The sequence below is a fragment of the Megascapheus bottae genome, chromosome 34, assembly GCF_031878675.1.
Source record: "Megascapheus bottae isolate mThoBot1 chromosome 34, mThoBot2.hap1, whole genome shotgun sequence".
NCBI classification, from domain to species: Eukaryota; Metazoa; Chordata; class Mammalia; order Rodentia; family Geomyidae; genus Megascapheus; species Megascapheus bottae.
This window is the reverse complement of record NC_143542.1, coordinates 5,602,650-5,725,692: the sequence shown is the minus strand read 5'-3', so window position 1 is coordinate 5,725,692 and position 123,043 is coordinate 5,602,650. Positions and strand designations below refer to the sequence as shown.

At 53.1% G+C, this 123,043-nt stretch overlaps 6 protein-coding genes across 6 annotated transcripts; 4 read left to right on the top strand and 2 right to left on the bottom strand.

Annotated features, from left to right (window-relative positions):
• Positions 1–3,680: 3,680 nt before the first annotated feature.
• On the bottom strand, positions 3,681–7,302 carry Vps37d (VPS37D subunit of ESCRT-I). The gene is made up of 4 exons (XM_090324415.1): positions 7,108–7,302; positions 6,124–6,295; positions 5,320–5,402; positions 3,681–4,716 (listed from the first exon to the last, which is right to left on the bottom strand). Exons 1-4 carry the CDS (start codon positions 7,243–7,245, stop codon positions 4,354–4,356), a joined length of 756 nt encoding a protein of 251 aa, XP_090180541.1. The 5' UTR covers positions 7,246–7,302; the 3' UTR covers positions 3,681–4,353.
• A 14,896-nt stretch (positions 7,303–22,198) lies between these two features.
• Positions 22,199–37,596, top strand: Mlxipl (MLX interacting protein like). Its single transcript, XM_090324185.1, has 17 exons — positions 22,199–22,506; positions 25,394–25,500; positions 27,763–27,845; positions 28,417–28,506; positions 28,784–28,828; positions 28,970–29,171; positions 29,260–29,340; positions 32,758–32,930; positions 33,828–34,341; positions 34,453–34,517; positions 34,596–34,740; positions 34,827–34,939; positions 35,021–35,140; positions 35,221–35,348; positions 35,452–35,575; positions 36,668–36,797; positions 37,001–37,596. Exons 1-17 carry the CDS (start codon positions 22,214–22,216, stop codon positions 37,117–37,119), a joined length of 2,532 nt encoding a protein of 843 aa, XP_090180311.1. The 5' UTR covers positions 22,199–22,213; the 3' UTR covers positions 37,120–37,596.
• A 1,231-nt stretch (positions 37,597–38,827) lies between these two features.
• Positions 38,828–44,878, top strand: Tbl2 (transducin beta like 2). Its single transcript, XM_090324186.1, has 7 exons — positions 38,828–39,051; positions 40,561–40,682; positions 40,907–41,091; positions 41,925–42,076; positions 42,221–42,347; positions 43,491–43,643; positions 43,829–44,878. Exons 1-7 carry the CDS (start codon positions 38,922–38,924, stop codon positions 44,289–44,291), a joined length of 1,332 nt encoding a protein of 443 aa, XP_090180312.1. The 5' UTR covers positions 38,828–38,921; the 3' UTR covers positions 44,292–44,878.
• A 3,403-nt stretch (positions 44,879–48,281) lies between these two features.
• Bcl7b (BAF chromatin remodeling complex subunit BCL7B) lies at positions 48,282–58,473 on the top strand. Its single transcript, XM_090324056.1, has 6 exons — positions 48,282–48,457; positions 51,957–52,032; positions 53,362–53,458; positions 55,932–56,102; positions 57,320–57,399; positions 57,520–58,473. Exons 1-6 carry the CDS (start codon positions 48,366–48,368, stop codon positions 57,607–57,609), a joined length of 606 nt encoding a protein of 201 aa, XP_090180182.1. The 5' UTR covers positions 48,282–48,365; the 3' UTR covers positions 57,610–58,473.
• Positions 58,474–62,249: 3,776 nt separating this feature from the next.
• On the top strand, positions 62,250–114,960 carry Baz1b (bromodomain adjacent to zinc finger domain 1B). The gene is made up of 19 exons (XM_090324187.1): positions 62,250–62,387; positions 71,905–72,021; positions 74,438–74,582; positions 77,085–77,286; positions 77,568–77,689; positions 80,906–81,103; positions 87,342–89,034; positions 94,555–94,693; positions 95,958–96,091; positions 98,416–98,521; positions 99,679–99,777; positions 101,825–102,002; positions 102,479–102,661; positions 108,006–108,153; positions 109,088–109,235; positions 110,305–110,444; positions 112,425–112,576; positions 113,286–113,389; positions 113,474–114,960. The coding sequence occupies exons 1-19, from the start codon at positions 62,281–62,283 to the stop codon at positions 113,826–113,828; spliced, it is 4,470 nt and encodes a 1,489-aa protein (XP_090180313.1). The 5' UTR covers positions 62,250–62,280; the 3' UTR covers positions 113,829–114,960.
• A 2,407-nt stretch (positions 114,961–117,367) lies between these two features.
• Positions 117,368–119,468, bottom strand: Fzd9 (frizzled class receptor 9). Its single transcript, XM_090324045.1, has one exon. The coding sequence runs from the start codon at positions 119,466–119,468 to the stop codon at positions 117,678–117,680; it is 1,791 nt and encodes a 596-aa protein (XP_090180171.1). The 3' UTR covers positions 117,368–117,677.
• Between the last annotated feature and the right edge of the window lie 3,575 nt (positions 119,469–123,043).

Here is a 123,043-nt window from a genome sequence, read left to right as displayed (position 1 = left end):
TACTTGGAAAAAGAGTAAGCTAAACTTAGGGAAATGTACAGAAATCAGTGACTTCTCAAGAAACTAAGATGTGAACCAAGCCAGGCAGCACACACCTGTAATATAAGCAACCTGAGAGGCCAAGACAGAAAGATCTCAAGTTTCAGGCCAGCTTGGACTACAAAAACAAAAGGGAGGGCTGATGTCTGCAACACCACAGGCCCCTAGCTCTTCAAGCCTGCTTTCTCTCAATGAGAACCACAGTAAAGACATGTAGAAAGTTCGAGAAGCCTTCAGACTGGAGCACCTGACTGGATTAAGTGAAATTTCTGGAACATGCCAGAAATCCCATGCAGATGGAAGCAGCGTAGTCCATCCTGCTTCAAGTCTGTCCCACCACCCAGAACAAGGCCCATTCTACTCTAGTGTTGGGCCACAGCTGACCCCCTAGCGACCGACTTCCTTCCCTGAACTTTTGAAGCACCCAGTTTCCATAGAAACATTTTCCCACCTCTCTAGGCATCCCAGGTCTTTCTCTTCTACCCATGCTGGTAAAAAGGGAATGCGTTGGGGGCTGGAAGTTTGGCCTAGTGGTAAAAGTGCTCGCTTAGCATGCACGAAGGCTCAGATTCGATTCCTCGATACCACATACGTAGAAAAAGCTGGAAATGGTGCTGTGGCTCAAGTGGTAGGGCTCTCTCCTTGAGAAAGCCCAAGGACAGTGCTCAGGCCCGGAGTTCAAGGCCCAGGACTGGCCAAAAAGAAGGGGGGGAGTGAATTGGGCATGGACTCCAGCTCCTGCCTTGGAGGGGCTATCACTCAATTCCTGGTAATGGAAGAAGTGAGGAGGTGGCCGAGTGAATGTGTTCCCAGTGAAATGGAAGGTCAGTTTACTTAGGCCAACAAACGTCCCTGGTCCCAACTGACCGAGAAGACCCCACAGGTACCTGTGAATGGCCCTTTATGGGAACAGTAACCCAAGGTCCTCAGACCCCATAAGGGACAGTTGGTAGGTCCTGAGATTCCTCCAGTGTGTGTGAGTGCACGAGTGGTGGGTCTGGAACTCAAGTCCTCATGCTCTGGCTTGGCTTTTTTTTTTTTTCACTCAAGGCTAGCATGCCACCCTCACTGAAGCCACACCTTCACTTCTGACTTTTTGCTGGTTCATTGGAGATGAATCTCAGAAAAAGATTTGTTGGCTGGCTTTGAACCAGGATCTTCAGGAGCTAGGATTCCAGGCCTGAGCTACTGGCTTTCATAAGTATAAACCTTCTTGGATGAAGGCAAAGGGCCCGTGGCTCAGGGACGCCAAGGCCCTCCACTCAGCCGTGAGTGTTCGTCCAGTGAAGCCAGCTAATGCTCTTGGACACCGTTGACCCCTCCCACCAGGGATCAGGGTGGTCTCATCAGGGTCTTCGAACCCAAGGGAGCCCTGAAAGGACAAAAAAAAAAAACCCTCCTGTCAGGCCGGGAGCGTGGCCTAGTGGTAAGAGTGCTTGCCTAGCATGCAGGAAGACCTGGGTTCGATTCCTTGGTACCACATACATAGAAAAGGCCAGAAGTGGTGCTGTGGATCGAGTGGTAGAGCTCTAGCCTTGAGAAAAAAATCCAAGAACAGTGCTCAGGCCCTGAGTTCAAGCCCAGGACTGGCCAAAAAAATAAAAAAACATCTCCTGACATCATGTGTTCTAACCAGAAGACAGCAACACAGACAGAAGTTAGTAATTCCCCAAATGAAGAGATAAATGTTTTGTTTTGTTGTTGGGGTCTGTTTTGGTGGGCCATGGGGCTTGAATTTGGCCTAGGCGCTGTCCCTTAGGTCTTCAGCTCAAGGCTACCGCCCTACCCTTTAGCCAAGCCCCACTTTGCGTTTTTCTAGAGGTTAATTGGAGAGAAGAGTCTGGGGTTCTTTTGTGCCTGGACTGGTTTTGAACCTTGATCCTCAGATCTCAGCCTCCTGATTAGCTAGGATTACAGGCATGAGCCAACAACCCCTGGCTAAATGTTTCTTTTCTTTTTTCTTTTTTCTTTTTTTTTGGTTGGTCATGGAACTTGAACTCTGGGTCCGGGCACTGTCCCTGAGCTCTTCAACTCAAGGTTTCTGCCCTACCCCTTGAGCCACAGCACTACTTTTTTTTTTTTTTTTTTGGCCAGTTCTGGGGTTTGAACTCAGGGCCTGGACACTGTCCTTGAACTTCTTTTTGCTCAAGGCTAGCACCCTACCACTTGAGCCACAGTGCCATCTCTGACCTTTTCCGTGTATGTGGCACTGAGGACTTGAACCCAGGGCTTCCTGCATGCTAGGTGAGCACTCTACCACTAGGTCACACTCCTAGCTAAGACACATTTAGGACTTCCTTTGGGAACAGAAACTCCTAATTTTTTTCCTAAAGCAGTGAGAGCTTTGTTTTGTGGTAGTTTTTTTCACTAATGATAACAAGTAGGACCATTCTTAGGGGGGCCTTCACGTAGACCCTCAAGGATGCTGAACTCCTGGAATGTTTGAGGCAAGAGGAAGGAACCTTCCAGAATATTCTATGTACCTTCAAGCAAAGAGCCTTTATAAATTTTCTTTGGTTGTTGTGTAAGACCGGGGAGAGTTTTCCTATGTAGCCCAGCCCTTGCCTTTGGTACCTGCATTCCTCCTCTCTCAGCCTACCATGAGAAGCCTCGATCAGACCAGGCCCTTTCTTGCCTGGGTCTTTTCCCCTGTTTCTTAGCTGCCTGGGGACTGGGGCCCCCCGCTCAGTGTGAGACACTGGCTGCTGCGGCTGCTCCAGGGGTGAGGGTAGGGAAAGCTCAAACATGCCCCAGCTGTACCCAGCCCTGTGCCCCTTCCTAAGGGCAGTGGACTTCCTTGGAAGCAGGAGTAGGCATGGGTTCTGCGACAGTGCCTAGGCCAGAGAGAGGGTGTGTACCTCTGCCAGGGTCATCGCCAGACTCCATGAGCCTCACCTGAGCCCAGGGCTGGCGCCATCCTTCCCACACCCCACGTGCATTTCCAGCAGACCTGCTCCAAGCTTCCTCCTGTTCCTCCTTACCCCAGTCATGTCATTTGGGGTAATTTCTAGTACAGAACTCGGGCACACAGTAGAGCTGACCCAGTACCTCTGGCTCTCTAGGTGGTTCTAGCCCTTGGCAATGTGAACCAAGACCACATGAACTTTCTGATTTCTTCTGTTTTTAGTGCTAGGGCTGGAACTTAGGACCTTGAATTTGCTAAGCAGGTGTTCTAGCACTTGAGCCATGCCTCCAGTCCTTCTTGCTTTCATTATTTTTCTAATAGGGTCTCACATATTTTTACCTTTTGCCAGTCTTGGGGCTTGAACTCAGGGCCTGGGCACCGACCTTGGACAGTTTTTGCTCAAGGCTAGCACTCTGCTTCTTGAGCCACAGCACAGGTGCCATCGCAGCTGGGCTGACAAGTGACCTGGGAGTGGGGGAAAGGTGCCACAGATAAGGAAACCAGAGTGGGGGGCAAAACAAAGGCTACCTGTGGTAGGATGTGCTGGGGGGGGTGAGACTCAGGGAGGGCATCATGGCTTGGTAACCAGAGGAGACTTCTTGGAGGAGGCAGCAGCATCATCAGGCCTTCAGAAGGACAGCTGCATGAGCAGAGGACGAGGGACCATCTCAAAGGATGGGCCAGAGCTGGTGTGGGTGCTAAGCCCTTACGTGCAGGCAGGACTCAAGCAGTAGCATCATCTTCATCAACACATTTATTGACGGCCCCTGGGAGGTGGGGCTGGGGACAGAACATACAAACACAAGGACCTGCCCTCAAAAAGCTTCCATTCTAAGGAGACAGGGACAGAAAAATACAGATCGGTCTTTCCTGGGGACGGCCCGCGCTGCCCTGTGCAGGACAGAGGTCCTGGCCTACCTAGCCCAAGGGTGCAGAGGCCTGGGGGCCGTGGTGTCACCCTGGGGCTGAATACCAGCTCCTAGGTGGAGGGCCCCAGAACGGGGAAAGGTGGGCTTGTGCCCAGAAGGAACAGTCCTGTCTGCCTTGGCCTTGGCACTGCTGGAGCCCAGTGGAGACCAGGGTGCCACGTGTGTCCTAGCAGGGCCTGGGGCGGCAGGCCGCTTCCCTGGCCTCCACAGGGAGTGGATCTGTCACGGAGCTGGTCCCTCACCCTGGAGGCCCCAGCCAAGGAGACCAAAAAGGCAGTTTCCTCAGCGCCCACCCACCCCCAGCCATCAGCAGGCCTCCTCGTGGGGAGACCCTCCTCCCCAGCATGGCCTCCAGGGCCAGGGCCTGCCAGAGGCCAGGGGGAGGGGCCTGCCCCTCCCCCCACCCAGGCAGTGGGGGGGGAGGAGGAGCCACTAATCAAGTGTGTCTGGGCCCCCACAGGGGGAGCCACACCCCGGACCCTACCGATGGGGGGGCTCTGGCTGCGAGGGCCGAGGGCTCAGCAGAGGGGCTGGGCCCAGGGGGGCCCCAGGGGAGCCCTTCAGGGGGGGCACTGGGCGGGAGTCCAAAGGGGGCAGGCTCCGGGGTGCGGCCGGGGGTCCCCGGGCAGCCCCGGTGGGCAGCACGGCTGCGGGCGGGAAGGGCTTGGGGGGATCCGGAGCTGCCGTGGGGGCCGGCTGGGGGGGACGCTCGCGTCGCCGCAGCAGCTCCTGCAGTTTCTCGGCCTGCGTTCGTCTCAGGTGAGCCAGGGCCCGGCCACGTTGGAAGGCAGGCAGGAAGGCCTCCAGGCTCTGTTCCCCCAGCAGCAGCTGCTCCATCTGCACCTGGGAGGGGAAAAGCGGCTTGGGAGCCGGGGGGCCGCTCCCACCCCCCGCTTCCAGGCCCCGGGGTCTTGACAGGACACCCAGGCCTGCTGGTGCACCGCTGTGACCCCAGCTACTTGAGAGGTGGAGATCAGGAAGGAGGCTCACACACGGACCTCGACCAGACACCCTAACGCCCAAAGGGTCGGGGGGCCTGACTCAAGTGGCCGAGCACCTGCCTAAGCCCATAGTTCAAATCCAAGTAGTGCAACATTGTCACGACCATCGAAGATCCCCAAGGAGCTGGAGGTATGGCTCAGGTGGTAGAGCAGCGGCCATGAGTGGAAAAGCTAGGGGAGCTGGAAGTCCTGAGTTCAGAAAACAGCAGAACAAACCCAGGCTGGGCCTAGGCCTTCTCCACACCCTCCCACTCTCCCGACCCTGTCCTGGGTGCTGGACCCTCTGCTGTGTGGGGAGAAGGGGTCCCACAGTCACCTGGGGCTCTCCTGTGGGCCAGGCACTCAAGGCAGGCTTCCTAGAGGAGGTGCTCCCAGCTTGTGATGGATCTGAGTAGGACTGGTTGGGTCCCCTCCAGTCCCTAGGCCCAGCCACCTGGCCCCTCACCTCAGCTTCCTGCTCGGCCTCTTCTAGCTCAGCCTGCAACCAGCCCAGCGCACAGTGGGGGCTCCAGCGATGTGTGCTCTCCTCTGAGGACCACAGAAGGACAGGGTGACCGACCAGACCAAAGCCCAAGAGCTCTGCCCCTGCCATCGGCCCTGTGTGTGACCCTAAGTGTCTCCACTCCTCTCTGGAGCCGTGTTTCCTTGTCTGTCCAGTACTGATCTAATCACAGAGCACTGAGTGACGTGGACAGATGGTGCTGTGTGACCTCCAGAGCCAGGTCAGAGGTGAGACGGCTCCCACTAACATTCTACCTCCCGTGTGAAAGCAAAGGAAGAAGCAGGGCTGCCTGGCACCGGGGCTCACAGCTGTAATCCCAGCCCCTGGTAGACCCGGACCTGGAGCCCCATCTCAATGAAGAGGCTAGGTGTGGCAGTGCCCACTTGTGACCCCCCGCTGCATGCAAAGCCACGGGCAGGGAGATCCCAGCCTGAGGTCTGCCCAAGGCAGACATGCCAATCCTATCTGGAAAAGAAGCGGGGGGTCATGGCTCAAGCGGTAGGGTGCCTGGTAAGTTCTGAGTTCAATCCTCAGTACTGTCAAAAGGCAGGAGGGGGAGGAAGGAGGCGGAGTGACCTTTACAACACTGGGGCGCTGGGTCCCTCGCCCCCAACTCCTTCCCAGGGGTCAGCACCCCCTCAGATCCGCCCAGGCGCAGGACTTCCCCAACCCTTCGGGGTTGGCCTGCTGTATGTCCACGCCAACCAGCTGGGGGGTGAGGAGCGGGGTCCCCGGGCGGCCCCTCACCCAGCCGCTGCAGCTTGTCGGCGCAGGTCTCTGCCACCTCTCGCAGCTCCTGGTACTTGATGGCCAGGGCGGTCCGGCCCATCTCCAGGCGAGGCCGCAGGGCCAGGTTCTCCTTGGCCAGCGCGTAGTTGGAGGCCAGGCACGCCTCTCGCTCCAGCTGCAGCCCTTGGAACTGCTCCAGGGGAGAGATGGCGGTCAGGGGGTCCGCGGGGCGCCCCCGGCCCCCGGCCCCAGCGGGGAGGAGCCCAACAGGTTGACTCCAGCCCTGGGCCTGGAGTTGACAGGCGCCTCCCTGCCCGGGTGGCGGGGAACCCCGAGTGATCCCAACTCCCCGGGCCTCTACGAACGTTAGTTAATTGTTCATTTCTCAATTAATAGGTCTGCTCCGTCCCGGGGGGCCCCCGCCCGCACCCCGCCCGGGCCGTCCCGCGTGCCGGCTTTGTCTGCTCCGTCCTCCGCAGGTGGCCGTGGTGACCGCGCGGGTCCCCGGCCCCGCCGCGCCCCCGCCCCGGGACACACCCCCCCCACCGCGGCCGGGGCGGACGGGCGGGCGGAGCCCGGCCTGGCGGAGCCCGGCGGCGGGGCCGAGCGCGGGCCCCGGGGGCGGCCGCGCCGCCCGCCGCCCCTCCCGCCGCCCCGCGCGCACCCTGCCACGGGCCCGCGGGCGCCAGGCCTGGGCCGCGGAAGACAACTTTCTCCCCGGCGGCCTCGGGCCCGCGACCCCGCCGCGCGCCCCCCTCCCCGGGCGCGCACGGCCCCTCCCCGCCGCCCGGCCGGGGCCCGCGGCGCGCCCCTGCCCGCCCCGGCCCCGGCGATCCCGGGCCCCGCTCCCGGCCCGGAACACGCCCCCCCCCCCCGCCCGCCGCGGGCCCCGCGCCGCGCCCGGCTCCGGCCTCCGGGGGGCCCCGCGCCCGGCCCCGCAGCCCCCGGTGGGTCCCGCAGGCCGCGCGGCCCGGCCCGGCCCCCCGCCCGGCTCCGCGCTACCTTCCGGCTGAGCCGCACGATCCGGTCCAGCTTGGGCTCGTCCTGGAGCAGGTCCCGCAGCTGCCCGGTGCTGAGGATCCCAAAGCGCCCCGGGCTGCCGGGCTCCGGCCCCGCCCGCGCCGCCCGGGCCCGGTACATCCCGCCCGCCCGCGCCCCCAGCTCGGCTGCTGGCTCGGCCCGCTCGGCCCGCTCCGCCCGGCTCCGCTCCGCCCGGCTCCGCTCCGCCCGGCTCCGCTCCGCGCCGCGCCGCTCCGGCTCCGGGATCCGCGCCGCCCCGGCCGCCGCGCCGCGCCGCCCCGCGCCGCCGCCAGGGGGCGCCCCGCGCGCTCTTAAAGGGGCCGCGCCGCTGGAGCGCGGGCGGGGGCGCCGCGCGGGGCGGGGCGGGAGCTGGCGCGCACGCCCGGCCCAGGCCACGCCCCCGACCACGCCTCCGGCCACGCCCCCGGCCCCGGGCTGCCCTCACCGTCCCAGCCCGGGCCGGTGCTTCTCGCCGGCGGGGGAGCGGGGCGGGCTGGGGGCGGCTCCGTGGACGGAGCCCGCGTGGGGCCCGGGACCACCCAAACCCCAAACCAACACCGGAACGCTCAGTGATGACCGCGCAGGTCTGCGTACACCGAGGAGAGGTCGCCGTCCCCACCCCCGGCACGCTGTCCAGCCCCGCTGTCCCGCCCCAGGGTCCCCGGGGTCAAGGTCTCCGCCTCGGGAGGGCCGGGCGCGGGGTCCGAGCCGGTGGAAATAAATCCCAGCGATCAGGGAGGTGCAGAGGGGCGGTGACCGCCGGGCTGGGCTTCCAGGGAGGTTTGAGATGGACGCGGCGTGGGGCCTGGAGCGTGGCCTAGTGGTTAAAGTGCTCGCCTCGCGTGCACGAGGACCCGGGTTCGATTCCTCAGTACCACATGCATAGAAAAAAGCCGGAAGTGGTGCTGAGGCTCCAGTGGTAGAGCTCCAGCCTTGAGAAAAACCCAAGGACAGTGCTCAGGCCCTGAGCCCAAGCCCAGGAGTGGCAACACATAATAATAATAAATTAATAGAAAAGAAGGGGATGAAGGAAAAGTCAACAAGGATCCGTCCAACACAGGCTGACTTGCTATATAACACCGCCCTGGTGCCTCCACCCTCCTGGGGTCACCCTGGGAGGCACCGTCTAGCCCCAGCTCCTGCCCCGCCTTCTTGAGTTGTGACACTTTTTCATTTTTTAATCAGTCCCAGCAATTGAACGCAGGGTCTGGGTGCTGTCCTTGAGCTCTTCTGCATAAGCCTGTAGCGCTCTACCACTTGAGCCACAGCACCACTTCGGGCTTTCTGATCAAGTAGGGCCCAATCTGGCTTCAAGCTGTTAATACTTAGGATTACAGCCTGTAAGAGCGGGGTATTGAAGTCTTTCACTATCGTTTTCTGGCTGTTATCGGTTATATGTTAACAAATATTTGTTTCATAAGCCTGGTGTCGCCAGTGTTTGGTTCATATACGTTACTGATCATTACGTCCTCTTGAAAGATTTTTTTTTTTCTCTTACAGATGTGAAGTGACTTGTCATTTTGGACTGATTTTAGTTGCAATATGGTTTTGTCGGATACAAGTAGGGTTATTCTGCCAGGTCCTTTTGCTTGAAAAATACTTTTCCATCCTTAAACTCTAAGCCTATCTTTGCTTTTTGTTGTTTTGTTTTGTTTTTGCCAATCCTGGAGCTTGAACTTAGGGCCTGGGCATTATCCTTGAGCTCTTCAGCCCAAGGCTAGCTCTCTACCACTGGAGCCACATTGCCACTTCTGGCTTTTTCTGTGTATGTGGTACCGAGGAATTGAACCCAGGGCTCATGCATGCCAGGCAAGCACTCCACTGTTAGACCACGCTCCTCACCCTCTCCCTGTCTTCTTTGGAAGAAGTGGCTATGTCTCTGCTTACTTTTCAATTAGATACATTGGATAGACACATGATTCTTGTCCTTTTTCCCCCCCATCCTTCACTTTATCTTTTCCTTTTACTGGTGGTATCCAGGCTTTCAGCATAGACATTTTTTTTTGCATTGTTCCTAGCGTATATATATATATATATATATTTTTTTTTTTTGCCAGTCCTGGGCTTGAGCTCAGGGCCTGAGCACTGTCCTTGGACTTTCTCAAGGCTAGAGCTCTACCACTTGAGCCTCAGCACCACTTCTGGCTTTTTTCTATGTATGTGGTACCAAGGAATCGAACCCGGGTCTTCATGCATGCTAGACAAGCACTTTAACCACTAGGCCACACTCCCGGCCCCAACGTATATATTTCTTGAACAAGGAGGGTTCATTATGAGATCCATATATGCTTAATATGTACCTCCTCAACCTTCCCCATCCTCTCCCTCCCTTTCACCTCCTCCTTTCTTAAAATAATTTAAACACGCAGGGTGATGGTGGCTCAGTCTGTAATCCTAGCAACTCAGGAGGCTGTGATCTGAGGATCTCAGTTCAAAACCAGCCCAGGCAGGAAAAGTCTAAGAGACCTATTTGTATCCCAATCCTGGGGCTTGAACTCTGGGCTTGGGCGTTGTCCCTGAGCTCTCCTGCTCAAGGCTACCCCTTGAGCCACAGCCCCACCTCCAGTTTTCTAGTGGTTAATTAGAGATGAATCTCTCGGACTTTAGTGCCGGGCTGGCTTTGAACTGATCCTCAGATCTCAGCCTTCTGGGTAGCTATGATTACAGGCATGAGTCACCATGCCAGGCCAGTCTAAGAGACTTTTTTTTTTCTTTTTTTTTGGCCAGTCTTGGGCCTTGAACTCGGCCTGAGCACTGTCCTTGGACTTTCTCAAGGCTAAAGCTCTACCACTTGAGCCATAGCACTATTCCTGGCTTTTTCTATGTATGTGGTATGGAGAAATTGAACCCGGGTCTTCATGCATGCTAGGCAAGCACTCTACCACTAGGCCAAACTCCCAGCCCAGGTCTAAGAGACTTTTATCTCCAACTAACCACCAGAAACCCGGAAGTGAAGTCTTTGGAATGTGGCCTAGTGGCAGTGCTTGCCTAGCGCCACAAAACCCTAGGTTCAATTCCTTAGTACTACATACACGGAAAAAGCCGAAAGTGGCACTGTCGCTCAAGTGGCAAAGCGCTAGCCTTGAGCAAAAGAAGCCCAGGCCCTGAGTTTGAGCCCCATAACTGACAAATAAAACACTGGAAGTGCAGCTGTTGCTCAAAGTGGTAGAGAACTAGCCTTGAACAACAACAAAAATCTCAGGACAGTGCCCTGAGTTCAAGTCTCATGTCCCCAACAAAGCAAAACAAAACCCCTCAGTAGGGGGGAGCTGGGAGGGAAAGGGGGACAAAAACATGAAAAGAGGTGTAAGTTTTGAGAAGTAATGTACCCATTACTGTAACTCCTCTATACATATTCCAACAATAAAATACAAACAAAAAAAATGGGCCAAACAGAGTTTGGCCTAGTGGTAGAGTGCTTGCCTAGCATGCACGAAGACCCGGGTTTGATTATCAGTATCATATACATAGAAAAAGCCAGAAATGGTGCTGTGGCTCAAGTGGCAGAGCTCTGGCCTTGAGAAATCCCAAGGGCAATACTCAGGCTCTGAGTTCGAGCCCCAGGACTGGCAAAATAAATAAATAAAATATCCTCATTTAGCTGGGGACAAATTTCAGTGGTACAACACTTATTTAGCATGAGCTTTACACCCAGCACCAAAAACAATGACAACACCAAGGTGGCTTGCCAGGTATGGTGACATGCACCTGTAATCCCAGTACTTGGAAGACAAAGGTAGGGGATCTCAAGTTCAAGGCCAGCCTAGTTTACATAGTGAGATCTTGTGTCACAAACAAAACAAAAAGCTGGGCCCAGTGGCCCATGCCTGTGGTCCCGCTACCCAAGCGGAGGAGAACCGTCCGGAGACTCCATCTCCACCACCGAATGGGCCCAGCAGCCCTGGCCCGGGCCGAGTGGGTGGCCTGGGCTCTGAGCCTTGCCTGAACGCTGAGTGAAGAATAAAAAGGCTGAGGTGTGCCTGGAGGAGGGAACACCTGCCTGGCAAGCGCTCCAAGAGGGGCTCAATTCCAAGGGCCATAAAATCAACCAACCAAGTGGCCCTGCGCAGTGGCGACTGTCGAGGAAGGGGGCGTCCCCTGCCCCTTCGGCCGCCCTGGCCCAGCCTGGAGCTTGGGCAGCATTCTGAACCGCTCAGGCCTTCTCCGCCGGGACCGGGACCTGGGGACAGGGACCTGGGGACAGGGACCTGGGGACAGGGACCTGGAGGCTGCTGGCTGGACAGCCGGAGCCTGCCTTCTCCTCGGGTTGGGGTGTGTGAGGACAGCACCAAGGGGCCCCAGATAGGGAAGTGGCCTGGACTGGAGCTGGGCCGAGCCTTCCAGGGACGCAGGATGGTGACCCCCTGGGGGGCAGTGGAGGCCCCTGGGGCAGAGTGGGGGGTTGGGGTGCCTGCTCTACCCCTTTCCTCCCTGCAGGGTTTGGAGGCCTCAGGGATGGGGTGGGGGCACAGGGGTGAGGTGGTGGCGCAGGGGTGGGGTAGGGGCGTCCCGGGTGAGGTGGGGGCCGCAGGGGTGGGGGACACAGGGGTGGGGTGGGGGCGCAGGGGTGGGGTAGGGGCGTCCCGGGTGGGGTGGGGGCACAGGGGTGGGGTGGAGACGTCCCAGGTGGGATGGAGGTGCAGGGGTGGGGTGGGGGGCAGGGGTGGGGTGGGGGCGCAGGGGTGGGATGGGGGCGTCCCGGGTGCGGTGGGGGCGCGGGGGTGGGGTGGGGGCGTCCCCGGTGGGGTGGGGGCACAGGGGTGCAGTGGGGTTGCGGGGGTGCCGTGGGGGCGCAGGGATGGGGTGGGGACACAGGGGTGGGTGGGGGCGTCCAGGGTGGGATGGGGCGTCCCGGGTGTGGGGTGGGGGCGCAGGGGTGGGGTGAGGGCTTCCTGGTTGGGGTCGGGGCGCGGGGGTGGGGTGGGGGAGTGGGGGTGCGGTGGGGGTGTCCCGAGTGGGATGGGGAGCGGGGGTGCGGTGGGGGCGCGGGGGTGTGGGGGGGCGCGGGGGTGGGGTGTGGAGCGGGGGTGCGGGGGGGCACGGGGGTGGGGTGGGGAGCGGGGGTGCGGTGGGGGCGCAGGGGTGGGATGGGGGCGTCCCGGGTGTGGTGGGGGCACTGGGGTGGGTGGGGGCGTCCCGGGTGGGGTGGGGGCGCAGGGGTGGGTGGGGGCGTCCAGGGTGGGGTGGGGCCTCCCGGGTGTGGGGTGGGGGCGTCCCGGGTGAGTTGGGGGCGCGGGGGTGGGTGGGGGCGTCCCCGGTGGGGTGGGGCCTCCCGGGTGTGGGGTGGGGGCGTCCCGGGTGGGGTGGGGGCGCGGGGGTGGATGGGGGCGTCCCCGGTGGGGTGGGGGCGCGGGGGTGGGTGGGGGCGTCCCCGGTGGGGTGGGGCCTCCCGGGTGTGGGGTGGGGGCGTCCCGGGTGGGGTGGGGGCGCGGGGGTGGGTGGGGGCGTCCCCGGTGGGGTGGGGGCGCGGGGGTGGGGTGGGGGCGTCCCGGGTGGGGTGGGGCCTCCCGGGTGTGGGGTGGGGGCGCGGGGGTGCGGTGGGGCCGCGGGGGTGCGGTGGGGGCGCAGGGGTGGGGTGGGGGCGCAGGGGTGGGGTGGGGGCGTCCCGGGTGGGGTCGGGGCGCGGGGGTGGGGTGGGGACGCAGGGGTGGGTGGGGGCGTCCAGGGTGGGGTGGGGCCTCCCGGGTGTGGGGTGGGGGCGCGGGGGTGCGGTGGGGGCGCAGGGATGGGGTGGGGGCGTCCCCGGTGGGGTGGGGGCGCGGGGGTGCGGTGGGGCCGCGGGGGTGCGGTGGGGGCGCAGGGGTGGGGTGGGGGCGCAGGGGCGGGGTGGGGGCGTCCCAGGTGGGGTATGGCCGCCCCGCTCCCTCCCTCCCCCTCCCCCCTCCCCCTCCCCCCCTCCCGGGTTTTGGGGAAGGCCGCCGGGGTGACGGGCGCCCCGCCCCCCGCGGGGTTTGGGGGCGCAGGGCGGGGTTGAAGGTGAGCACGAGCGGGCGGCGGGCCGGGATTGGCGGCCGGGGCGATGCCACAGCCCCGGGGCGCGCGGGGCGGCCGCGGCCCACGTGCACGGGGCAAAGGACGGCGCGGGCGGGGAGCGGGCACGGGGCGGGGAGCGGGCGCCGGGGAGCGGGGAGCGCGAGCGGGGAGCGCACGCCGCCCGCCGCCGGGCCGGGCCGAGCCGAGCGCGGAGCATCGCAGCCCCGCCGCGCCGCGCTGGAGCGCAGGTGAGCCAGCCGGGTGGGCGCCGCCTGCGCCCCTCCGCCCCCGCCCCGCTCCGGGGCCGTCCGCGCTGCCGTCCCGCTGTCACTCTGGGGTGTCCCCACTGTCACTCTGGGGTCCCCACTGTCACTCTGGGGTGTCCCGTCTCATTCTGGGGTGTCCCCACTGTCACTCTGAAGTGTCCCCTCTCACTCTGAGATGTCCCCTCTCACTCTGGGGTCCCCACTGTCATTCTGGGGTGTCCCTTCTCACTCTGGGTCCTCACTGCCATTCTGGGGAGTTCCCCTCTCATTCTGGGGTCCCCACTGTCATTCTGGGGAGTTCCCCTCTCATTCTGGGGTGTCCCCACTGTCATTCTGGGGTGTCCCCTCTCACTCTGGGGTCCTCACTGTCATTCTGGGGCGTCCCCTCTCACTCTGGGGTCCTCACTGCCATTCTGGGGAGTTCCCCCTTGCTCTGGGGTGTCCTCTCTCACTGTGGGGTACCCCTTGCTCTGTGCCCCGCCTGTCACGGGGAGGAGGCAAGCTTCCCCACTGGTCTCTGGCTCCGGGACCCCAGGCCGCCCGCTGTCTTCTGGGAGCCCCTGGCTCCCGCTGTTTGGCTGGCAGGGGTGTGCTGCACGTGTGGGGTCCACCCAGGTCCTGCTTCTCCCCTTCCCAACCCCTGTGCCTGTCCCGGAGCTCCTAGCTCTGTCCAGCAAGGGTCAGAGATATCTGCAGGAACCCAGGGGCGAGGACCACAGCCCCCTCTGCCTGTCCACCAAAAGAGGGGGTCAGGCCCAGCAAGGGGTACCTGGATGCCAGCCAGGAGGGGAGGGGGCATGGCCTGCAAGCCACCTGCAAGCCAGGTACTGTGCCTGAATGTGAGCATCTCTGTGAAATGCGTAGAGGGGTGTGTGTGTGTGTGTGTGTGTGTGTGTGTGTGTGCGCGCGCAAGCGTGCAGGAGTGCACTGTTGCCTTCTTCCTGATAACAGCCGTAAGGACCTCTCCTCCCTGCAAACGAGGAAGCAGAGGCCATGGAGGTCAGGGCACCTGCTCAAGGTCATGGGAGCTCGGGCAGAGCTGGCATGCAAACCCAGGCTTGCTCCTTCCTTCCTTCCTTCCTTCCTTCCTTCCTTCCTTCCTTCCTTCCTTCCTTCCCCCCCCCCTCCTTCTATTGTGGGGCCTGAAGTCAGGACCCAGGCACCGTCTCTGAGCTGCTTCAACTCTGGCTCTCCACTTGAGCCATAGTTCCACTTCCGGCCTTTTGCTGGGAGATAAGAGTCTCACAGATTTTCCCCTGCCCAAGATGGCTTGCAACCCTCATCTTCAGATCTCAGCCTCTTGAGTAGCTGGGGTTACAGGCATAAGCCACCAGTGCCTGACTCCTTCCTTCCTCCCTTCCTCCCTCTCTCCCTTCTCTCTCCCCCCCTGCCCCCCGTGGATTGTGGGACTCTGGGCCTGGATACTATCCCTGAGCCTCTCTGCGCTCAAGGCTGGCCCTTTACCATTTGAGCCACAGTGCCAGCTTCTAGTTTTTGAGTGGTTTATTGGCGATAAGAGTCTCACAGGGACTTTTATGTCCAGGCTGGCTTCAAACCGAGATGTCGGTAGCTAGGATAACAACTGTCAGCCCCCAGCCCCCAGCTTCCCTTTCTTTTTGACACCAGGTCTCACTGGCAGCCCAGGTTAGGGGCAGAGTGGGAAGTCCTCGTCTGCTTTCCAGCTCATTGAAATCCTAGGGCTGGACATGGCGGTCCACACCCAGAATCCCAGCCACGGAGGAGGCCGAAGTAGGAGGCTCCTCATGTGAGGCCAGCCGGAGCCAAAATGTAGTGAGATCCTATTTTAAAGAACAAGCCAGGGCCTGCCATGTGTAGAGGGCTTGCCTAGCAGGCACAAAGACCTGGGCTCAATTCCTCCGTACCACATACACAGAAAAGCCAGTAGTGGTGCTGCGGCTTAGAGTCTACCTAATGATAATTATCACTAATAAAGAAAAAGGGGCTTGAGATAAAATTCAGCTGGTAGACCACTTGAGGCTGTGGGGTCAAATCCTTACTATCATCTTCAAACACCCCCCCCCCGGGCCTCTCTCTCCATGGCTGGGAGGCCTTCGATAGCTTCGCAATGAGTGCTTGTTACTGCAAACACGGAGACTCCCTAAATGCAGCTGGAACTTGTAGCTCCAAGCTCCTAATCCAACCTCTGAGGAGTGGAGGGAGCTGGGAGGCAGGCTGTGCTCCATCCCAGCAGTAAGCTACCAATTACTCTGACACAATGCCCTGATCAGGAGGATCTTGAGCCAGTCCAGGCCCTGAAGGGAAAGTTCACCTGAAGAAAACAAAATCGGTGAGGGGCTGGTGGCTCAGGCCTGGAATCCTGGCACCTCAGGAGGCTGCAGTCTGAGGATCACAGCTTGAGGCCAGCCAGATGAGGCAGACAAGTCTGAGAGACTCTTATCTCCATTAACCAGCTCCCCACCCCCCAAAAAAAAGCCAAGAACTGGAGATGCAGTTCACAGGTGGTAGAGCACCAGCCTTGAGCGAGGTCCAACCCCGAGCAGAAAGAAAGGAAGAGGGGCAGGGCAGCAGGAGGAGGGGGACCGGAGCATGGGGTTGGAAATTGTGGCCTGTAAGTCCTTGCTGTGTGACTTCTAAGCAAGTGTGTTAGCTTCTTCAGTGGTGCAGGGTAATGGCAAGCCCTCGGAGCACAGGAGAGGGAGAGTGTGAGAATATTCCCGGCAAAGTCTCCACAGCAAGGCTGATAGCTTCCTTTTTTCCCCCTCAGGCACGTTGGTTGGGCTCTCTTTGGTCTGGCTGAGGGGTGGGAGAGGGAGAAGGAGATGGTGAGGATTTGAGGGGGGCCAGGTCTGGAATTAGCGCCAAGGCTTGTTTCCAGAGTTCTAGAACCGTCTTTGGAAATGGGAGAGGGCTAGGTGATAGAGGTAGGCCCTGCACCCCACCTCCCGCCTTGGAAGTGTGTAGCCGAGGGCTGGCCTTGCGTGTTTTCCTCCTGCCTGGCCTCCCCTGTGCTGTCATGTACCATGATGCACTGCCTGCTTTTTGCCCCTTTATGTAGGGCCCGTGACGTGGAAGTAGTGTCTGTGAACATTTATGGATAGGTGCACGTTTGACATCCGTTGAGAGTTTTAAATCGAGTGTGATGGCTCATGCCTGTAATCCCGGCACCCCAGAAAGCAGAGGCGGGAGGATCTAGAGTTTGAGGCCAACCTAGACAAAGCTGTCAAAACCCTCTTTGAAAACCAATATATAAGCAGAAGGATTGGGGGCGGGGTGTAGCTCACGTGGTAGAGCACTTGCCTAGAATACACGAGGTCCTGGGTTCAATCCCCTATACACAGAATGAAAGTTTTTTTTTTAAACAAACAAACAAAAAGGACACCACAGCAATGAGAGTCCTGCACATTGGCACACCCGTCAGTGGGCTTTGCAGGTCAAGGGTGTGTGCATATCTGGCTGTGGCAGTGGTGTCCAGCTTTGCCCGAAATGCTGGGCAAAGTAACTCAGAGGGCAAGAAAATCTGGGTGCGACCCTCTTCTCTCCAACTAGCCAGCAAAAAGGTGAAAGTGCCTGGGCCCCGAGTTCAGATCCAAGTACCTGCTCACATAAAAATACAACAAGCACTTCCCCCAAATGGTTGAGCCAAGGTACACAGGCTACGGCAGCGGGGACAGCTGGCCCATCCACAATTATCACCAGCCCTTTTCATCTGCCATGAGCACTGTGAGACAGGCTGGCGTCAGGTTGTGGGTTCTGAACCTAGCTCTCTCAGTCTGTGACCTGCTGGGCGGGAGGTGTAGCTTCGCTGTGGAGAGATTGCAAGATCCAGACTCTTGGGACAGATCCCTAGCAGTGGAAAAAAAAATAGTGACCTTGTCTCCAAAATGGGTTAAAAGTCACAAGGTGCCTAGCTAGTGTTTGTCATCCCAGCTGCTCAGGAGGCAGAGCTGAGGGTGGAGGTTCAAACTCAACCCAGGCAAGAGAGTCCTGAAGACTTCTCTCCAGTTGGCCAGCAGAAAGCTGGTTGTGTAGCTGTGGCTCCAGTGAGAGCGTATCAGCCAGGTAAGCAAGTTGAAGAAGCTCAAGACACTGGAGATCCTGGGTTCAAACCCCACTACTACCAGAGAGAGAAACAGAGACAGACAGAGACAGAGCGACAGAGCATCCTATAACCAGTCATTTTGTCATTTCTTATTTTCTCACTCTCATCTTCTGGCAATTGTTAATTGCAATGGCTACTTTCTTTTTGTGTTGCTATTAGGTCTTTTTTTATTTTATTAGCAGGGATTAGTTACCGTCATAGGGTAGTGAGGTGGTGAGTCCATTATTTCTTGCACGGTGTTACCTCTTCCCAGGTTGGTGTTAGGTCTGAAATTCAGGGTCTCACACCCTTGCTCCACTTTTCCAGCTCAGGGATGGTGCCTTATTACTTCAGCCATGCTTCCACTTTTGACTCTTTGTAAGCTAAATGGACACAAGAGTCTGGAAGATTTGTCTTCCTAGGTTGGCTTTGAACTGTGATCCTCAGATCTCAGCCCCCTGAGTAGCTAGGAAGACAGGTGGTAGCCACCGGCATCCAACTTACTGATTTGCTTTCCATCTCTGTGAATATCAAAAGTAAGTGCTCTTCTAAGTTTTTTGACTTTTGCAAAAGTTATATATTCCCACCAGTCACTTAGGATCTGTGTACCTAAAAAAGCATTAAATACTGGGCTGGGAAGGTGGCTTAGTGGTAAAGTACTTGCCTAGCATCCATGAAGCCCTGGGTTCCATTTCTCAGTATTTCAGACACAGAAAGAGCCAGAAGTGGCACTGTGGCTCAAGTGGTAGAATGCTAGCCTTGAGCAAAAGAAGCTCAGGGACAGTGCCCAGGCCCTGAGTTCAAGGCCCAGGACTGGCAAAAGAAAAAAAAAAGTTAAATACTTATCCCTGAGATCGATACATGCGATGTACTTTTTTAAAGTTGTATTCTTTAATACGCATTAGAAAAACACATACTTTGCACATTGAATCCTTGATTTCATGAGATATATAATGTTATACCTTGGATCACCTTGGGGAAAATAATATTGACTAAATAGGACAGAGAGCAGCAATGTCGTTTTGTTTTTGTTTTTGCTTTTTGTTTTTTTTTTTTTTTTTCCAGTCCTGGGCTTGAGCTCAGGGCCTGAGCACTGTCCTTGGACTTTCTCAAGGCCTCAGCACCACTTCTGGCTTTTTTCTATGTATGTGGTACCGAGGAATCGAACCCGGGTCTTCGTGCATGCTAGGCAAGCACTTTAACCACTAGGCCAAACTCCCGGCCCTGTTTTTGTTTTTTAAAAAGACAGCATCTCCCTGTGTAGTCCATACTCTCCTCAAAGTCAGACTCCTCAAGCTCCTCAAGTACTGGAATTACCACGATGCCAGGACAGAGCAAATTCTTCTCTAAGCATAAATGTGTGTGTACAATGTGTGCCTGCACGGGTGAAGGAAGGATGGGTGGATGGATAGAGGATGGAAGGAAGGAAGGAAGGCAAGAAGGAAGACAGGATGGCTAGATGATGGCTATATGGAAAAACAGTGGATGGATGCGTCCACAGATGGGTGCATTATGTATATCGTATTATTTCATGTTGTAGTTAGATGTGATATAAACCCTCAAACACCCACTCACTCGCCTGCCATTGAGGGGGTGTGGGCTTTGAGACACACTGCGTTTTTCCTTCTGAGATGTTTGCCCTCTAGTGAGAGAGAGAGGCCATGCACCACGGGCTGCTTTGGAGAAGAAGGCAATGGCGATGCCTGTACAGGGCTGCCAAGAGGCCCATTCTAACCTGGAGAAGGCGAGGAAGCTACCTGGGGTGGGATGGGGTGAGGCTCCGCGGTAGAGTGCTTGCACCCCAACAATAAAGCCAAAAATGCTGTCAGAGCCAGGCTCGGGGGGGTTATGCCTGCTAGCCCAGCTGCTCAGGAGGCTGAGATGGGAAGATTTCAGTTCGAAGGCAGCCAGGGCAGACAATTCTGATAGATCCTGATCTCTACTTAGGAAGGAAAAAAAAAATCACCTGGAAGGGGCAGGACAGCTCAAGAGGTAGAACACCAGCCTTGAATAAACAAATCAAGTGAGAGCTTGAGACCATGAGTTCAAGTTCAAGCACTGACACAAAAGAAAAGCTGTCCACGGAGGTACTTCAACGATGGATGAGCTTTCTTAGTGAGAAGGAACCATTTGGGGAGAGGATCCTGGTGGCAGGGACAGCAGGGTGCAGGGTGGCCCGGGGCAGGCCAGGTCTTTGCACCCGAGTCACGACCTGGCTGGGAAGCGTGCTTGTTTGTCTGTGGGGTTGTGAACGCTGGGCCGAGGGTAACTACAGGACAAAGGGGAAAGAGGAGAAGAAGGTGAGAGGTGAGGCTCACTGCTGGGCTGGCCTGGGCCTGTGCTGCCATCCTGGCAAGACTGTGCCCTGTCACCAAGAGACGCTGTGGGGATTTAGAGTTGCCAGGTCTCAGGGGGCCATACAGGAGAGGTGGCAGTGGAAGGGACGAAGGACAAAACTCCCTCCTGGTACCAACAGCAAAGTCTAGAGCTGAATCCTTGCGTGAGGCAGTTCAGACATCACGGAAAGGGTGGGCAAGGTCCATGTCAATCTCTGTGCTGAAGACCCCAAAGTCCATTGTTTCCGTCTTTCTGAAATGAGGCTAAGCCCCTCCTAAGTAGCAACAAGGAGACCAGGATAGGCCTGCCCTGCTCCCATATAGGGGTTTGAATTCAAGGCCTTCTGCTCGCTGGGCAGATGCTCTACCACTAGAACCATGCCCTCAGCCTTTTTTTTGTTGTTGTTGTGAGGCTTGAACTCAGGGCCTGGGTGCTAACTCTGAGCCGCCTTTGTGCTCAGGGCTAGTGCTCTACCACTTGAGCTGCAGCACCACTCTTGATTTTCTTTTCCTTTTTTGGGGGGAAGGGGCAGTCCTGGGCTTGAGCTCAGGGCCTGAGCACTGTCCTTGGGTTTTCTCAAGGCTAGAGCTCTACCACTTGAGCCATAGCACCACTTCTGGCTTTTTCTATGTATGTGGTATTGAGGAATCAAACCTGGTCTGTGCACATGCTAGGCAAGCACTCTACCACTAGGCCAAACTCCTGGCTCCCACTTCTGGTTTTCTGGTGGTTAATTGGAGAGAAGCGTCTCACAGACTTTCCTGCCTCGGCTGGCTTTGAATACCGATCCACAGATCTCAGCCTCCTGAGTAGCTAGGATTACAGGCGTGAGCCACCAGCGCCTGGCTGCTTTTTAGTTATTTTTAGGTAGTATATTGTGCTTTTCCCATGACCAGTCTCAGACTCTTCATCTTTCTTCCTGCAGCCCCTCAAGTCATGGGAAAGACAAGTAAACACAACCCCTCCAACTTACTGGATCTCACTTTTTTTTTTTTTGCCTTGGGCTCTCCTTGCTATCTCAGTCTCTGTAGTAGCTGGGGTTATAGGCATGAGCCACCGAACCCAGTCTTTTTGTTTGTATTTCTATTTTGAATCTTGCTAGGCCGATACTATACTATGAGGCACAGCTCCAGTCTCTCTTCTTCCTTTTTTGGGGGGAGGAACCCTCTGGACTCTGCCAGTGTCATCTTGCCCATTTTCCTCAGGTGACCACAGTAGGCCAAGCCAAAGAAAGTTCACTTTTACGTCTATCTGTCCCCTCCCCTACCAGACACAGTGGAAGTTTGAAAATTAGTCCCAAACGTGAGATGTTTGGGGTGTTCTGATTGTGTATGACTCCGAGGACTGCTAAAAGCTTCAGTGAAGGGCCAGGAGTGTGGCCTAGTGATAGAGTCCTTGCCTGGCATGCATGAAGTCCTGGGTTCGATTGCTCGGGATCACATATGCAGCAAATGCCAAAAATGGTGCTGTGGCTCAAGCGGCAGAGCCCTAACCTTGGGCAAAAGTGTTGAAAGGAAGTACCCAGGTCCTGAGTTCCTGGCCCAGGGATGGGGTGGGGGGAGGGGGGGAAGCCCCAGTGAAGCCAGGTAGTGGTGGCACCGAGCTGTCACCCTCCACCCACACTCAGGGCAGTGAGGTCTGAGGATCCAGGTGTGAAGTCAGCCCAAGCAGGAAAGAAAGTCCTTGAGATACTGATCTCCAATTAACTAACAGAGAGGCGGAAGTGGAGCTGCAGCTCCAGGGGCAGCGCACCAGCCTTGAGCAGAAAAAAGAGCAAAGCCGAGGGAGCGGTCACCCACGCGCGCACGCGCACACGCGCACACACGCGCAGAGTCCCTGGACGCCCCACGTCCCCACCCGGAGCCACCCTGAGGCTATGGACCGCACCATAACCTCACTCGCCCAGCTTGGGCCAGCATGGCCTGTCCACTGCCCAGGCCTCCGCCCTGCGATCGAGGAAGGCAGACAGGGCAGGTCAGGAGGTGCGCTCCTTACTCACCACCCCCGGGCACCGCCCAGGCACAGCGCCCGCCCGCCCGTCGAGGAACGCGGTGGGAGCCCGGGGGGAGCCCGGGGGGGAGCTGGCGGCCCTTTGCTCCCACCAGGCTCACCAATTACGCTAGCGTGGCCCCGGCGCCGCCCACTTCCATAGCATGCAATCCCGGGGGCGTGGCTATGTAAATAAGGCCGAGCTGCCCACGGGGAACTCAAGCCGCTGCCCTGTTGGGAGGACTGAGGGCGCAGACCCTCGGGCTCATTGAATATGCTAATGCGGGCCCGTGCGCGACGTCGTCTCCTAGGGGCTGCAGGCCACGCCCACGCAGACACCAGCCAATCCGGGGAGGGGGCGTGGCTATGCTAATTAGGGCGAGCGGGCAGTGTTGGCCGTCCAGCAGCTGGGGCGGCTGCGGTGCGGCGTGCGGGCGCGGCGGCGGCGGCGGCGGCGGCGGCCATGGCCCGGGCGCTCTCAGGTCTGGCCTCGGGCTCACAGGTCCCCCGGGTCGTCCCCAGCCCGGACTCGGACTCGGACACAGACTCGGAGGACCCGAATCCCCGGCGCAGCGCGGGCGGTCTGCTCCGATCGCAGGTCATCCACAGCGGACACTTCATGGTGTCGTCGCCGCACAGCGACTCGCTGACCCGGCGGCGAGACCAGGAGGGGCCCGCGGGGGTCGCCGACTTCGGGCCGCGCAGCATCGACCCCACCCTTACGCGCCTCTTCGAGTGCATGAGCCTGGCCTACAGGTGAGGGCGGCTTGGAGCTCGACGCCCCTCCAGAGCCCGGGCCCCGGCTGCGGCGCCCTCCTCCAGCCCGGAGCCCCCGAACCCCTTCCCGCCGCCGCCCCGACCCTCGAAGGCCCCTAGGGTCCCTTCCTGGCTTGGTTCCTCGGTCCCCGAAGAAGTGCCAGGGGTCCCCGCACCCCAAGAGCCTAAGTCACGGCTGCTGATCCCCACCCTCCGCTCCGGACTCCGATTCCCTCTCCTGCAGCCCCTGCCCAGGGCCCTGCCTCCTGCAGAACCCGCACGCCCTTGGGCGCCCCAGTTCAGAGCCCACGTGGCGGGGACTCGGCTTCTCGGCCCGCTGACTCGAGGGGAGCGGCGGGGGCGCCCCCAGACAGGCGCTGCCCGCGGAGCTCGGCGGGCGAGGCCGGGGGGGGGGGGGTGGAGGCCGGGGACCCCGCCGGGCGCCGGGCGCCGGGCGCCGGGCGCAGAGCGCGGGCCGCGCCCGTGTCCCCGAGGAGGGCGCGAACCCGGGTCCTGGCCCCGTGCCCCGGAGCAAAGTTCCTGGGAGCAGAGGGGCCGGGATAAATTATCAACCGAAGGCCGCAGCGAGGCGGGGGATCGGCCGGCTTTGATCTTCGCGAAGCGCCGGTAAATCCGTTTCTGGCCTGGCCACGCCTCCTCCCCTTCCGAGAAGCGGTGGCACCTGCGGCCCGGCCGGCGGGGCTCGGGGCGCGCAGCGGGGCGCGGGCGGCGTGGCGAGCCCCGGACCCCGCGGGCTGTAGGCGAAGTAACCTTGGCTCACACGTTCTGGCCTCGGGCCCAGGTCGTGTTGCAACCCGGTCGTCCGTCCCGGGCGCCTGACTGGTGTGAGGTTCAAATTCCCATCCCTTCCTCCCCCATCACGGGACGGCCTGGGAACACGGGGTGCGCCCCTCCTCCGGGTCCCCCCGTGTCCCTCCCACTCCGCCTCCCGCCCTGGCCCGCGCGCCCCGTGGGAGGAGACGTCCGGGAGGCAGGCGTGGGAGAGGGCCAGGACGGCCCCAAGACGGCTGGCTGGAGGCCGTCGTAGCCCCATGGCGGGGGCCGGGGCACCGAACGTGAGACCCCGCCGGTGCGGCTCTGCGCGAGGACCGGGGCGGGGTCTCGAGCAAACCGACCCCCGCCCCGACTTCAGACGGGGAGCGGTTGTGCTGGCCGACTTCCGTCGTGTGGATCGGGGAGGACTTTCTAGCAGCCCGTGTTCCTTGGCTCCGGGGGGAGGGTTTGCTGGCTCCCCGGTGGCGTAGGAGGACGGGTGAGCCAGGACCCATTAGATGCCCACGTCTGTCCCCACCTGGAATCCCAGCACCTGGGAGGATCTCGAGTCTGGGGCTATTCAGCAAGACCCTGTCCAGGAGGAGGAAAAGAAAAAGTTTGGCCTAAAATTCTGTGATTTTATTCCCCCCCTCTGTGGTCACAATCGGTGCTTGAACTTTGGCTTAGGCTCTTTGAGGCCGGTGGGGCCCCTCCCCAGCCTCCAACCAATCACATCCTTTCCCTGTTGCCAGTGTATGGTCCTAAAGCCGGGTCAGGGCAGTGCACCTCCCCAGGGAGACGGGGAGGGAGGCCGGCTGGCTGGGGCTGAGGCTGAGACGCCGGGAGGTTGCTGGGATACAGGCAAGGGCGGCAAATCCAGAGTCCCTCTTAGGTGCCACAAGGAAAGCTGGCTCCAGAGGGGTCAGAGGTCCCCCTCCCCTCCTTACTGGACAGATGGTGTTTGTCTAAGCTTGGGGGCGGGGCCACCAGCATAGGACACCTGTGTATGGACCCTATTGGTCACCAGGCCTGTGTTCCTCTGCAGTGGTGGTGCCCCCACCCACCGCAGGCAATCCCCCCCAAAAAAACAGAGGAACCTGGAGACCAGTGAGGACAAGAGACCTAGTGCCCCCCCAAGGGGCCTCTGGGAGGGGAGCTGAAGCGTCAGTCCTACCTCACCCCCTCCTCACTCCTGGACGCACAGAGAGCAGGTCTAGCTTTCTAGAAAGCTCTGGTGTGGGCAGAAGTGTTGTAAACCGTGAGGAGGAAAGGGGAGAGAGGATGGGCAGAGGTCTGACCCCCCATGCATCTGGTCAGCCTTGCCAGGCCTGTTCTGCCCAGTGAGGGCCCGGAGTCTCCTGTGTGCAGCCTCGCCTCTAGACACAGACTCAGCCACCACTCTGCTGACGTCTTTGGTCACCCTCCCATGACCCTGGGAGAATGGCCCACTCTCCAGTGGGGTCCACAGCCCTCTCAGATTAAAGGGACCAGAGAGCCTAACAGAGAACAAAAGTCACAAGTCCTGCCTGCGCCCTTGCTGTGTGACCTTGAACATGCCCTTTTCTCTTTTTATGTATTGATTTGAGCTCACGATCTCTTACTTGCTAGGCAAGTGGTCTACCATTAGCTAGAGCCACTGTTTCCACACTTTTGCTTTGAGTTTGCCTTCCGATGGGGTTGCACTTTTTTTTAATCTTTTTAAACCTGTGCTCCTGTCTCTACCTCCTGAGTAGCAGGGATTACAGGCATGCACCATCTTGCCTGACCACGAAAGTCAGGCAAAGTAAGAAATGGGCCTGAAGACCCCCGCTGGCCTATTACAGGTGCAACAGCCGTGAGGCCACTGCCCAAGGCTGCTCTGAAGCCACAGCGGAGGATCAAGTGCTATCTGGCTGGGGTTCTCCCAGGCAAAGGCTAATGCACAGGGCTCAGAGAACGCAGCAGGGAGGTCTGAGGGGCAAGTCTGCCTTCTGAAGGGGAGGTCTGCCTCCAGGTGGGGGAGGGGAGGGACAGAACTCGGGGTGGGGGCTCCTCTGATGCAGGCCACGAGTGAACATTTCTTGCGTGAGGAGCCCTCCAGGACCATTACCTGATTTTTCCTCTCCCCCAACAGCGGCAAGCTGGTCTCCCCCAAGTGGAAGAACTTCAAAGGCCTCAAGTTGCTGTGCAGGGAGAAGATACGGCTGAACAACGCCATCTGGAGAGCCTGGTACATCCAGTGTGAGTGGGGACCGTGGGGACCACGGGGACCCGGCCAGCGATCCCCAGGAGATTCACGACCATGCCAATAAGATTCTGGAAGGTCTGGGGAAAGTGTGCGACGGGTGTGTCTGCAATTCTGTGGGTCGCCAGCAGAGGACACCCCTCTGTTGGAAGCAGCTGGGACTTGAGAACCAGTTCATAGCCCATTCTGCACCCCATGTGTAGACAGGTGCCCCAAGTGACAGGGTGAATGGGGCATTAGACACCCTCTGGTTGATTACACCACTTTTTTTGGGGGGGGGAGACAATACTGAGGCTCAAACTCAGGCCCTGGGCGCTGTCCTCCGCTTTGTCACGCAAGGCTGGTGCTTTACGAATTGGAGCCATGGCTCCGCTTCTGGGTTTTTGCTGGTTAACTGGAGAGAAGTCTCATGAACTTTCCTACCTAGTCTAGCTTCCGACGGCAACCTCAGACCTCAGCCTCCTGAGTGGCTGGGATAACAGGCGTGAGTCAGTGGCGACCCATTTGCTTGCATCACTTTGTACATGGGGAAACTGAGGAAAGTGGTGTGTGGGTCTCCACCAGCCTTCCATGAAGAAGATCTGGAGGCCCAGTGTCAGGAGGGGGGTGGAATGGAGCCCAACAGTAGATTTCTTGTCTACCACCTGTGTTTATTCCCAGTCGGAGGGGGGGGGGGCGTGTGTGGGAGAAGCCCAGGTCCCCTTTATCTCTGTGTGCCAGATGTATCATGTTGGCTGGTGAGTTCAGGCGAGCTGCCCAACCTCTCGGAACCATTTGGTTTCGGATCAGATGAGGCCTTTCATGGCGAGCGAAGGAGGCACTCCATCAGTGATAAAGAGGCCACACTCCTTCCTTTGGGGACACCTCAGGGGACTCGGCCCAGCCTAGGGTTAGCGAGGCCCCTGTTGGGCTCAGCTCTTCCCGCTATGCACTCCATCCCAGGCTGGTTTCCAGCAGCCATTTTCCTCCACCATCTCTTTTAAGGCCTCCTCATCCCCACCCCCCCAAAAGTGACTTTCCAGGTTAATGGATTCTTATGAACGGAGATCTGAGGTTCATGGTTTGATGCCAATCAAGGCAGAAAAGTCAGCAAAAAATGAGAAGTGGAGCTGTGGCTCAAGTGGCTGAGCTCCAACCTTGAGTTAAAAAAAAAAGAAATCCAAGTCAGATCCAGAAGCTCTGGGTTCAAGCCTGAGTTGCAGCACACAAAGAAGTTAGGAATGCCCCCTCCCCATCACCAAGGGTTTGAAGGTGGTCTGGAGAAAGCAGGAGCTCACCACTCTGCTAGGTCCTTCCCCAGGGAAAAGGACCTTCAAAGTCCCCCATTATCTCCTGCTTTGTTTGCTCTTATCTCAGTGGGAAATAAATCACCCCAGTTTAGCCCTCTGCCCCATCCCAGCATCTGTCCCTGCTAAGGCACAGCCATGGCCTGCAAGGACCTTTTGCTGTTAAAGCCAGCTCCAGTAGAAGGCCCTGAGTTTAAGCCCAGTACAAGCATCAGATAAAAAGGGGTAGGGGGCTGGGAGTGTAGCCTAGTGGTAGACTGCTTGCCTAGCATGCACAAAGCACTGGGTTCAATTCTTCGATACCACATACACACAAAATGCTGGAAGTGGTGCTGTGGCTCAAATGGTAGCGCTCTAGCCTTGAGAAAGCCCAAGGAGTGTGCTCAAGGCCCAGGACTGGAAAAAAAAAAAAAAAAAAAGTGAGTGAGTGGGCTGGGTCCTGGGATTCAGTAACAAACTTGGGGTGTAGACACCAAAAGATGAGAGGCTGCAGGTGGGGTGGATCCAGCCATCTCTCTGAGATGGGCCCTCCCTGGATACACAGGAGGGCATGGTGGGAAGGTGAGGGCCGGAGCAGCCCGGAGCAGGCCGGAGGTGGCCGGAGCTGGCCGGAGCAGGCCGGAGGTGGCCCGAGCAGGCCGGAGGTGGCCAGAGCTGGCCGGAGGTGGCCGGAGGTGGCCGGAGCAGGCCGGGGGTGGCCGGAGCTGGCCGGAAGTGGCCGGAGCAGGCCGGAGGTGGCCGGAGCAGGCCGGAGGTGGCCCAAGCAGGCCCGAGCAGGCCCAGTGTGGTAGTGCTGTAATCGCTGCACTGGGGAGACTGGGGCACGAGGATCACCGGCCCATTTAGGCTGGATAGTGAGACTCTGATTCAAGAAAACAAGAGAGCCAGGCAGGCTAGATTCACAGGCTTGAGTCCCCACCTCCACAAGGCGCTGCTGAGGTCGGGGGCGCTGACCTGGCTCCCTTCCCTCAGATGTTGAGCGAAGGAAGAGCCCAGTGTGTGGCTTCGTGACTCCCCTGCAGGGGCCCGAGGCCGACGAGCACCGGAAGCCAGAGGTAGGGAGACAGGGCCGAGTCGCCCACCCAGTGCCTGTCTCAGTGCCACAGGTGGGAGGGGGAGGGCTCAGCAGGATGCATGGTCCCAGACCGTGGGGGAGGAGGGGGAAGGGAGGGGGGAAGGGGAGGGCGGAGGAGAGGCGGGTGAGATAGAGGAGGGGAGGGGCGGAGCCCGGCCCCGCCCCACCCCCGCTGAGCCCCGCCCCGCTGAACCAGGCCACGCCCCCTCCCAACTTGGCCCCGCCCCGCCGAGCCCCGCCCTGCCGAGCCCAGCCCGGCCCCGCCCCGCTGAGCCACGCCCTTCCCAGCCCCGCCCCGCCGAGCCCCACCCCGCTGAGCTTGGTCACGCCCCTCCGAACCCGGCCCCGCCCCGCTGAGCCCCGCCCCGCTGAGCCCGGCCACGCCCCTCCCAGCCCGGCCCCGCCGAACTCAGCCACGCCCCTCCGAGGTCAGCCCCGCCCCGCTGAGCCGCCGCCCCGCCCCACCCCGCTGAGCCCCGCCCCGCCGAGTCCGGTCACGCCCCTCCGAGCTCGGCCACGCCCCGCTGAGCCCCGCCCCCTCCGCACCCTAGGCCGTCGTCCTGGAAGGGAATTACTGGAAGCGCCGCATCGAGGTGGTGATGCGCGAGTATCACAAGTGGCGCATCTACTACAAGAAGCGGGTCAGTGGGCGCCCAGGGGAGCCCCCAGCTGCCCCCCAGCTGCTCCCCGCGGCCGGGCCGCCAGGGCTCGGAAGGGCCTTGCCGAGCCCGGCCCAGCCCGCCCCCTCGGGCCTTCCATTGAGTCCCGCCCGGCAGCGCCACGGCGTGGCCACCGGCTGCCCCTGCAGTCTGCCTAGCTCTTCTGGAGCTGGGGGTGGGGGGTTGGGTGAAATGGGGTGCCGTGGGGGGCGGGCAGGACTGGCGGAAGGGCATCCAGCCTCTAACTCTGTCCCGGCAGCTCCGTAAGTCCAGCAGGGAAGGGGATCTCCTGGCCCCCAAGCAGGTGGGTGTCTGTGCAATCAGGGCGAAGGTGGGGCGCAGGGGAGCCGTGGAAAGACCCCGAGGCACAGCCCCCCCCAGCCAGGGCGGGGCGGGGTGTCCCGGGGTGCGGAGGGCCGGGCAGCGACCCCGTCGGTCTCCCCAGGCGGAAGCGGGGTGGCCGCCGCCAGAGCGATGGTGCGAGCAGATCTTCTCCAGCGTGGTGCCCGTGCTGCTGGGGGGCCCCGAGGAGGAGCCCGCGGGGCGGCAGCTGCTGGACCTCGACTGCTTCTTGTCTGACATCTCGGACACGCTCTTCACCATGACGCAGCCCAGCCCCTCGCCCCTGCAGCTGCCTCCCGAAGACGGTGGGGCGCCCGCCGCCGTCCACCCCGGGCAGGGGGGGTGGGCGCCCCGCGGCCGGCGGCTCCTGACAGCCAGCCCGCTCTTCCCCAGCCTACACTGGCAATGCTGACATGATCCAGCCGGACCTGACGCCGCTGCAGCCCAGCCTGGATGACTTCGTGGACAGCTCGGGTGAGGCCGCCCTTCCTAGAGCGGACAGGCCGGGCCACGCCACCCTGGCCTGGCCAGGCTCTCCCCCGACTTTCCTGAGGGGTCTTTCTGTCCCCAGTTTGGCCAGATGGATACGGATGGTTTGGCCTTCAGTCAGGAGAGAGCCAGGTAGAACAGAGGACCAGGGGACCCGGGGCTCGCAGGACAGCAGCAAATGTGGGAATCTCTCAAGGGAGAGAGGGACTTGATTGGTTTGGGTCCGTTATTTACCAAAAAAAGGAAAAAAAATCCCTTTTTGGGTGGTACTGGAGCTTGAATTCAGAGACTGGGTGCTGCCCCTCACCTTTTTCACTCTAGCACTTGAGCCATGCCTCCACTTCCAGCTTTTTCTTCTTTTGGGGGAGGGGTCATGGGACTTGAACTCTGAGCCTGGGCGCCAAGCCCCACTTCCCATTTTCTAGCGATTAACTGGAGATAAGAGTCTCAGGTCCTTTTGTTTTTGTTTTTGGGGTTTTTTTGCCAGTCCTGGGCTTGAGCTCAGGGCCTCAGCACTGTCCTTGGACTTTCTCAAGGCTAGAGCTCTACCAATTGAGCCTCAGCACCACTTCTGGCTTTTTTCTATGTATGTGGTACTGAGGAATCGAACCCGGGTCTTCATGCATGCTAGGCAAGCACTTTAACCATTAGGCCAAACTCCCGGCCCCTCTCAGGTCTTTTTGTGCCCAGGCTGGCTTTGAACCTTGATCCTCAGATCTCAGCCTCCTGAGTAGCTAGGATGACAGGCGAGAGCCACCGCTCTTGGCTTGCTACTATTTTAAAGAGAATCCTGGCCGGGGGTTTGGCCTAGTGGTTAAAGTGCTTGCCTAGCATGCATGAAGACCCGGGTTCGATTCCTCGGTACCACATACATAGAAAAAAGCTGGAAGTGGTTCTGAGGCTCAAGTGGTAGAGCTCTAGCCTTGAGTCCAAGGACAGTGCTCAGGCCCTGAGCTCAAGCCCAGGACTGGCAAAAAAAAAAAAAAAAAAATCCTAGGCATCTGGTTACATAAAATACTTTTGTGCCAGTCCTGGGCCTTGAACTCAGGGCTTGAGAACTGGCCTTGAACTTTTTCAAGGCTAGAGCTCAGTTGAGCCACAGTACCACTTCTGGCTTTTTCTGTATATGTGGTACCAAGGAATTGAATCCAGACTTCATGCATGCTAGGCAAGCACTCCGCCACCCTAGGCCACACTCTCAGCCCCATAAAACATTTTTTTTTTTGCCAGTCCTGAGGCTTGAACTCAGGGCCTGAACCCTGTCCTTGGACACTTTTTGCTCAAGGCTAGCACTCTGGCACTTGAGCCACAGCACCACTTCCAGCTTTTTCTGTGTATTTTTTCTGGGAATTAAACCCAGGGCTTCATGCATGCTGGCCACTAGGCCACGCTCCTGGCCTGTCCCAAAAAACATGTTTGAAGATCATAAATGTTTAGCCTCCTCCTCTCCTAACACCCCTCCAAGCATGCTCCTGGAGATGCTGGCACCCCGAGTTCGTAGGGACAAACGTTTGTTTTCGCATGGCTTCTTCCTCCATGTTGCTTTCTTCATTGAGCCATAGATCTTGAAGACTGTGTTAGGAGGCTCCAGAGCCGTGTGGTGCATGTGTGTGTGTGTGTATGCATGCAGGTGTATGTGTGTCCCAGTGAAGGCCCAGGGGACAGAAAGAAGTTAACTGGAGGAGAGGCTCCATTTCAGCCACTCCCTCAGTCTCTTCCCCATAGGGTCCTAAGCCTGTCAATCTAGATACAAGAGGCCTATGGAGTGAGGACTAGGGAATGAGGAACCACCCTCACCCCTGCCCCAGCTCTGAGTGGGTGGGGGCTGCCAGGGGCAGAAGTGTTGATGGCAGTGCCCTGGGAGCAGATCAGCCAAGGAGGGCGGCTGCCCCACCCCGGCACACAGACCCCCACGACAGGTAAGAGCCACTGTGCCCATCAGAGCTCTGGACAAAACTGAGACCGCTGGGAAGGTTTTTTGGTGCTGGTACTGGTGCCTGCTCACACTCTTGTTTAGCTTTTTTGGGTCAAGGCTGGTTCTGTACCCTTTGAGCCACACCTCCATTTCTGTCTTTGCTGAGTCGTTGAAGATAGACATTTCTTTCAGCCCAGGCTGGCTTGGAACCACAGTCACCAGACCTCATCGTCCTATGGTCTGAGTGGCTTGGATTACAGCATGAGCCTCCAGCGTGGTACCTGACAAGACCTTTCCATTCAGAGTGACTGCGGGGTGGGGGGGATCAGCTTGGGTTCACAGAGCAGGCGGGTCCTGGGTGGGCACAGAGGACCAGGGCGCCTGGACTTCCACTGGAGGCCTTCCTCATAGAGACAGGGCTGGAGCTGAGGGGAGGCTGGGAAGAAGCTTCTCTGGGGATGAGCAGATGGCTGGGGGCTCAGAGCTGTGATGGACCTGCCACCTCAGACCCCTGCCCACACCCGGGGGTGACAGCAGGAAGGAGCAGGGTAGGGGAGTCAAGCCCCAGGTCTCAAGCCATGGGGAGCAGGGCACACACACACACACACACACACACACACACACACACAGTAAATCCAGGGCAGTTAGAGCCTTCTGATGCTGGGAGACACAGACTGGGCAGGGCTTGCACACATAGAGGTCGCCACAGATAGAGGGACAGACGCGGGGATGGGGGGGTGTTTTGTGGAGATCACACATGCATGTGCACACATATACATTTGCTGTGCAGGGAAGGGCCTTCCTGGCTCTCCTGGCTGAGGGTCAGGAGGGAACTGGGTGCCAATGTGGCGAAGTCAGGCCTGGCCAGGAGTAGAGGCCTCGGGGCAGACCACAGGCTGCTCAGGGTCAGAGAAAGGTGCCCGGAAGGGAGCGGGTGGGCAAGCGGCGCCCCAGCCCGGGATGTGGTTTATGCCACAGGCAGCTGCTTCCCAAAACCAGAATAGCCCAAGACTTACACAACATTGCGTTCCAATCTGGCCACCCTGTGCCTCGCCGCCAGCGCTTCAGACTCCCCCTCCCCTATCCCCAGATGAGCCCCTTTGTCTGTGGCTGTTGCCCCACTCGCCTTCCCTCTGCCAGGCTCTGCTCCCACAGCACGGCCTGGCTTCTTCCCGTGAGCCCCAGACCCACTGACCTCCTGACCAGCTCCCCATGACTCACCCTTGACCTCCTGCCACATTGGGGTGCCTCCCTACACCCCACCCTCTTCCCTCCCAAGCCCCCTTCATGCTGCCCCACCTTTGTAGAGGATCCAATGAAGGAGCCAGAAAAGGGACCCTGGAGCCCAGGGTGGATTGGAGGCTGTTTTCTGAGGTCCTTGTTAGCCTTGGCTGCTGCTTCCCCTGAGCAAGACAAGACCATTTCACAATCTCCTGTGGAGCCCCCAGCCCCAGCCGTAACTGCTGCACCCTTCGTCCCAATTACAGATTTCTTCAGCAACTACCGTCCCCCGCAGACGCCCATGTCTTCCAACTTCCCAGAGGCCCCCAGCTTCGGCCCCATGGCTGACTCTCTCTTCAGCAGTGGGATTCTGGGCCCAGACGTGGCCCCCCCACCCCCCTCCGCCATGGCTCAGCTCGCAGGACAAAATCGCCTGCAGGTGAGCACACCTTGTTCGGGTCACCCCAGCTGCCTGGCCCCCTCCCAGCCCCTTCCGGCCACTCTGTGTCATGTTTGGCCAACCAAGAGATCCAAGAGGCCACTAAGGGCAGGGAAAGGGAGGCCCAAGAACCGAACTGGGGCCAGACGATGGAGCAGGGCACCATGGGATGCTGGGTGGCAGCAGGACGGCCTCCTGGAGGAGGGCAGATTCTGGGCCTTGGGGCAAGGAACGGGTGTGGTCAGAAGAGAGGAATGGAGGGTGAGCCGGGTGGGAGTGGGGAGGAAAACACAGCTAGGAAGCTGAGCATCTATTTAGGAAAATTGGAGTGGAGCGGTTGACCCAAGAACTCCATGTCCAGCTCAGGTCCCTTTTCCGGTCATTCACCATGGGACTTCCAGGCATTACCATTACTGCCTGTTAGGAGGGAAAATGGCACAGCACTCTAGGTCCCTTGCTATGAGGCTGCTTGCTCACTCTTGTCTCTGAGTGTGCCCCGGTAAATGATTGTCCAATGAACACATGAGCGCACACATGGATGACGTGTTAGTGATTGGGATGCAGATTCAGCACATGCACAGATGAGCTGTATAGTTATATGTGGACCTATAGGCAGGTGAGTAGCTGGTTGGTGGATTTGTAGATAGTTCCATGGACTGGTCAGCTGGTGTGTAGGTAAGCAGTTTGTCATGTACTGGGTAGACAGTGGATGGATGGCTGAATGGATAGATGGATGGTGGATGGATGAATAAAAACATGGAAGAATGGTGGGTGTATATACAAAGGGCTGGGTTGGTGAGCAGTGACTGGGTAATGGATGGAGGAATGGCGGATTCATGGATGGATGGAGACACGGCTGCAAGCTCCCTGCTGAGTGTCTCTCTGTCCCCTAACTAGGCTCGAAGCAGCTGCCCTGTCCCTGTGAACCCCAGTGGTTTTCTCAACTCCGACTTCCTCCTTCCTGAAGAGCGCAAGCCCCCACCACCTCCCCCACCCTCTCCCATCCTTCCATACCCCAGCCCTGCCAAGCGGCCCCTGGACACCTGCATCCCAGCCCCCTTCCCTGCCATGGCTCCACCGCCAGCCATGGTGCCAGACGAGACTGTCTTCTCTGCCAGGTTCCCCTACCCCACGGCCCCTCCTGCCCTGGAAGTGTCCCCAGCGCCTGTTCCCCCAGCCTTCCTCCCCACCGCACAGCCCAGCCCGGGCCCCACCCCCTTTCCCATAGACCATCTCTCCTCGGCCTACCCGGAGTCTGCCTTTGGGTCTCCCCTCACAGTGTCCCAGAGCATGCACCCCAGAGGCAAGCCCCCCACCCCCTCCCCCAGGGGACACAGAGTCAGTCCCCCCACCATGGCCTCTGCCACCACCAGCCCCAGCAACCTCTGCCTCACGCAGCTGCTCAGGGCAGGTGAGACAACTGGCCCTGGAACTAGGAGGCCTGTGCTGGGGCGCCCAGGGTGGAGGGTGGGCTTGGGCGCCAGGGCTGGCAAGCCATGATGGGTGTTCTGTGTGTGCACAGCCAAGCCAGAGCAGACCCTGGAGCCGCCAGTGCCCACTCGGCTGGGCCCATCCCCAGGTTCCCCGGTAAGATGGCGGAGGTTGGGAGGTGGGGCTCAGCCCAGGGCCTGTTCCCCAACTCTCTGCCCTTCTCCACACCAACAGGAGCCAGGCCCTGAATTCCCTCATGCCTTCTTTTCCCCACCGCTGGCCTCAGCACCGCCCGGGCCGCCCTGCCTGGCCACACTGGCTCCTCCTGGGTCCCTGATTGTTCCCAAAACAGAGCGGCTGTCACCCCCAGCTCCCAGTGGTAAAGAGAGAGGGCCTTGGGGATGGTAGGATGGGGTGTGCAAGGGGGAGCTTGCCTGGAACTGGACAAGTCTGTCTCTGCCCCAGGCCGTGAGCAGCAGCTGTCAGAGGACAACCCCGTCCCTGCACCCCGGCCACCGAGGGCCCGCGTGTCTCCCCCGGGACCCATCCTAAGCAGGGGCCGGCAAGACAACAATAAGGTGAGCCCTCCACCCTGCCTGTCCCCCCCCCCCCCCCCCGCCCTCCAGGATCCTCCTAACCCCGCACCTTCTGTCCACCAGACCGAGAGCCGGAGGATCACGCACATCTCGGCAGAACAGAAACGGCGCTTCAACATCAAGCTGGGCTTTGACACTCTGCACGGGCTCGTGAGCACCCTGAGCGCCCAACCCAGCCTCAAGGTGAGCCCCCAGCCCCGCGGCGCCCCTCCCCCGCCACCCCCCTCATGCCAGACTCCAGGCCCACCCCGAGGCTCCCGCAGGTGAGCAAGGCCACCACGCTGCAGAAGACGGCCGAATATATCTCCATCCTGCAGCAGGAGCGGGCAGCCATGCAGGAGGAAGCCCAGCAGCTCCGCGACGAGATCGAGGAGCTCAATGCAGCCATCAGGTAGGCAGGGTGGGGGCGGGAGCAGGGGGGAGGGGAGCATGGGGGTGGGGGCCTGGAGCAGGCTGCCCTCTGCTCCCGGCCCCCACTGACGCTCCCATCCCAGCTTGTGCCAGCAGCAGCTGCCGGCCACCGGGGTGCCCATCACACGCCAGCGCTTTGACCACATGCGACTCCTGTTTGATGACTACGTCCGCACCCGCACGCTGCACAACTGGAAGTTCTGGGTGGTATCCTCACTCGGGCCGGCGGCCTAGGGGCCACCGAGGGATGGGTACTGCAGCCAGGTCAAGCTGTGCCTGAAGCCACAGATGCCACCGACCCACCTCTGTGGGCCAGGAGGGGCGCTAATCTGCCCCCCGCCACCAAGCTGTGGCCTGCAGGATCAGTCAGTGAGGAGCTGGGAGCTGAGAGGGACAAGGGCTCCAGACCTGGGGAGCCCTCAGGAGACCCCACGAGATTCAGGCACTGGTGGCTGACTCGGTACTCAAGAAGCTGGCATCTGGGGACCACAGTTCAGAGTCAATTTGGGCAGACACATTCAGAGACTTACCTCCAGCTAGCCAGAAAAAAAAAAAAAGCCGGGAGTGAAGTGTGTGGCACAGGTGGTAGAGCACCAACCAAGAGGATGAGAGGATGAGCCAAGCACCCCGCCACACATTCTCTCTCCCTCCCTCCCTCTCCCTCTTTCTCTCCCTCACCCAAGAATGGTGAGATATAGAAACGGGAAGGACTTTTTCCCCCCCTGGGTTGCTGGGTATTGAACTTGGGGTCACTTGTGTATACCCCCAGTCCTTTTTTCTTTTTTTTCTTTGCCAGTCCTGGGTCTTGAACTCAGGTTCTGGGCTCTGCTACTTGAGCCAGAGTAGTACTACTTTTGTTTATGTGGTACTGAGGAATTGAACCCGGGGCTTCATGCATGCTAGGTGACACACCACCACTAGGCCACACTCCCAGCCCTGCTTTTGTTTTTAGAGAGCGTCCCAAGCATTTGCCTGGGCTGCTTTGAGGCTGTGGCCTTCCTGTCTCTGCCTCCTGAGTAGCTGGCATTCGAGGCATGCAACACCAGACCCGACGACCACCATGGCAAGCAGTCCAGGGAGGAGGGACCATCCTGAGTAGAACGAGCACTGCCAAGACCAAGAGGAGGGGCTGAGGGCCAGAGGTAGATAGTCCTTGGCATGATGAGGGGGACACAGTAGGGTTTTTAGGGTTCAAAGTTAGACAATGGCAGGCCCTTCCTTTCCTCGTTTGGATCAGGCATGCATGCAGCTGGCAGGGTATTGTCTTAGCCTCGGGCCTGCTCCTTGACTGTGGCTCAGTTCAGCATTCTCATCCGACCGCTGTTCGAATCCTTCAACGGGATGGTGTCCACTTCCAGCCTTCACAGCCTCCGCCAGACCTCGCTGGCCTGGCTGGACCAGTGCTGCTCCTTGCCAGCTCTCCGGCCAAGTATGCCCACCACCTGTCTGCCCTGCAGTGTGGAGGCGCAGGGCAGGGGGTTCTGCTTGGGGCCATGCCACCGTGCTCCCTAGACAGTCCTCAGCTTCCAGGATGCCTGCAGATGGGGTCCTGGAAGGGCTGACCGTGTGGCCAGCTAGAATGGCTCCCTGATGCCAGCCTCCACCTTAGCCCTGTCTCTTGTCTCTTTGCAGCTGTGCTGAACTCCCTCCGCCAGCTAAGCATGTGCACTAGTATCCTGACCGACCCCAGCCGCATGCCTGAGCAAGCCACACAGGCGGTCACTGAGGGCACCCTGGGCAGGCCACTATAGTCCTGGCTGGCCTGCCCAGCTCCAAGGACAACTCCCAGGCCCTCTGCGCCTGCCCAGTCCCTTTTGCTGGAGATCCAAGAGCTGCGTTCCTGTCCCTGGGACACCACTGAACTTGGGGTGACTGACATCCCATCTTTGGAAATCAATTTTCCACTCAGCAAAAGGGGGCTAAGGCACACCCGACAGCGAGCTCCAAGGCCTTAGCTACTGTGACTCTAGGAATGTAACCAGGCCATCCAAGGAATGCCCTTCCTGCCCAGGGCCCTGCGCTGGGGAGGGAGGAGGCTCCCTCTCTGCTCCTGTGCTGGTGACATGGGGGCAGACGGGTGGTTTCCTCTGAGTGGGGGAAAGAGAGGTCTCATGTTTTCAGAGACAAGGGCAGGGGTGGCTAGAGCAGCCAAGCATCGTGTGTGTGTGTGTGTGTGTGTGTGTGTGTATTTTGTACAGATTTCTTGAACAATAAAAGCAGAAACAGTATGTTGCTCTGTCAGTGTGTCTCACGTCTGAGATGAAGACAGAATGGGTGACCGCTGAAGCCTAGCCTATGCTGCCTAGAATGGTGTTCTACCACTTGAACCACACCTCCCATACCTCAGCCTTGTTTGCTCCAGTATTTTTCAGACCGTGAACTTCTGGCCCAGACAATGTCCTCTGGGGATCCTACCTCGTGAAAGGCTGGGGTTACAGGCTGTCACTACAGCGCTTGGCTTATTGGGATAGGCTCTCGCTAACTTTATTTTCCCTGGGTTGGTCTCAAAATTTTCCTCCTCAGTCTACCTTCCGAGTAGCTGGGATTATAGATACAAGCCACGGGGCCTGGTCCCTTGTGGATCTGTAATCGTTGTGCACGTGTTTGTGAATATTCTTGTTAGGGGAGGGAGATGTGACCCTGCGGTAGAGCACTCGCTTGCCTAGTATGAGTTCTGGGTCTGATCCACCGATACTACCCCAACATAAACTAAAATCTCCTCTCCGACTTTCTGCTCCTCCCTTTCCCTTTCTGCTCCCACCGACTTCCCTGGTGCATCTTTACTCCTTGCACGCAGTGGGCCATCGCAGCACCCGGAGGTAGGTTTACTGCATTCCCCGGTGGACCTCGACCCGCGTCGGGCACGGCGGCCAGGGCGGGGAAGGCCCTCTTGCTTCCCGAGAACTTTCCAGTCCCGTCCGTCGAGCCGGCGTGCACGGAGGCAATGCCGCGACGCAGGAAGAAAGCCTTGAATTCACCACCAGCCCCGCCTACGCTGCCCCGCGTCCAACTGGGACCAAGCCCCGCCCCCAGGATGCCGCTACCGGCTGGGCCACGCCCCTCCGCGTTCAAACGAACAGGCCCCGCCCCTCAGGGCTGGTCCATGGCCTGGCCCCGCCCCCTAGGTCCGCTCCAGGGTTAGGTCCCGCCCCTATCACGAGTGCTCACGCAGTAAAGCCCCGCCCATCAACGGCCAGGCCCCGCCCCTCCGGAAATTCAAATAGCCTTTTTCTGCCTTAGGAGATGCTCAACAGTCAGGTCACGCCCTTAAAAGATGCCCAACTGCCAGGCCCCGCCCCTCCAGACACTCCGAGAGCCAGGCCCCGCCTCTTAAGAGATTCGAATGAAGGCTCCGCCCCTGGAGGCGTTCCAACAGTCAGGCCCCGCCCCTCCTAGCGCGCCCCGCCCCGGCGAGGCCCCGCCCCCGCGTCCTACACAGAGACACCGCCCCCTGAGGCGCTCCAACGGCTCGGCCCCGCCCCCTGCGTGCGTCGCGACGTGCGGACGCCGGCGGACCCGGGAGGCTGAGCTGGCAGCTGCGTCCCTGGCCGACATGGAGCTGCCGCAGATGCCGGAGCTGATGGGGCTGTCCTTGCTGGTGGGGCTGCTGGCCCTGATGGCGACGGCGGCGGTGGCGCGGGGGTGGCTGCGCGCCGAGGAGGAGAGAAGCAGCCGGCCCGTCCGTAAGTGGGGCGGGGCGGGGGGCCGCGGGGGCCTGGGCCGCGGCCGCTGAGGCGGGGTCGCCCGCCGGGCCCCGCCGCCCCCGGATGGCCGGGGGACCGCGGTGAGGTGAAGCCGAGCGTGATGAGGGGCCCATCACCGCCGGTAGGCCGCGGCTCTTCCTCGAATGAGTTCATTGAAAAGCGCCCGAGGAAAATGGCGCGATCGCCCGGGGCTCGAGGCTCCGCTCCTGTGATCCGGACACCCAGGAGGCTGGGATCCGAGGGTCGCGGTTCGAAACCGGCCCCCGGGGGACGTCCGGGGGACGCCTGCCTCCAGTTAACCACGCCGGCGCCGGTGGCGCATGCCTGTAATCCCACCTACTCGGGACCAGGTACCACCCAGAGAAAGCAAGTGGCGCCCAGGCCCTGAGCTCAAACCCCAGGACCAGCACAGGAGGAAAAAAAAAAAAGAATAACAACATGATTGATTTCACAGCAGGAACCACTACTAGAAAAGGGAAGCGGAGTAGGGAATCCCTAAGATGGGGTTTTGATGGGGAGAGGATGGACGCCAGTATATCACCTCACCCATGTGCTCTGCCCCCTGGTCTACCGTCTAGCCTGCAAGGGGGTAGTGCTAAAGGATGGCAGGGTAGCAGTAAGTTTACCTAAAGAAGGAAAGATATTCTTGCAAGATGGCTAAATTCACAGAGGCAAGGAATTGCAAAACAGAATTTGGTGTGAGTCAAAGGTCAAGAGAGGGGAGTGTGTATTAATCCAGGCTGGGAAGTCAAGCAGAGGATCCTCCTAGATAGCCTGGGCTGTCCTGGGCCTCGAGATCCTCCCCGCTTCTCCCCTCCAGTGCTGGGGTCAGCGGCACCACCATACTACCCGGAAGCTGCGCGCCTCAGATCTGTTTGGTGTATTACTCTGTCTATAGTACGCAGTTCTCTCCACCTCTCTCGAAGGAAACCAAAACCCAGTACAATTGTCCGAGGTACCTCTGGTCCTGTTTCAAAACAAAACCAACCAAAAAAACACAAAAATAGCAGTTTCTGAAAAATCTTCATTCCCTGTGTGGGGATGTCTGAGCTAGGAGCCTCATCAGGCCGGAGGCAGCCTGTCACTCAATGAGAGAGACAGGATCCCAGCTGAGGTGTCTACTTTTTTTTTTGGCCAGTCCTGGGCTTGAGCTCAGGGCCTGAGCACTATCCTTGGACTTTCTCAAGGCTAGAGCTCTGCCACTTGAGCCTCAGCACCATTTCTGGCTGTTTTTTTTTTTTTTTTCTATGTAGTACCGAGGAATCGAACCCAGGTCTTCGTGCATGCTAGGCAAGCACTCTACCACTAGGCCAAACTCCCGGCCCCTGAGGTGTCTACTTTTGTCCACATCACACATTTTATGTCTCTTCCAGGACAGGGGCCATGCCTGTGAGCTCTCAGTGACTCCTCAAGGCCTGGCCAATTCTTGGTCGTTAGTAAATGGCTTTGCAGAAGTGCATGGTTGACTTACACGGCTCTTCCTTCTAGGCCAAAAAACAAATGCATCCAAAAAGTCAGGATCAAAGAAGCAGAAACAGCATCAGCGGATTCGCAAGGAGAAGCCTCAGCCGCACAACTTCACCCACCGCCTTCTGGCTGCGGCACTCAAGGTACACGGTAGCCCCGGGCAACACGCCCCCCCCCCCCCCCCCGCCCCCACCAGGTGCCAGCACAGCCTCCGGCCGCACACACCTTATGCTTTATTTGTCTGCATGTTTAGACCCCTCTACCTCTGGCCTGTCCCTTCTCGTCCCAGCTGTCCTCAGCTCTCTTCACCCAAGCAAGAGTCCCCACCCGGGGCTCTGATGGCTGCTCTTCTCCATCCCTTCCCCAGAGCCACAGTGGGAACATCTCGTGCATGGACTTCAGCAGCAACGGCAAGTACCTGGCCACCTGTGCGGATGACTGCACGGTACGCATCTGGAGCACCAAGGACTTCCTGCAGCGGGAGCACCGCAGCATGAGGGCCAATATGGAGCTGGACCACGCCACCCTGGTGCGCTTCAGCCCTGACTGCAGGTGGGGCAGGATGGAGCCCCGGGTGGCCCACTGAAGCCCAGCCCCTGCCTGTGGTCTTCCCATGTCTGGGTGGGGTAGTCTCCCTTGGGTGGTGGGAAGAGAGCGATGTAGCTGGATGTGGCAGCACATGCCAGTGGTCCCAGCTACTTGGGAGGCCGGGGGGGGGGGGGGGGGCATCAAAGTCTAGGGCTGATCTGGGCAAAGTGCAGGGTGGTTTTCAGATATAGAAAACAAAAGGGCTGGGGCTGCAGCCCCAGTGGTAGAGCCAGTTCAGTCCTTATTACTGCAAAAACATAGACAGATAGACAGACACCAGATAGCCTGGGGATTCCTGGAGTGCTGTGCTCTCCCCATAGTAAGGAAGCAGAGTAAAGATCATCTCTATTTGCCAAGTGGTGGCTCACGCCTGTCATCCTAGGACTCAGGAGGCTGAGATCTGAGGATCAAGGTTCAAAGCCAGCCCGGGCACAAAGGGACCCAAGGTTCTTATCTCCAATTAATCACTAGAAAAAGGGAAGTGGGTTTTGGCTCTGGAGTAGGGTGGTAGCCTTCAGCTGAAGAGCTCAGGGCCAACACCCAGGCCAAATCCAAGCCCCATGACCCCTCCCCACACAAAAAGATGGCTTCTACCATAAAGGGCCAGAGCTTGGCTTCCAAAGGCATCTGGGCAGCCCCCGTGGTTTCTTGACTTTGGGTATCTATAGGAGTCACAGTTGTGAGTCCTCGCTCTTGAACCGAGGGGTTCTGTTCAAGGCTAGACTGTGGGTGGGCCTCAAGGAAAGCTCTTGATAGGACCCAAATGGAGGAGTGATCTATCCGCTGCCTCTCTCTAGAGCCTTTGTGGTTTGGCTGGCCAATGGGGACACTCTCCGTGTCTTCAAGATGACCAAACGTGAAGATGGAGGTTTCACCTTCACCGCCACGCCTGAGGACTTCCCAAAGAAGCACAAGGCGCCTGTCATCAACATCGGCATCGCTGACACAGGTGGGTTGGGGAGGAAGAGCTTGCCCCCCCTTGGAGACAGCGCTCCCTGTGTGATCCATGGCCTGGAGACCTCACAAGTGCCCTGGCCGAGAATGACGGTGGGCAAGGCATGGCGGTGAGCTTCTGTCCTTCCTTTCCACCCAGGGAAGTTCATCATGACTGTTTCCAGCGACACGACAATCCTCATCTGGAACCTGAAGGGTCAGGTGCTGTCCACCATCAACACCAACCAGATGAACAACACGTATGCTGCCATCTCCACGTGCAGCAGGTGAGGGGGGAGGGGGGGCAGGGGCCGCTGCCAGCCTGCTGTCTACTGCCACACCCTCAGTCTCCCTTCTCTGTGATGTGTAAAGGGTGGGGTGGGCCTTGGTTCTCTTAGCGGGAGATTGAACCAAGGTCACACACAAGAGCATTTTTTCTTTTGCCAGTCCTGGTCATTGTCCTTGGACACTTTTTCCTCAAGGCTAGCACTCTGCCACTTGAGCCACAGGGGTTTGTGGGATTTGAACTCAGGCTCTGTGGGTTGTTTCTGAACTTTTTCACTCAGGCGAGATCTCTTAACAGTTTGATCCACAGCTCCATTACAAGAGCACTTTTTTTTTTCTTTTGGCCAGTCCTGGGCTTGAGCCCAGGGCGTGGGCACTGCCCTTGGACTTTCTCAAGGCTAGAGCTCTACCCCTTGAGCCTCAGCACCACTTCCGGCTTTTTTCTATATAGTGGTATGGAGGAATTGCACCCGGCTCTTCATGCATGCTAGGCAAGTACTCGACCGCTAGGCCAAACTCCTGGCCCCTACAAGAGCACTTTTTGTTTTTGTTTTTGTCAGTGTCAGTCCTGGGGCTTGAACTCAGGGCGAGGGTACTGTCCTTGAGCTTTCTCAAGACTAGTGCTCTACCACTGGAGCCACAGCACCTCTCAGTCCCCCAAGAGCACTTTTTAAAGGTACCTTGGAGTTGGTCACTGGTGGCTCACACCTATAACCCTAGCAACTCAGGAGACCAAGGTCTGAAGATCATAATTTGAAGACAACCCAGGTAGGAAAAAAGTCCGTGAGATTTATCTTCAGTAGACCACTAAAAAGCCAGACCTGGAACTGTGTCCCAATGCCCCAGAAAAGAAGACACTCTTGGGAAATAAATGCAATGCCTTTAAAATTGAGTTTTCAAGGGGCCGGGAGTTTGGCCTAGTGGTTAAAGTGCTTGCCTAGCATGCATGAAGACCCGGGTTCGATTCCTCGGTACCACATACATAGAAAAAAGGCGGAAGTGGTGCTGAGGCTCAAGTGGTAGAGCTCTAGCCTTGAGAAAGTCCAAGGACGGTGCTCGGGCCCTGAGCTCAAGCCCAGGACTGGCAAAAAAAAAAAAAAAAAAGTTAAAAATTCAGTTTTCAGGGAATGTGGGTTGTGTGGTAGGTTCGTGGCCTCGTGTGGCTTTACCCCGGATGTGAAGGTCTGGGAAGTCTGCTTTGGGAAGAAGGGGGATTTCCAGGAGGTGGTGCGAGCCTTTGAACTGAAGGGTCACGCCGCAGCTGTCCACTTCTTCGCCTTCTCCAATGACTCCCGGAGGTAAGGAAGGGAAGGAGGAGGGACTGGGAGGGAGTGTGCCCTGCGTTTCTGGGGGCTCCAGGCTCCTGGTGCCTCCCTGTCTATGGGAGGAAGCAGGGCAGATGTCCTGGCTGGGGCTCAGCCTGCCCCAGTGCCCATCCGCGGGGGGAGGCGTGAGGGCTCAGTGTGCCCCTCCTGTGTTGCAGGATGGCCTCTGTGTCCAAGGATGGCACATGGAAACTGTGGGACACGGACGTGGAGTACAAGAAACAACAGGACCCCTACCTGCTGAGGACAGGCCGCTTGGAAGAGGCGAGCAGCATGCCGTGCCGCCTGGCCCTGTCCCCCGACACCCACGTGCTGGCCGTGGCCAGTGGCACCAGCATCCGTCTCTTCAATACCCGTCGTGGTGAGGAGGAGGAGTGCTTTGAGCAGGTGCACGGGGAGTGCATCACTGATTTGTCCTTTGACATCACTGGCCGCTTCCTGGCCTCGTGTGGGGACCGCGCCGTGCGGCTCTTCCACAACGCCCCTGGCCACCGGGCGGTGGTGGAGGAGATGCGGGAACTCCTGAAGCGGGCCTCCAGCGAGAGCACCCGGCAGCGGCTGCAGCAGCAGCTGGCCCAGGCCCAGGAGGCCCTGAAGAGCCTGGGGGCCGGGAAAAAGTGACTGGCTGGGGAGCGTGTGCTGCCTGAGGGCGGAAGCCTTCCAGGCCTTCCCTGCCCCACTGCACTTCTCACCTTTTCAGATGCGCTCTCCTTACTAGCTGTGACTCTTCCCAGACTGGAAGCAAAGGTGCTTCCTTCTCCTGGGTCAGAGGGGGGGTCTCTGTTTTCACCCAGCACTGAAGAGGGAGGGGTAGAGAGATGAGACATGCTCCCTCTTGCATCACCTGAAATCGCCTGCAAATATCAAGGGCAAAGCTGAGCCATCCTCTCTCAGTCTTCAGGTGGAGATGAGGGATGGCAGCTGAAAACCAGACTGCACTGTGAGGAGGTGAGATGGGGGAATCTCCCTCACACGCCTGTGCAGCAGCGGGCAGGGCAGGGCAGTCTCATCTGTTGTCTCCTAACCACCACAAGAACTAAAGAAGACCATGCATTCTGGGCCTCAGTTTTCTTATTTGTAAAATAGGAACTAATGCTTTCTGTGATCTTCGGGAGATGTAAGGCGAAGGGACGGCATAGTATCCAGCGGCAGGAGTCAAACTGTGCTTTGCAACCTTATTAGAAAGAAACAGTCCTTGGAAAGACAAAGTCCATGCGGACTGCATACTGTGTTCTGTATTGTGTGTGTCATGTTTGATCCCAGGAAGGGACTCCTGCTCTTTTGGGAGGAGGGGCCTCTACGCCCTCATCATACCCTGATAAATAGGAAAGGCTGACAAAGATGGTTGGTGGGAGAGGAACAGACGAGTTTAAGAAATGCCTTAATTCATGGCTGCCATAAACTGTTGTAAAGGTCAAGGCCAGGGGAGACTGGGTGAGAGCAGACCTGATAAGGGCATGGTCTAGAACCAACCAATGCGTCAGGACTGCTTGCTTGTGGAAGGTAAGGGAGAGGAAGAATCCAGGAAAAAGGGGTTCCCTCCACAGTCTGTCTTGATCACATGCTGGTCCACCCCAGTGCTGTAGAATGGAGAGAGGAGCCCCAGCCTTGAGGTCACCTGATCAGTTCCTTCCCTTACTGTCCCCCATCCACCACCAGTCCTCCACTGGTCCACAGGAAACCCCATGCCTTCTCTCCAGAGAAAGGAGGGATCTGCCTGATTTCCTGATGCCATCCTGGCTCTAGCTACTGCCACAAAGTGTGCTTTCAAAGTAGAGCCAGCCAGTGGGCTTCCCCTCTCCCCATGCTGTCTCATGAAGTTGCTTCTGCCTAGCAGATCTCATTCCTGACAGAGCCCCCCAAAGGCTTCCTGTGACTCCAGCTTGCTACACAGGACTCTCCCCATGGCTTGCATGCTGCTGTGGGAATGCTGCACCTTCTTTCTGTGGTCTAACCATCATAGTTCTGTTTGCAGGACCCCGCTAGGTTGCCAGCCTGTGCTGGCCCCTGTTTGTGGAAGGTCTTGTCCACCCAGCTCCCTCTGTTAGCCCTCTCACACTGCACTTCACACTGGCTTATTTTCTTGCTTCTGGGGGTCTCATCGACAGCACGTAGGATGCTGAATGTGTGAACTGTCCTGCAGAGGCACAGCAGGGGTGGGTGGTGTGTGCAGTTTGCTGGTGTGCGTGCATCCTGGGCGAGGCAAGTGGTTACTACCAACTGCTCATAATGCTGGCACAAGTTGCCCACTTCATCGAAACTAGGTTTTGTTCATAAAAAAAAAAAAATGAGCAGCTGGGCATGGTGGCTCACACCTGTCATCCTAGCTACTCAGGAGGCTGAGATCTGAGGATTGAGTTTCAAAGCCAGCCTAGGCACTAAGGTCTGTGAGACTCTTATCACCAATTAACCACTAGAGAAAAAGGAGGTGGTGCTGTGGCTCCAGGGGTAGGGTGATAGCCTTTATTGAAGAGTTCATGGGCAGTGCCCAGGCCCAGAGTTCAAGCCCCCCGAATGACAGACCAAAAAACAAAAACAGTCTGGGCCACACCAGGCACTGGCGTGACTGGATACAATCCACTATTCTCTCATTGCCAAACCTGTGCATTGTTGAATCTTCTGGGATGTGAGACTCAGACTGAATCTTCCTTTACTTTGTTCTGGGCTACAGTAAGCACTCAGGCCTCCATAAATGCTGGACTTGAACCAGGAGACCGAAAGCCTGCCATCTTTTTCTGCTCACCCGTTTGCACTGTTCTCTTCCTGGTCAGACTTGCCCGGCTGCCCTGTGTGCAGGCCTGGTGAGGGCACAGATGAGCCTGAAGCACTGCAGCAGTGGTCCTGCTTCTGTGGCACACCAGGACAGGAGGCGGCAAGTCAGAAATCTGCTCTAGTTGCCCCCGAGCCATCTTTTGACTTGAGGTCTGGGGCAGGTAGATAGACCCTTGCCTTCTTTTGACTTTGTTTCTTCATCTGTAAAATGTGAATAAATCCTGTCCTGTCCACCTTGTTGCACTGAGTTTCTAATGAAGTAAATACAAAGCTTGTGACATGATTACCAGTAATAGGGCTTTTTTTGGTAGTACTGGGGGTTGAACTCACTCCGGACCTTGTGCTTGCTAGATGAGTGTTGTACCACTTGAACCATACCTTTATCACCTTTTGTGTTGGTTATTTTTGAGGTAGAGTCTTGTTTTGTGCCGAGGCCAGCCTGGACTGTGATCCTGCTTGTGCTTTTCCCACATAACTGAGGTTGACAGGTGAAACCACATCTACCTGCTGGGGCCTCTGCTCCCCGCCTGATTGAGATGGTGTCTTCAGAACTTTGCCCAAGCAGGCCTCTAACCATGATCCTCTGATCACCAAATTAGCTAGGATGTATGCTGGACTCTTCCTGGAGGTTAACATCAGGGCATAGGCACTGTCCCTGACAGTGTCCTCAAGGCTTATGTTCTGCCACTTGAATCACAACTCTACTCCTAGCATTGTGGCACGAAGAGTCTCATAGACTTTCCTGCCTGGCTGGCTTTGATCTGTGATCCTCAGATCTCTACTTCCTCGGTAGCCGGAATGAACCACTGGCCTGGCTTCTGTGTAATACAGACCCTCCCTGATCTATAGGTGTCCGTAGGTCCCTTGGATTTTTCTGGAACTTTAGAAAAGCTAAAAGGATTTGGAGTCCTCTGCCAGGATCGCTTACCAAGTAGGATGACAGCTTGTTACCATGTATAGTGCTGCTTGAGAATGAAGCTGACTTGAGAAATGAGACTGAAAAGATGCAAGAGATCTTGTTGACCTTTTGGCCACTGGAGCCAGACAACAGCACGCATGTGGGCTGTACTTTAAGCCCAATTGGTTCTGGTTATGATTATGTCCATTGTGTCAGGGCTTGACCTCTCATTCCTACAGTCCCAAAGCTGGGGCTAAGGAGTAGCATACCCAGGCTGGTTTGGATGGTGATGCTGGGGATCAAATCCAGGGTCTTGTGGCAGGCTAGATAAGTACTCCCCGACTTAGCTACACCACCAGCTCAGATGCTTCACCTTTGCACCTGTGCAGTGCTGAAGTACGTATCTTTTTTTCTTTAGGCCAGTCCTGGGACTTGAACTCAGGGCCTGAGCAGTCCTTGGGCTTTCTCAAGGCGCTCTACCACTTGGACCACAGCACCACTCTGGCTTTGTGCAGGTGGTACCAAGGGGTGGAACACAGGGCCTCCTGCAGGCTAGGCAAGCACGTTCCCCGGATGGCATCTGCAGCAAGGTGTGAAATTCGCCCGCGGCTGTCTGTCGGGCCGATGGCGCCTGCCGGGGATGAGCAGAAGACGGTGCGGACCCCCGAGGGCTCCACGGGCAGGGGAAGCAGCAGGGGCAGGGAGCCAGCCCGAAGGGGAGGATCCCGAACCTCGCGCCTCGCCTAGCGCGCGGCACGTGCGGCGGCCGACAGCCCCGCCGACAGCGCCCCCGGGCCGCCGGGGAGCGCGGGGGCCTCGGCCGGGCCGCCCGGGGCGGGGTGCGCAGGCGCGCCGGGCCTCCAGCCCCACGGGGCGGGCGGGCGCGCGCGCTCCCTCGCGCACGCGCGCACGGAGGGGGCGACGGCTGCGGTGACGCTGCGGCGGCGGCGGCGGCGGCGCGTGAGGCGCGAGACTCCCCGCGTCTTGGGAGCAGTGTCCGGGCCCCCGCCGCTCCCGCCGCCGCCATGTCGGGCCGGTCGGTTCGGGCCGAGACCCGCAGCCGGGCCAAGGACGACATCAAGAAGGTGATGGCGGCCATCGAGAAAGTGCGGAAATGGTGAGGGGCGGGAGTCGGGGCTCCGGCAGGGGTCGGAGGTCCCGGCTGGGAGCCGCGCCGGCCACTCGGGCCGGGTGGGACGCGCGCGGCCGGCGCTGGGGGAGGGGGTGCGGGAAAAGGCGGGAGGAGAGTGCGCGAACGTCAGCGTGAGGTCAGAGGGCGCGCCGGCTCTGGCCAATCAGCGGGCCTCCCGACCTCAGGGCCCGCCCCCGGCCTCGGCCGTGCCCGCGGCCTGGCCTGCGGGGCGGGGCCTGAGCGGGGCGGAGCCTGGATCGGGGGCGGGGCCTGGCCCGAGGGGCGGGGCCTGCCTCCCGGCTCCCCACCCCGGGTGTCCTAGCCCTGGCCGCCGTCGTGGACGCGCCGGTTAAGTCGCTGAGCTTTGGCGAGGGTCCGTGAGTGCGCCTGTCTTGGAGCAGGCGCGATCGTGGGAATGGAGCCGGGCCCAGCCCGAAGGCCCCGTTCTGCACCTCTTTTTCTCTCGTTGATTAGTCATGCTATCAGAGTCCAGGCCGTCCTGCAGTCCTCTCCCTCAGACCCGTCTATCCAATACTGTTGACACCCCAGGGCCTTTGCATCGCCAGCTCATAACTACCGGCTAAGTAGCTCATGCTTTCCCTGCTGCGTGGAAGTCCAGGCTGTGCGTGTGTCACCCCTCCCCCCGTGTCCGCGCGTGCACGCCTGGCCTGGGCTTGAGCTCATGGCTTGGGTGGGCTCCCTGAGCTAAAGGCTCCCTCTCTACCAATTGTGCCACAGCTTCACTAGTGGCATTTGGGTGGCATTGGAGATAGAGCCCCACAGACGTAGCTGGCTTGGAACTGTGATGCTCAGAGCTCAGCCTCCTGAGTAGCTGAGATTACCAGGGTGAGCCACCAAGCATGTTTTTAGCAGCCTCTTGTCATTTCCTGTGATGTCATTTGCTAGATAGCAGCAGCTTTTTTTTTTTTTTCTCCTCTAATTTGTAACTTCAGATTCATACTTGAAACTTTCAGGAGTTGGTTCAGGCCTGTGACCAAGCTGACCCCTGACCTTGGTTCTAGTTCCTAGTGATGAGACAGTACTTTAGGACACCAGCCCTGAGAGCAAGAGGATTCTCTGCCTGGTATATTTCAGTGAAGGATCGCCTTTATTACATTTCCACAGCCTTAACTTGTATTGAAGAGCCTGGTGCAGTCCTACATACCTGTAATTCCAGCAGTGGGGAAGTTAAGGTGATTGCATCTTGAATTAATAAGAGATCCTATCAGCTGGACCCTGGTGGCTCGTGCCTATAATCCTAGCTCCTCTGGAAGCTGAGATCTCAGGATCACAGCTTGAAGCCAACCCCGGGCAGGAAAGTCCATGAGACTCCTATCCTTGATTAACCACTAGGAAACCGGAAGTGGTGTTGTCTCAACATGGTAAAATGCTGGGCCGGGAGTTTGGCCTAGTGGTACAGTGCTTGCCAGCATGCACAAAGACCCGGCTTTGATTCCTTGGTACCACATACATAAGAAAAAAAAAAAAAAGCCAGAAGCGGTGCTGTACCTCAAGTGGTAGAGTGCTACCTTGAGGAAAGCCCAAGGACAGTGTACAAGCCCTGAGTTCAAGCCCTAGGATTGGCAAAAAAAAAAAAAAAATGGTAGAATGCTAGCCTGTAGTGAAAGAGCTCTGGGACAGCGCCCAGGCCCTGAGTTCAAGCTCCATGACTGACAAAAACAAAACAAAGAAAGAAACCCTATGGTTTAAAAGCACAAAAACAATATGGAAGAGCATACCTGTAGTCCTGTAGTCCCAGCTCTCGAGAGGTGGAGATAGGCAGACTGTGGTTGTAGGTCAGACAAGGCAAAAGAGGGAGACCTTGTCTGAAAAATAAGCTAAAGCAAAAAGGGCTGGAGATGTCACTCAAGTGATGGCTGCCTGCTTTTGCAAGTACGAAGCCTGGGGCTCAAACCCCAGTTCCACTGTCAAAGAAAGATGTCGAAGGTATAAGTCCAGAGGAGTGAACTGTTCAATTGTCTGTAGATAGGCGTGTGGAGCATTAACAGTTACCCCAACACTGAACTTGGACAAGATAGTTATCCCCTCTTGGGTCTTTGTTTTCTGGATGTGGTGGGGATCTCTGCCATATCCATTTCTCAAGATCCTCAGAGAAAAGGATTTCTACAGAGCTCAACTTTAGAGTTGAAATTTGAAAGTCCTCTGGAGTAGTTACTTTCTCTCCCCCCTCCCCTTTTTTTGGTAGTCTTGATCTCCCAGAAGAGTAAGACACTACTATCCCACTATCTCCACACCCACCTGTCTTTCACAACAGGTACCTTTTTGTGTGTGTATGTGGGGAGTGGGGAGCTTGAATGCAGGGTCTGGGCGTTGTCCATTCCTGAGCTTTGGTGCTCAAGGCTAGTACTCTATGACTTTGAGCACAGCTCCACTTCCAGTTTTCTGGCAGTTAATTGGAGACTTTGCTACCCTGTCTGGCTTTGAACTTGGATCCTCAGATCTCAGCCTCCTGAGTTGCCAGGATTATAGATATGAACCAGCAGCACCTGGCTTTCTCGTGATTAATCCCTGCGGAGGAAACCCTTGCATGGAAGATGGAGACTTAGAAAGAGTTAGAGCTGGCGGTGACTCACACATGTAATCCTAGCTACTCAGGAGGCTGAGATCTGAGGATCAAGGTTCAAAGCCAGCCCAGGCACAAAAGGTCCTGAGACTCTTATCTCCAGTTAATCGCTAGAAAATGGGAAGTGGGGCTTGGCTCAAGGGTAGGTGGGTAGCCTTGACCTGAAGAGCTCTGGGACAGTGCCCAGGCTGAGTTCAAGCCACAGGACTCACAAAAAAAAGAAAGAAAGACTCAGAAATTATTTCTAAATTTATCATGGTCTCTGCGTGTGTGTGTACAAGGATTTGAACTGTGAGCATTGGTCATGCTAAGCAAGCCCTCTTCCCTGCACTGAGCCATATCCCTATCTGTCATAGCTTGCTTCCCTCCTCTCCTTCCCCTCCCCAGTCCTGGGGCATGAACTCAGGGCCTGAGCGCTATCCTCAGGCTTTCTCAAAGCTAGCATTCTACCACTGGAGCTACAGCACCACTTTCAGCTTTTTTCTCTGTGTATGGAATCAAACCCAGGTACTCCAGGTCCAATTTGGTGCAGGGGGGACTAGGCTGGTGATGTGAGGGGCCTCTCTGCTCAATGAGTGACAGCCCTCATTCTCCCTGGGCTACATGTGGAGGCATGGCTCAAGGGGGAGAGTGCCAGGCAGTGAGCAGAAGCAAGCATCAGTTAGCAAATCTGAGTTCTAGTCTCTGACAAAAAAAAAAAGGAACTTGTGCTGCTTACTATCTGCCCAGCCTCCCCAGCCATCTTCCAGCCCAAAGCTGCACAGCAAGTTCCTAACACAGCTCCAAGTGCCCCTTGACGGTGTTCAGAAGGCGTCTCAGGCCGAGAGCGGAAAAGCACAAGTGAACGAGCAGAAAATTGGTTTTATTGTGCTGTTAATATTAAGGAATATTTTTCTTTAGGGAGAAAAAGTGGGTGACTGTGGGTGACACATCCCTTCGGATATTTAAATGGGTTCCTGTGACAGACAGCAAGGAGGTAAGTGTGGAGGAATCAGAATAACGATCAGGTAGTGCTTTCTTCTTTTAGTTACAAAGGAACTGGTTTCTCCAAATGAATTGAAAATACTTCTTGCTGCTCTGTTACTGGCTCAGGCCAGTCCTGGGCTTGAACTCAGGGTAGAGGCACTGTCCTTGAGTTTCTTTTGATCAAGGCTGGCGCTCTGCCACTTGAGCCACAGCACCATTTCTGGCTTTTTTCTATGTATGTAGTACCGAGGAATCGAACCCAGGTCTTCGTGCATGCTAGGCAAGCACTCTACCACTAGGCCAAACTCCCGGCCCCTCCGTCCTTGTTTTTTGCTGGCTATTTTGGAGAGGGAGTCCCGTGGACTTAACAGCTTTGGCTAGCTTCAAGCCTCAATCCTCCAGAACTTAGACTCCTGAGTACCTAGGATTCTAGGTGCTAATCACTGGTGTCCAGCTAATAAGCATGGCCTTAACCACGTGATATGGAATATTACACAAGTATTGAAAATTATATTATATATCCTTTGTAGTAAAATGGTGAAACTTTATAATTCTGTTAAAATCATATCTGCATGTAAACAGTGAAGGAGAAGACTGCTAGATTGCTGGCTTATTCCAGGGATAGGGTTGGGAACTGCTCATATATGGTATATATATTCTCAATAAGTACACATGTACAAAAGCTGGCAAACTTAGGGCTGGGAGTGTGGCCTAGTGGTAGAGTGCTTGCCTAGCATGCAGGAAGACCCGGATTTGATTCCTTGGTACCACATACATAGAAAAAAAAAAAAAACCCAGAAGCAGTGCTGTGGCTCAAATGGTAGAGTGCTAGCCTTGAGGAAAGCCCAAGGACAGTGCTCAGGCCCTGACTGGCAAAGAAAAAAAAAAAAAAGCTGGCAGAATTGAGAGTCGGATGGAATGAGTCACATGTGCAAATCCTCACCCGGGCTGTGGCCAGCTCATGCCTGCCCTCCCTTCCTGCTGTGGTCACACACAAATCCTCCCTGCACTCCGCTTTGGAGATGGGATGGGAAATGAGAGTCCCATCCGCCAGCATGTTGTCTGAAGTGGTGCCTCCTCTGGTCCAGCTGCAGCTGTGCTGGCTCCAGTGGGGTGCCATGCTGCCAGTCCTCCCACAAGGAAGACTGAGGGAGGAAGTGCTGGCGGGACCCAGCAGCATGGGAGCTTGGAGCAAAAGCACCTCCCCTGCTTTTCTGCTGTCCTTGCTGGCGTGTCCTCTCCACCCTCTCCGTGACACCCAGCACCATCCTCCCTCTCGCGAAGTTCTTCTCTTGCTTGGCTTTCATATTCCTTTCCTGCCCCCCCCCCCCTTTTCTAGAAAGAAAAGTCAAAGTCCAGCAACTCAGCGACCCGGGAACCTAATGGTTTTTCCTCTGAAGCCTCCGCCAATCGCTCTCTGCTCCTTGAATTCCAGGGTGAGTTGTATCTGTGTCTTCCTTGAGGGAAAAGAAACACATGGAGGAGCAGCTGAAGCAAGGAGTGGAAAGGCACGTGGCTTGCATAGTAGTGACGTGTGGTGTGGAAGGCCTGGTGTTTTTTCTGTCGATGATGATTTTATGATCCTGTCTTAGATCGTATGATTATATGATCTTGCCTTAGATCAGAAAGTTACTCAAAGCCAAGGCTTCTGCCTCCTAAGCCAGCCCTGCCTGATCCTGCCACCATGGCATTACCTCTCAGTGTTTTCCACACCTACACACTGAAAGGGACTTCCCCAATTCCTCCCCACCTTACCCCCCTTGGCCTGCCAGGAAACTCCCTCCCTTTCCTTTGTCATCAGAGCCGTGTGCCAGAAGCCCACTGAGATGATAGGCCCCTTCAAACAGCAAAGGTGTCAGTGGTTGCCCTAGCCATCAATCAACTATGTTGAATTCTATTGGCCACCTGTCTATGGCCAGCCCAGCCACATGGCTGGGGTCTATAAAAGTAGCCTGTGAGATTAGGTGGGGTCGCGCTCTCACTCACATCTTAGAGACGCCCCTGACCGGTCAGTATGATTCTCGATGCTAGGCGCGGAATAAAACTCTGTTTAACTTCCGCTTTTGTGTCAGACTTGTTCCTTTGATCACGACCCTAACATTGGGGAACTAGACCCCAACACACACCTACACAGCAATTAGTGTATGACACGCCCTCAGTTCTACCGTTACCTACCCTTCACGCAAACCAGGCTGAGGCTGTCACCCTGCTGCAGGGAGCTGGGACGGTTTGCCGGAACCCACAGGGACATCATCTCTTCATGATGAACGTGGGGGATGGTGGCACTTGTGGCTCACACCTGTAATCCTAGCTACTCAGAAGGCTGAGAACTGAGGATTAAGGTGCAAAGCCAGATTGGACAGAAAAGTCTGTGAGTCTCATTCCAATTAATCAGCAAAAAGCTGGAAGTAAACCAGGTGCAGATTCACGATTGTAATCCTAGCTACTCAGGAGGCTGAGATTTAAAAATGATGGTTCAAGGCCAGCCTGGGCAAGAAAGTCCATTAAACTCTTATTTCCAGTTAACAGCCAGAAAAGCAGAAGTGGTGCTGTGGCTCAAAAGAAAGCTGGGAGTGGAGCTGTGTCTCAAGTGGAATAGTGCCAGCTTTTAGCCAAAAAGCTAAGGAAAAGTACTCAGACTCTGAGGACAAGCCCCGAGAAAAAGAGTGGCACGATGAGGGGCTTGGTAAGAGTGCGGGCTACAGGTGATGACCTCTCCTACGGAGGTAGACTCGGCCCTGTCCCCTCGCCACTGGCGTAATGAAGGAAGGAGACGTCAGGGTGGGCCCTGGCTGCTGTGGGGAGTGGGGACACTCAGGCTGCATTTCCCAGCCTGTTGTCTGTTGTCCTCTTGGTTCAGCCCTGCCATGACCCTCTCCTGTGACCTTCCTTCCTCGTGGAGGGTAGGGAGCCTGTAGGAGGCCAGAAGCAGTGAGGAATAAGAACCTCGGCAGGCGACTCAGGAGGCGGAGACCTGAGGATGGTGGTTCAAAGCCAGCCCAGGCACTAAAGACCATGAGACTCTTATCTCCAATGAATCACTAGAAAACAGGAAGTGGGGTTGTGGCTCAAGGGGTAGGGTGGTAGCCTTGACTGAAGAGCTCAGGAACAGCGCTCAGCCCAGAGTGCAGGCCCCATGACCTATAAAAAAAATAAAAATAAAAAGAACCTAGGTGCTCAGGGGCCAACGGAAGTGTCTGAGAGGGCAGTGAGGCTGTGCTCTGCTGGGAGACTAAGAAGGAGCAGTCAGACCAGCACAGGGAGCAGAGGCCTCTGGGTAGGAAGCAACGCTGTGTGTAGGGTCTAGTTGCTGCAGCCAAGGGTTGTGGGGAAGCATGGCGTGCTGAGGTCCGGGCAGATGGGCCTTGAGCGTTGTGACAGCACCCTGTATGCCCTGTAGACTGGAGACCCAGGGCTGGGAGTTATTAGGTGGTCATCACCAGAGGACCCCCGCCCCCCATCCCGAGATTGCCAGGTTGGAGTGGGGCAGCAGAGGTACCTGCTTTTAACTTAGATGGTCACTTTGAGTCCTCGGACATAGCGCCGAATCCCTCATGCTGTGCAGTCAAGTGGCCCTGGGGCTTGAGCTGACCATCTGCAGACATCACCAGCTTCCTTTCCCCTGGGACATGAAAATGCCAGGCCAGAGCTGGGAAGGGTAGGCAGTCATGAAGGGGTTAAGTCTTGGCAGACGTTCCAGAAGCTTTTTGGCTGCCTGCGATGCTTAGCCCATATGTGTGGTGAGATGGGACATCTTGATCACCTTAAGCTCACAGTCCCAGTGGGACCCGCCCTTTTTCAGGGCACACCGGCCATGATCACCCACCCTCTGTGTCGGTGGCCATCTACGAGTATGGGTTCTCAGCGCTTGGCTCCTTCTCTGTTGACTTGGCTGTGTTTGGTCCACAGATGAGAACAGCAACCAGAGCTCAGTGTCGGATGCCTACCAGCTGAAGGTGGACAGCAGCACCAACTCAAGTCCCAGCCCCCAGCCCAGCGAGTCCCTGAGCCCAGCCCACACTTCTGACTTCCGCACCGATGACTCCCAGCCCCCCACGCTGGGCCAGGAGACCATGGAGGGTGAGTTGTGGAGAGCTGGGCTTGTGGCCCTGACTCCTGTCTTTGGTTACCGGGTGCATTAGTGGGTCCAGCTGCTACTAACAGCTCAGGCCTTTATTTTTTTTATTTATATTCTTTTTGCCTGTCCTAAATCTTGAACTCTAGACCTGGGCACTGTCCCTAAGCTCCTTTCACGCAAGGATAGCACTCTACTACGTGAGCTACAGCACCCCTTCATGCTTTCTCTATGGTTAATGGGAGATAAGGGTCTCACAGAATTTCCAGCCCAGGCTGGCTTCAAATCTGGATCCTCAGATCTCAGCCTCCTGAGTAGCTAGGATTATAGGTATGAGCCACCAGTGCCTGGCTTAGCTCAGGCTATTGGATGAAATAATTGCATTTGGGGGCCAGGAGTTTGGCCTAGTGGTAGAGTGCCTGCCTAACATGCACAAAGACCCGGGTTTGATCCTTGGTACCACATACATAGAAAAAACATCCAGAAGTGGTGCTGAGGCTCAAGTGGTAGAGCTCTAGCCTTGAGAAAGTCCAAGGACAGTGCTCAGGCCCTGAGCTCAAGCCCAGGACTGGCAAAAAAAAAAAAAAAAAAAAAAAAATGCATTTGCTCCTGTCATAGAATGAACAAAAAGCCAGCAACCCAGGTGAAGATTCCATTCTGGAGGAGTCTCTCCTGGGGTAATCCAGAGACTCAGCAGGGAGCAGAAAGTCCTTGTCTGCATTGTACTCCCAAGGACATGGAGACTCAAACACTGCTGCAGCTGCTGATGCCAGCGGCCACGCCTGGTTCTTGCAGCACGGCGTGGGTCCTGTGACATTCTGTGAAGCAGGCCACCAACTAGAACTTGTCTGTCTGTGGCTGATGCAGTCGGCATTCAGCCTCACTTTGTTCCCGATTTCCATGCACTGTGCACTCCTTCCACATGTTAATTTCTCTGGTCCTTCTAGAAACCCTGGTAAGATGAGGAAACCAAGTTAGGAGGTGATGGTTAGGCTGGAGTTGGGCCAGGCAAGGGTGCCCTGGGTAGCAGGGCCTCAGGGAGGTCGGGCTCTGCAGCTGGTTCCACAGGGAGCATCCACCCGTGGTGTGTAATGTGTTTCTGGGAGGCATCTCCCCATTTCCTGTGGCCGCCCCCTCCCTGACACTCCTAGGCAAGTTCCCTCTGCCCCTGCTGCTGCCACTGCCACTGGGGCCTTTACCCCCTGACCTTGCTGCTTTTCAGAGCCCTCCCTGCCAGCCTCAGAAGTTGCGGATGAGCCTCCGACCCTCACAAAGGAAGAACCAGTCCCTCTGGAAATGCAGGTAAGGAGTCCTGGAGTGCTGGGTGAGGGGGGGCCCGGGGCTGGTGAATCAGGGTCATCTGGCATGAGGGTGCAGGTGGTGGACTGGCCAGTCTGCCATTCCTGTTCTGGCTCCTCCTAGACAGCGGAGGAAGAGGAAGACTCAGGAGCCCCACCCCTGAAGCGCTTTTGCGTGGACCAGCCCGAGGCTCAGGGCACACTGGAGAGCTAGCACCGTGTGCCCCTGCGCCTCCCGCCTGCCTCTGTTTATTGCGTCCCGGCCCTGGCCATGCCGCTACGGGGCCAGGCAAGCACTGCGGTGCGAGCCCGTATGGGCAGCCTTCTGGGAGGGCTTGGGGTTGTAGCATCATCTTCCCGTCCCTGGCACCTGTCTGCTTGCTTCTGAGAGGAGGAACCCCAGGGCCTTTTCACACCCCAAGTAGCCTGGAGCACCAGCCACCCCAAGATTCATCTCTCACCGCCAAAAGAACATACCCGGCTCCAGCCCCTGTGGACTGAGACCCCTCTGCCAGGAAGAGGAGGTGGAGGGCACCTCTGGAGCAGAGCATGCCCAGGGTCACTTGAAGGTGGAAGGAGACTTCCGGCAGGGTCAAGGCCCTGCTGCTGTTGAGGGACTGGTGGGGACCAAGGAAGTGAGGGGAGGCCCCTCATCCTTGGTGGAGGGTCCAGGCCCAGCGGATTTCCTGTGCCCGGGCCTCCTGCCCGAGCCCGGGTAACCCTGTCCCTCGGGCAGCTAGCTGCTGACTGTCTGTGCCTGCCATAACTGCCAGACTCCCCCAACACAAACGCAAACGCACTCGCATCTGACCACACCGCACACTTCATTTCAGCCCCCCCATGCTCTGCCCCAAGACGGATGGATAGGAGGTGTGACCACAGTACCTGCGTCACAGTGCTCCCTCAGCTCGTACTTTCTAGAGCTCCTTTTCTTTGAAATCTGCATGTTTAATGGAACTTGGTGATTTTATTTTTGTTTCAAAAAAAGTTTAAGAAAAAATAGAAATGGGCAACAGCGAGTGAAGACTTATTTTAGCACTGAATAGAGTATTTTTAAAATTAAACTATTTGAACTATGTTTTGTTGGTATGAGTGCTTCATTCTGAGACTGAGGGGGGGCAGGGCTGGTGGGAGACGTGATGGGCAGCCAGCCATTTGACCCTTTCCCCTGTCCTGTGCACCTGAGGGAGCTGTGAGGGAACACCACCTGTGTTTTCACTCCCAAGTCCCTCATGCTCAGAGGTCAGGAGGAATGCACCAGTTCTTTGGATGTTGTTTTTTGTGCCAGTCCTGGGGCTTGAACTTAGGCCTGGGCACTATCCTTGTGCTTCTTTTGCTCAAGGCTAGCAGTTGAGCCACACTGCCATTTCTGGCTTTTTCTGTTTATGTGATACTGAGGAATGGAACCCAGGGCTTCATGTATGCTAGCAAGCATTCTACCACTGTAAGGTCTACCAGAAGGAAACTGCACACAGTTCAGGAGCAGAGGGTTTATTGTGAGGGAAAAAGCAGCCCTCCAACCGCCCAAGATGGAGTCAGGTGATGGAGCAAGAGGCACTGTGGTAGGAGAGAGATTATATAGAGGAGAGGTGTGGCCACAGCGGAAGTGGAGGTGACCTCAGGGGATGGAGAACTACCTCAGTCTGGGGGACCACCTACTGACCCCAGACATGCCAGTCGCCAGGGTTAGGGGTGCTGGGGAGGGATTTCCAAGGTGCAGGGGGAGAGAGAGCCAAGGGAAGGGCCATTCTTCCAGGCGGACCTAACAACCACTAAGCCACATTCCCAGCCAATGAATTTTTTTTTTTTTTTTTTTGTAGGTCATGGGGCTTGAACTGGCCTGGGCACTGTCCCTGAGCTCTTCAGCTCAAGGCTACTGCCCTACCCTTGAGCCAGGCCCCACTTCCTGTTTTCTACAGGTTAACTGGAGATAAGAGTCTCAGGTCCTTTTGTGCCAGGCTGGCTTTGACCCTTATCCTCAGATCTCAGCCTCCTGAGTAGTTAGGATTACAGGCGTGAGCCACCTCATGCCAACTCCCTGAATTTCTGTTGTTGTTGTTTTGTAATTTTACCTCACAAATATGTGTCATCCTTGCAAGGGATTTTAGTATATGTACTGTTGAAGTGAGCACTGTTTCTTTTTTAAACTGCATAGATAGATCGTCAGATTGTCTTTCTTGGTACTGGGGATCATTCCCAGGATGTTGCACTTGCTAGGCAAGCATTTTGCCATTGAGCTAAGTCCCAGCCCTCGTTTCCTTTTCAAAAATTATGAAAAATATATCCATCATCTGGGCATGGTGGTACATGCCTGTAATCACAGCTCCTGGAAGGCAGAGGGAAAGGGATAGTACAGTAGCCCAATGCCAATCCTGCATGTTTGAGACCCTAGCTGAAAAACAAAAGTAAAAAGACTGAAGTGTGGCTCATGATGGAGCAAGGCCTGGATTCCATTTCCAGAACTGCTCCTCACAAACACTAATAAATGCAAAAGTGATCATTTTAAACCTGGGCACTCGTGGCTCATTCCTGTCATCCTAACTACTCAGGAGACTAAGATCTGAAAAGAATGGTTTTCAGAGAACTTTTTTGTTGTTTGCCAGTCCTGGGACTTGAACTCAGGGCCTGCACACAGTCTCTGAGCTCCTTTTTGCTCTACCACTTGAGCCCTAGTGCCACTTGCAGCTTTTTCTGTTTATATGATACTGAGGAGTTGAACCCAGGGTTTTGTGTATGTTAAACAAGCACTCTCCCACTAAGCCATATCTCCAGCCCATCAAAGTGAACATTTTAAAGAATTTATTTATTTTTTTAATTTCCTTTTTTGTTCGGTAGTGGGGCTTGAACTCTGGGGCTGGATGTTGTTCCTGAGTTCTTCAGCTCAAGGCTACTGCCCTACTCCTTAGCCACAGCACCACTTCTGGTTTTCTGTTAACTGGAGATGAGTCTCATGGACTTTAGTGCATGGTCTGGCTTTAAGCCGCCATCCTCAGATCTCAGCCTCCTGAGTAGCTAGGATTATAGGTGTGAGCCACTGTGCCCGGCCTGTCCCTGAACTTTTGTGTTCAATGCTAGTGGTCTACCACTTGAGCCACAGCTCCTTTCTCAGCTTGGTGGTGGTTAATTGGAGCTAAGAGTCTCACAGATGCCAGGCACTGGTGGCTCATGCCTGGAACCCTAGCTACAGAGGAGGAGGCTGAATTCTGAGGATCATGGTTTGAAGTCAACCTAAGCAGGAAAGGCTGTGAAACTCTTTGTCTCTAAATAACCACCTAGAAACCAGAAGTGGATCTGTGGCTCCAAGTGACAAACAGACAAGGCTAGCAGTGAGCAAACAGAGCTCAGACAGCATCCAGGCCCTCAAGTTCAAGCCCCACCACCGGAGTCTCTTCCTCTTGGGGCACTCCTCTCTTCCTTTCTGGTTTATAGAACAGCTTACTTAAATCAAGGCTTCCTAGGTCAAGTCAGCGGAGGTGTCACCACTGAAAATACTGTGGGTGGGGAATGGGAGGGCAGACCTGCTCCTTCCCCTCCTGTGGACCAGAGCGGGCACCGATCTAGAACCTTCCTTACAAGGGAAGGTATTCCCCCATCCTCCCCCCACCCCCTCCCCCATCCAGTGTTTGCACATGCGCAAGTAGCACTCTGCCGCTGAGCTCCACTCTGGCCAGCGTGACTTCCGAGGAGCCCTCTTGCGTTCTATTTCTCCTCCATAACTAACAGCCCGGGGGCCGGGACATGGCAGGTGGCGGGGGGGACGCTATTTAACGCGTTGGGATGGAGAGTACACTTAGCGCACATATTATACTTAAGACAGTCTTTCTGGCAGTAACAGGACTTGAACTCAGGGCCTTCTGGCTGCTAGGCAGCTTAACCCTCCCTTCCCCCCCACCCCCCCAAACCGGGGTGCTGTGACGCAGCCCCCCATCCTAGCGAACATGTGCTCTTCCTTTCCGGCCGCCCTCGGGTCCAGGACACCAACGCGTCCGGGTGAGCGCGGGGGCTCGGGCGGGGGTGTGGGGCGGCTTCCCGCCCCGCGCAGCCCCGGGCGTGGCCGGGCGCGGCGCCTTTAAGAAGGGGGCGGAGCGCGAGTGGAAAGACAAAGCCCCTGGCCGCGCGCTCCCCTCCCCCGCCGGCGCGCCGCGCGGACAACGGTGCCCGGATGTCGGTGTCGCCGGCGGTGACAGATGGCGCAGTGTCTGTAATCCGCGAGGGGCCTTTCGGGCCCGACCTCCCCGAGTTCTCAGACTTTCGGCCTCCCGCAGTCCCCGGTCTTTTAACTTGGCGGCCGGACGCCCGCACGCCCGTCCCCGGCGCTTACATAACGTGACCTTTCACCCCTGCCGACGGCCCTCCGCTGCGCCGCAACCCAACTACGCGGCCGGCGCGGGGGGCGGGGCCCGGCGGCGAGCGGCAGCGGCGCTCGGCCAATAGGCGGCGAGCGCTGGCCGGGGTCTCCGCCTATCGGAGCTTTCGCCCCCGGCGCCACAGGGGAGCAAGTTAGTGTGCGCGCTGGCCCGGCGGGGGGGGGAGGAGGGGAATCTCCCGCCATTTTTCAATAATTTCCTCCGGTGCCACTGAGGAGGAGTTGTGACTGGCGTCCGCGGGGGGGGGGGAGAACTCCGAGCGAACGTGGACCGGAGGGTCGCTTGCCAGGAGGCGCCGCGGGCTGCGTGGGAGCTGTGCGCCTGGGCGTTCGTCCCGATGGCTTCGGCGGAACGGCGCCGGCGGTGAGGGAGCCGGAGTTCGCGCCGCCCTCTCACCCCTCCCCTCCCCCACCTCCCCGGGAGCCAGGCGCCCGCTCCGGGCCGCGGGGCCTAGCGCTGCGCCCGGGGCCGGCGAGGAGCCGCGCGCCGCCCGCCCGCCCGCCCGCCAGGCCGCCGCCATGGCGCCGCTCCTGGGCCGCAAGCCCTTCCCGCTGGTGAAGCCGCTTCCCGGAGAGGAGCCGCTCTTCACCATCCCGCACACCCAGGAGGCCTTCCGCACCCGGGAGTATCCTTCGCCGGCCGGGCGGCCGCGGGCCGGGGTGGGCCGCGCTCGGGGCCGCTGTCAGCGCGCCGTGGGCCGCCGTGGGGCTGGGGCGGGGGACGGGGCGCTCGGGCGCGGAGCGCGATCGCGGGGTCCCGCGGAGTCCCGCGGGGGTCGGGCCTCGCCTCCCCCTCCCCCACCCCCCCCAGTCCGCGTTACTTTGTCCCCGGGCCTCGCCGGCGAGCCGCGCTGCGTCCTCCCCACTTGGCCCTAGGCCCTGCAGTGCGGGGGCTCCCTCTGCTTGCCCCCCGCGCCCCGCCGCCTCCTTTCTTCTCTTAAGAGCAAGTGCACAGTCAAGTGAAGTTTGGGGAAGGGGAGCCGCGCGGCGTCGTGATCCCGCAGGTCCCCGGCTCCCCCTGCGTGTCGGGTGTCTCTTCTCCCCGGGGGTGAAGTGACAGCACCACCAGGCGTTTTCAGACGTCGCAAGGGGACCTGATGACTTTTCTCTTTTTTCCTCTGCGCGCGCACACACAGAGGGGCGATCTTGCAAGATTGAGAAGCTGATTTTGGTATTTATGATTTGAAGGAATACCAAAAAAAAAAAAAAAAAAAATCTGGGCCATGACGCTAAATGTGTTCCGTAAGAAGCCGCTGCTTTTTCTCTTCGGTGTTTACAGTTACTTAGACTCGCATCGTCGTTTAGGTGAAAGTTGTATGGTTTTAATTTTTTTTAATGGCCGTCAGATGAATCTCTTTTTAAGGTGGAATCAAACTTTCTTGTGTTACTTCTGTACCAGCGTTGATGCGATACGTTTTTATAGAAGTTTCTATTAGCTTCCGTGTAGGAAGAAGTGTCTAGGTGATGGTTCTTTTCTCCTTGATCTTTGCTTGACTATATAGTAATTGACAAGGTAATCTTGTTAGAGGCAGGTTATGAATATTCTTGCATAAAGACACTTGGAAAATAAGCCTATGCTGTAGGAAATGGTGTGTGTTTTTAAATAAAATACACCTGTAGCATCTTACTCGCAATAGACCATAAAAGCGGTTCAGTCTTCTTGTCAAATAGATCTCAGAGACTAGAGATTGATTTGTGAAAAGGCCACAGACCCTGTGGTCTCCCTGTATAGTCTGGGTGGAACTCCACCCTCCTCTCTCAGACTCCTAAGTGCTGAGATTACAATACCTTTAGGCTTTTATTTTTTATCTTTATTTCTTTTGCTGGGGAGGGGGACCCTAGGATCAAACCCAGGACTTGACTGTCTTGAAGTATAATACTGAGCAGTATCCCAACCCCTCTCCACTGTTTTCTCCAGTGCTGAGGGTGAGCCCAGGCCTTGCATGTGCTAGGCCAATGCTTGACTGAGCTCCTTCCCCAGCTTATGGTTTGTTGAGACAGTATATTGTTTTCAAGATCAGGCTACCCTGGGACTTGCATGTTTTCTAGACAGCTTTTTTTTTTTTTTTTTTTTTTGCAGGGGTGGGGGGTAAGTCATGGGGCTTGAACTCTGGGTCTGGGCACTGTACCTGAGCTCTTCAGCTCAAGGCTACTGCCCTACTTTCTAGACAGTTCTTTAACTTAAGATCCTCCCCCTGCTTTGCCTGCTGAGTGCTGGGCTTCCTCTTTCATTTTTCCTTTAAATGTCAGTCTACTTTGTGGCTCGAGCTCTACAACTTGAGCCACAGCATCACTTCTGGCTTTTTCTGTGTATGTGGTGCCAAGGACTAGAACCCAGGGCTTCACGCATGCTAGGCATGCAGTCTGCCACTAGGCCACACTCCCAGCCCGCAGGTATTTCTAAATATTAGTGAATAAAAGTTTACTTCTGGGAATCTGACAGCCTTTTTATGTCATTGGTAGATTATTAGAGGTTGAATTTTCAAGTCTGTTCAGGAGCATGTAAGAAACATGCCACAGAGAAGAGGTACATCGCAAGTCTTTAACAGGTAGAACAATATGAAAAAAATGGTCATAACATTCAGGACGGGGACACAGGCTTCAAATGCCATTTCATTAAATCAGTGAAATAATAATCTCCTACCTCCCCAGCGGCCTCGGCAAGTGCTCTGCTGCTGATCTACAGCCTCAAGTCCTAAAGAATCTTTTTCTTCCCCCCTCCACTCCCCTCTCCTTCCTTTTCTCCCTTTTCTCTTGTCTCCTTCCTCTCTTTTCTGAAATTTTAGGGAGCATTTATTTCAGTGCAACAGACTTTAAGTAAGGAGAAATAGAGAAACATTTCCTGTTCCCAATGCAGGAAATGAGAATTGAGACTGAAGAGTTTTTCTTCTTAATGACAATCAAAATTCAAAACATTAAATGGTATCTATTCAAATAAGCATTCTTCATTCTTTTATTTCCCACACTGGTATTTAGAACTCTTTAATAAAGCAATTCTTTAAAAGCATTATATATTGAGGGCAGGGGAATTGCTCTCCTGGGAATTTATACAAGTGAAAGCACTTTGCGGATGGTTTATAAACTGTTGTACTGTTTATAAAGCTGATGGGTTGGCATATTTCTTTATTAGACTATTAATGGTTTCATAGAGAAGACCAAATACATGGTTGAGTAACAGCTGCATTTTAAGTATTATGATTCCCACTTCTCCACTTAGACCCCTGATTATATTTTTAATAGGATTTGATACCTTAATTTCCTCATAATCTGTTTTGTTTGCCTGTATACTTTAAAGCAGATCTCATTGGCGTAATGTTTTGAGTTCCTATGCTCTTGAAGTTTACATTGTACAATTTCATTAAACTTAAGAGTGCAAGCTGTAAATAATGTACATAACTTAATGACTTGTACTGTAACTTTGAGTCGTGGTACATTACCTTCTAGATTATGTGAAGGTTTTGTACTTGTTTAGGTAAGGACTAAGCCACTTGATCTTAGTTGAAGATTTTTGTTTTTGAGACACAGTCTTATGAAGTTGGGTGGCTTCCACAGCCCATTCTTAATGTGACTATTTGGCAATAGGATAACAGACTAAGTCAAGAATGGGTTTAATTTTAAATAGGAACTGAAGTTACGAAGAGCCTGTATTTGACTGATATATTGTGTTGTCTCAGCTGTTATAATTTGTAAAGTTTAGAAATTTGTGACCTTGAATATCATTATGTGAGAACTTCTATTTTATGTGGCAAGAGGAGTGGATGTTATTCCTGCAGTTAATGGGGCTCGAAGACAACTTACTTGAGTATGTTTCAGAAGGATAACAGTTATAGTACATTTACAAGTCAGAATATTATTGAATAGTTAGAATACTGAGCTCTTAGGTTATGATTTATAATTTCTTGGCGTGTGTGTTTAAAGTATATTTTGTTTTTGTTTTGTCGGTTGTGGGGCTTTTGAAGTCTGGACCTGGGCTCTGTCCCTGAGTTCTTCTGCTTAAAGCTAGCACTCTACTACTTGAGCCACAGAGCCACTTCCAGTTTTTCTAGTGGTTAATGAGATAAGAGTCTCAGAACTTCTGTACCTGGGCTGGCTTTGAACTGTGATCCTCAGATCTCAGCCTCCTGAGTAACTAAGATTATAGGCATGAGCCACCAGCATCTGACTTGTTTTTTTTTTTTTTTTTTTAGCCAGTCCTGGGCTTGAGCTCAGGGCATGAGCCCTGTCCTTAGACTTTCTCAAGGCTAGAGCTCTACCGCTTGAGCCTCAGTACCACTTCTGGCTTTTTTCTATGTATGTGGTACCGAGGAATCGAACCCGGGTCTTTGTGCATGCTAGGCAAGCACTCTACCACTAGGCCAAACTCTCGGCCTGGTTTGTTTTTTTAATTTTAATTTTTTTTTATTGTCAGGATGATGTGTAGAGGGGTAACAGTTACATTTGTAAGGTAGTGAATACATCTCTTCAACGTTACCCCTTCACGATTTATAATTTCACTTATTTAAAGTAACAAATTCTGCCTGAGTAGTTTTAATGAGAGTCTGGTCCAGAAAGAAAATAAGAGTAAAATGAAAATCTTGCCTTGATTTTATTTAATCTTTTCACATAGAATTCTTGGGCCAGAGTTAATACTTCTGGATTGGGCATGTTACTGTGGAGGCCTCAGATTGCTTGTTTGCAGCTGGTGCTCTACCATGAAGCCATGCTTCCATCCTACTTTCTAAACATTTTTTTTTTTAAACCTCTGCTTTCTGTTGGTTAAAATTGAAGATGAAGTGTCCTGGTCTTTTCTGTCTGAGCTGGCTTCAAACCCAGATCATCTGGATCCTAGCCTTCTGAGTAGCTAGTAGTGCAGGTGTGAAATGCTCAGCTAGATAATGCTTTTTGGGGTTGGGGGGGGCAGTTGTGGTTCTTGAACTCTGAGCCTGAGCACTGTCCCTGAGCTCTTCAGATCAAGGTTACTGCCCTACCCCCTGAACCACAGTGCCATTCCTGGTTTTCTGGTGGTTAATTGGAAGATGAGTCTCATGGACTTTAGTGCCCAGACTGACTTTGAACTGTGATCCTCAAATCTCAGCCTCCTGAGTAGGTAGGTAGGATTACAGGGGTACGACACCATGCCCGGCTTTGGGGCTTGTTTACTTGCTTGCTTGCTAGTCCTGGGGCTTGAACTCAGGGCCTAGGTACTGTCCTGGAGCTTCTTTTGCTCAAGGCTAACACTCTACCACTTGAGCCACAGCACCACTTCCAGCTTTTTCTGTGTATGTGGTACTGAAGAATCCAACCCAGGGCTTCTGCATGCATGCTAGTTAAGCACTGTACCTCTGAGCCACATTCCCAACCTTAAGGTAATGCTTTCTTAACCTTTATACTTTTCTGAGCCACTTCCTTTTAAATTATCAAGTACTTTATTGAAAGACAATCCTTGCAAGTCTGAAGAGAACAAAGCATATTGTGGTAATGAGGTAGTTCTTGAAGTCATGGAATATAGATGGATAAAGAGAATAGTCTACAATTTGAAAATATCTTATTTATAGTTTACACAACCTTTTGTGAATTGCTTTGATATTTTGTCTGCAATTATACATACACCAGTTGCTAATAGATAAAAATCCCAGTTGGCGTTTGCCCTGAGTGGTTGGTAACTTAAAATTTAAAGTACAGTTTAGAGGCAGCTGACTCAATAGTCTTCTCATGGGCTTTTGTCTTGTTCTTGTTTTTGCTTTCATTTTATTTTCTTTTAATGTAAGTCAAAGTAACAAGCACAGAATTACATAAAACTGAAAATATCAGTTACTGGCTGTATGAAATTTGGTTTTAGATTTTTTTTAGATAAATCTAATTCGATGAGTTGAAAAATTTAAACATGCCAGGCCCCAGTCGCTTGTACCTTTAATCCTAACTACTTAAGGCTGAGAGAGCCAGAGGATGCTGTTTTGAAGCTAGCTGGTGGGGGCCAGGGGGGGGGAGGGGAAACAAGGATGGAAGAAGAGGAGTCATACCAGCAAAAGAGATGAGAGATGTAGCTCTTTCAGTTGTCAGGCTGAGTAAGTGTGAGACCCTGAGTTCAAACCTAGTGCTGCCAGAGAAAAGGAGAAGTTTCTATTAAGAGGGCATTAGTCTTTGAGATGGGTGCCTTGGGTTTATAGTAGTCCCCAGTAGAAACATCGTATCAGCCATATGTGATTTAAGATTTTCTGTAAAGAAAAAAAATAGATGAACAAAAGGAAAAGATGTTTTTCTGCTAAGTCCATGTGGATAGGCCTCTGTAGTAGCGGAGAGAAAGCTGGTGAGGTCTCCTTGAGGAAGTGGCATTTATTACAGTGCTCACATCCACCTGCCTGCAGAGTGAGCCCAACGGTAGGGGCTGAAATGAGGAGGCGTGGGATATGCAGTCCTCTGTAGAGGCACTGTAAGCCACAAGACATGTTCGGGATGGGCAAACCTTATGGAAAGGAAGCAGGTAGTAGAAAATCAGTACAGTTTATGCTATTTGATCATTTGGGGGTATTTCCTGGGAAGAGTTATTTTTGAGATAGATAAAGGATAGATAAAGAATGAGTTTGTATTTGCTGTTTGGTACATTTATGAGAGCTTCATTTGAAGTGATTTATGGAGTTGTTTTTGTGGTGGTGCTCTGCAGCCTGAACTCTGAAGGTGACCTGGGCGCTGTTACTTGCAATACACTTTTCTTTTTTCCTTTTCTGTTAGACTGGCTTCCTTGTTCTCCTGCATTTAACATATTGGCCTTTGGAGCAGGTGGGGGATTACAGATTGTACACTGCCGTTTCTGGCTTGGCTTTTTTTTTTTTTTTCCCCAATTCTGGGGTTTGAACTCAGTACCTGGGTACTGTCTTTGAGCTTCTTTTGCTCTTTGCTCTTAGCCCTGTACCACATGAGTCACAGCACCGTTTCTGGCTTTTTCTGTGTATGTATTAATGAGGAATCAAACCAAGGAGTTCATACTTGCAAGGTAAGCACTCTATCACTAGGCCACACTTCCAGGCCTGGCTTGGTGTTTAAAATACTTGGGTTAGTTTTCCTTGGCTTCCCCTACCCCCCATCTTGGGGCTTGAATCCAGGGCCCAGGCACTGTCCTTGAACATTTTTTTTCTTTTTTCTTTTTTTTTTTTTTTTTTTGCCATTTCTGGGCTTGAACTCAGGTCCTGAACACTGTCCCTGGGTTTTTTCCTCCAAACTAGTGCTCTGCTACTTGAGCCGTGGTACTACTTCTGGCTTTTCTATATATGTGGTACCAAGGAATTGAACTCAGGTCTTTATGCATGCCAGGCAAGCATCCTACTGCTAGACTAAACTCCCAGCCCTCCTTGAACACTTTTTTTTTTCCTTTTTTTGCCAGTACTGGGCTTGAGCTCAGGGCCTGAGCACTATCCTTGGACTTTCTCAAGGCTAGAGCTCTACCCCTTTCTACCCTTGAGCTTCAGCATCACTTCTGTTTTTTTTTTTCTATGTATGTGGTACCGAGGAATTGAACCTAGGTCTTCATGCATGCTAGGCAATCACCCTAGTACCGAGGAATCAAACCTAGGTCTTCATGCATGCTAGGCAATCACCCTATCACTAGGCCAAACTCCCGGCCCTCCTTGGACACTTTTTGCCCAGGGCTAGCACCCTGCCACTTGAGCCATTGCACCACTTCCAGCTTTTTCTGAGTATGTGGTACTGACGAATCAAACCCAGGGCTTTGTGCCTGCTAGGTGAGCACTCTACCACTAGGCTACACTGCTGGCCCTTCCTTGGCTTTTTATGAAGGTCTGATTCCGTTTTGTTTAATCACCAAGCTAATTGTCCCATCCTTGGTAAGGAAAATGGGTTTTACTGCTTAGATCTTAGCAGATTTGGAGAAAGGTCTTGAGTGAATATAGGTTCTGATGGTTATAATAGCTGTTGGGATTTACTTGGGATTTTTCCCTATTGTTTGCCGTTTTACTGGGCAAACTCTGGAAGCCCAAGAATACCCATGTATTAAAAGGGGTGATATGTGGCCTAGTGGTCTAGTGATGGAGTTCTTGCCTAGCATGCATGAAGCCCTGGATTGGGTTCTTCTTTACCACATGAACAGAAAAGACTGGAAGTGACTATCTGGCTCAAGTGGTAGAGTGCTTGCCTTGAGCAAAAGAAGCTCAGAGTCATCACCCAGGGCCTGAATTTTACGTCCCAGGACTGGGGGAAAAAATAGTCACTTCTGTGCAGCTTTCTATACATGTGCTGTCAGCTTAGTTTCTTGCACAGCTTCTGTGGTCCTGTGTAACTAGTTACTTGCCACTTGAATTTTTTTTTTTCCAGTCCTGAGGCTTGAACTCAGGGCCTGAGCGCTATCCTTGGGCTTTCCTGAAGGGTGGAGCCCTACCACTTGATCCATAGCACCACGTCTAGCTTTTTCTAAGTATGTGGTACCAGGAATTGAACCCAGGGCTTTGTGCATGCTAGGCAAGCACTCTACCTCTAGGCTAAACTCCTGGCCCCTTGCCACTTGAATTTGAGTGTGGCAGCTGATAGTTGGATTGTGTGGAAATTTGCTGTAGGACATTATCTGTATTGCTCTTTCCCCTCATTTCTCACAAAGATTGAACAACTAAAAAGAGTTAAATGAACTTGAGAATGCAACATTATTAGTGACACAGAAGCACTTGATAAATACATTAAAAAATATGCTAAATGATGAGCCTGGTACAGTGGCTCACACCTGTAATCCTTACTACTCAGGAAGCTGGGATCTGAGGATCAAGGTTCAAAGCCAGCCCAGGCAGTAAAGACTGAGGGACTCATCTCCAATTAACCACTGGAAAAATGACTAGAAAACAGGAAGTGGGGCTGTGGCTCCAGGGGTACAATTAACCACTCACAACCCAGAAGTAGGGTTGTGGCTCAGTAGTAGAGTGTTAGCCTTGAACAAAAGAGTATCCAGGCCCTGAGTTCAAGCCCCACAACTGACCAGAAAAGAAGGAAAGAAAAAGGAAGCACACACAGACTTTGCTGCCCTGTCTAGCTTTGAAACATGGTCCTCCACTTTCAACCTCCTGAATAGCTAGGATTAAAGGTATGAGCCACCAAAACATGGCTACATATATACATATATATATATGTGTACATGTATATGTATATACATATATATATGTGTATGTATGTATAAAATTTAGGGCTGGGAATGTGGCTTAGTGGTAGAGTGCTTGCCTAGCATGCATGAAACCCTGTGTTCGATTCCCTAGAACCACAAAAACAGAAAAAGCTGGAAGCAGCACTGTGGCTCAAGTAGGAGAGCACTAGCCTTGAGCAAAAGAAGCTCAATGAGAGTGTCCAGGTCCTGAGGTCAAGCCCTAAAACTGGCCCCCAAAAAAGAGGGCTGAGAGCCGGACCTAGTGGTGCCTGTCTAGCATGCACAGAGCCCTGGGTTCAATTCCTTCGTGCCATGTAACACGGAAAATGCCAAGAGGAGAGGGCTAGCCTTGAGAAAACCAAAAGACCCTAAGTTTAAGCCCCAGGATTGACAAAAGAAAAGAAAAAGAAATTCAATATTGTTTATATATTATAAAGTGAAATTGAAGATTGAAAAAATTTCATTTATACTAAAGTATTAATATTTATAAAGCATGACAAACCGTTCTTTTGTTTCTTTTTTTTTTTAATTTAATTTAATTTTTTTTATTGGTCAGTCGTGTGGCTTGAATTCTGGGCCTGGGCACTGTCCCTGAGCTCTTCATCTCAAGCCTAGCACTCAACCTCTTGAACCACAGCACTACTTGCCAAACCACTGTTCTTTCTTTTTTTGGGGGGGGGTCAGTCATGGGGCTTGAACTCTGGACCTGGGTACTGTTCCTGAGCTCCTCAGCTCAATGCTACTGCCCTACTCCTTGAGCCACTCTGGATTTTCTGATGGTTAATTGGAGATAAGAGTCTCATTGTCTTTAGTGCCCAGACAGGCTTTGAACCAAGATCCTCAGATCTCACGTGAGTAGCTAGGCTCACAGGTGTGAGCCGTCATGCCAAGCACCAGCATCCCATTTTTTCTTCTCTTGCTGTACATTAAAGAAAGAACATTGTGGATCTTTTCTGTAGCTAAGCGTTTAATGAGTATGGATGGGTTCTGTTTGTTGCTCGCATATTTTCCTGAGCCATTGCTGACAGAGAGTATGAAGCCCGCTTGGAAAGGTACAGTGAGCGCATTTGGACGTGTAAGAGCACAGGAAGCAGTCAACTCACACACCAGGAGGCCTGGGAGGAAGAACAGGAAGTGGCTGAACTGTGAGTAATGGGCATTGCCCTGCAGCACTATCTTCTTCTTGTTAGGAGAGGGGAAATATCAACAGTGAAGCAGGATTTATATTTAAATGTGTGGGTGATGCTCTGAAACACATTATAGTTAGTGTGCTGTGTATGTGGGTTCCTTGGCTTACCAACCTGTGGAATATAGTAATATGAGTGTATTTACTAGGTATCTGCCAAGCCTTTGAGTGTTTTTATTTTAGTTATTCTTTAAATTTATTTATTTAATTAATTTATTTATTTATTGCCAGTCTTGGGGTTGAGCTCAGGGCTGGGCACTCACTATCCTTGAGTATTCTCAAGGCTAGCACTATACCATTTGAACCACAGCTCCACTTCCAACTTTTTCTATGTATATATTACTGAGTAATCGAACCCATGGCGTTGTGCATGCTAGGCAAGTACTCTACTACTAGGCCACACTCCTGGCCTTTAGTGTTCTTGCTGTGTATTTTTTTACTTTGTAAATGTTCTCCAAATGTAATTCTAAACAAAGAAGTTGACAGAAGCTGTCAAAACTACATGTTTTCTCTGTGTTTTTATAATCCTAAAGAGGATATACAGAAAAGTTAGAGTTTCACAAATCAGTTAATAGTATATTTCTTTTTGGAGTCACCTCTTCTTTGCTCCATAAGTTTCAGAAATCATTTTCCACATAGAAGCAAAAGCACACAGTGTTGGATCATTTTTCTAGGCTGGGAGGTTGGGTTGAATGTCTTAAAATTTGTCTCCTCAAAGCTTCAGGTAGGTTATGGGAGAAGACAGAATTTAGAAATAGATGCAAGTAGGGCATCCAGAAGCAGAGCAGGAGGATTATGAGTTCCAGGCCAGTCTGGTTACATATTGATGTAATGAGGCGCTATCGCAGAAGAACAAGACTGAAAGAATGAAGAAACGAGGGATTATAAAGCAGTACTCTTGGAATTTGGAGGAAATGCTTTTTTCTTATCAGCTTTATTATTGATAAGCGGGTAAATACTACCATCTCTATATAAGAGCAGAATTTAGTGGTCTAATACTGTTCTGTTCTTCTGCAGGGATTCTGGTAATGGCTTCATCACTGACTAGTGACTGGTCAGGGCTCAACCTGGTACCTGTTTTGTTGTTGAGTCTCTGATTAGTTTTCTTTATATTTTACATATGTTATAAATACATATATGCAAAAATAATACACATGCATCCATGAATACCCGTGTATCTGTACAAATAGGTATGTGTGTGTTTATTTGACCTGGGCCAGAGGATGTCACTAGATGTGAGTTGAGGCCCCTGCCACCCTGGCTTGTGTAATCCCTAGGCTCCCCGCATTCATTGCGAGGATCCCCGGTGTGCACCTCTGTCTGGCCTTTCTATCTGGAGGTACCTTGATCCTTCCAATCTTAGCCTTCCATGTAGCTTGGGATAAAGGCTCCCAGGGGCTGGGAGCATAGCCTAGTGGTAGAGTGCTCACCTTGCATACACAGAGCCCTGGGTTCAATTCCTTAGTACCACATACACAGAAAAAGCCAGAAGTGATGCTGTGGCTCAAGTGGCAGAGCACTAGCCTTGAGCAAAAAGTGTCAAAGGACAGTGCCCAGGCCCTGAGTTCAAGCCCAGGACTGGCAAAACAAACAACAAAAAAACCCCAAATCTTTGCTTTTCTTCCCTTTTCCATTTCTTTTCTGATATTGCTATCATAAAGGTTATATACAAGCTGGTGGCTCACACCTTAAGAGGTTGAGAGCTGAGGACAGAAGTTCAAAAGGTTAGCTATGATGACATGAAGTGATATCATGCGATCACAAACCTGAAAAACCCAGACAGTCTAGTAAAGAGCTGTTAAACGGGGCCGGGAGTTTGGCCTAGTGGTTAAAGTGCTTGCCTAGCATGCATGAAGACCCGGGTTCGATTCCTTGGTACCACATACATAGAAAAAAAAAAAGCCGGAAGTGGTGCTGAGGCTCAAGTGGTAGAGCTCTAGCCTTGAGAAAGTCCAAGGACAGTGCTCAGGCCCTGAGCTCAAGCCCAGGACTGGCAAAAAAAAAAAAAAAAAAAAAAAAAAAAAAAGAGCTGTTAAACAAGTCAGGCCAAGAGTGTGATAGAGTGCTTGCCTAGTATGCGCAAAGACCCAGGTTCGATTCCTTGGTAGCACACATAGAAAAAGCCAGCCAGGGCACAAAAGAAGCTGAGACTCTAGAAAACAGGAATTGGATCTTGGCTCCAGGGTAGGGAGGTAGCCTTGAGCTGAATTGCTCAGGGACAGTGCCCAGGCCGAGTTCAAGCCCCATGACCCATTAAGAAAGAAAGAGAGAGAGAGAGAGTGAGAAAGAATTGTGTCAAATTCAGTTGCTGTGGAGTTTGTTTTGTTCTGGTTTCGTTTCACATTGTCTTGATAACGAATAATGTATTTCTTTAGTTTAAAAGAGGAGTTTCCTATCTGGTATGAGAAACTTGTTCTGGAGATGGTTCACCATAACACTGCCTCCTTGGAGAAGTTAGTGGATAGTGCATGGCTGGAAATCATGACCAAATATGCTGTGGGAGAAGAGTGTGACTTTGAGGTAGGTGCCTACTTTCCTTCTGTGATTTGACTCACTGGGGATCAGGGTGAGAGTCTCTGGGGAGGATCATAGATAGCAACTCTGCCTGGGTGTTATAAATTGGGTTATTCCTTTTTGTTTGTTTTGTCAGTTGTAGGACTTGAATTAGGGGCCCGGGTGCTGTCCCTCAGCTCTTTTTAGCACAAGGCTTGCATTCTACCACTTTGAGCCATAGCTCCATTTTTGGTTTTCTGAAGGTTAATTGGAGATGACAGTGTCACAGCCTTTCTTGTTCAGGTTGGATTTGAACTGCGATCCTCAGAGCTCAGCCTCTTGAGTAGGATTATAGGAATGAACACCAGTGCCCAACTTAGCTGGGTTATTCTTGAAGTCTGCTTTACTTAGTGTGACATATCAGAAGGACTACCAGGGCTGGGAGCATAGCCCAGTGATAGAGTGCTCACCTAGCATGCATGAAGTTCTGGGCTTGAATCTTTGGTACCACATACACAGGAAAAGCCAAAAGTGGCACTGTGGCTCAAGTGGCAGAATGCTAGCCTTGAGCAAAAGTGTCCAAGGACAGTGCCCAGGCACTGAGTGCAAGCCCTAGGACTGGAGAAAAGAAGGAAAAGGAAGATGACAACTATGGGGCACTGGTGGCATTCTAACTACTCAAGAAGCTGAGATCTAAGAATCATGGGCAGGAAAATCTGTGAGGTGCTTATTTCCAGTTAACTGGAGCTGTGGCTCAAATGATAGAGCCTTGAGCAAAAAGGCTTAGGGACACTGCCCAGGCCTTGAATTCAAGCTCTAGGACCAGCATACACACATACAAAAAGAGAGGGGCTGGGAGTTTGGCCTAGTGGTAGAGTGCCTGCCTAGCATGCACGGAGATCCGGGTTCAATTCCTTAGTACCACATACATTATTAAAACAAACAAACAAACAAAAAAACGGAAGTGGTACTGTGGCTCAAGTGGTAGACCTCTAGCCTTGAGAGAAGCTCAAGGACACGGCTCAGGCCTTGAGTTCAGGCCCCAGGACTGGCAAAACAAAACAACCCCCCGCCCCCCCCCCCCCCAAAAAAAGATCATGTTATTAATGGGACTTTCCTTCCTTCTTCACTTTCCTTTTTTTTTTACTTCCCCACCCCTTCCACATGCTATGCAAGTAACGATTACCACTTGAAGCACACCCCCAGCCCTAGTGGGAACATTAGTGCTGTGATTTTTGCTATGCTCTGTACTAAGTGCATTTTTTTTTTTTTAATTGGCCAATCCTGGGCTTGAGCTCAGGGCCTGAGCGCTGTCCTTGGACTTTCTCAAGGCTGGAGCTCTACCACTTGAGCCTCAGCACCACTTCCGTCTTTTTTCTATGTATGTGGAACCAAGGAATCAAACCCGGGTCTTCGTGCATGCTAGGCAAACACTCTACCACTAGGCCAAACTCCTGGCCCCTAAGTGCATTTTTATTTCATCTTTTTAATCTTTGATAATTTCATTATCTTTTTTTCTTTCTTTTTTTTTTTTTTTTTTAATTTGGTCATGAGGCTTGAACTCTGGGCCTGGGCACTGTCCCTGAGCTCTTCAGCTCAAGGTTACCACTTTACCCCTTGAGCCACAGCCCCACTTCCCATTTTGTACTGACTAACTGGAGATAAGAGTCTTGGGTTCTTTAGTCTCTTTAGTGCCCGGGCTGGCTTTGAACTGTCATATTCAGATCTCAGCTCCTGAGTAGCTAAGGTTACTGGTGTGAGCCACCACGCCCTGCTTTTTTTTTTTTTTTTTTGAGATATTTTTCAAACGTGTTTAAAATACTTTCTGTTATATCAAATCTGTCTTTCTAGTAATGGTGATGCATAGTCACTCTCTAAGCCCGATTACAGATGAGATTGGAGACTTTTGTTTTCATTGCTGCATTTTCCAGCACTGAGAACCTTCTCTGGTGCTTGCCAAGTGGTGCCTGGGTCAGTCTAAATTGCCAAGATGGTGGGCCAGCCTCATCTGGGGGAATCCCACCACCTAGCTCCTTTCCTGGTGGTCCAGATCTGTTATTACTAGTGATAGATCCTTTTCTTTTTTGGCCAGTCCTGAGGCCTGGGCACTGTGCCTGAGCTTCTTTTGCTCAAGGCTAGCACTCTACCACTTGAGCCGCAGCTCTACTTCTGGCTTTTTCTGTGTATGTGGTACTTGAGGAATCAAACTCAGGGCTTCATGCATGCAAGTCAAACACTCTCCCACTAAGCCATATTCCCGGGCTGAGGCTTCCATTTTTCTTTTTCTTTTTTTGGCCAGTTCTGAGGCTTGAACTCAGGGCCTGGGCACTGTCCTTGGGCTTTCTTAAGGCTAGCGCTCTACCACTTGAGCCACAGCACCACTTCCTGCCTTTTTGTGTACGTGGTATGGAGGAATGGACCTAGGGCTTTGTGCATGCTAGGCAAACACTCTACCACTAGGTGAAACTTCTGTCCCACTCCCTTTCTTATTTACTGAATATCACTGATTTCTTCTTGTTACCTATATAGATTGGAAAAGAGAAAATGCTCAAGGTGAAGATTGTGAAGATTCATCCTTTAGAGAAAGTTGATGAAGATGCCACTGAGAAGAAATCTGATGGTGCCTGTGACTCTCCATCAAGTGACAAAGAGAATTCCACTCAGATTGCTCAGGACCACCCACAGAAGGAGGCATTAGTGAAAGAGGATGAAGGAAGACGAGAGACTATCAGTATGTATGATATTTTCTGTCTTTAGTTAGAGGAGACCCTCATTATTTTATTGAACACAGATCTTTCCACAACTAAATTTATAGGTTTATGTTGCAACACAAGATTCTGTTCATTATGATTGAAAAAGCAGCTTAAATGTCCATAGAGCAGATTAAGACTCAACTCTCCCTACCTGCTCTACCTGGGGCAAAGTCAAGTGTTATGATGGGTTTTCATGAGTGAATGGATAGAAATAAAATAATTCTTCCCCCCCCCACTACTTTTCTATTGATGTGGCTAGATGACAGAGCACGCAGGTCTCCACGGAAGCTTCCTACTTCATTAAAAAAAGGAGAAAGGAAATGGGCTCCTCCAAAGTTTTTGCCTCACAAATATGATGTGAAACTGCAAAATGAAGATAAGGTCAGTTGGTTACTTCAAGCCTCTTAGATGTTAAAGTTTTTTATAATGTATGTATGTCTGTCTGTCTTTTTTTTCTTTCTTTTCCCATGGCTAGAACTTGCGGTGTGGGCGCTGTCCTCAAGGCTAGTCCTCTAGCACTGTAGCTGGCTTTTTTCCTGTATATGTGGTACCGAGGAATCAAACCCAGGGCTTCCTGCATGCTAGGCCAGCACTCTACCACTAGGCTAGGCTCCTGGCCCCAATGTTGATTTTCTTGAAGAAAATGGGATAAAGAAAGGGAATGAAATGTCTTTATAACATAAATTCTAAATTACTTTCTGGTTATGATCTTTGATTAAATATTTTTTTCCCTAGAAGACAACATGGCTTTTCCTTCATAGGAATTATTCAGGTATAAGAAATATTTTAGAGGTCCTCATTTATTCTCAGTACCATTAACGGAGAGAGAAGGGGGGAAGGGAAGAAAAGGAAAATTAGATTTGAACTTTTTTTTTGTTGGCTTTGGGGCCTGAACTCAGGGCCCGGGGACTGTCCCTGAGCTTTTTCATTCAAAGATCGAGTTCTGCCCCATGGGCTACAGCTTTACCACTGGTTTTTGGGTGATTAACTGCAGATAAGACTCATGGATTTTCCTGCCCACATTGGTTTTGAACTGCAGTCTTAGATCTCAACCTCCTGATTAGCTAGGAGTACAGGCATGAGTGCTTGGCACATTTGAACTTTTAACTCAGTTTGCAAAATAAAAATATGTTCCCTTCCAAGACACAGTGGTTGAAGCCCACAAATCCTGCTAGGGAGGTATAGATCAGGGTGCCACAGTTTAAGGCTGGCATAAAAGTTGGTAAGATGCCATCTTAAGCAAGGGCTAGACAAGATGGTGTTTGGCTTGTCATGCCATGCTGCAGAAGAAGTATGATGCCTGATCCCAGTGGTGTGCCTCTATCATTCCAGTGGTAAAGGGAAGCACACATAGGAGGATAATAGTTTAGGAATAAAGCAAGACCTTGTCTTGAAAATAATTTAAAAGGGGCTGGCAGAATGACTTGCCTGTCTATCAAGTGTGTGTGAGGTACTGAATTCAAAATCTAGTACCTCAGAAAAACATCAAAAAGTTCTCAGTAGCTAGACTTTTTTATTTTATTTTATTTTTTTTTGCAGGTCCTGGGCTTGAGCCCAGGGCTTGAGCACTGTCCTGGGACTTTCTCAAGGCTAGAGCTCTACCACTTGAGCCTTAGCATCACTTTTGGCTTTTTTCTATGTATGTGGTACTGAGGAGTTGAACCCAGGTCTTCGGGCAAGCACTCTACCACCAGGCCAAACTCCTAGCCCAGTAATTAGACTTTTTTTTTTTTTAACTTTTCATTTGAAAACAATTTGCAATGCAAATGCACCCAGATATTGAATAACTGATAATAACCAAAGCTCACTCCTGTAATGCTAGCTACTCAGGAAGCTGAGATTTGAGGATGGCATTTCAAAACAAGCCCATGCACTAAAGACCATGAGGTTTGGTAGCTGGGAGTTGAGCCTAGTGGTAGAGTGCTTGCCCCTAGCATGCACAACTACTACTATTCCTCACTAATTTTTTTTTTTTGGATGGTAGTTGTGGGGCTTGGCCTCTGGGCGTGGCAGTGTGGGGCTCAAGCTTTGGAAACCTGGGTGTTGTCCCTGAGCTCTTGAGCTTAAGGCTAGTGCTCTACCACTTGAGCTACTTGTGCAACTTCCAGTTTCTGGTAGTTAATTGGGGATAAGAGTCATAGACATTCATGCCCAGGCTGGCATTGAACCATGATTCTCATATTTCAGCCTCTTGAGTAGTTAGGATTTCAGGTGTGAGCCACCATGCCCAGCTGGGAAGAATTTCTTAGTGGAATATAAACTATTTCATTGATCTTTTATTTGAGAATTAGATGATTTTTCTGAGGTACCTACACAGGTATGAATGAACAAAATTCACGTTTTATTGTTGGAAAGATTGAGTAGAGAACTGGGATGTGGGAGCCAGTTGCATCATGGGTTATTCATAATAATCCGTTCATGGGAGAATCAGCTGAGACCTGAGAGGTTTGAACTGTCCTTGTCAGGCTCTGAAGGTAAGTAAGTAAATGAAGATTATAACTCAGTTCATTGGCTGCTTTCTTTTTTTCCACCTCAGAATGTTGACAAAATTCATTCCATTCCATTCAGACCCATTTGATTTTTTGCTCAGTGATCCTAAAACATGTCAGGATCTCTTGAAGGTAGATGTTGTTAAATATAATAATTTCTTTCCCTCACTCAGCAGATAGTTAAAACTTGCTGCTTTTCTGACACTTGTTTTTTCTCTTTTTAAATGTTGATTGTGTGGCTTGAACTCTAGGCCTGGGCTCAAGGCTACCACCCTATCCCTTGAGCTATGGCACCATTTCCAGTTTTGTGGTGGTTAATTGGAGATAAGAGTCTCAGGGTCATTAGTGCCTGGGCTGGCTTTGAACTGAGATTTTCATATCTCATCCTCCTGAGTAGCTAAGATTACAGGGCTGAGCCACTGCGCCTGGCTTCATATGTTTTCTTTTTAGTGAGTGTGTTTTTAAGTATTGAATAGAAAATATATTAAAAATTATCTTAGCCTTACTGTGATCAAATGCTGGATTGATTCTTCAGACTCATTAAGCGAGGCTTAAATGACTATTTTTGTTGTTGTTTTGTTTTGACTTTGAATAGTCCAGCATCATAGGTGATTCTGAGGTGTGTGTCCTGTTCCAAGAGACTGTTTTCAAAAGGAAAATGTCCACTATATGTATGCATATTGATTTTTAAAATGGATCCCTTGTAGGTCATCCTTGACTTAGTAAAGTAAACCCTTCCTCTGCTATTAGTAGCTGTTGATGGTCTGGGACTATAGTTCAAGTGGTAAAGTGCCTGCCTAGCAAGCTCAAGGACCTGTTTTTGAATCCCAGTACCACCAGAAAAAAAGCGTTTGATGGTATTTTGTCCATTTACTCCTGGATAAATTCTTAACTAGAATTGCTTACTCAAAGGGGATATATGTTTTTAGTACTAGAAATCTTTTTTAATTGACATTCTCCTATTGCTGGAAATTATTCTGCCTTTTTTTCTATCTAGTTTATAACTCAATGAAATTGTGATTTTTTTTTTTTCTGGGCAGGATATTTTTTGTTTGCATGGGTTATTGCTTCCTATCTCAGTGGTAAATTTTTGTATTTGTTCACCTAGATCATTAGCAATGTGCCAGCAGACAGCTTGATTCGTACAGAACGCCCACCAAATAAGGAGATAGTCCGGTACTTTATACGGCACAACGCCTTGCGGGCTGGCACTGGAGAAAATGCACCTTGGGTGGTAGAAGATGAATTGGTGAAGAAATACTCTCTACCTAGCAAGTTCAGTGACTTTTTACTTGATCCATATAAGGTAAGGTCACTATTAATTTTTGGATACCTGGATGAAGCACTGTTAAATTTATTTTCTCTAGTGCCTTCCAACAGGGTTAGATTCATAGCAGATTTTGATAATTAAGGTTCCTGATAGGGAGCTCTATGTGAGATGTACTCAATTTATACAGGCTATGATGTGGAGTTAAAAAAAGGGGCCGGGAACGTGGTCCAGTGGTAGAGTGCTTGCCTAGCATGCACTCGCGTTCAATTCCTTGGTACCATATACATAGAAAAGCTGGAAGTGGTGCTGTGGCTTCTGTGGCAGAGCACTAGCCTTGAGGAAAAAGCCCACGGACAGTGCTCAGGCCCTGAGTTCAAGTCCCAGATCTGGCAAAAAAAAAAAAAAGAGAGTGGTCACAGGTTTTATATTTCCTTTGATGTAATTTTTTACTAGCATAATTGGTATGATCAAATGAAGTTTGAACTCAGGGCCTCATGCTTGCAGGGAAGACACTCTTATCTTTTGAGCCATGTTTCAACCCTTTGCATAGTTGGAAAATGAAAAGTGTATACTTGTGCTTCTTTTTTGCCAGGAGTCCTTTTTTGTACATTTCTCCTCTTTTATTATTGTATTTTATTTTACTTGTTTTGTTTTGTTTTCCCTGCGGTCCTTATGCTTTTGTGCTAAAGGCTAGTACTCTTCCTCCTGAGCCATAGTTTCTTTTCTGGATTTTTGGTGATTAATTGAAGATAAAAGTCCCATAGACTTTCATGCGCCATCTGGCTTTGAACTGCAATCCTCAGATCTCAGATAGTGAAAAATTCCCCCTGTATGAACATTACCCTCAAACTCCTAACATGATGCATTTCGCGAGTGTCAGGATCAGGATATAGATCGTTGAGGCTGTTTAATTTAGGGTTTTACTGCCTGGATTATACTGCTTATTACTAAGTTCAGCATCTGATTGGGCTGCTACACAGTTTTCTTTCCTATTCTAATTGTATTTTTATCAAGAAACATGACGTGTTTGTCGTGCTCCTGGTATGTTCCAGGAGACAGGAATAAATGTAGAATTGTGTGACACATGTGGAAATATTTTTTACCTACTTGGCAATTAGGAAAGGCTTCTGTCCTTAACTTTAAATACTGCTATCCCCTAGACCAGTAGATTGATTGTGCTGAGCTGGGAGGTAGGCAGACCCTTAGCACATAAGTGGTTTTATGCTTTTTCAGATCCCCCTGAGTCCAGCCATGCCGGCTCCCATTGGCTGTGACTACCCAGCATGCTCCATGCTGAGATGACCAGGTACTGAAGGACTGCTCATGCCGGGAGCCGGCCTATTGGGAGGGGGTTGGGTGAGTTCATTTCTTTTATTTTTCAGAAAACTTAGAGGTTTTGCTGGGTAGACACACCTTAGCAATGAAGATACGTGACAACTCATTCTTGGCTTTCCCACCCATCTTAGTCATTTCTTCATTATTAGTGAGCTACTATGTGAAAAAATGTTAAAGAAACTTACTCTAAAGTTGAGTTGTTGGAAGTAGAAATAGAATCAGTACCTTAATAAATACTCCAGTTATATTGTAAAAAGATATGCATATAAAATAGTAAAAGCATTACTAAGTAAAACTTAGTCTCACATTAGTTTCCTGATAAATTTTTCTGATTTTGGCCAGTCCTGGGTCTTGAGCTCAGGGCCTGAGCACTGTCCTTGGGCTTTCTCAAGGCTAAAGCTCTACCACTTGAGCCACAGCACCACTTCCGGCTTTTTCTCTGTACGTGGTACCAAGGAATGGAACCCAGGTCTTCATGAATGCTAGGCAAGCACTCTACCACGAGGCCACACTCCCATCCCTGATAGATTTTGTTTTAAGATAAGTTTCTGGTCATTAGAAAGAAGATGGTTTTGTATGTGTCTCCTAGGCAGACTTCTAAAGCTAGTGGAAGAGGATGGTTGATTTCCTGTTTTTAGCACTGCTGGACTTTGCTATGACTTCCAGGATAGTACCTGAAATACTGTATTGTTCATGTGGAAAATAAGATCTTTTTTGTTGTTGTTGTTGGTTTTGTGGTTTTGGTGCTAATTCTGGGGTTTGAACTGAGGTTCTGTGCATTGTGTCTGAGTTTCTTTTGCTACTACCTGAGCCACACAGCTTTACTTTCTAGTACTTTTTTTGTGGGTCATAGGGCTTGAACTTGACCTGGGCACTGTCCCTGAGCTCTTCAGCTCAAGGCAACTGCTCTGCCCCTTGAGCCACAGCACCACTTCCAGTATTTTAGTGGTTAGTTGGAGGTAAGAGTCCCACAGGATTTTCATGCCTGGGCTGGCTTTGAACCGTCACCCTCAGTTCTCAACCTCCTGAGTAGTTAGGATTACAGATGTGAGCCACTGGCACCCAGCCTTTCCAGTATATATATATTTTTTAGTACCTTTTGGAGATAATAGTCATGTGGACCTTCTGCCTGGGCTAGTATTGAATGCAGTCCTCAGACCTCAGCTTTACAAATACCTAGAATTACAGCTATGAAACACTATATCCAGTGAGAGGGATTATTTTTTGGGGGGGAGGGGATGGTCATGAGACCATGAGCTCTTTAGCTTAAGGCTAATACTCTGCCATTTGAGCCGCAGTGACATTTCTGGTTTTCTGATGGTACATTGGAGATAAGGGTCTCACGGACTTTAGTGTTTGGGTTGGCTTTGAACTGCGATCCTCAGATTTCCACCTCCTGAGTAGCTAGGATTAATAGGCATGAGTCACCAGCGCCCAGCCTGAATTTTTTTTTAATTTAATTTTATTGTTTAAATGATATACAGAAGGGTTACAATTACATATGTAAGGTAATGAGTACATTTTTTGTGAAACATTGTTATCCCTCCCTTGTTTTCCTGCTTTGTTCTTTGTCTCACCATTTTGTTGTTTCCCTTCCCGAATTCAGATGAACATATATACAAGACACGGGGTACCAAAATCAAATAGGGTGACAACAGGGAATAAACCAGAGGGGGGAAAAATGAAAAAAATAAGAAATGACGTCACACAGTACATTAAAAACTGAGAAAAATCACTTTTGTTTCCATATTTTGGGAATTCATTTCACTTAGCATCTTTTTTTTTTTTTTTTTTTTTTTTTTGCCAGTCCTGGGCTTGAGCTCAGGGTCTGAGCACTGTCCTTGGACTTTCTCAAGGCTAGAGCTCTACCACTTGAGCCTCAGCACCACTTCTGGCTTTTTTCTATGTATGTGGTACCAAGGAATCGAACCCGGGTCTTCGTGCATGCTACGCAAAGCACTCTACCAGTAGGCCAAACTCCGCCCTCACTTAGCATCTTCTTATACTCATATGTACATAGGTCTTAAGCTATTGTGATCCTCCATGTCCTGAGTCCTGAGCTTCCTGATTGCTTCCTCGTGACCAGTAGGGTTACATGTGTGCTCAAATGCCTGGCTTCCAGACTGTTTCCCTCCTGCTCCCCTCCCCTCCTGCCTTCTCTCCTTCCTTTTTTTTTTTTTTTTTTTTTTTGCCAGTCCAGGGGCCTGACCTCAGGTCCTGAGCACTGTCCTTGGGTTTTCTCAAGGCTAGAGCTCTACCCCTGAGCCACAGCATCATTTCCGGCTTTTTCTGTGTATGTGGTACCAAGGAGTGGAACCCAGGGCTTTGTGCATGCTAGGAGAGCATTCTAGGACTAGGCCACGCTCCCAGCCCACCTTCCTTTTGTTAGTCATGGGGCTTTAACCCAGGGTTTGGGTACTGTCCCTTAGCGCTTTTGCTCAAGGCTAGTGCTCTTCCACTTTGAACCCTAATATCATTTCCAGGGTTTGAGTGGTTAATTAGAGATAAGAGTCTCACAGGAACTTTACTGCCCATACTGGCTTTGATTCAAGATCCTCATATCTCAGCCTCCTTAGTAGCTAGGTTTACAGATATGAGCCACTGGCAGTCAGCTTTTTATCTTTCTTTTGCAAGTTGTAGGGCTTGAACTCAGGGCTTGTGTCTGTCTCGGAGCCTCTGTGCTCACATCACCACTTTGGCTTTTGGTTAATTGGAGATAAGAGTCTCATGGGGTCTTTCTGCCCAGGCTGGCTTCAAACCGCAATCCTCAGTTCGCAGCCTTCTGAGTAGCTAGGATTATAGGTATGAGCCATCAACACCCACCTTTATTTTATATCTTGATTTTCTGAAGCCCTGTCTACTCTAGAAAGTGAAGTTTGTAGAACTTATAAGTACGTAGTTCTTTTTTGTTACTAGAAGTTCAATATTCTGGATGTTACTTGGTCTTTCTCTTACCTACAGTGATCTGCATTTTTTCATTGCTTTGTCATTTTAAGGCTGAAGTTTTTTTTGTTTTGTTTTTGTTTTTTGTGGGTTATAGGGCTTGAACTCTAGGCCTGGGAGCTGACCCTGACCTCTTCAGCTCAAGGCTACTGGCTTGAGCTCAGGGCCTGAGCACTGTCCTTGGACTTTCTCAAGGCTAGCGCTCTGCCACTTGAGCCTTAGCACCACTTCTGTTTTTTTTCTATGTATGTAGTATCGAAGATCAAACCCGGGACTTCTAGCTTTTTCTGTTTATGTGGTACTGAGGAATTGAACCCAGGGCTTCGTACATGGTAGGCAACCAGTCTACCACTAGCCCACGCTCGCGGCCCTTAACTTGCTCTTTGGATGAAGATGTGATGTGCAGTGGAGTTGAGGAATGGGGTGAAGATGTGCATGAAGGAAAGTGGAAGGAGGGAATGGATGGGTAGTGGGTGGGAGCCCTTGGGGGTGCCTGGCAGCAGGTTTAGAGTGAGACTACTATATTCTGTGTTTAAATAGAACATGTAATAGTGTCCAAAGTGAGTACAGTGAAATAAAAGACAAGGGGTTAGGTGAGAATGGGTTATGCTAATTGATTAAAGTTTTAATCAGTTACTATGGACAAGGGCCGTCCATAGTAATACATACCTGCAGTTCTAACTACATTGAAGGCTGAGTAGGTAGAATTTCTTGAGTCTATGAGTTTGAAGCCACATATGAGTTTCTCATCTCTTAAAAATGGGGGGGGGGGGAGACCAAGAAGGTGACAGTGGTGAAAATGTGTCACAATAAATGAATTTAAGAGCTGGGTGCAATGGCTCACACCTGTAATCCTTGCTACTCAGAAGGCTGAGATCTGACTATCACAGTTCAAAGCCAGCCCAGGCACTAAAGACCTTGAGACTCTTATCTCCAATTAATTACTAGAAAAGGGGAAGCGGGCTTGGCTCAAGGGGTAGGTAGGGTTGTATCCTTGAGCTGAAGAGCTCAGGGACAGCGCCCAGGCCCAGAGTTCAAACCCCATGACCCACCCCACCCCCCAAAAAAAGGAATTTAAGATCTTGTGAGTCTGAAGGATTATGGGGGGATGTTTATAACTGTATGAAATTAGTAAGAATTTTAGGAGTTCATAGTTAAATGTGCTTATAGCCCAGGTTGGCCTCAAACTTGTATTCCTCCTGCCTTCTAGCCTCCATAATGCTGGGATTATAGGCATAAACTACCAACTAAGTTCCAAGTCAGTTTTTGAGTTTTGGGTAGAGGACAAAGAGGAGTTTGTGAAACCAGCAGGGCATGGTCAAGAGGTTTCCTTACCTGTGAGCTGTATTTGTTGTTAATACACTGACAATGTCACTGACTTTTTTTTTTTTTTTTTTTTTTTGCCTGTCCTGGCGTTTAAACTCAGAGCCTGAGCACTGTCCTTGGGCTTTCTCAAATCTAAAGGTCTACCACATGAGACACAGCACCACTTCCAGCCTTTTCTGTGTATGTGGTACTAAGGAATCTAATCTCGGTCTTCGTGCATGCTAGGCAAGCCTTCTATCACTAGATCATACTCCCCAGCTCCTGTGTCACCGACTTGAGACAAAGATGTTTGAGTTTTTACCTACGGCATAGACTTCCCTGAATTAGAGCTGAAACATAATAAACAAAAATTCAGTTCTATTTTGAGAGCCCTTACTTTTTTCTTACATACCCCTTTCACCTGCTGTTGTGGAGGGATTAGAATCTGTTTGCAGTACTTGCTAGCAAGTGTTCTTCCACTGAACTAAGTCTGGATATCAAGAAGATTTTACATCCACATGGCACAGACACCAAGTAGAAGTTGTCTTTATTTTTTTCGGGGCGTCTTATGTGTGAAGAGGAATGAATCTGTATCTTTTCCTGAATAGCTGGGAGGGCCTTTTAGATACTTAGACATTGCTGCTTGAAGTGAGCTTTTCAAAGTAATTTTATTCCTGTTCTTAAATTCTAGTACATGACTCTCAACCCTTCCACTAAGAGGAAGAATACTGGATCCCCAGACAGAAAACCCTCCAAGAAATCAAAGACGGACAGTTCTCTGAGCTCGCCACTAAATCCCAAGTTATGGTGTCATGTGCACTTGAAGAAGTCACTGAATGGCTCCCCCCTCAAAGTGAAGAACTCTAAGAATGCCACGTCTCCCGAGGAGCATCTGGAAGAGGTCATGAAGATCATGTCTCCCAGCAAGCTCCAGGCGAGCTTCCACATTCCTAAGAAAGGCCCTTCTGCCAGGAAGCCAGGCAAAGCCAGTGACAAGCCTTTGAAGCCCAAGGGCAGAAACAAAGGCATCCTGAATGGACAGAAGTCCACCGTGAATTCCAAATCTCCCAAAAAGGGCTTGAAGACCCCTAAAACCAAAATGAAGCAGATGACTTTGTTAGACATGGCCAAAGGCACTCAGAAAATGACCCGAACCCCACGGAATTCTGGGAGTGCTCCTCGGTCCTCCAGTAAACCTCATAAACACCTGCCTCCTGCCGCCCTCCACCTAATTGCCTACTACAAAGAAAACAAAGACAAGGAGGACAAGAAGACAGCCCTGTCCTGCGTCATCTCCAAAACGGCTCGGCTGCTCTCTAGTGAGGACCGGGCTCGCCTCCCCGAGGAATTGCGTGTTCTTGTTCAAAAGCGCTACGAACTTCTAGAACATAAAAAGAAGTGGGCTTCTATGTCCGAAGAGCAGCGGAAAGAGTACTTGAAAAAGAGGCGTCAGGAGCTGAAAGAAAAGTTGAGGGAAAAGGCCAAACAAAGGCGAGAGAAAGAAATGCTCGAGAAGCTGGAGAAACAGAAGCGCTACGAGGACCAAGAGCTGAGTGGCAAGAGCCTGCCGGTGTTTCGCCTGGTGGACACGCCGGAGGGGCTGCCCAACACTCTGTTTGGGGACGTGGCCCTGGTGGTGGAGTTCCTCAGCTGCTACTCGGGGCTGCTCCTGCCCGATGCCCAGTATCCCATCACCGCTGTGTCCCTCATGGACGCTCTGACCTCGGACAAGGGTGGCTTTTTATACCTGAACAGGGTCTTGGTCATCCTGCTGCAGACCCTGTTACAGGACGAGATCGCTGAGGACTACGGGGAGCTGGGGATGAAGCTGTCCGAAATTCCGCTCACCCTGCATTCCGTCTCTGAACTGGTCCGCCTTTGCTTGCGCCGATCGGACGTTCAGGAGGAGAGTGAGGGCTCAGACCCTGATGACAACAAAGACTCAGCCCCATTCGAGGATAACGAGGTACAGGACGAGTTCCTTGAGAAGCTGGAGACGTCTGAGTTTTTTGAGCTCACGTCAGAGGAGAAGCTCCAGATCTTGACAGCACTGTGCCACCGGATCCTCATGACCTACTCCGTGCAAGACCACATGGAGTCCAGGCAGCAGATGTCAGCCGAGCTGTGGAAGGAACGGCTGGCCGTGCTGAAGGAGGAGAACGACAAGAAGAGAGCAGAGAAACAGAAACGGAAAGAGGCCAAAAATAAAGAGAACGGAAAAGAGGAGAATGGATTGGGCAAAACGGACAGGAAAAAAGACATTGGGAAATTTGAGCCCCAGATAGATATGGAGACTGAAGACATAGTTAGCGCAGTAAAGAGCCGGAGGCTGCTTGTCCTGCGAGCTAAGCAGGAGCGAGAAATACAGGAGAGAGAGCTGAAAGGTATACCTCCCTGCCGGGCTCAGGGGCAGCCACCGGAACAGTGGGACTGGAGTAATGGCAGGGTACCCGCATGTTACAGCCATTCACTTATTTAAAAATGTGTGATGGCTGGGAGTGTGGCCTAGTGGTAGAGTGCTTTTCTAACATCACGAAGACCAGGGTTTTGATTCCTTGGTACCACATACGAAGGAAAAAGCCAGAAGTGGTGTTGTGGCTCAAGTGGTAGAGCGCTAGCCTTGAGAAAGTCCAAGGACAGTGCCCCAGCCCTGAATTAAAGCCCAAGGACTAGCAAATAAAAAAGAAAGGAAAAGAAATTGGCACTGGCACTGACTAGGTTTGTAAGTGTAGGTAGATCTGGTAAGAAGGAAGGAAGGAGGCAATCAGGAAAGAATTAGGTGGTAGATAGGTTGATCTGTTTTCTTGCGTTCTGTCTAATCCATTTCAAGTATATATTACCATATATGTCAGTACTTTCTTCCTCTTTTTTTTGTGTGTGTGTGTTGGGGGCTCAGTTGTGGAGCTTGAACTCCAGGCCTGGGCGCTTTGAGCTACAGTACCGCTTCTGGTTTTCTGGTGGTAAATTGAGAGAAGCCTCATGGACTTTCCTGCCCAGCTGACTTTTTTGAACCACAGTCCTCAGCTCTCAGCCTCCTGATAGCTAGGATTACAGATGTGAGCCACCCATGCTGAGCTAAATACAACTTTTTTTGGTAGGATTTGAGCTTGGGGCCTCATGTTGAATGCTAGGCAAGAGCTAATAAGCCACACTTCCAATCCTGTTTTCTTTTTATGGCTGAACACTGTTTGGCTGTTGGTGACCATATTTTATTTGTTGTTCATCAGTTGGTAGGCATGTGTTTTCTATGAGCTATTATAAATGATGGTGCTATAAACACCTCGTAGAAGAGGATTTGTGTGTATTGACATAGACGTGAATTTCTTTGGGATGCCTTTTACATCCTCACCATCACTTACCTTTGTCTCTCGGGCAGTTCTCTTATCAGGCACCTATTTGGGGATTGGTTGTTTTTGTTTGTTTGTTTTTACTTTCTTGGTAGTGTCCAAAGAAACACAAGTTTTTCATTTTGATGAGGTCCAATATCTCTGGTGTTTTCCTTAGTGGCTCTTGGATTTGATGTTTTGTCTGTAAATTTATTGCTGAGTCCAAGGTTGTGGAGATGTTCTTCTGAGAACCTTAGAGTTTTTTTTAGCTCTTATGTTTAGGTAATTGGTTTTTTTTTTCTAGATAGGGTCTTGTCGGGTTTTTGTTTGTTTGTTTGTTTTTTCTCCAGAGATGGCCTCGAGCCTCAATCCTGCTGTATCTCTTTCTAGCTGTGATTATTGACATGGACCACCATGCCTGAGTCAAGAGTCTATTATATACATTTCTTTTTCCCTTCCACAAGTCCCTATAAGAGTGTGACGATCAGTGTCACCTCTTCCCATCAAGCTCCCTGTCTTCTAACTATTCTTTTGCTTGTTGCTGTCCTACTATCCTGGTATCATATGCTAGAAAAGCTATCTTTCAAATATCCATGGATATTCTTGTTCAGAATCACTACCAACAGATCTGTTTATTTTTGCCCTCTGATTGTGCTTTCTACTACTTGGATTCTTTTGTTTGTTCGCTTGTTTTTGGAGACAGAATTTCTCTATGTTGCTCAGGATAGCCTAGAACTAGCAGTCCCACCTTGATCTCTTAGATGCTAGGACCACAGGTATGGGTGCTAATTTATTGACTTAATATGACTACCTTTATACTAGTGTCCAGCTTTCTTGAATATTTTGCTTTGTAGTAGTAGTAATGGTAGTAGTAAATGTTTATTTGTTCCAGTACTGGAGCTTTTATTCAGCCTTATGCTCTTACTCAACCACTTGAGCCATGCCTCCAGTTCCAGTCTTTTTGAGAGGGAGAGTACTAGGGTTGAAATTCATAGTCTCTGCAGTCTTGCTTGTTTTTTTCACTCAAGGTTGGTGCTCTTATCACTGAACTACACCTCTATACTTCTACCTCCAGGTTTTGCTGGTTAATTGGAGATTAGAGTCTCAATCAAGCTTTTCTGCTGGAGCTGGCTTCCAGCTGTTAACCCCTCAGGTCTCATCCTGTGTAGCTGATATTGCAGGCACAAGCTGCCGGTGTTTATCTCTGGAGTAAATGGAGAAGTGTCAGTGTTCTGTCCTGCTCTTATTTTTCAAAATGGTTTTGGCTATTCTTGGTCTCTGGAATTTTAGAATCATTATTTACAGTTTCTACAAAGAAGCCATTCGGGGTTTTGGTAGGGGTTGTGTACATTTTACGAAAGAGTTTTTAGAGTAGTGCCATCTAACTTCTTCTGATGCATAAACATGCTTTCTCGATTATATAGATACTTAATTTCTTTGATGTTTTGTAGTTTGCAGAATATATTCACTTTGTATTTTTATGTCCAAAATGTTTTGCTTTGTTTGGTTGTTTTTTGCCAGGCCTGGGCTTGAGCTCAGGGCCTGAGCACTGTCCTTGGACTTGCTCAAGGCTAGAGCTCTACCACTTGAACTTCAGCACCACTTCCAGCTTTTTTCTATGTATGTGGTACTGAGGAATCGAACCCAGGTCTTCGTGCATGCTAGGCAAGCACTCTACCACTAGGCCACACTCCCGGCCCCATTTGGTTTTTTTTTTTTTTTTTTTTTTTTTTTTTGCTAGTCCTGGGCTTGAGTTCAGGGCCTGAGCACTGTCCTTGGACTTTCTCAAGGCTAGAACTCTACCACTTGAGTCTCAGCACCACTTCTGGCTTTTTTTTTTCTACATATGTGGTACCGAGGAATTGAACCCAGGTCTTTGAGCATGCTGGGCTAGCACTCCACCACTAGGACGAACTCCTGGCCAATGTTTGTTTTTTTTTGGGGGGGGGGGCAGTTGTAGGGCTTGAACTCTGGGCCTGGGCACTGTCTCTGAGCTCTTCAGCTTAAGGCTAGTGCCACTTCTGGTGTTCTGGTGGTTAATTGGAGCTAAGAGCCTCATGACTGGCTTTGAACTTTGAACCTCAGCTCTCAGCCTCTGAATAGCTAAGATTACAGGCATGAGCCACTGATGCCCAGCACTTTTTTTTTTGCCAGTCCTGGGCTTGAGCTCAGGGCCTGAGCACTGTCCTTGGACTTTCTCAAGGCTAGAGCTCTACCACTTGAGCCTCAGCACCACTTCCGGCTTTTTTCTATGTATGTGGTACCGAGGAATCGAACCCGGGTCTTCATGCATGCTAGGCAAGCACTTTAACCACTAGGCCAAACTCCCGGCCCCTGCCCAGCACTTTTTGTTCTTGACATCTGTGAGCTCTGCTGTCACATCCAACTCCATATTTGTGTCTCCTTTCATTAGAAAGCAAGCGTCTTTGAAGCAGATTTTTTTTTTAAGCTTATTATTTTCACTATGGCCTTTTAAGTCTTTTTATACTGCTTTGTTTGTTTTTGCCAGTTCTGGCACTTGAACTCAGGTCCTGGGCTCTGTCCCTGATCTTCTCTGAGCTGAAGGCTAGTGCTCCACCACTTGAGTAGTAGTAGTGCTCCATGGCACTTCTTCTGGCATTTTCTGTTTGTGTAGTACTGGGGAATTGAACCCAGGGCTTCATGCATGCTAGGTAAGTCCTCTACCACTGAGCCATATTCCCAGTCCCACTTTGGTTTCTTTGGCCAGTCCTGGGGCATGCACTCAGGACCTGTACACTGTCGCTGGGTTTTCTCAAGGCTAGAACTCTACCACTTGAACCACAGCACCAGTTCTGGCTTATGTATGTGCTACCAAAGAATCGAACTCGGGTCTTTGTACATGCTAGGCAAGCACTCTACCACTAGGACAAACTCCTGGCCCCAGCCCCACATGTTTTTGTATGTATGTATGGGGTGTGTGTGTGTGTGTGCGCGCTTCTCAGGGGTTTTTTGTTTTTCTTTTGTTTCTGTGTAATAGGGCTTAAACTTATCCTCCCAGCTGTCCCCGAGCTGTTGCTCATGGCTCACTTTGAGGGATTAAATTGGAGTTTTCTGTCTGGGCTGGCTTCCAACTGGGATTCTCAGCTCTCACCATCTAGCTAGGGTTATAGGTGTGAGCCACCGACTCATGGCCTAAGTGTTAAAGACTGGTAAAAATATATATATATGTTCCAATAAACTGATGAGAAGGCTGAAATCTGAGGATTGCAGTTCAAAGCTTGCTTAGGCAGGAAAATTCATCAGACTCTTATCTCCAATTGACCATCAAAAGTCTGTGTAAGTAGAAGGCTGGGAGTTTGGCCTAGTGGTAGAGCGCTTGCCTCGCATGCACAAAGACCCAGGTTGACTCCTTGATACCATACACATAGAAAAACGCTGGAGGTGATACTGTGGCTCAAGTGGTAGAGCTCTAGCCTTGAGAAAGCCCAAGAACAGTGCTCAGTCCCTGAGTTCAAGTCAGGACTGCCCCCCATCTTCCTTCCCTCCCCACCTCCCCACCCCCCAAAAAATCTACAAGTAGAGCTATGGTGAAGTGGTAGAGTACCAGCCTTGAATAAAAAAGCTCAAAAACAATGTCCAGGCCCTGGGTTCAAGAAGGCCAATGACCAGCACACATGTGTATGCACACATACAATACAAATTCAGCATGTAGACAAATTTTATCACTTGATCTCTGTTACATTAAAAGGTTGTCACTCCTTGAATTTCTGAAGTGTTATTTTCTGAATTATCTTAGCATAGGAGAAAGGATAAGTAGGATTTGTGATAAGGAAATCATAAAGGCAAGATTATTGGGCCTTTTTGTTGTATCCTATCTGGATAGAATAAGTGCATATAATGAATGATGAGCAATAACTTACGATCATTACAGGACAGCTTACTGAGTAATTGAAAATGATATTCAGGTCAGGCATAGTACTACACACCTGTAATAAGGGTCACTGTTGACACACAGAGTCAGGAGGATCATGAATTTGAGACCAGACCTAACTAAAATGTAACAAAACGTTTCCTCAAACAAATAAAAATACATAAAAACCTAAGCCTGGCGAATAGCTCAAGTGCTCAGTAGAGAGTTTTCCTAGCTTATTAGCATGTACTCTGGTACTTTTTTCTTTTTCTTTTTTTTTTTTTTTTTTTGCCAGTCCTAGGCTTGAGCTCAGGGCCTGAGCACTGTCCTTGGACTTTCTCAAGGCTAGAACCCTACCACTTGAACCTCAGCCCTCCTTCTGGCTTTTTTCTACGTATGTGGTACCGAGGAATCGAACCCTGGGTCTTCATGCATGCTAAGCCTTTTAAGTTATTTATCTTTATACTAAGCTGAATTATTGAGTTCTTCAGATATATTCTGCTTTTATTAATTTTATGTTATGACCCATTTGAGGAGCATCCAGCCATTAGGAGAGATGTGAAAACTCCAGGACCAGGAGAAGCGCGAGCAGGCGGATGAGTGTCTTCTACACTGTTGTTTCTCACCACATGGTGGAACTTAAGAGAAGGAAGTTAGCACTCCACCAGAGTGTAATTCGTATGGGTTTTTCGTTTTAATCTTCACAGTGAAATTGGAGCGGGAAGCTGAAGAAGAGCGGGTGCGGAAGCACAAGGCGGCTGCAGAGAAGGCCTTCCAGGAGGGCATTGCCAAGGCCAAGCTGGTGCTGCGGAGAACACCCATCGGGACTGACCGCAACCACAACAGGTCAGCCACCAGGCTTCCCTCATGTTCTCTTGGGAAACGAAAGTATTAAATACACTTTCCCTTTAATTTAGCCATTGTGTTTAGAAACAGTTATTTATCTTTGTTTCTTTCTTTTTATTTTTTTTTGGTTGACTGTGCTGCTTCAGCTCTGGGCCTGAGCTCTTCAGCTCAAGGCTACTGCCGTACACCTTGAGCCACAGTGCCACTTCTGGTTTTCTAATAGTTAATTGGAGATCAGAGTCTCACAAACATTAGTGCCCTGGCTGGCTTTGAACCTCATTCCTCAGATCTCAGCCTTCCGAGTAGCTAGGATTACAGGCGTGATCCACCTCATCCAGCTTATAGAAGCATAACTGTTATGACACTTTGACTGTACATTGACTGTGGCGCATGCTAAAGTTAGGTTTCTAGGCAGGGGGAAGCTGCATGATTGAGGGCTTGTCTTGCACATTTGAAGCCCTGGGCTCCATACCCTACAATGTGGAGGGCAAAAGGAAATGTATTTGGCTCTTGAAAATACCACAGATGTGAAACCTAGATTATAATGCTAGGTGAGTTGTAATCCAAACATAGTTCTTTTAAAATGGTAAGTGTGTATCCATGCCTGCCCGTTATGGAGCTTGAATTCAAAGCCTTGCACTCTCATTCGGCTTTCTTGCTCATAGCTGCTACTCTACCATGTCACACTGTGTCTTCAACTGTGATCTTCCAGGCCTCAGCCTCTTGAGTAACTAGGACTTCAGGGCCTGAATCGCCAGTGCCTCCCTTTTAAAAATGGCCCTATAAGCCAGCCACCAGCGGCTCACACCTGTAATCCTAGCTACTCAGGAGACTGAGATCAAAGCCAGCCAGAACACAAAAGTCCATGAGATAATTTAACTCCAATTAACCACCAGAAAAAGGGAAGTGATGTGTGACTCAAAGTGGTAGAGCAGTCACTAGCTGTGAGCTGAAGAGGTAGGGAACAGCACCCAGGCTGAGAGTTCAAGACTGACCCCCCAAAAAATTAATTAATTAAAATGGCTATATATTTTAAGTGTAGGCATTGTGTAGAACCTAAAGATAAATATTAGGAGTTGTGAAAATTAGACATTTAATTTTCAAAAAAAATTGTAATACCTTTTACTTTGCCTCTTGCAATTCTGAGCAAAGCAGCTGTCTAGAAATGTTTCCTCAGGCTCTAGTAAGTTTCTCCAGCAGTGAAGTCACCTAACAGCCCCCCTCCAGATCATGCTGTACTCTAATACGTGCTGGTGATTTGTAGATACTGGCTCTTCTCCGATGAAGTGCCTGGACTGTTCATTGAGAAAGGCTGGGTGCATGACAGCATCGACTACCGGTTCAACCATCGTCGCAGAGACCGCACAGACTCTCCCGACAAGGATTTCTGTCCTCGAAGTGAGTACGAGTGCACCTGTCCCTCCACTTGCAGTGCAGTTGTGTCTTAACCTGCCCTGAGTGTCACGAATACATTGAGAGCAGCACAGCATGCTCAAGGACCGTAGTTGTGTGGCTGTCGATTGCCCACCGTTGCAGGAGAGCATCTGCAGGCTCAGGCTGCCAGCCTGGTAGATTACACTCCAGGTGGTATTGTGTTGAGTCGTAGCATGTTCATGATAAACATTGGAAAGCTCAAAACATCTTTCTTTTCATTAGTGAATCTTATTTGTACAAGGGGAAGCTTCCTTGTGACATTTCTGCTCTTGGGTCTGGTCACTCACCCTTTTCCCACTCCCCACTTTTTTAAAACCATTTTAATGGGTTTCATTGTTCTTCTACCTTTGTTAGCCCTCCCAAAGCTGAAATACCTTAAGTCAAAACAGGTGTTTGCCTCTTTGAGCCAAGGTCTCATTTATGCAGCCCAGGTGGGCCTTAAATGCACAATCCTCATGCCTCAGGCTTTGTTGTTGTTGTTTTGATTCTGGGGCTTGAACACAGGGGCCTGAGTGCTGTCGCTGAGCACTTTTGTTCAAGGCTAGTGCTCTAACACTTGAAGCACAATTCTGCTTCCAGCTTCTTAGTGGTTAATGGCAGGTAAGAAGTTCACTGTACTGCCAGACACCAGTGGCTCACATCTGTAATCCTAGTCATTCAGAAGGCTGAGAGCCAAGGATCACAGTTCGGAGCCAGCCCGAATGTGAAAGTCGGTGAGACTCTTCTCTCCAGTGAACCACCAGAAAACCAGAAGTGGCAGAAGTGACACCGTGACTCAAGTGGTAGAGCACCAGCCTTGAGCTGAAGATCTCAGGGACAGCTCCCAGGCCCAGAGTTCAAGCCCCATCGCCAACAAACGGCAGGGGGGTAGGGGAGATTCAACAGTCCTTCTGCCTGGCTGACTTTAAACTTTGGGTCTCAGATCTCAACCTTCTCAATAGCTAGCATTAGAGATGCGAGCCACCGATGGATGCCCAGCAAACTTCATGACCGCTGTTGGAAGTCAAATCCTACATAGTTATTTAACACTGGCCCCTGAGAGCTTGGGACTTCTCAACTCCTTTACATGGAACCTCTCCTTTACTTCTAGAGCATCCAGAGGTTTGGTTTTGTTTTGACATCAGGTCTTCCTATATAACTTGGACGACCAAACTTGATATGTACCTTAGGTTCCCCTTAATTTTTTATCCTCCTGCTTTAGCCCCCTGAGCTCTGGGGCACCAGATGTACTGTTTGTGTGTTTTCTCATGTTTCTGAATGGTGATGACTCTTCAGAGTTACCTTATTATACTGAGATAATTAAACAGACTATGTGCTAATATTTCAAGGGAGTTGGTTCAAGTTAAGGGGAAGAGAATGGGGGCAGAGGGGACAATCCATTATAGTATTAGTATTAGATAAGGCCTAAACTATTATGATATCCTAAAAATAGGCTTTGATATATTGTCCTAAAGTATGTCTGTGCTAACTGGGAGTGTGGCTCCCATCTGTAATCCTAGCTACACAGGGGACTGAGCTCTGAGGATTGCGGTTCAAAGCCTGCCTGGGCACAAAAAAAAGTCTGTGAGACTCTTATCTCCAGTTAACCACCAGAAAACTGGAAGTGGCACTGTGGTTCAAGGGATAGGGTGGTAGCCTTGAGCTGAAGAGCTAAGGGACAGCGCCCAGGCCCAGAGTTCAAGTCCCACAACTGACAACAACAACAGAAAGTATGTCTGTCTGTGCTGAGGTCATGTGTTAGGACACAGGAATTGATTTACAAAATTAACTATTCCTGACCCTTCGTGTGTCCCCAGGAGTCCTCTGGAACATTTTAATTGTTCTGTTGGCTAAATTTCACCTCAGGAGCTTTCACTGTTGACATCACATGAAAGGAATAAACTCACGCGCTCTTATATGTTACTTGGTCATCTATATTCTAAGATGAAATATTCCCCAAAATTTGGCTGAGAACTAAAAAAAAAAAGATGCATTTCACTTTCTTGTGTAGTTTCTTCCTATAGACCCATTGGAGATTGATAAGCAAATGTTGAAAATGCATTAATGTGTTATGCGGTCCACATTAAAGTGGGTGTTTGGGGGAAAATAAAACTTTCAGCTATGCTTTCTACTGATGCAACCATGCGAGCCAGGTAATATACTGTTAGTGAGTGTAAGGTGAACATTTCAGAGACGTTAGCATGGACTACATGGCATGACTTTGCAGGCAGGATCTAGGTCGTTATTGGATGTGGTGTGGCATATGGCCTGTTTGAACAACAGTTAACTGATGTTTGCATTTGTCTTAGGTAAGAAAGCCAACCTAGGGAAAAATGCAACCAAGAATTCCCACCACGCACCAGCAGGGGGCACTGCTGTGGAGACCACCACACCCAAGCAAGGACAGAACCTATGGTAACGTGAGCATCATTTTGGTTGCTCTTTCTTTGACCTTACAAGTGTTAAGAAAGAGCATCGACTATAGTAACATCTATTAAGGACCTCTAGTGTTACTTTGATTATTTTATTTTATTTTTTTTTGTATGTCATAACTATTGCTTTAGGGCCAGGAGGATAGCCTAGTGGGAGATGCTTGCCTAGCAAGTACGAAGCCCTGGGTTTGATTCTTCCGTTCCATATACACAGAAAAAAAAGCCAGAAGTGGTGCTGTGGCTCAAATGGTAGAGCGCTAGCCTTGAGAAAGTCCAAGGACAGTGCCCAGGCCCTGAGTTCAAGCCCCAGGACTGGCAAACTTTTGCTTCAGTTAAACACTAACAGCTCACACATGAAATCCTAACTACTCATTAGATCTAAGAATCACAGTTCAAAGCCAGCCTGGACAGAAAAGTCCTTATGACTCCCATCTCCAAAATAACTAGCTATAAAAGTTAGACAGGAAGGGCCAGGAGTTTGGCCTAGTGGTAGAGTGCTTGCCTAGCATGCATAAAGACCCGGGTTCGATTCCTCGGCACCACATATGTTGCAAAAAGCCAGAAGTGATGCTGTGGCTCAAGTGTAGAGCCCTAGCCTTGAGAAAATCCAGGGACAGTGCTCAGGCCCTGAGCCCAAGCCCAGGACTGACAAAAAAAAAAAAAAAAAAGTTAGACAGGAAGCTTGCCTTAAATGGTAAAGGTAAAAGTCAAACAATCAAGTGGCCCCGAACCCAGATAGCAGTGAAGAAAACTCACTGCTGTAAGTGAACCCAGTGGATCCCATCTGTAATCCCATCTTCCTGGAAAGTGTTGGAGGCTCTTGGATCATTTTCCTGAATGGAATTTTATTAAAGTTTGGGAATTTAATTGATAAAGGCGACACCTGCACATCGTTTATTAGTGAACTTTCCTTAGTTGAGAGGTATGAGTTCCTGTAGCCATTGGCCTACCTGGCATGCTGCTGTTTCAAGCCAGGAATGGAGTCTGGCAGTGTCATTAGACCTCATGGAAATCGAAAAATTATTGTTCTAAGAAATTAAACCATGAGTGGGTTTGGAATTCTTTACTCCAATCTTACTACCACATGTTTATCCCTTTCCTGCTTGCTCAGAGGTGTAACACCCGTTTTTGCCCCCACAGGTTTTTGTGTGATAGTCAGAAGGAGCTGGATGAGTTGCTCAACTGCCTTCATCCTCAGGGAATAAGAGAAAGTCAGCTGAAAGACAGACTAGAAAAGAGGTAAGGCCTCACAATCTTCCCTTCAAAGTAAGTACAAATAGCTGAGTAATAGGTTTAGGTTTTGTTGATAAACTATTATATAAAAACTTAAGCCGTCTGGGCACCGTGGTTCATACCTGTAATTATAGCTGCTCAGGAGGCTGAGATCTGAAGATTACAGTTCAAAGCCAGCCTGGGCAAGAAAACTCTGATACTTTTTTTTTTTGGCCAGTTGTTGGGCTCAGGACCTGAGTTGGACATTTCTCAAGGCTAGAGCTCTACCACTTGAGCCACAGCACCCCTTCCAGCGTTTTTTCTATGTATGTGGTACCAAGGAATCGAACCCAGTCTTCGTGTATGCTAGGCAAGCACTCTACCACTAGGTCAAACTCCCGGCCCTGTGATACTCTTATCTATAATAAACTGCTCAGAAAAGCTAGAGGTAGTGTTGTGGCCCAAGTGGTCATAGAGTGCTAGCCTTGAGCACAGAGAGGCTCAGGGATAGTACACAGGCCCTGACTTCAAGCCCTAGTACCAACAAAAACCAAAAACCAAGTCTGATGCCAGTGGTTCATACATATCCTAACTACCCAGGACTCTGAGATCTGAGGATACTGTGAAACCAGCTCATGCAGTAAAGTCTGGAGATCACATCTCCAGAATGGCCAGCATAAAGAAAGCCTGGAGACATGGCTTACAGGTTATAGCATCAGCCATAGCAAAACAAAAACAAGAAAAACGGTGTGAGGACCTGAGTTCAAAGAAAAAACAAAAAGCCTGCTTTCTGGAGTTTTCCGAAGTTATTGCTGCAGGTTTATCAGAAACAGTGCTCCTCAAAGAACCCATGTTTACGAGTTGGTGCCGAGAACTAGAGCCACTTGAACTTGGCTGCTTACAGCTTTTCAGACACACACAGAGGCACAGAGGTGAACTGAGTATGAAACTCACGCCAACACCTTCAGAAGTGAAGATGAGTCCTTTGAGTAACTGCGCCCATGGGCCAAGGGCACCACTGGCTTTCCTACCAATGCTGCCAAAGCTCAGGGTCTCCGGTGGAGAAGACAGAGCTCTGTTTGCTTAGTATGAGAGATCTGCGGTGTCACCAGGCTGGTCAGCTGGCGATGGGGTGGTACACTGTGCATGACCATTCCCAGAACCGTGATCCCCAGGTCTCAGCCTCCTGAGAACAATCATGGGCATGAGTCACTGGCTTAACCTGTTTCATAATGGAGAACATCTTTAAATTTTATACAAGAAAAAGAAAACTAGTGGGGCCAGGAGATTGGCCTAGTGGTAGAGTGCTTCCCTGGCATGCACAAAGACCCAGGTTTGATTCCTCAGTAGCACATAAATAGAAAAAGCCAGAAGTAGTACTATGGTTCAAGTGGTACAGCTGTAGCCTTGAGAAATCCCAAGGACAGTGCTCAGGTCCTGAGCTCAAGCCCCAGAACTGGCAATAAACTAACTGCCAAAAGATACTGGGAGAAAATTTTAAAAAATTTCAGGCCAGGTGCCAGTGGCTCATACCTATAATTCTAGCTACTCTGAGGATCGCAGTTCAATGCCAGCCCAGATACTAAAGTTCGTCTATCTCTAATTTTAACCGCCAAAAAACCAGAAGTGGTCTGTGGCTCAAGGGTTAGGGCGCTGGTCTTGAGCTGAAGAGCTCAGGGACAGCGCCCAAGCCCAGAGTTGAAGTCCCACGACCCACCAAAAAAATAGTTTTCCCAGGCCGGGAGTATAGCCTAGTGGTAGAATGCTTGCCTAGCATGCACAAAGACCCAGGTTCAATTCCTTGGTACCACATACACAGAAAAAGCCAGAAGTGGTGCTATGACTTAAGTGTTGAGTGCTAGTTTTGAGAAAGCTCAAGGGCAGTGTTCAAGCCCCAGGACTGACAAAAAAAAAAAAAAAAAGGATTCTGTCAGTACTGGCATTTGAACTCTGGACCTTCTACTTGTTAGATAGGGGCTTTGCTATTTGAGCCATGCCCCCAGCCCCAAGTAATTGGAATTTCCTGAGCACTTTAAAAGATTTCTTCTCTTTTCTTTTGCCTCCACTCTTACAGGTACCATGATATCATTCACTCCATTCATTTGGCTCGGAAGCCAAATTTGGGTCTAAGGTCCTGTGATGGCAACCAGGAGCTTTTGAACTTCCTCAGGAGCGATCTCATTGAAGTAGCCACAAGGTTGCAAAAGGGAGGCCTTGGCTATGTGGAGGAAACATCAGAGTTTGAAGCCCGGGTAAGCACGGCACCCTGGAGACACGCTGCTGTCCCCAAACACATGTACGGGATTTTTTGTTTATATTTCTGTAATGTAGTATTTTTTAAATTGGCGTGCCTTGTGGGACTGGAGAGCAGTGTTGAAGAGCCTGGTTTTATCTGGAGGCCCTGAGTTCAGTCCTCTCCAAAGCCCACAATTCTGATGACATGCTCTAGCTGGCTCCTGACTATCTATCTGTGTATGTCCCACGGTCTCTTGCACATAGTGCGGACTCAAGTTCCTGGAGTGGATGGCAGTTTTCTGGCTTCTGCATGACCTTGCTGTGAATCCCCTCACTGGGGAGGAGGTAGTCGATGATTTTAAATGTGTCCATTCTGGAGCACGGGGACGGGGGTAAACTACATGGTGGCCCTTTGAGCCTGGCTGGAGACACTGCATTGACATCCACACATGCTTTCTTGGACTCAGTCTAATGTTGAAACCATTTCTTGTAGGTCATTTCCTTAGAGAAGCTGAAGGATTTTGGTGAGTGTGTCATTGCCCTTCAGGCAAGTGTGATAAAGAAATTTCTTCAAGGCTTCATGGCTCCTAAGCAGAAGAGAAGAAAACTCCAGAGTGAAGATTCTACAAAAACTGAGGAAGTGGATGAAGAGAAAAAAATGGTAGAAGAAGCAAAGGTATTTAGTCACTATAAGTTTACGGTGATGTAGAAAACAGTGATTTGGTTTTCAATTATTCTAACCCTATGTCTACATCTTAGCTGCTTTTGAGCACAATGCCCTGAGCCTTGAATGGAAGAGGTGTCCTGAGATTTAAACTCAGAGCCGTGCACTTGCTAGGAGGGTGCTCTAACCATGTCCTGATTTTTTTGCTTTTTTGGGGGATAGGGTTTCACTCCCTGCCCAGCTGTGCCTAGGCACAGTCACCTGTGAGAAGTTTTTATGGTTGCTAGAATAACAGGCATGCTGCTATGTCCAGCTCTGCTGCTATTGCTTTTGTTGTTGGTCATGGGGCTTTAGCTCCGGCCCTGGCTTGAGCTCTTTAGCTCAAGCCTAGTACCCTACCACTTGAGCCACAAAGCCATTTCTGGTTTTCCAGTTGTTCATTGGAGATAAGAGTCTCAGGGCCGGCTCGGCAGCTGATGCATGTAATCCTAGCTAATCGGGAGCCTGAGATCTGAGGATCGCAGTTCAAAGCCAGCCCTGGCACTAAAGTTTGTGAGACTCTAATCTCCCATTAACCACTAGAAAACTGGAAGTGGTGCTATGGCTGAAGGGGTAGGGCAGTAGCCTTGAGCTGAACTGCTCAGGGATAGTATGCCCAGGCCCAGAGTTCAAGCTCCACGACCAACAACTAAAGAGTTTCAGGGCCAGCATTTTGGCCTAGTACTTGCCTGCATGCATGAAGACCTGGGTTGGATTCCTCTGTACCACATGCATAGGAAAGCTGAAAGTGGTACTGTGGTTCATGTGGTTGAGTGCTAGCCTTGAGGACGTCCCAAGAACAGTGCTCAGGCCCTGAGTTCAAGCTGCAGTACTGGCAAAAAAAAGGGTTATAAGCTTCCATGCCTGGGCTGGCTTTGAAATATGATCCTTAGATCTCAGCCTCCTAAAGTAGCTGGCATTACAAGCATGTGCCACTGGTGCCCAACCAGCTTCTTCTTGAGAAGAAATATCTGCAGAGGCTGTCCTTGAACCCCAGTCTTCCTAATCTCAGCCTTCCAAGTAGGTAGGTAGGTTTATAAGCCGCCCCGGCTTGGTGTTTCCTTAAAGTATCATTTTGTCCTGAATAGATATTTTTGATGTTTTAAAAACTGGCTTGTAGAGCACAGCTGTCTATGTCTCTAGGAATATGGGGTTATGGTCAAAGGGCTGTGCTACCTCCCCCCACAACTCAACACATGCATACCCACCCACCCTAGAGCTTAACTGTCTTCATTTTTTGTTGTTGTCCATGGTGGTGGTAGTGGTGATGGGACTTGAAATCTGGGCCTGAGCACTGTCCCTAAGCTCTTTCGCTCAAGGCTGGCACTCTACACTTTGAGCCACAGCACCACTCTGAGCCTGATTATCTTCTGAAAAGTGATTTGAAAGTTATATGAAGTACACACGGTTCAGAATGTCCTATGATTGCTTTACCAGTTCTGTGGATTAACCGCAGTGCTGGGAGTGTAGCACGGCGTCTGTCTCTGGCGTCCTCATCTTCTCACCCAGTGCTTCACTCTCCACATTTGCAGCCACTGGTAGCCACCATGTTCTAATTGGGACTGTGCAGTTTGTGTTTCCTGTGCGCCGCTTAATGACCTGAGGGCTTATTGCGCTGTGTAGCACTTGTGAGAATTCCCTGCCAGCCACTGCTGACTCTCAATCCATCGTCTGGTGCCAGGAGCTCCTGGGGGTCAAGGTAGCCACGTGGGAGCCTGAGATTGGGAAGGTGCAGACTGGAGCCAGCCAGGCAGAAGGAAGCGTCCGTGTGTCAGGTGCAGGTCCTAGGGCGCTGCCTCCACTGGCTACATGGAGGTTTTCATAGTGCGGTCAGCATTGGACGAGGCTTCCCTGTGTGGGTGCTGGTTAGGAGCGCAGGTAGAGGAGCTCATAGAACAGGGACAGGGCGGGGGTACACGGAGCTTCCTTGACCTTTCTTGACATTGCAGCCTCCTATCACCCTACATTTCCCTCCTCAGACATCTCATAAAGGACTACTTGTGTCATGTCTGGAGGTCGTAGGGCAACATAGAACTTCCCAGACAACTGTGGGGTCATCACTGGAAGAAGGAGTCAGGCTGCTAGGTGAACTGAAGTGGGCTTTGTCTTCACTGACCCCAGTTCTGCTCGTGGGCAAGCACCCTGGGGTGCTGATACTGTTGTTCTCTGTCCATCTTCTTGAGTGGGATTCAGGAAAGATCACATGGGTTCAGAGGTAAGGCAGAGCAGAGCAGAGGAGTTCAGGAGTCCGAGGAGTTTAATTCTCACAGCCGCGCTGCTACCATCTCCCCCTTCCTGTGTCCTGAGTGACATTTTAGCATTGCTAATTTTCCAGATAATTATCTATTCTCCTTAAGTATACTGTATTTTTTTTTTTTTTCAGTCCTTTGGCTTAAACTCAGGGCCCGAGTCCTTGGGTTTTCTCAAGATTAGAGCTCTACCACTTGAAACACAGCACCACTTCTGGTTTTTTTCTATGTATGTGGTACCAAGGAATCGAAATTGAGTCTTTGTGCATGCTAGGCAAGCACTTTAACCACTAGGCCAAAGTCCCAACCCCATATTGTAGTTTTGTTAGTCAACTTTTTTCTTGAGGTATATTTTCAAGAGTTCCATCTTCTCCCACCTTTTCTTTGCCTGGAAAGTTTTCTTCTGAGAACTACTAGACTCAGGACACCCATTAACTCTTCTTCAGTACTAACCACATAACAAAGAGGCCTTGCTGAGCATTATTCTTGGTGTAGGGAGGGAGATTTGGGCCCGCTGCAGGTTTAGGCACATGGAAAAAGAACACAGCGCCTCCGGTGTCTCCAGGAACCTGGTGTTCTGTTCTCCTTGTCCCCAAGGTCAGCTCTGCCCCAGCCTGGAAATCTCCCATTGCTCTCTGCTTCCAAAGTTTCCACTTAGTAGGGGCTGCGGCTCAGCTGGCAGCAAGCTGCTTAAAGAAGCCTCTGGTTTAGCCTTTCGTTTCCTTCTTTATGAACATAGACTGCCTGCATTCATCCCCTACACCTCCATTTGTTTGTCAGTACTGGAACATGAACTCAGGGCTTAGACACAGTTGAGGCTTGTGCTCTACCATGTGAGCCATGCCTTCAACCAGCTCTTTCCTGGTTACAGATGGAGTCTCTCAAGTGTTGAGTGTGTAATGTTTTAGCCCTTAAAATTAGAAGCTATTAGAAGTCTGATTTAGTGGGTAACTGTGAATGTAACAAGATATTAATAATTACCTCTTATGTATAATGCCAACAGCATTGGCTTGGAAATCTTGACACTTGGCCCAGAGTTGCTGTGAAACCTTGAGCAGACTTCATTCCCTGTAAAGTACCAAGTGAATCTTAACACATGATCTTTTAGCAACCACAACATGGAAAAAACCCGTGTTGGCAAGAGGACAAAGAAAATACATATAACGTGTGGTGAAATTTTACTTGCAATAGGATGGGATGAGCCATTGGTACACATGCTTTTGTGAGTGAACATAAAGGGCGCTCTAAAAGAAGCCCCTGTCCACCCATGCTGCACACTATTCATAGCCTGAGGTCTCTGCAAGTTCTTAAAAATAAAAACAATAATAATGCAATTGAGTTCTAGGACGCCCACGTTTTATGATGGTGGGAAGTGAGAAGGAAGTAGAGTACATTATTATGTCCACCAGTGGCGGGCTTGGTCAGTCTCGTGTGCACTACCACAGCTGTCCACTGGAGGGCAGAAACGCTCACCTTTCATCCCTGCTTAAGGACTGTGTGCTCTTGAAAAGATCTGGGGACTGCATGACTCCAGTTGTAAAGAAGAGAAGGTGACTTTGGATCTGTAGTCCTCTGTGTTTACTGTGTAACCCTGGGAAGGCGAGTCAGGCAGCCCTGAGAACACATTGTACTCGAGTTCTGGGAGAAAAGGAAGGAAATTTTTGTGCTTGCTTCCAAAGTAGCTGTCCAGCCAGGCGGTCTGTAATCCTGGCTACGCAGGAGGCTGAAATCTAAGGATTACAGTTAAAAGCCAGCTTGGACAGGAAAGTCTATGATACTTTCGTCTCCAGTTAACCAGTAAAAGACTGGAACACTGACTGGCTCAAGAGGGTGCACACTTGCACCCTTGAACAAAAAAGGATGTAAGGCCCTGAGTTCAAATCCCAACATCGGTACACACAAGTGTTCCTGCTTTTGTTTTGTTTTAATTTTATTTACGTAATACTGTGGAATCAAACCCAGGGCCTCTTGCATGCCCCACAACTGGTTTTAAGTGATCACACTACAAACATCTGTTCCTGCTCTTTCCATTTCCTCCCTCCCCTCAGTGTTGAAATGATATTGGACAAATCATTTGTTCTTGGGAGCCACGATTATTGGCAGAACTTAGGTAGTGTCACCTCTTCCTTTGCCCTCTCCTGTTTGTTTGTTTGTTTGTTTGTTTTGTTTTTTGCCAGTCCTAGGACTTGAACTTAGTCTGGGTACTGTCCCTAAGCTTCTTTTGCTCAGGCAAGGCTAGCCAGCACTCTACCACTTGAATGACAGCACCACTTCCCACTTTTTCTGTTTATGTAGTACTGAGGAATTCTAGGCAAGCATTTTACAACTGAGCTGCATTCCTAGCCTGCTCTCCACTTTTTCCCTTCCATTCCCACAGGTTGTGTAGTTCATTTTCCTCAGTGTGCAGTGAGTGCCACAGCTGCATTTCTTCACCCTTGGCCCCTTCATTTCTGTGCACCCACTTTACTTTCCCAAAGACAGAAAGGACAATAAAAGCAACAAAAAAGCCACTTGCTCCCATATTCTGGGGTTTTAGAATTTTTTTTTTTTCCCTGCAAGAACAAAACTCAAGGCCGTGTGTGCGCGTGCCAGTCCGGGGCCTTGAACTCGGGGCCTGAGCACTGTCCTGAGTCTTTCTCAAGGCTAGAGCTCTATCACTTGAGCTACAGCACCACTTCTGGCTTTTTTCTGTGTGGTAGTGAGGAATCAAAACCAGGTCTTTGTGCATGCTAGGCAAGCACTCTACCACTAGAGCCCGAGGTATTTTTTAAGTAGAGTTTCTGTGTGTCTCAGGGCTGGCTTGCCTGGATTGTGATTTGCTATAACTAGTTGCACTAACCATATAGCTGGGATGAGGGGCACAGGCTATGCTATCTAGCTTTAATCAGATCTCACGATGAACATCCAAGCTGGCCTCAACAATCCACATGCCTTACCCTCCCTTCCCCACTCCCCAAGAAGAATGGGTGAATAAGTGACACTCTGGGATGCAGATTTGTTTATTTTCACCCCTTCCCAGTCATGTATGCCCATTGTAGTAACTGTGGCCTGCATTTCTCACTGCTTAGGTTGCATCTGCGCTGGAAAAATGGAAGACTGCAATACGTGAAGCACAGACATTTTCTCGAATGCACGTTCTACTCGGGATGCTCGATGCCTGCATCAAGTGGGACATGTCAGCGGAAAACGCAAGATGCAAAGTTTGTCGAAAGAAAGGTACATTGTGATCAGTGGTTCCTCTGAGTGTCTTACAGGGATGGAATTTTGGTCTTCAGTTATTTCCTTTCAATGGGTTGTGGGGCAGCCACTCCCTCTGAGAATCGGTCCGCTGCCAGTCCCACAGGCCCCTGTGGGGAGTAGAGGCCTTGGCTCCTCAGTGTGCAGGAGCACTGCTCCCTCCAGTCCACACTGCCTGGAGACCAAAGCTAGTGTTTGCCTCCATCTCAGCACTTCATCCATTAGGTGAGGCGATGCTCCTCCAGCAGGGGGCAGTGTTGGCGCTTGGTGGGTCTGGGCTTGGTGAGTTTCTTCTCTCTTTTTTGGTGAGTCATGGGGCTTGAACTGGCTGGACGCTGTCACTGAGCTCTTGAGTTCAAGGTTACCGCCCTACCCTTGAGCCAAGCCCCACTTCCCATTTTCTAGAGGTTGCTTGGAGATAGAGTCTCAGATCCTTTTGTGCCCGGCTGGCTTTGAACCTTGATCCTCAGATCTCAGCCTCCTGAGTAGCTGGAGCTTCTTCAGCCGTGGCTGTGATGAGGCAGCCAGGGTAGAAAAGAAGTCTGTAGAGCGGTTGCTGCATGGACATCAAGGGAAGGCTGGCGCAGGACCGGCCCACCCCCGGAAGTTTTAGCGCTTGGCGGCTCTGCATGTGGGAGCCAGGCACCCTGTGGGGCAGAGCAGGAGATGGCCACACAGTCCCCTCACTGTTCGTTGTTATCTTGTCCTAGTCCTGAGTAGATTTAGAGAATGGAAAAGTTAGGAAGCGTTCATTCTCTATCCCTGTTGTCTGGTTCATGCTACATCTCTGTACAGAAGATGGACTTTACAAAAAGGATCAGCTGCCATGGGGCGGCCCCTTTGTGGCATACTTGTCCTGTGCTCGGTGGCTGTCACCCTGCTGCCACCGGCTCACAGCTTTATCTCTTTGCAGGTGAGGATGACAAGCTGATCTTGTGTGATGAGTGTAATAAAGCCTTCCACCTGTTTTGTCTGAGGCCAGCCCTCTATGAAGTACCAGATGGTGAGTGGCAGTGCCCAGCCTGCCAGCCTTCCACTGCCAGGCGCAATTCCCGTGGCAGGTGAGACTTCCTTCTTTCCAAAATAAGTAAGCTTTGGTTACTCCAGCTAAGTGAACTCGGCAGCGCAGCGGGCTCCTTTGAAGTTCCGGGTCTGGGGATCCGAGTGCCTCATCTAATTTGGGATGAATTACTGGCATGGGTGTTGGCCACATAGCAGATCTTCTTAGCCCTACTGCCTCCCCTCTCCCTTGCCTCCAAGCTGTGGGCCTCTTCCTCCTTCATGGTTATTTTGTAACCAATCACTGTACTGGCCCCAACCCCCAGCTCAGCCTTGAACTTTGCCCTTTCCTGCAAGTTGGCAAGCCGCCTAGTGTCCTCCCTCCCACATGAGTGAGTCACCTCTCTGCTTGCCACCCTGTGCCCCTGCCCTTACCCCAGGTCCTTCGCACCTCCCTCCCGTCCACCCACCCACCCGTTCATCCTGCTGTTGTGACCGCTCAGTGTGAGGCAGAGGGCACGGATGAATTTTTCCATGGCTTGTAGAGTTTCAGGCCCTGGCTGCTTTGGCTGTGCTTGTTGCAGGCGACACTGCAGGTAAATGATGTGCAAGGCAGCCCGGAGGTACCTTGATCCCCAGGAAGGGTGATTTCTTTGATCCTGGCCCCCACTAGCAAGGTCCTGGGCTTTCTCACTCCATTACAGCTCTCTTCGGATGAGGGCTGCTGCTCTTGGGGCAGGGCCCGGCAGGGCAGCTGTTCTAGGCTGGGATTACCCTTGCTTTGATGTCTGGTCGTCTGCAAGCTGTCCCTGCGCCTGGCCCGCAGCCCTCAAGGTGGAGGAGCACCTGTCCCGCCGTGCACCTCCTGTCTCCAAACCTGAGCACACCGCGGGGCTCTCCTGGGAGGCGCAGCGTTTGTGTTTGAGATGTTTGGTGGGGGTGTAGGGTTGCAGTGTGGTCTTGATTTCTGAGAGGCCATGCTTGAAGCCTTCTTTTCATCTTGTGACCATCTGTCTGTCCTGGCATCAGCTCTGTCAAGTCTGATCAACAAGTCTTTCTGGGACCCTGTAGAACAGCAGGCCTCCCCTGGCCCTCTCTGTGCAATGTTCTGACCTGGCTTTTCCTCCACAGGAACTACACTGAGGAGTCCACATCTGAGAACAGTCAAGATGCAGAAAGCAATTCAGAGGAGGAGGAAGAGGAAGAGGAGGAAGAGGGTGAGGAAGAGGAGGAGGAGGAGGAAGAGGACTACGAGGTGGCTGGCTTGCGGCGTAAGTGTGGAGCTGTATGGTTGCCTTGCAGTGTCTAAGCTAATCAGGGCTGTCCCTTCATTGTCTTGTGTGCGTGCGCGCATGCGTGTGCTGCTCCTGGGGCTCGAACTCAGGGCCTGGGTGCCATTCTCTGAGCTTTTGTCCTTAAGGCTAGTGTTCTAACAGAATGCCACTTCTGGCTTTTGGGTAGTTTATTGGAAATAAGTCTCCTGGACTTTGCTGGCTTTGAACTGCGATCCTCGGATCTCTCTCAGCCTCTTAAGTAGCTAGGATTACAGATGTGAACCACTGGCACTCAGCCCCACTGTCTTTCTTCTGGGGCCGTAGGCTCAGCTGCCATGGCTCCGAAGACATTGAGGGCGCTGTTCTGAGTACCTGCCCCGCCGGGTGGCTTGTGGGCATAAGCTGGTAATCTGTGTGGAGAAATCTGTGCTCCCACCATGCCTGTCTTGGCCGTGGTGGAAGGCATGGCCGCTTTTAGAGGCTACCTTCTGCCTAGCTCATGGTCTTCCCTGAAGTGGCAGGTCTACAGCTGGCTGGGGGCGGGAGGATGTGAGGATGGGAAGGAGGCTGAGGGCCTGCCCTGTTGTGTGGGTCTTGGTGAATCCAAGCCTTGGCTTCATTTGGGTTGCTGCCTTCCCTGGGCCATGCGCATTGAGAGTCAGGAGCATGTACAGAGACAGCACTGCCGCTGCGGCTCTTCCAGCCCGCAGTGCTCTCTACCTGCATTTAGCTTTCCTCTCCAGGCTTCTCAGCACTGTGTGCAGAGGTTAGGGATATTTGGTGTGCTTCCGTGCAGTCCAGAAATAGAAGGGGGAGCCACTTGTGGTCTCCATGCTGCAACGCCAGCACCCTCTCTGCCCTCCTGTCACTCCCCACCATCCAGCCTGTTTCCGAGGAGAGCTGGTAGGAAATGGCTTCTGGAAAGCTTGAGCACACCCAGTGCTGGTGGCTCGCACCTGTAATCCTAGCTACTCAGGAGGCTAAGATCTGATGATCCCAATTCAAAGCCAGCTTGGGCATAAAAATCCATTGAGACTCTTATCTCCAAAGAGCCACCAGAAAAACCAGAAGTGATGCTGTGGTTCAAGTAGTAGAGAGCTAGACTTGAGCTGAAGAGCTTAAGGATAGCGCCCGGGCCCAGAGTTCAAGCCCCACAACCCACAAAAACAAAACTTTGAGTTCATCCTTGCACACACTGCCCAGGTCATCTGCCACCAGCACCTGGAGCAAACCTGTCTGGTCCACAGAATGCCAGAAAACACTGGAGCTGGGCCTGGCCTTACAAAAGGTTTATGCCAGCTTTTCTGTGGAAGGGCACCAGTGGCTCATGCCTCTAATCCCAGTGTCTCAGGAGGCTGAGATCTGAAAACTAAATACTAAAGTTTCAAGCAAGCCTGGGCAGGAAAGTCTATGAGATCCCTACCTCCCTAACTAGCTAGAAGTGAAGCTGTGCTTCAAGTGGCAGAGCTCAGTCCCAGCCCTAGTACTGGCAGGAAGAAAGAGAAAGGACAGAGGGGTGGGTGGGGTGGATGAGGCTCCTCTGAGCTGGGCTGGGTTCAGCAGCAGAAGTCCGGCTGCCTGCAGTAAATGCATTATAGGTGCCAGGCACCTCATGTTGTGAAGTATTTGAGCAGGGAGGCTCAGAGAAGGCCTTCAGAAAGGTATTCGGGAATAAGCAAGCATGTCCAGTCTTTATCTGCTCTGGTGACTTATTTCTATTGGCAATATTGAGGTTTGAACTCGGAGCTATAGGTTTGCTGGTTGTGTTTTCGCTGTTTATTTTTAGGACAGGGTCTTGCTTCCTTAGGGCACAGACTTAAGCCAAGAGCCGCCTATTTTAAGCAGATAGTGCCCAGCTTTCATTCCATGGAGACGGGGCTCTGAGGAGTTCTCTGCCTGGCCGCCTGCTGCCTGCCTGTGGCAGTGGGGAGCAGGGAGAGCGCCCTCCCCATGCATCCTTGTCACTGTTTCCTGTAGTGAGGCCTCGAAAGCTCATCCGGGGCCGGCAGTGTGTCATCCCCATGGCAGCTCGGCCTGGGCGGCCACCAGGCAAGAAGTCACATCCCACCAGGAGGCCACGGCCCAAGGGAGCCCCTGTCCCCACCGAGGATGCCGAGCTGGACGAGCTGGTGAGAGAGAAAGTGCCCCCACTCACCAGTGCCTGACACAACAGGTGGCTGCCCGGGGAGGAGGCCGCAGACCACTGTAGCCAGCTCCTCCCCCTCCCCTGGGGCAGTGCTGCCCACATTCCCCCACCCCACCCCAGACCCAGGCGAGCTACAGCGCTGGCTCTGCTAGTCAGGGGCCGCCTGCCTCTTGTGCAGGATTTAAAATAGTCTGCATGTGTCTGTGGTGGGCCCAGAGGGGCGGCCCCGGAATGCCTGCAATGCAGGGGCTGCAGCCCGTGCCCACAGTTGTCCGGGAGGGAGGGAGGCAGGCAGGCAGGTCCCCGCCCGCGGTGGTGTGTTTAGCAGTTCTCAGATCTCACTTTGAAGAACAGAAGCACTTGAGAACACTCTTGTTTCCCAGATCAGTTGGGATTGGGGTGTAAAGGAGGCCAGGGGATCAAAGACACCCTTCTGCACCTGGCCCTCACTCTTGTTGGAAGGCAGACCCGCCGTTCTCCTTATCCCCAAGGAGACACCAAGTGTCCCCACCCCAGCTCCAAAGTTGGCTCTGGGTCCTCCACATACCCTGCTGTGCGCAGCATGCTGGGATTCCCGGCCCCCCTCTCTCAAGGCCCCTCTCTCTCACGGGCTTCCTGCTTGGTGAAGCCGCCCCCCACCACCACATTGATGCCGCCCTGCCCCTCGCCCACACTCGCCCCTCCCACCCTAGGTGCTGCCAAGCAAGCGCAGCTCTCGGAGGCAGAGCCTGGAGCTGCAGAAGTGCGAGGAGATCCTGCAGAAGATCGTCAAGTACCGCTTCAGCTGGCCCTTCCGGTGAGCTGCCCGCCCTGCCCGGCAGTGGGCACCGGGCACCCCTTCTCCACCCCGGCCATGCACCCCATTGGCTTTTCTCCCCAGGGAGCCGGTGACGAGGGATGAGGCAGAGGACTACTACGAGGTGATCACGCAGCCCATGGACTTCCACACGATGCAGAGCAAGTGCGCGTGCGGGGGCTACGCCTCGGTGCAGGAATTCCTCGCCGACGCGAAGCAGGTGTTCACCAACGCCGAGTTGTACAATTGCCGCGGCAGCCACGTGCTCAGCTGCATGGCCAAGACGGAGCAGTGCCTGCTGGCACTCCTGCGCAAGCACCTGCCCGGGCACCCCTACGTGCGCAGGAAGCGCCGCAAGGGCCCCGAGGCCGCTGACGAGCCGGGGGACAGCGACCCGGAGCCCAGCACGCATGCCAGGGGCCGGAGGCAGAGGAAATAGAGGCCAGACCGGCCTTGGTAAGCGAGCGGAGGCGGGAGGATGGAGGACTGATGGGAGGCCACCAGAGGGGGAGGACGAGAAAAGAGGGGAGGAGGAGGAGGATTCGAAGAAGCAAAGGAGGCATCGACATGCTACACCCCCACCCCACCAAGGGCCTGGCCGTGGCTCCTGGAGCCTGGGCTCATGTGGCTGTCACGGGGTAGGGGCTCTGTGTTCCTCCCCGGGTCCTCCGCCCTTCCTCCTCCCCTCTGTGTGGGTGCCACGGTGCCACAGTGCCGTGGAGTCTATGGTCACTAGTGTCCAGGGCAGCTCGGTGGTCTTCTGCGGAGATCTTGCGGAGTAAAAGGACATTTCCTGGAGCCATTCCTCAGCACCCGTCCTTTGTGAGCCCCCATCTCCACCTCCGGAAACAAAGCTAAGGCACTTCCCCAGACTTCAGTCCTGCTTGTGATCACGCCTACCTTCCCGCCATGCAGCAGGTGCCCCAGAGAAGAGTGGAGCACCGAGCTGTTGCCAGGACTTGGCTTGTTTTGCGGCACACTGTGTGAAGAGCGCTTGTCTACCCCTCCCAGCGCGCTGCTCCCCGCCTGCCCGCCCCTCCCCAGAGGCCGCTGGGACACCAGCAAGCGGTGGGGTGCAGCAGGGACCCTGCCCTGCCCGCCTTGCTGCCCACCTGCCTCCCTGGCCCGTCCTGGCCTTGGGGCAGTACATGCCATTTGTGGGTGTCCGTGGGGGTGGAGGGCGCCTGAGCCCCACAGAGGACACATTTGTAGTCTCTCCCTTTTACTGCAGATTTTGATAAAAGTACGAGACAGGGTTTCATTTTCTTTTCTACCAACTCTGGGTTTGGAAAACGCAGGCACCTGGCCTCTTCTGTGCCTGTCCGAAGGAAAAGCAGCCTGCACAGGGATTGCCATTCGTGGGACTTGATAGAGCCCGTGGACCGGAACTTGCAGGGGTCCCCGCTGCCCCAGGTCTCCCTCCCTTCCCAGGCCTGCCGGGAGTGTAGACCCCGAGTGGCACCCAGTCCCTGCCACCGCCCACTCCCTTCACATGGCTCAGGAGCAAGGCCGGCGGGGCTGTCGTAAATTGGAATTTCAAATAAACATTATGTACTTGTGTTTCTAAAGAAGCAGCAACGCGGGCTGCGCCTCCTTTCGCTGGCTGGGTGGGAACGGGGGTCCTCCAGACTCGCCCCAAAACATCTGGCGCCAGTCATTAGCACACGCTCCAGGTCACACTGAACCTGTGGGGTCTTTCAGTTTGGGACAATTCCACAGAGACGTTCGGGAAGGCGTTCACTCCAGCACACTCGGCCTCCACCGGCACCAGCCTGTAGGCGTGAGTCTGCAGAGTGAGGGGACTGGGTGAGGGCACCGCTGGCGAGCCGTGCTGCAGGCTTTGTGCGGCTTGTGGGCACCTGCATTGGGACCGCTCTCCATGTGGCTCCAGGGTACCACAGCCAGGAGCATGGGGGTGCGCCCGCCTGAACCCCTCCCACACGGGAGTGTCTCCATGCCGTTCTGTCACGGCAATGAGGTGACATTCAGGTTCCTCGGCACATGAGGCCCAAGGGAGCCAGGGCCTCCTCGGGAAGGAGTTGAGTGGGAATGGCACACAGACAGCCCTAAGCCTTGACTGGCTCACACCCAAGACCCCGTCCTACAATATAGTGCCTCCCTCCCCTCCAGATCTGAGATCTGAGACCTGAGCCCCGGCCCAAACCCAGCCCACACTGGCCCTGTTTCTGGGGTATTTGTTCCTTTGGGGCTCAGGGAGTCCAGTTGTGGGAGGGGCACGGCTTCCACCTGCTTTGCCGAGTTCCACAAGAGACCCGTGGTAGAAATCCCCAATACTGAAGCATTGCTGGGCCTATGCCAGAGCAGAAGGAGGGATGGGCGAGAGACCGAAGCCATGTCCTGACTCGGGGCCAGCACCCACCCCTGCTGGCTGAGACCTCCCCTTGGCTGGCTCTCCTCCGAGCCAGCCATCCTGACCGAGTGGAGCCCGAGCCCTGAACTGTCTGCATCACGTTCCCAGACCCTCGCCACCTTGAAGGCCACACCCAGCAACCAGCACCCCACCTGTCCTTGGCAAGGAAAAGAGGGTGCACCTGGGTCCTCGGAGGCTCAGCCTCGCACCTCTTGCCTCCACATCTGCTCCCATAAGACTCTGGGGTGGGGTGAGCCAGGTCTCTGCCACCAGGACATTCAATCTGGGCCACAGGCCCTGACCGAGTGCGCAGCCCAGGAAGATGAGGCCACGTCTCTGCAGCCGGTGGGGGTTCCTGGTGGCTGGAGGGAAGTGGACTCCCAGCATGAGCGCTTCCTCCTAGGTTGACCGACATGACTCAAGTCCGATCCCGCTTAGGAAGACGGAGGCGGCTAATAAGAGCTCCATCTCAAACAACAGACTAGGCACGGCAGTGCGAGTTTCGTAAGTACAGGGCCCAGGAAATGCCAGAGCTGCCAGAACGTAAGCCAGGCTCTGGTGGCTCACACCTGTCATCCTAGCTACTCGAGAGGCTCAGATCTGAGCATCATGATTTGAAGCCAGGCTGGCCAGGAAAGTCTGAACTCTCAGCTCCCATTAACCACCAAAACGCCAGAAGTGGAGCTGTGGCTCCAGTGCCAGCCTTGAATGAAAATGCTCTGGGATAGTGCTCAGGCCCTGAGTTCAAGTCCCAGGACCATTACAATAAAAAATAACTTCCCTGCCTGGAGTCCTCGACTGGCTCTTAAGTGAGGCTGAAAGCAGGGCTGCATCGTCTCCAGTCAGGCCCAGTGAGGACCCTCTAGACAGATGCCACGATCACACCCTGAGCTCTGACCGCCTCACCGGACACCTGACACCCCAGCCCCATGGCTCCCACCATGCAAGTGCTTCTTCTGCATTCCCAAGGTCCCCAACCTTACCTTCCACCCCGAGAGGTGAGGGCCTGCCAGCCCTGACAAGCACCCTAGGGTCTCCCCTCATCTCCTGGCTGGGCAACACTGCTCCAGCACCTGAGCTGGGGCTGCGATTATGAGTGCCCTGGTTTACTGAGATGGGGTCTGATGCTGCAAACTGTCCTTGGCAGTTGAGATCACAGAGGGGAGCCCTGGTGCCCGGCCGGCACCAGCAATCCGTCTAGGACAGTACTCCAGCTCCAGGCCTGGTCCCCAGAGAGGGGACCCGAGACAAGCTGGAGACAGGATGGCGCCCTCATTTTCTACACAACCGAGGAGAGCAAAGTGTGAGAAAGGAAAAACTTACCCTTGGTCCAGACAGGCCAGACACCCCAAGGCCACGGTGGCCCTGAAACCCCGGTATCTCCCCCACCCATGCTTCCTGGCAGCCATCCCACTCGCACTTCAGAGCGAGGGGCGACACGCATGCCATCTGGGTGCACACACGGCTGAGCCCAGGGTTCATCCTGACTGCTGGGTCCAGGCGGGGGCAGGGGATATGCCTGCCCCCCCCAGATTGGCTTAGAGGGCGGGGAGACCCGGCAGGCCCGTCCCCACGTCCCCTTCCCCAGCCCAGAGTGGACTCGGCAGTGCCACACGGGGTTTATTCCAGTCACAGCTTGCAGGGAAACGCAACAATAAATTACATCATTAAATAAACGCCTTGGTGGACCATGCCCTCCTCTGTCCCCTCTTCCAACCCTTTGGGGGTGACAGCCAGGCTCTCCCCCTCCCCCCGCCAGGTAGTTAGGGAGGATAGGGATGTGAGTCTCACCAGGTCCCCACCCGGGTCCTCAGCCCCTTCTCCTGTGCATGACCTCGACAGCTGAGCGCTGCCAGTCAGCTGTCTCTTGGGGGTGGGGGGGAGGCACAGCCGGGATCTGGGGAGCAGGGTCCATGTCTAGAGGTGCGTGGGGTTCTCCAGGGAGGGGTCCGTCTTCGTCATGTGCAAGACCACCGTGGGGGCCTTATACTGGCAGTGGATGCCCCGACCATAGCCCCCGGGGGCCCTGCAGGCCTTGGCTCTGGCCCCGCCGGCTGCCATCTTGCGGTGGCACAGGCTGTGCCAGGTCTGGAAGGTCTTGGAGCTCCAAACCCAGACCCCACTGGTGATGCCCACCACCAGCGACATGAAGATTTTGAGCATGAAGACGGCCACGGTGGGCACGGAGCCCCCGGGCAGGGAGCAGTCCCTGCGGCCGCCGGGCGCGGGGGCCCCAGTGCAGGGCTGCTCGGCCGCCCGGAGTCGCCAGAAGTCCAGGTTGAGGCGCTCGTAGGCGTAGCACACGATGACGCAGGTGGCGGGCACGGTGTAGAGGATGGAGAAGACGCCGATCTTCACCATGAGCTTCTCCAGCTTCTCCGTGTTGGTGCCTCCGGTCTTCATGATCTTGCGGATGTGGAAGAGGGCCACGAAGCCCGTGAGCAGGAAGCTGGTGCCCAGCACCAGGTAGCCGGCCAGGGGCACCAGCACGAAGCCCGTGAGCGCCGCCGCGTCCATGCTGGCCACGTAGCAGAGGCCGGTGAGCTCGTCGCCGGCCACCTTGCGCAGGGTCAGCACCACGATGGTCTTGAGCGCCGGCAGCCCCCAGGCCGCCATGTGGAAGTAGCTGCCGTGGGCCTCGATGGCCTCGTGGCCCCACTTCTTGCCGGCCGCCAGGAACCAGGTGAGCGTGAGCACCACCCACCAGAGCGAGCTGGCCATGCCGAAGTAGTAGAGCAGGAGGAAGACGAGCGTGCAGCCCGTGCTCTCCAGCCCCTCCTGGATCACGTACAGCGCGCCCGCCTCGCGGTCGCAGGCCACGCTCTGCGCGCCCGCCACGGCGCGGATGAGGAAGGCCAGCGAGTAGACGTTGTAGCACATGGAGAGGAAGATGATGGGCCGCTCGGGGTACTGGAAGCGGTGCGGCTCCAGCAGGAAGGTGAGCACGGTGAAGGCGGTGGAGAAGAAGCACAGCGCCGACCACACGGCCATCCAGACCAGCGCGAAGTCCTTGTCGCGCCGGGACCACAGCACCTCGACGCCGGGCCCGCAGCGCGGCGCGCACGCGCGGCTCTTCTCCACGTACTGGAACTTCTCCGGGTTCGGGCAGGAGCCGGGGCCCGGGCCGGGGCCGGCGGGGCCCGGGGCCGGCGCGGGGGGCCGCGGCGCCACGGGCAGCATGCCCAGGCCGCGGTGCGGCTCAGCGGGGCCGGCCGTGGCGTTCTCGGGCGCCTCCATGCACAGCGCGTGCGGGTCGTTGCGCGTGGGCAGCCGGCCGCAGTCGAGCGCGTCGGGCCAGCCGAAGTGGAAGCGCTCCATGACGGGCGCGCAGCGCAGGCGCGCCTGCTCGCACATGGGGCGGCAGGCGGGGATGGGCGCCGACACCTGGTGCGTGCACATGGGCGCGTACAGCGAGCACAGCACGAAGCGCAGGTGCCCGTGGCAGCCGTACTGCACGAGCGGCGCGAACTCGGCCAGCTCGGCCGCCGCCTCGCCCTGCGACGTGTGGCCCAGCAGGTTGGGCATGCGGGTCAGATTGTAGCCGATGCCGTGGCACATGGGGATCTCCACCGCCTGGCACGGCGCCGGCCCGCGCCCGCGCTCGGGATCGAAGCGCCCGATCTCCAGCGTCGCGACGCCCGCCGCCAGCAGCGGCCACAGCAACGGCAGCGGCAGCGGCGGCGCCCGGCGCGGCGGCGCCTCGGCCATCGCGGGCGACTCACTCGGGCCGCGCCGCCCCGCGCTGCCCTGCCTGCCCGCCGCGGCGCGGGGCGCGGGCCATCGCCGGGACGCCCGCGTGCGTGCGGGAGGCCGCGCGAGGGACGAGAGGCGCCGAGCCGGCCGCGAGGCTGCTGCCGCCGCCGACTAGAAGCTCCCGGAGCCCGAGCGGAGCCGGAGCGGAGCCCGCGGCGCTGCGCCCGCGCCGCCGCTCCAAGCCCGGGGGCGGGGCTCCGGGGCCCACCCGGGGGCGGGGCCTCGCGGGGCCACGCCCTCGCCGGGGCTTAAAGGCGCCGCGTCCCGGAGGCGCTCGGGCCGTCCCGCGGGCGGGGGCGCTTGGGACGGCGCCTCTTCCCGTCCGTCCCACCCCTTCCCCGCGACGGCGCACAGTCCGCAGTCCCTCCGAGTCGCTCATCCCGGGTGACATACCCCAGGGCACAGGGCCCTCCTGTCACCGTGGCCCCTGCACGGAGGCCCACGCCGAGCCTGACGTCGCTTCTGATCTGGAGGAGGGCGGGGCTGGCATGGCGGCGCGGGGCCGCGTGGGCTGCGGGTCCCACGCACGCCCGTCGCTCGGCGCCCTCCCAGCCGGACAAAGGCCGGCAGATGCCGCCCTGGCGCGCGCCCAGCCCTGGTCTGGGAGGGGAGGCCGGGAGGGGCGGCAGCCGGGCGGGGCCTTCCCGAGGGAGGGCAGGGCGCGGTGGGCCCCCCTCCAGCTACACAACCCAGCCCGGAGGGAGCCTGGGCGGTGGGGACGCGGCCATCGAACGCAGCCCGGCAGTTCCTCAGCGAGAAGGCCAGGAGCGAGGATGAGACGCGAGTGGAAGAGCAGGGAAAAGGCAATGGGCAGACAGTGCGGGACTGAAGAGCGCTCACGCGCGAGCATGTACACACGCACACACACACAGGCACACACGCACACACGCGCGCACACGCACACACACAAGCGTGCATGTACACACATATACGCACACCCATGCACACACACGCACGCACACACAGGCACACACGCACACGCACACACAAGCGTGCATGTACACACGCACACGGGCACACACACGGGCACACACACACGGGCACGCACACACGGGCACGCACACACGCGCGCACACACACAGGTACACGCACGCACACAGGCGCACACGCACACGCACACCCATGCACACACGCTCACACGCGCACACAGGCACACACGCACACACACACACAGGCACACACGCTCACACACACGCGCACACAGGCACACACGCACACCAGTTTTGAGTACAGGTTTCCAAGTATCACCTGCAGCCTGATCGCCAGGCCTGGCTCAGCAGCCCCCACCCTCTCCTCTGAGACCTCAGGCTGGGGGGCCTGCTGGCTCCTCTCTCCATGCCCCTCACAGTCTCAGGAGAGGCCTGGGACTTGTGCAGCGCTGGACAAGGCTGCAGCTCTGCTTGGGGGCCCAGGGACTTTGCTTTCCCCAGGTCCACCCACCCATCCGTCCAACCATCCATCCATCCCTCCCTCCGTCCATCCATCCATCCCTCCCTCCATCCATCCCTCCATCCCTCCATCCATCCATCCTTCCTCCCTTCCTTTCTTCCTGATTCTAGCAGCTGCTCGCTGATGGCCATGGACTCTGGCTGGAGCAGCATGGATGACAGCGAGACCCAGCCCGCCTTCCCATGCCCCCATCCCACCAGCCATCGGGACATCTGGTGACAGGGAGGCTCTGCTGCCAGGATGTCCCTCGAGGACTGGCCCAGTAGCCAGGATTTGTGGGCTCCTGCCTCCCTCCGGGGTGAGGAGGAGCAGGGGACTCTGTGTAGCAGCATGGAGGGGAGGGCGCCCCCAGGCCATGGGATGCCAGCCCGTTGCTATGGCAACAGCTGGCTCCTTCGAAGCTGGAGCCTGAGGGGCAGCCCCGCCCCGCGGAGAAGAGGCCTCTTGGGCTCCCTGCGCACCCATCGGGCTTTGTCACTGCATCTCTGCTTTATAAAGGCCAACAATGCCCTGGGCTCTGGCTGAAAGGGACACTGGGAGGACCGGGACGGAGGAGGTCCCATCAATGCCCACCCCCACCAGGAGGCTGGCTCCTCCTTCCTGTGAGCTGCCAGCTTTTCCTGGGGACAATGGTGGGGGGACACCTTTTCTGCCTGCGTTCCTCCTGTCCTCCCTCCCCCCTCCCTCCTTAGCCCCACCCCTCAAGGGTAGTTGTGCCCCCCTCCTGCTGGGCCAGGCGGGCAGGGTCTGCGCCAGGCCTGCCTCTGCGCCAGGCTCCTGGCACGGGGTTGGCATAGGTTGCCATAACTGCCTGCAGTGTGGAAAGAATGCCGACATTCGGAATGGGGGACCCGAGACCCTCCTGGCTCCCCACCCCGAGCCCTTTTGTTGGTATTTTCCTTCTCTTGCTGACGGCCTCGGCTGGCCTGGAATTTGAATTTGGCCTCCTGCGTAGCTGGGCAAACAGGAGTTCTCAACCCACCTTGGCTTCAGTGGTCTGGGTGAGTTCTAAATTGTTCAGCTTCTCCCCTGGGGACAGGCCCCTCAGTCAGCATCAGACTGGGGGGACACTCACCCTTGGGGGGTGGGCTAAGAAGGGAGGCTGGGGAAGGGGGGCCCACAGACCCCGCCGTGTGTGCATCTTCATCCAAGGTGCACTGGCTGCCGCCATGCCAACTCTGACCCAGGGGCTGCTGCTTGTTGCAAATAAAGTTTTATTGGAACACAGCGGTGTTCACACCCTTTGCTTTATAGTCCACAGTACGTCAGTCTCCCGGCTGCAGCAGCGGAGCTGAGCCATTGCTGTGAAGACCACAGAGCCTGGGGAGCTGTGAGAATCTGCTCTCCGGACAGCATGGCTCCCCCCACCGGAGTCGAGAGTCCCACACGAGCCTGTGCTATTATTGTTTGGTTGTTGTTCTGACTGAGGAGCAATATGGAGGCAACACTCGAGCGTGCTTTGCCAGCCCGCCCTGCTTGAGCCATGCGTGCCCCCAGCCTTTCTCCTGATGGCGATTCCACCCAGGGTCTTGGGTGTGCCTGGGGCTGGCACAGCTGGTACCACAGGTGTCATCCAGGGCGGATGGCGCCCACGTGCTGCCCCTGCACTTGTTCACTCAAGCCTGGCACTCTACACTTGAGCCACAGCCCTCCCGGACTTTGGTGCCCAGGCTGGCTTTTTACCATGATCCTCAGAATCCATTCTCCTGCGTGGCTAGGATGGCAGGTGTGAGCTGCTGGTGCATGGCTTGTTTTCTCTCGTTTGTTTAAACAAGAGTCTTGCTGCAGGGAGCGGGCACGGTGGCTCACACCCGTCCTCCTAGCTACTCAGGAGGCTGAGATCTGAGGATCCAGGTTCAAAGCCAGCCGGGGCACAAAAGGACCTGAGACTCTTCTCTCCAATGAACCTCCAGAAAGCCAGAAGTGGCGCTGTGGCTCCAGGGTAGGGCGGTAGCCTTGAGCTGAAGAGCTCGGGGACAGCGCCCAGGCCCAGAGTTCAAGCCCCATGACCAACAACAAGGAAGTCTTGCTAACTTTCTTTCCTGAGCTGCACCTCTCCCGTATTTCCCTGAACACAGCTG

Excerpts from the sequence above, each read along its gene's own strand:
- Vps37d (XM_090324415.1), bottom strand. The coding sequence starts at position 7,245 with ATGTACCGGGCCCGGGCGGCGCGGGCGGGGCCGGAGCCCGGCAGCCCG. Across the intron at positions 6,296-7,107 it reads TCGTGCGGCTCAGCCGGAAG|TTCCAAGGGCTGCAGCTGGA; the intron begins GTAGCGCGGAGC and ends CCCCTGGAGCAG. Across the intron at positions 4,717-5,319 it reads AGGCCGAGCAGGAAGCTGAG|GTGCAGATGGAGCAGCTGCT; the intron begins GTGAGGGGCCAG and ends TTCCCCTCCCAG.
- Mlxipl (XM_090324185.1), top strand. The coding sequence starts at position 22,214 with ATGGCCCGGGCGCTCTCAGGTCTGGCCTCGGGCTCACAGGTCCCCCGG. Across the intron at positions 29,172-29,259 it reads GCAGCTGCCTCCCGAAGACG|CCTACACTGGCAATGCTGAC; the intron begins GTGGGGCGCCCG and ends GCTCTTCCCCAG. Across the intron at positions 29,341-32,757 it reads TGACTTCGTGGACAGCTCGG|ATTTCTTCAGCAACTACCGT; the intron begins GTGAGGCCGCCC and ends TCCCAATTACAG.
- Tbl2 (XM_090324186.1), top strand. The coding sequence starts at position 38,922 with ATGGAGCTGCCGCAGATGCCGGAGCTGATGGGGCTGTCCTTGCTGGTG. Across the intron at positions 42,077-42,220 it reads CATCGGCATCGCTGACACAG|GGAAGTTCATCATGACTGTT; the intron begins GTGGGTTGGGGA and ends CTTTCCACCCAG. Across the intron at positions 43,644-43,828 it reads TTCTCCAATGACTCCCGGAG|GATGGCCTCTGTGTCCAAGG; the intron begins GTAAGGAAGGGA and ends CCTGTGTTGCAG.
- Bcl7b (XM_090324056.1), top strand. The coding sequence starts at position 48,366 with ATGTCGGGCCGGTCGGTTCGGGCCGAGACCCGCAGCCGGGCCAAGGAC. Across the intron at positions 48,458-51,956 it reads ATCGAGAAAGTGCGGAAATG|GGAGAAAAAGTGGGTGACTG; the intron begins GTGAGGGGCGGG and ends ATTTTTCTTTAG. Across the intron at positions 52,033-53,361 it reads CTGTGACAGACAGCAAGGAG|AAAGAAAAGTCAAAGTCCAG; the intron begins GTAAGTGTGGAG and ends CCCCTTTTCTAG.
- Baz1b (XM_090324187.1), top strand. The coding sequence starts at position 62,281 with ATGGCGCCGCTCCTGGGCCGCAAGCCCTTCCCGCTGGTGAAGCCGCTT. Across the intron at positions 102,662-108,005 it reads AAATGGTAGAAGAAGCAAAG|GTTGCATCTGCGCTGGAAAA; the intron begins GTATTTAGTCAC and ends CTCACTGCTTAG. Across the intron at positions 112,577-113,285 it reads ATGCCGAGCTGGACGAGCTG|GTGCTGCCAAGCAAGCGCAG; the intron begins GTGAGAGAGAAA and ends CTCCCACCCTAG.
- Fzd9 (XM_090324045.1), bottom strand. The coding sequence starts at position 119,468 with ATGGCCGAGGCGCCGCCGCGCCGGGCGCCGCCGCTGCCGCTGCCGTTG.